Source organism: Hemitrygon akajei, chromosome 14 (genome assembly GCF_048418815.1).
Source record: "Hemitrygon akajei chromosome 14, sHemAka1.3, whole genome shotgun sequence".
In the NCBI taxonomy this organism is placed as follows: Eukaryota; Metazoa; Chordata; class Chondrichthyes; order Myliobatiformes; family Dasyatidae; genus Hemitrygon; species Hemitrygon akajei.
The window spans coordinates 50,222,191-50,366,369 of record NC_133137.1 but is presented as its reverse complement, the minus strand read 5'-3'; the positions used below and the strand labels follow the sequence as shown (position 1 = coordinate 50,366,369).

At 43.0% G+C, this 144,179-nt stretch overlaps 2 protein-coding genes across 3 annotated transcripts; one reads left to right on the top strand and one right to left on the bottom strand.

The window, feature by feature from the left end:
* Positions 1-38,769: 38,769 nt before the first annotated feature.
* Positions 38,770-99,510, top strand: LOC140738568 (diphosphoinositol polyphosphate phosphohydrolase 2-like). 2 transcript variants are annotated; one of them, XM_073066035.1, is made up of 6 exons: positions 38,770-39,112; positions 70,930-71,040; positions 80,097-80,141; positions 81,627-81,711; positions 94,651-94,766; positions 97,554-99,510. In XM_073066035.1, exons 1-6 carry the CDS (start codon positions 39,014-39,016, stop codon positions 97,641-97,643), a joined length of 546 nt encoding a protein of 181 aa, XP_072922136.1. In that variant the 5' UTR covers positions 38,770-39,013; the 3' UTR covers positions 97,644-99,510. The 2 variants fall into 2 exon arrangements, with proteins under 2 accessions (XP_072922136.1, XP_072922137.1); XM_073066036.1 differs by lacking the exon at positions 94,651-94,766.
* Positions 99,511-115,023: 15,513 nt separating this feature from the next.
* Positions 115,024-143,264, bottom strand: LOC140738567 (ubiquitin-conjugating enzyme E2 N). The gene is made up of 4 exons (XM_073066034.1): positions 143,108-143,264; positions 122,937-123,183; positions 122,695-122,835; positions 115,024-116,062 (listed from the first exon to the last, which is right to left on the bottom strand). Exons 1-4 carry the CDS (start codon positions 143,138-143,140, stop codon positions 116,013-116,015), a joined length of 471 nt encoding a protein of 156 aa, XP_072922135.1. The 5' UTR covers positions 143,141-143,264; the 3' UTR covers positions 115,024-116,012.
* Between the last annotated feature and the right edge of the window lie 915 nt (positions 143,265-144,179).

Below are 144,179 nucleotides of genomic sequence, written 5' to 3'. Positions count from 1 at the left end.
CTAAACCCTGATCTGGTCTCTAACTCCCCACATCACTGTCCCTAAACCCTAATCTGGTCTCTAACTCCCCACATCACTGTCCCTAAACCCTAATCTGGTCTCTAACTCACTGCCACATCACTGTCCCTAAACCCTGATCTGGTCTCTAACTCCCCACATCACTGTCCCTAAACCCTAATCTGGTCTCTAACTCACTGCCACATCACTGTCCCTAAACCCTGATCTGGTCTCTAACTCCCCACGTCACTGTCCCTGAACCCTAATCTGGTCTCTAACTCCCCACGTCACTGTCCCTAAACCCTAATCTGGTCTCTAACTTCCCACGTCACCATCCCTGAACCCTAATCTGGTCTCTAACTCCCCACGTCACTGTACCTAAACCCTAATCTGGTCTCTAACTCCCCACATCACTGTCCCTAAACTCTAATCTGGTCTCTAACTCACTGCCACATCACTGTCCCTGAACCCTGATCTGGTCTCTAACTCCCCACATCACTGTCCCTGAACCTTAATCTGGTCTCTAACTCCCCACGTCACTGTCCCTAAACCCTAATCTGCTCTCTAACTCCCCACGTCACTGTCCCTAAACCCTAATCTGGTCTCTAACTCCCCACATCACTGTCCCTGAACCGTAATCTGGTCTCTAACTCCCCACATCACTGTCCCTAAACCCTAATCTGCTCTCTAACTCCCCACGTCACTGTCCCTAAACTCTAATCTGGTCTCTAACTCCCCACATCACTGTCCCTGAACCGTAATCTGGTCTCTAACTCCCCACATCACTGTCCCTAAACCCTAATCTGGTCTCTAACTCCCCACGTCACTGTCCCTAAACCCTAATCTGGTCTCTAACTCCCCACGTCACTGTCCCTGAACCGTAATCTGGTCTCTAACTCCCCACATCACTGTCCCTAAAACCTAATCTGGTCTCTAACTCCCCACGTCACTGTCCCTAAACCCTAATCTGGTCTCTAACTCCCCACGTCACTGTCCCTAAACCCTAATCTGGTCTCTAACTTCCCAAGTCACCATCCCTGAACCCTAATCTGGTCTCTAACTCCCCACGTCACTGTCCCTAAACCCTAATCTGGTCTCTAACTCCCCACATCACTGTCCCTAAACCCTAATCTGGTCTCTAACTCACTGCCACATCACTGTCCCTAAACCCTGATCTGGTCTCTAACTCCCCACATCACTGTCCCTGAACCCTAATCTGGTCTCTAACTCCCCACGTCACTGTCCCTGAACCGTAATCTGGTCTCTAACTCCTCACATCACCGTCCCTAAACCCTAATCTGGTTTCTAACTCCCCACGTCACTGTCCCTGAACCCTAATCTGGTCTCTAACTCCCCACGTCACTGTCCCTGAACCGTAATCTGGTCTCTAACTCCTCACATCACCGTCCCTAAACCCTAATCTGGTTTCTAACTCCCCACGTCACTGTCCCTAAACCCTAATCTGGTCTCTAACTCCCCACGTCACTGTCCCTAAACCCTAATCTGGTCTCTAACTCCCCACATCACTGTCCCTAAACCCTAATCTGGTCTCTATCTCCTCACATCACCGTCCCTAAACCCTAATCTGGTCTCTAACTCCCCACGTCACTGTCCCTAAAGCCTAATCTGGTCTCTAACTCCCCACGTCACTTTCCCTAAACCCTAATCTGGTCTCTAAATCCCCACGTCACTGTCCCTGAACCTTAATCTGGTCTCTAACTCCCCACGTCACTGTCCCTAAACCCTAATCTGCTCTCTAACTCCCCACGTCACTGTCCCTAAACCCTAATCTGGTCTCTAACTCCCCACGTCACTGTCCCTAAACCCTAATCTGGTCTCTAACTCCCCACGTCACTGTCCCTGAACCGTAATCTGGTCTCTAACTCCCCACATCACTGTCCCTAAACCCTAATCTGGTCTCTAACTCCCCACGTCACTGTCCCTAAACCCTAATCTGGTCTCTAACTCCCCACGTCACTGTCCCTAAACCCTAATCTGGTCTCTAACTTCCCACGTCACCATCCCTGAACCCTAATCTGGCCTCTAACTCCCCACGTCACTGTCCCTAAACCCTAATCTGGTCTCTAACTCCCCACGTCACTGTCCCTGAACCCTAATCTGGTCTCTAACTTCCCACGTCACCATCCCTGAACCCTAATCTGGTCTCTAACTCCCCACGTCACTGTCCCTAAAGCCTAATCTGGTCTCTAACTCCCCACGTCACTGTCCCTAAACCCTAATCTGGTCTCTAAATCCCCACGTCACTGTCCCTGAACCTTAATCTAGTCTCTAACTCCCCACGTCACTGTCCCTAAACCCTAATCTGCTCTCTAACTCCCCACGTCACTGTCCCTAAACCCTAATCTGGTCTCTAACTCCCCACGTCACTGTCCCTAAACCCTAATCTGGTCTCTAAATCCACACGTCACTGTCCCTGAATCTTAATCTGGTCTCTAACTCCCCACGTCACTGTCCCTAAACCCTAATCTGCTCTCTAACTCCCCACGTCACTGTCCCTAAACCCTAATCTGGTCTCTAACTCCCCACGTCACTGTCCCTAAACCCTAATCTGGTCTCTAACTCCCCACGTCACTGTCCCTGAACCGTAATCTGGTCTCTAACTCCCCACATCACTGTCCCTAAACCCTAATCTGGTCTCTAACTCCCCACGTCACTGTCCCTAAACCCTAATCTGGTCTCTAACTCCCCACGTCACTGTCCCTAAACCCTAATCTGGTCTCTAACTTCCCACGTCACCATCCCTGAACCCTAATCTGGTCTCTAACTCCCCACGTCACTGTCCCTAAACCCTAATCTGGTCTCTAACTCCCCACATCACTGTCCCTAAACCCTAATCTGGTCTCTAACTCACTGCCACATCACTGTCCCTAAACCCTGATCTGGTCCCTAACTCCCCACATCACTGTGCCTGAACCCAAATCTGGTCTCTAACTCCCCACGTCACTGTCCCTGAACCCTAATCTGGTCTCTAACTCCCCACGTCACTGTCCCTGAACCGTAATCTGGTCTCTAACTCCTCACATCACCGTCCCTAAACCCTAATCTGGTTTCTAACTCCCCACGTCACTGTCCCTGAACCCTAATCTGGACTCTAACTCCCCACGTCACTGTCCCTGAACCGTAATCTGGTCTCTAACTCCTCACATCACCGTCCCTAAACCCTAATCTGGTTTCTAACTCCCCACGTCACTGTCCCTAAACCCTAATCTGGTCTCTAACTTCCCACGTCACTGTCCCTAAACCCTAATCTGGTCTCTAACTCCCCACATCACTGTCCCTAAACCCTAATCTGGTCTCTATCTCCTCACATCACCGTCCCTAAACCCTAATCTGGTCTGTAACTCCCCACGTCACTGTCCCTAAAGCCTAATCTGGTCTCTAACTCCCCACGTCACTGTCCCTAAACCCTAATCTGGTCTCTAAATCCCCACGTCACTGTCCCTGAACCTTAATCTGGTCTCTAACTCCCCACGTCACTGTCCCTAAACCCTAATCTGCTCTCTAACTCCCCACGTCACTGTCCCTGAACCGTAATCTGGTCTCTAACTCCCCACATCACTGTCCCTAAACCCTAATCTGGTCTCTAACTCCCCACGTCACTGTCCCTAAACCCTAATCTGGTCTCTAACTCCCCACGTCACTGTCCCTAAACCCTAATCTGGTCTCTAACTCCCCACGTCACTGTCCCTAAACCCTAATCTGGTCTCTAACTTCCCACGTCACCATCCCTGAACCCTAATCTGGTCTCTAACTCCCCACGTCACTGTCCCTAAACCCTAATCTGGTCTCTAACTCCCCACGTCACTGTCCCTGAACCCTAATCTGGTCTCTATCTCCTCACATCACCGTCCCTAAACCCTAATCTGGTCTCTAACTCCCCACATCACTGTCCCTAAACCCTAATCTGGTCTCTAACTACCCACGTCACCGTCCCTAAACCCTAATCTGGTCTCTAACTCCCCACATCACTGTCCCTAAACCCTAATCTGGTCTCTAACTCACTGCCACATCACTGTCCCTAAACCCTGATCTGGTCTCTAACTCCCCACATTACTGTCCCTGAACCCTAATCTGGTCTCTAACTCCCCACGTCACTGTCCCTGAACCCTAATCTGGTCTCTAACTCCCCACGTCACTGTCCCTGAACCGTAATCTGGTCTCTAACTCCTCACATCACCGTCCCTAAACCCTAATCTGGTTTCTAACTCCCCACGTCACTGTCCCTGAACCCTAATCTGGTCTCTAACTCCCCACGTCACTGTCCCTGAACCGTAATCTGGTCTCTAACTCCTCACATCACCGTCCCTAAACCCTAATCTGGTTTCTAACTCCCCACGTCACTGTCCCTAAACCCTAATCTGGTCTCTAACTCCCCACGTCACTGTCCCTAAACCCTAATCTGGTCTCTAACTCCCCACATCACTGTCCCTAAACCCTAATCTGGTCTCTATCTCCTCACATCACCGTCCCTAAACCCTAATCTGGTCTCTAACTCCCCACGTCACTGTCCCTAAAGCCTAATCTGGTCTCTAACTCCCCACGTCACTGTCCCTAAACCCTAATCTGGTCTCTAACTCCCCACGTCACTGTCCCTGAACCTTAATCTGGTCTCTAACTCCCCACGTCACTGTCCCTAAACCCTAATCTGCTCTCTAACTCCCCACGTCACCGTCCCTAAACCCTAATCTGGTTTCTAACTCCCCACGTCACTGTCCCTGAACCCTAATCTGGTCTCTATCTCCTCACATCACCGTCCCTAAACCCTAATCTGGTCTCTAACTCCCCACATCACTGTCCCTAAAGCCTAATCTGGTCTCTAACTCCCCACGTCACTGTCCCTAAACCCTAATCTGGTCTCTAACTTCCCACGTCACCGTCCCTAAACCCTAATATGGTCTCTAACTCCCCACGTCACCGTCCCTGAACCCTAATCTGGTCTCTAACTTCCCACGTCACTGTCCCTAAACCCTAATTTGGTCTCTAACTCCCCACGTCACTGTCCCTAAACCCTAATCTGCTCTCTAACTCACTGCCATATCACTGTCCCTAAACCCTAATCTGGTCTCTAACTCCCCACGTCAATGTCCCTAAATCCTAATCTGGTCTCTAACTTCCCACATCACCGTCCCTAAACCCTAATCTGGTCTCTAACTCCCCACGTCACTGTCCCTGAACCCTAATCTGGTCTCTAACTCCTCACATCACCGTCCCTAAACCCTAATCTGGTTTCTAACTCCCCACGTCACTGTCCATGAACCCTAATCTGGTCTCTAACTCCTCACATCACCGTCCCTAAACCCTATTCTGGTCTCTAACTCCCCACTTCACTGTCCCTAAACCCTAATCTGGTCTCTAACTCCCCACGTCACTGTCCCTAAACCCTAATCTGGTCTCTAACTTCCCACGTCACCATCCCTGAACCCTAATCTGGTCTCTAACTCCCCACGTCACTGTCCCTGAACCCTAATCTGGTCTCTAACTCCCCACGTCACTGTCCCTAAAGCCTAATCTGGTCTCTAACTCCCCACGTCACTGTCCCTAAACCCTAATCTGGTCTCTAAATCCCCACGTCACTGTCCCTGAACCTTAATCTGGTCTCTAACTCCCCATGTCACTGTCCCTAAACCCTAATCTGCTCTCTAACTCCCCACGTCACTGTCCCTAAACCCTAATCTGGTCTCTAACTCCCCACGTCACTGTCCCTAAACCCTAATCTGGTCTCTAAATCCCCACGTCACTGTCCCTGAATCTTAATCTGGTCTCTAACTCCCCATGTCACTGTCCCTAAACCCTAATCTGCTCTCTAACTCCCCACATCACTGTCCCTAAACCCTAATCTGGTCTCTAACTCCCCACGTCACTGTCCCTAAACCATAATCTGGTCTCTAACTCCCCACGTCACTGTCCCTGAACCGTAATCTGGTCTCTAACTCCCCACATCACTGTCCCTAAACCCTAATCTGGTCTCTAACTCCCCACGTCACTGTCTCTAAACCCTAATCTGGTCTCTAACTCCCCACGTCACTGTCCCTAAACCCTAATCTGGTCTCTAACTCCCCACGTCACTGTCCCTAAACCCTAATCTGCTCTCTAACTCCCCACGTCACTGTCCCTAAACCCTAATCTGGTCTCTAACTCCCCACATCACTGTCCCTAAACCCAAATCTGGTCTCTAACTCACTGCCACATCACTGTCCCTAAACCCTGATCTGGTCCCTAACTCCCCACATCACTGTCCCTGAACCCTAATCTGGTCTCTAACTCCCCACGTCACTGTCCCTGAACCCTAATCTGGTCTCTAACTCCCCACGTCACTGTCCCTGAACCGTAATCTGGTCTCTAACTCCTCACATCACCGTCCCTAAACCCTAATCTGGTTTCTAACTCCCCACGTCACTGTCCCTGAACCCTAATCTGGTCTCTAACTCCCCACGTCACTGTCCCTGAACCGTAATCTGGTCTCTAACTCCTCACATCACCGTCCCTAAACCCTAATCTGGTTTCTAACTCCCCACGTCACTGTCCCTAAACCCTAATCTGGTCTCTATCTCCTCACATCACCGTCCCTAAACCCTAATCTGGTCTCTAACTCCCCACATCACTGTCCCTAAACCCTAACCTGGTCTCTAACTACCCACGTCACCGTCCCTAAACCCTAATCTGGTCTCTAACTCCCCACGTCACTGTCCCTAAACCCTAATCTGCTCTCTAACTCCCCATGTCACTGTCCCTGAACCGTAATCTGGTCTCTAACTCCCCACATCACTGTCCCTAAACCCTAATCTGGTCTCTAACTCCCCACGTCACTGTCCCTAAACCCTAATCTGGTCTCTAACTCCACACGTCACTGTCCCTAAACCCTAATCTGGTCTCTAACTTCCCACGTCACCATCCCTGAACCCTAATCTGGTCTCTAACTCCCCACGTCACTGTCCCTGAACCCTAATCTGGTCTCTATCTCCTCACATCACCGTCCCTAAATCCTAATCTGGTCTCTAACTCCCCACATCACTGTCCCTAAACCCTAATCTGGTCTCTAACTACCCACGTCACCGTCCCTAAACCCTAATCTGGTCTCTAACTCCCCACATCACTGTCCCTAAACCCTAATCTGGTCTCTAACTCACTGCCACATCACTGTCCCTAAACCCTGATCTGGTCTCTAACTCCCCACATCACTGTCCCTGAACCCTAATCTGGTCTCTAACTCCCCACGTCACTGTCCCTGAACCCTAATCTGGTCTCTAACTCCCCACGTCACTGTCCCTGAACCGTAATCTGGTCTCTAACTCCTCACATCACCGTCCCTAAACCCTAATCTGGTTTCTAACTCCCCACGTCACTGTCCCTGAACCCTAATCTGGTCTCTAACTCCCCACGTCACTGTCCCTGAACCATAATCTGGTCTCTAACTCCTCACATCACCGTCCCTAAACCCTAATCTGGTTTCTAACTCCCCACGTCACTGTCCCTAAACCCTAATCTGGTCTCTAACTCCCCACGTCACTGTCCCTAAACCCTAATCTGGTCTCTAACTCCCCACATCACTGTCCCTAAACCCTAATCTGGTCTCTATCTCCTCACATCACCGTCCCTAAACCCTAATCTGGTCTCTAACTCCCCACGTCACTGTCCCTAAAGCCTAATCTGGTCTCTAACTCCCCACGTCACTGTCCCTAAACCCTAATCTGGTCTCTAACTCCCCACGTCACTGTCCCTGAACCTTAATCTGGTCTCTAACTCCCCACGTCACTGTCCCTAAACCCTAATCTGCTCTCTAACTCCCCACGTCACTGTCCCTGAACCGTAATCTGGTCTCTAACTCCCCACATCACTGTCCCTAAACCCTAATCTGGTCTCTAACTCCCCACGTCACTGTCCCTAAACCCTAATCTGGTCTCTAACTCCCCACGTCACTGTCCCTAAACCTTAATCTGGTCTCTAACTTCCCACATCACCGTCCCTAAACCCTAATCTGGTCTCTAACTCCCCACATCACTGTCCCTAAACCCTAATCTGGTCTCTAACTCACTGCCACATCACTGTCCCTAAAACCTGATCTGGTCTCTAACTCCCCACATCTCTGTCCCTGAACCCTAATCTGGTCTCTAACTCCCCACGTCACTGTCCCTGAACCCTAATCTGGTCTCTAACTCCCCACGTCACTGTCCCTGAACCGTAATCTGGTCTCTAACTCCTCACATCACCGTCCCTAAACCCTAATCTGGTCTCTAACTCCCCACGTCACTGTCCCTAAACCCTAATCTGGTCTCTAACTCCCCACATCACTGTCCCTAAACCCTAATCTGGTCTCTATCTCCTCACATCACCGTCCCTAAACCCTAATCTGGTCTCTAACTCCCCACGTCACTGTCCCTAAAGCCTAATCTGGTCTCTAACTCCCCACGTCACTGTTCCTAAACCCTAATCTGGTCTCTAACTCCCCACGTCACTGTCCCTGAACCTTAATCTGGTCTCTAACTCCCCACGTCACTGTCCCTAAACCCTAATCTGCTCTCTAACTCCCCACGTCACTGTCCCTGAACCGTAATCTGGTCTCTAACTCCCCACATCACTGTCCCTAAACCCTAATCTGGTCTCTAACTCCCCACGTCACTGTCCCTAAACCCTAATCTGGTCTCTAACTCCCCACGTCACTGTCCCTAAACCCTAATCTGGTCTCTAACTTCCCACGTCACCATCCCTGAACCCTAATCTGGTCTCTAACTCCCCACGTCACTGTCCCTAAACCCTAATCTGGTCTCTAACTCCCCACGTCACTGTCCCTGAACCCTAATCTGGTCTCTATCTCCTCACATCACCGTCCCCAAACCCTAATCTGGTCTCTAACTCCCCACATCACTGTCCCTAAACCCTAATCTGGTCTTTAACTACCCACGTCACTGTCCCTAAACCCTAATCTGGTCTCTAACTCCCCACATCACTGTCCCTAAACCCTAATCTGGTCTCTAACTCACTGCCACATCACTGTCCCTAAACCCTGATCTGGTCTCTAACTCCCCACATCACTGTCCCCGAACCCTAATCTGGTCTCTAACTCCCCACGTCACTGTCCCTGAACCCTAATCTGGTCTCTAACTCCCCACGTCACTGTCCCTGAACCGTAATCTGGTCTCTAACTCCTCACATCACCGTCCCTAAACCCTAATCTGGTTTCTAACTCCGCACGTCACTGTCCCTGAACCCTAATCTGGTCTCTAACTCCCCACGTCACTGTCCCTGAACCGTAATCTGGTCTCTAACTCCTCACATCACCGTCCCTAAACCCTAATCTGGTTTCTAACTCCCCACGTCACTGTCCCTGAACCCTAATCTGGTCTCTATCTCCTCACATCACCGTCCCTAAACCCTAATCTGGTCTCTAACTCCCCACGTCACTGTCCCTAAAGCCTAATCTGGTCTCTAACTCCCCACGTCACTGTCCCTAAACCCTAATCTGGTCTCTAACTTCCCAGGTCACCGTCCCTAAACCCTAATCTGGTCTCTAACTGCCCACGTCACCGTCCCTGAACCCTAATCTGGTCTCTAACTTCCCACGTCACCGTCCCTAAACCCTAATTTGGTCTCTAACTCCCAACGTCACTGTCCCTAAACCCTAATCTGCTCTCTAACTCACTGCCACATCACTGTCCCTAAACCCTAATCTGGTCTCAAACTCCCCACGTCAATGTCCCTAAACCCTAATCTGGTCTCTAACTTCCCACATCACCGTCCCTAAACCCTAATCTGGTCTCTAACTCCCCACGTCACTGTCCCTGAACCCTAATCTGGTCTCTGACTCCTCACATCACCGTCCCTAAACCCTAATCTGGTTTCTAACTCCCCACGTCACTGTCCCTGAACCCTAATCTGGTCTCTAACTCCCCACGTCACTGTCCCTGAACCGTAATCTGGTCTCTAACTCCTCACATCACTGTCCCTAAACCCTAATCTGGTCTCTAACTCCCCACGTCACTGTCCCTAAACCCTAATCTGGTCTCTAACTCCCCACGTCACTGTCCCTAAACCCTAATCTGGTCTCTAACTTCCCACGTCACCATCCCTGAACCCTAATCTGGTCTCTAACTCCCCACGTCACTGTCCCTAAACCCTAATCTGGTCTCTAACTCCCCACGTCACTGTCCCTGAACCCTAATCTGGTCTCTATCTCCTCACATCACCGTCCCTAAACCCTAATCTGGTCTCTAACTCCCCACATCACTGTCCCTAAACCCTAATCTGGTCTCTAACTACCCACATCACCGTCCCTAAACCCTAATCTGGTCTCTAACTCCCCACATCACTGTCCCTAAACCCTAATCTGGTCTCTAACTCACTGCCACATCACTGTCCCTAAACCCTGATCTGGTCTCTAACTCCCCACATCACTGTCCCTGAACCCTAATCTGGTCTCTAACTCCCCACGTCACTGTCCCTGAACCCTAATCTGGTCTCTAACTCCCCACGTCACTGTCCCTGAACCGTAATCTGGTCTCTAACTCCTCACATCACCGTCCCTAAACCCTAATCTGGTTTCTAACTCCCCACGTCACTGTCCCTGAACCCTAATCTGGTCTCTAACTCCCGACGTCACTGTCCCTGAACCGTAATCTGGTCTCACATCACCGTCCCTAAACCCTAATCTGGTTTCTAACTCCCCACGTCACTGTCCCTAAACCCTAATCTGGTCTCTAACTCCCCACGTCACTGTCCCTAAACCCTAATCTGGTCTCTAACTCCCCACATCACTGTCCCTAAACCCTAATCTGGTCTCTATCTCCTCACATCACCGTCCCTAAACCCTAATCTGGTCTCTAACTCCCCACGTCACTGTCCCTAAAGCCTAATCTGGTCTCTAACTCCCCACGTCACTGTCCCTAAACCCTAATCTGGTCTCTAACTCCCCACGTCACTGTCCCTGAACCTTAATCTGGTCTCTAACTCCCCACGTCACTGTCCCTAAACCCTAATCTGCTCTCTAACTCCCCACGTCACTGTCCCTGAACCCTAATCTGGTCTCTAACTCCCCACATCACTGTCCCTAAACCCTAATCTGGTCTCTAACTCCCCACGTCACTGTCCCTAAACCCTAATCTGGTCTCTAACTCCCCACGTCACTGTCCCTAAACCCTAATCTGGTCTCTAACTTCCCACGTCACCATCCCTGAACCCTAATCTGGTCTCTAACTCCCCACGTCACTGTCCCTAAACCCTAATCTGGTCTCTAACTCCCCACGTCACTGTCCCTGAACCCTAATCTGGTCTCTATCTCCTCACATCACCGTCCCTAAACCCTAATCTGGTCTCTAACTCCCCACATCACTGTCCCTAAACCCTAATCTGGTCTTTAACTACCCACGTCACTGTCCCTAAACCCTAATCTGGTCTCTAACTCCCCACATCACTGTCCCTAAACCCTAATCTGGTCTCTAACTCACTGCCACATCACTGTCCCTAAACCCTGATCTGGTCTCTAACTCCCCACATCACTGTCCCTGAACCCTAATCTGGTCTCTAACTCCCCACGTCACTGTCCCTGAACCCTAATCTGGTCTCTAACTCCCCACGTCACTGTCCCTGAACCGTAATCTGGTCTCTAACTCCTCACATCACCGTCCCTAAACCCTAATCTGGTTTCTAACTCCGCACGTCACTGTCCCTGAACCCTAATCTGGTCTCTAACTCCCCACGTCACTGTCCCTGAACCGTAATCTGGTCTCTAACTCCTCACATCACCGTCCCTAAACCCTAATCTGGTTTCTAACTCCCCACGTCACTGTCCCTGAACCCTAATCTGGTCTCTATCTCCTCACATCACCGTCCCTAAACCCTAATCTGGTCTCTAACTCCCCACGTCACTGTCCCTAAAGCCTAATCTGGTCTCTAACTCCCCACGTCACTGTCCCTGAACCCTAATCTGGTCTCTATCTCCTCACATCACCGTCCCTAAACCCTAATCTGGTCTCTAACTCCCCACATCACTGTCCCTAAACCCTAATCTGGTCTCTAACTACCCACGTCACCGTCCCTAAACCCTAATTTGGTCTCTAACTCCCAACGTCACTGTCCCTAAACCCTAATCTGCTCTCTAACTCACTGCCACATCACTGTCCCTAAACCCTAATCTGGTCTCAAACTCCCCACGTCAATGTCCCTAAACCCTAATCTGGTCTCTAACTTCCCACATCACCGTCCCTAAACCCTAATCTGGTCTCTAACTCCCCACGTCACTGTCCCTGAACCCTAATCTGGTCTCTGACTCCTCACATCACCGTCCCTAAACCCTAATCTGGTTTCTAACTCCCCACGTCACTGTCCATGAACCCTAATCTGGTCTCTATCTCCTCACATCACCGTCCCTAAACCCTAATCTGGTCTCTAACTCCCCACTTCACTGTCCCTAAACCCTAATCTGGTCTCTAACTCCCCACGTCACTGTCCCTAAACCCTAATCTGGTCTCTAACTTCCCACGTCACCGTCCCTAAACCCTAATCTGGTCTCTAACTCCCCACGTCACCGTCCCTGAACCCTAATCTGGTCTCTAACTTCCCACGTCACCGTCCCTAAACCCTAATTTGGTCTCTAACTCCCCACGTCACTGTCCCTAAACCCTAATCTGCTCTCTAACTCCCCACGTCACTGTCCCTGAACCGTAATCTGGTCTCTAACTCCTCACATCACCGTCCCTAAACCCTAATCTGGTTTCTAACTCCCCACGTCACTGTCCCTGAACCCTAATCTGGTCTCTAACTCCCCACGTCACTGTCCCTGAACCGTAATCTGGTTTCTAACTCCTAACATCACCGTCCCTAAACCCTAATCTGGTTTCTAACTCCCCACGTCACTGTCCCTAAACCCTAATCTGGTCTCTAACTCCCCACGTCACTGTCCCTAAACCCTAATCTGGTCTCTAACTCCCCACATCACTGTCCCTAAACCCTAATCTGGTCTCTATCTCCTCACATCACCGTCCCTAAACCCTAATCTGGTCTCTAACTCCCCACGTCACTGTCCCTAAAGCCTAATCTGGTCTCTAACTCCCCACGTCACTGTCCCTAAACCCTAATCTGGTCTCTAAATCCCCACGTCACTGTCCCTGAACCTTAATCTGGTCTCTAACTCCCCACGTCACTGTCCCTAAACCCTAATCTGCTCTCTAACTCCCCACGTCACTGTCCCTGAACCGTAATCTGGTCTCTAACTCCCCACATCACTGTCCCTAAACCCTAATCTGGTCTCTAACTCCCCACGTCACTGTCCCTAAACACTAATCTGGTCTCTAACTCCCCACGTCACTGTCCCTAAACCCTAATCTGGTCGCTAACTTCCCACGTCACCATCCCTGAACCCTAATCTGGTCTCTAACTCCCCACGTCACTGTCCCTAAACCCTAATCTGGTCTCTAACTCCCCACGTCACTGTCCCTGAACCCTAATCTGGTCTCTATCTCCTCACATCACCGTCCCTAAACCCTAATCTGGTCTCTAACTCCCCACATCACTGTCCCTAAACCCTAATCTGGTCTCTAACTACCCACGTCACCGTCCCTAAACCCTAATCTGGTCTCTAACTCCCCACATCACTGTCCCTAAACCCTAATCTGGTCTCTAACTCACTGCCACATCACTGTCCCTAAACCCTGATCTGGTCTCTAACGCCCCACATCACTGTCCCTGAACCCTAATCTGGTCTCTAACTCCCCACGTCACTGTCCCTGAACCCTAATCTGGTCTCTAACTCCCCACGTCACTGTCCCTGAACCGTAATCTGGTCTCTAACTCCTCACATCACCGTCCCTAAACCCTAATCTGGTTTCTAACTCCCCACGTCACTGTCCCTGAACCCTAATCTGGTCTCTAACTCCCCACGCCACTGTCCCTGAACCGTAATCTGGTCTCTAACTCCTCACATCACCGTCCCTAAACCCTAATTTGGTCTCTAACTCCCCACGTCACTGTCCCTAAACTCTAATCTGCTCTCTAACTCACTGCCACATCACTGTCCCTAAACCCTAATCTGGTCTCTAACTCCCCACATCACCGTCCCTAAACCCTAATCTGGTCTCTAACTCCCCACGTCACTGTCCCTGAACCCTAATCTGGTCTCTAACTTCCCACGTCACTGTCCCTGAACCGTAATCTGGTCTCTAACTCCGCACATCACTGTCCCTAAACCCTAATCTGGTCTCTAACTCCCCACGTCACTGTCCCTAAACCCTAATCTGGTCTCTAACTCCTCACATCACCGTCCCTAAACCCTAATCTGGTCTCTAGCTCCCCACGTCACTGTCCCTAAACCCTAATCTGGTCTCTAACTCCCCACGTCACTGTCCCTAAACCCTAATCTGGTCTCTAACTCCCCACGTCACTGTCCCTAAACCGTAATCTGGTCTCTAACTTCCCACGTCACTGTCCCTAAACCCTAATCTGGTCTCTAACTCCCCACGTCACTGTCCCTAAACCCTAATCTGGTCTCTAACTCCCCACGTCACTGTCCCTAAACCCTAATCTGGTCTCTAACTCCCCACATCACTGTCCCTAAACCCTAATCTGGTCTCTAACTCCCCACATCACTGTTCCTAAACCCTAATCTGGTCTCTAACTTCCCAAATCAGACCCTAAATCCTAATCAGATCTCTTAATTCCCCAAATCTCCAAATCTTCCCTACGAATTTAAGGAATAATCAGGAATGAGCCATGATCTCGATGGAGACCACAGCTCAGTGCAAGTTTCACCTTCAGTTAAAAGTTTTTACCTTTTTTGTGCTTTTCAAAGCTACCCCACAAAGCAATGCCAATGATATCTGTAAAAGATACAGTCTCCTTTCAATGCACAATGTAATGGCAGCTCGTACTGTTCCAGAAAACAGTGATGAAGAACTAGAAATAACTGCTTAAAGAAATAAGCTGTATGTGGGTTTGTCCTCCAGCATTTATTAATACTGTGAATTCAAACTGTGTCAAGTGGAATTGTAAACACCAGAAAGATGAGGTGATATAAGCTATATTTGCCAACGTGTTTTTCACAAGACACACAATGGGTAGTCTGTAAGTGAACATTGAAAGAGTGTCTTTCTGGAATGTAGAGTTGTTTAGCATGTGACCGTGTAAATAAACTCAAAGAATCAAAAAGTAGTGATTGCAAGTACGTGGTTATTTACTGACTTATTAAAACAGTTTATACAGGAAATTCAAGCAATGTTTTGAAGTTTATCCACAGTAAAAAGCTACCTAAAGGGCTCTGGAAAAGAAAATACAAAGTAGTCTTATTCAAAATGGTGGAAAAGTAAAGCACAAATAGGGTCAATAAATACCCTCTGTATGAATTATAATTCCCTTCCAATATCGTGCTAATTCCCCCCTGACATCTCCAAGTACTTCCTTTGACTTGGAAGCTAAGCTTGGTCATTGTTCTAGTGTAGGAAACGTGGGAGCCATTTTGCACACGACGGGGACTGACAGGCAGGGAAGGTAGGAATAAGCAAGAATGTGCTTTACTGATATTGGTTGAAGGGTAAATGTCAGTCAGGGCATGAGAAACATTCGAATGTCTTTTTTTCAATTGAGAGCCTTCTTATCTTTCAGACCCCTGAGAGAGCGGGAGGGAGATCAGAGTATACCCCATTGCAGAGTGGGCAGTGCAGTGGGTATCGTTAGTGCAGCTTCCATATTTTGGTTCTGGGAAAGATTTAGAAGCCATGAATCAGAGCTGACATTCCAACAACTGGACCATAAGTGATGAGAGCAGTTTTAGGTGATGAATCTTCTTTTTTCATCAATGTGAAATGGTTTTTTATCGTTCTGTTATCTCTTTTTCAGAGGCTAGTAAGGCTTATCATGCTTACAGAACAGCTTTCATTTGAATATTAAGGTGGAATAATCTGATTCATTTCAGAAGGTAAAAGGTGAAGTGGGTGTGAAGATTGAGAGGATACATGAAGGTTGAAAAGCAGGAGGCAGAAGTCAAGAGGTGGAAAGTTCTAGGGAGGTGATGGTGATTTAAGGCAGTGTGGTCAGGACAACTAAAGCAATGATTGTTAGTAGTTTGATTGAGGGAGAGCGGATGGAGATGTGGAAGCTGAAAGCAGGTCCACAGCTTTACAGGTCCAGTATGTCACCAAAGACCCTCCCTGTTGCTCTAAGCAACTTTTATGCACACTTTGAGGCATGCAACACTACGCTGGCCACGAAAGTGACCCCCACCCCCAGGTGAGCAGCCACTGTGTGTAACAGCAGAAGGACTCTGCAGAGAGTCAAGCCCTGTAGGCAGCTGGGACAGACTACATCCCAGGCTGAGTACTCAGGAAGTGGGCACACCAACTCACTGACATCTTCAGCTCTTCACTCATCCTGGCTGCTGTCCCCACATGCATCAAATCAGTCACCATCATCCCTGTTCCAAAGAACTCTGTACCTTCAGAACTGAATGACTCCAGCTCAGTGGCACTGATGCCAATCATTTTGAAATGCTTTGAATGGCTGGTAATGGCACAGATCAAAAACTCCATTCCTGCCACATTGGACACTCTCCAATATGCTTACTGACAGAGCCACTCTATAACAGATACCATACATTCTGTCATGCACCTGGCCCTGGCTCACCTGGAAAACAAGTTTACTTATGTCAGAATGTTGTTTCTGGATTTCAGTTCGGCATTCAACACTATTGTCGCACAGACTGTTGGTGAACAAACTTCTGCTCCTCGATTTAAATACACCACTGTGCAACTGGGTGTTGGAGTTCCGTACCAACAAACTTCAGATAGTCAGGATGCACAACCACTCCTCCTTTCCCATTATCCTCAACACAGGTGCCCTCCAGGGCTGTGTGCTGGGCCCACAGCTCGCATATTCCTGCACAGCCAAAAACCCGAACAATCACATCGTCAGTTTCACCGATGACACAACAGAGGTGGAGCTCATCACCAACGACGATGAGACAGCCGGCGGAGAGGAGGTGGAACAGGTCAAGGCCTGCCGCCAGGCAAATAGCCTCTTCCTTAATGTCGACAGGAGAAAGGAGATAGTTATTGACTTCAGGATAACTCACACCCCTCATACCCCTCTTTACATTGATGACACTGCAGTGGAAACTGCGAGCACTTTCAAACTCCTTGTGCACGTCTCACACAACCTCTCATGGGCCCAGAACACATCCTACACAATCAGGAAAGCTCACCGACACCTCTACTTTCTGTAGAGGATGACGAGAGCTGGACTTTACCCATCCTTACTCATCTCATTCTACAGATGTGCAGGAGAGAGCAGTTTCCATACCAAGCATCACTGCGTGGCTTAGGAACTGCACTGTGGTAGAGAGGAAGGCTCTACAACAGGTGGTCAATACTGCTCACTGCATCACTGGCACCAGTCTACCCACCATCAAAAACATACATACAGAAGGAGTTGGAGAACATTATGAAGGATCCCACTCACCCTGCTCGTGGACTCAGTGTCCCACTCGCATCAGAGAGGAGGCTACGTAGTGTCCACCAGACACAAAAACAGTTGCTTTCCCAAAGCAGTAAGGCTGATCAACACCTCCACCCACTAAACCCAGCCCTCCACTAATTTATTATTTCCCATCAGTCACCTTATGCACAGCCTAGTGTCAGTGTATGTATAGAAGCTATCTTATGTGTTTATATTTATAGTGTATTTTTGTTTTCTCTATCTTTTGTGCTTTTTTGTGCTGAATCAGATTTAGAGTAACAATTATCGTGTTCTCCTTACACCTGTGTGCAGAAAATGATGTTAAACAATCTGGAATCTTGGATCTTCCCACCGCTGTACAGTGGAGGGAACTGTGGTCACATCACGGCCTTCTGCAGAGGCTCCAATGTGTAGGATTGCAGGAGGCTGCTGAGCACATCCCTCCCCACCACCGAAGACATCTTTAAAAGACAGTACCTCAAGAAGGCACATCCATCATCAGAGATTCTCACATCCAAGGCGTGCCCTTTTCTCTTTGCCACCATCTGGGGGAGACGCAGGAGCCTGAAGTCACACACTCAGTATGTTCGGAACAGCTTCTTCCCCTCTGCCATCACATTTCTCAACAGCCTATAAACAGCACCTCACTGATCCCCTGTTGCAATATTCACTTATTCTTTTACAACTTATAGTAATTTTTATGATTTTCTGCTGCTACAAAACAACAAACTTCATGACCTACAGCATGTCAGTAATAATAAATCTGATTCCGATTATGGATCTTAAAACTCAAGAGCAGAGGTTTGAAGTTTGAGATACAAGGACACTGGGAACTGTGAGTAAGCATACAATTGTTGAAAAAAATGAGAGACTTAAATGTATTGGCTCCTGTTTCACCACACCTACTTTCTCTTCATACTGACTGTCTCCCCTCTCTATTCTTAGTCCTGACGCAGTGTGTCAACCAAAGTGTCAACAGGTCATCTCCCCTCACGCATGCTGCTCACCCCATTGAGATCCCCCAGCAGATTACTCGATGCCCCTGTGTCTCTCTTGAATTTTTCCATTGATCTCAATGCTGCAAAGTTCAAAGTAAATTTATTATCAAGTGATGTATATGTCACCATAAAGGACATCTTTTCTTGCAGGCATTCACAGCAGACCAAAGTAATAAAATAGGATTCATGAAAAACTGCACAGAAACAAGACTGAGAAGCAAAGTACAAAAAAGACAAACTGTGCAAGTATGATAAGAACAAACGATAATAATAATAATAAATAAATAATACTGAGTACATGCTTGTCGTATCTTTGAAAGTGAGTCCCTCACCATTAAGGTGAGTGAAGTTATCCACGTTAGTTCAAGAGTCTGCTGGTTGAAGGGTAATAACTGTTCCTGGAGTTGGTGGTATGGGACCTAAGATTCCCGTAGCTCCTTCTTGCTGGAAAACGTAAGAAGACAGCGTGGCCTGGGTGGTGAGGGTCCTTCATGAAAATGCTGCTTTCCAGTGGCAGGGCACTTTGTAGATTTGCTCAGTGGTGGGGAGGGGTGCGAGGTTTTACCTGTGATGGACTGGGCTGTACCAACTACTCTTTGTAGGCTTTTCCATTCAAGAGCACTGGCCATACCAATTAAAGCAGGCCATGATGCTACCGGTCAGGATACTCTCCACTGTGTTTCTATCAGAGTTTTAGATGACATACCGAATCTGCACAACCTTCTAAGAGAGAGAGACACTGCCATGCATTCTTTGTAATGGCACTTACATGCTGGACCCAGGACAGATCCTCTGATATGATAACGCCAAGGAATTTAAAGTTACTGACCCTCTCCAATCCCCTGATGAGCACTGGCTCAAAGAGCCTTGGTTTCTTCTTCCTGTAGTCAATAATCAGCACTTCTAATGTTGAATGAGAGGTTGTTGTGGCACCATTTGACCAGGTTTCCAGTCTCCCTCCTATATGCCAATTCATCACCACCTTTGATTCAGCCAACAACAGTGGTGTCACCAACAAACCGGAATCTGGCATTGGAGCTGTGCTTAGCCTCACAGTCGTAAGTATAAAGCTAATACACACACATATTCACACTCACACCCACACACACACACTCACACACCCACCCACCCATACACCCATGCACACACACTCACTCACACACACACACACACTCTCACACACACACACACACACACACACACACACACACTCACACCCACACACACACACTCACACACCCACCCACCCATACACCCATGCACACACACTCACTCACACACACACACACACACACACACTCACACCCACACACACACACTCACACACCCACCCACCCATACATACACACACACACACACACACACACACACACTCACACCCACACACACACACTCACACACCCACCCACCCATACATACACACACACACACACACACACACACACACACACACACACACACACACACACACACACACACACATACTCACACGCTCACACTCATGCACACACACACACGCACACACACCTCCCTTCCATCTCTGTTTGGCAGTCATCTGTCCATTATCCTTTCCCATAGCTTTGTGTCATTTTGCCTGGAATGAATACAGGCTGTTGTTGTCAGATGAAGCCAACTAAAAACTTTATATAACTTGCATCATATTTTCTAAAGCTTTGGTATAAGCTGAAATAATTTATGTTAATACATGGCACAAGTTCATTGCGGGAGTTAGCCTTTAAAATTACACTACATTTAAAACCATATACCGCAATATATGAAAGACGGTCTGTCACTTTCCTGACGCAAGAATCAGTATCGATATCAGAATCAGTATCAGGTTTATTATTCCGGAGAAATGTTGTGAAATTTGATGTTTTGCAGCAGCAGTACAGTGTGATACATAAGTATACTACTAATTACAATAAGATACATGCATATATAAAATTAGCTAAGTAATGCAACAGAAAGTGAAAATAGTGAGGTAGTGTTCATGGACTGTTGGGAAGTCCAAAGGTGGAGAGGAAGAATCTGTTTTAAAACATGGCGTGTGTGTCTTTGGGCTCCTGTGCCTTCTCCCTGATGGAAGCCATGAGAAGGGGATATGTCCTTGGCGGTGGGGGCCCTTAATGTGGGATGTCGCCTTCTTGAAGCATCGTGATAGTACATTCTAATTGCTGCTGCATGTTCTGAGCTTTGAATGCATTCTTATAAAAGCCTGTTTCTCTAAAGATCTTGTTAATTAGATTAGACTGCCACCAAGATTCTTCAGAGAGAATGTGTAACGCTATACTTAAAGCATTTTTATGATACTTGCACTTCAAACCAACCTTCGTAATTAGAAAAAGCACCTTGCTTTTGGAAGGTGAGTCAGGTTAAACTGCTTCAAAGGGACTCGAGAGATTCTCAACAATATCTTATTTACCAAGCATGTGTAATCACTGAAGAGCAAAGTTCAGCTGAAGAGAAGCTGAAATGCCTGATTATCATGTGACAGTGGTAAAAGAATGCCCGAGGACAGACAATCCCTCCAAGTGCATGCTGTATTATGCTCAATTTTCAAGATGTAAGCCTCTCTGGCAAGGCCAGCATTTATTGCCTAGACTTGGCTGTTCGCAAATAGATATGAATCGGCCATCTTCTTGAACCATTTTAGTCGTTCGGGTTAAGGTATGTTTCAATATTGCTGGGTGTAAACTTCCAGAACTTGGGCCCAGGGACCAACAAAATGCAGTGATGGATTTCAAAGCAACAATGGTGGGCTTCTTGGAAGGGAGCCCACAGGTGGTGATGTTCCCTTGTGACAACACTCCTGGGTCAGTGAGGTCTCGTCTAGATTTTGCAAATGGTGCACACTGTAGCCTCTGTGCTGCTGGCAGATGTAATGAATATTCAGGGTGATGGAAGGTGTGTCAAATAGCTAGGGGACTTTGTCCTGGGTGATGTTCTGCCTCTTGACTCCTGGAGCTGACGTCACAGTGACAAGCAGAGAGTCAATGCTCAGGCCATTTTACCACAACAGATGCTGCCCGGCCCGTGGACTTCCTCCAGCAGTTTGTTTCTCACTCCAGTTTCCAGCATCTCTAGCTTGCCAATTCACGTTCAGAGTTCAGGATGTCAGGAGCAGACTCCTGGGATTCTAGCCCCAGATTTGCTCTTGTTGGTTGAGTTTCTGGTCAGCAGTGGGTCTCTGTTTGTGATGGTAAAGCATTTATAGAACACAGAACATTACAGCACAGTGCAGGCCCTTTGGCCCAAGATGTTGTGCCAACCTTTTAACCTATTCTAAAATCAATCTAACCCTTCCCTGCTACATAGCCCTCCATTTTTATCTCATCCATTTGCCTTTCTAAGAGTTGCTTAAACACCCTTAAAGTATCTGCCTCTACCATCAACCCTTCAGAGCATCGCACACACCCACCACTTTCTGTGTAAAAAACTTACCTCTGATATCCCCTCTCCTATACTTTCCTCCAGTCACCTTTCCTCAAATCACCTTAAAATTATGATTTTTGCATTTGCCATTAGCCTCAGAAAAAGTCCTTGGCTATCCAATCGATCTATGTCTCTTATCATCTTGTCACCTCTATCAAGTCAGCTCTCTATCCCTTTGCTCCAAAGAGGATAGCCCTAGCTCTTCTCAACCTAGCCTCATATCCTGGTAAATGTGCTCTGCAGCTTCGCTAAAGTTCCGTATTCTTCCGACACTGAGGCGACCAGAACGGAGTACGATATTCCCCATGGCACCGGAAACTCCACTGAATGTCAAGGGCTTGTGGTTAGTTTCCCTTTTAGGAGGTGGTCACCACTCGGCACATTTGTCGTTACTTGACACTCAACAGCTGGTGCTTGAATGTTGTCAAAGTCTTGCAGTACGTAGGCAAGGACCGCTTTGTTCAGTGAGGAGCGGTGAATGGAATTTAGCATTACGTGATCATCATGTGTGACTAGGAAGGAGTGGTTATTATCCTTCCCTAATGAGCATCAGTGAAACAGACGGCACAAGAGATTCTGTAGATGCTGGAAATCTGGGGCAACACACACAAGATGCTGGAGGAACTCAGCAGGTCAGGCAGCATCTATCAGGAGGGAAATGAACAGTCAATGTTTCAGGCCAAGACCTGGAAAGAAAGGGTACAGACACCAAAATAAGAGGCTGGGGAGGTGATGGGTGAAAACGGTAAAGGGCTGAAGAAGAAGGAATCTGATAGGAGAGGAGAGTGAACCATGGAAGAAAGGAAAGGAGATGGAGAACAAGAGGGAAGTAATGGGCAGGTCATGAGGGTGGAGGAAAAGCAAAGGAGGGATGAGAGAATGAAAAGGTAATCAGAATAGGGGAGGAAAGAGAAAGAGGTTGGGGGAGAAGAGAAGGAGAGGAGAGTGATTACTGGAAGTTAGAGAAATAAATATTCATGCCATCAAGTTGAAGGGTAACCAGACAGAATATAGGTTGCTCCTCCAACCTGAATTCAGCTTCATTATGGCAGTAGAGGAGTCCACAGACAGGTATGTTGGTATAGGAACGTGAAGTCAAATTGAAATGGGTGGCCACCAGGAGATTCTGCCTTTTAAGACAATAAGGCATAGGAGCAGAATTAGGCCATTTGGCCCATCAAGTCTGTTCTGCCTTTCCATCATGGCCGATTTATTACCCTTTTGCGGCAGACAGAGCAACAGTGAACATACAGTGAACCCTATCAGCTCTTACAACAAGAACACAGTAATGTTGTGGTTATAAATACTAATACTGGATGTTTTTCTTTTAAATTCCATGTTACTAACTTTAATAGAATCTAAAATTCACGCCAATTGTGGTGGGATCTGAACTTGGGTCTCTGCATTGTTTGTTCAAGATCCTGGTTTTACAGTTTGGTAACTTTTTAAGCACTGCTATCCCCCTATCTCCTTATTGGGGTAAATTCCTTTTTTTCTGAATACCCACCGCTGTGTTCGACATGCATTACCTATCAGGTTCTTCTCATCTTCTGGCCTTCACTCCAAGTGTGACAATTGTGAGGAAATTAGAAAATAAATTATCGAGGCAAGATTTGGATTAATTCATTTATCACACGCACATCGAAATGCACAGTGAAAAGCATTGTGTGCTGTTATGTTTGTGGTACTGGGAAGCCGGATGGCAGTGAATAACACACACCAGAGATGGGGAGGTGAGGAACAAATGTGCTACTGTTTATTTAAATTGTAATTCATCCACCCAGAATTCCCTCTCACATTACGTTCGGTGCGTAACACATAGGGAGCTTGACAGCAAACTGTGAGGGTCAAAATATACATGAATACATCACATATCCCTCTCCCTGATTTTAAAGGTCTCACCCCCATCCCATGCACAGATCTGCTGCTGAACTATTAACATTCAATGGTGTCATCATCAAATTCAACCAACAACAAAAAACATTTTTTTAAAACAAGGAAAGTGGGTAGCCTGCCTCTTTTCCCAGACATGACCCTGGGGATTATTCTGCCCCATGTGCTGAGGGTTAGTCACTAAAATAGAGACTCTATCTGTCTGGAGGCCACCCTTCCTGTGAGGGTACCAACGACCAGGGGATGATGCCAAAGTCATTTTATCTCTTGTGTAGATAAAATCTCTTGTGTATGTGTAGATCTTATCTTGGGTGCTGCAGGGGGCACCTCAAAAAGTGCAGTTGATGGGGGAGCACTAGCTGTGTCATTTCATCTTAATGGAGGTTCTACAGTCGTTGTCTCAGAATTCTGTCCCATTTCTACAATTAAATCTGGATTGGTCAGTTGGTGTTGGTTTTCAATAGCCTCAGGAACGGGCAACAGCTGATCAACACACCTTCTCTAGATGTTGTGGTCACCAGTTTCCACTGTATACGGCACACGACCATTCTGTGCCACCACCATCGCAGGTATCCACTTTGTTCCAGGCAAGTACTGTCTCTCCTTCTGTGAAACATCTGTGCTACACTTTGGTGCCTCTCTCTGCTTGGTTTTCATTTAGCACAAAGTCGTTTTGTGTTTTGGGGGGAGAGGGTGTCTAAGCAGGTCAAGCCGGGTGCAGAGCTGTCTTTTCATCAGTGCAGTGGCTAGAGCCATGTTGGTGATGGTGTGAGGTATGTTAGTAAGAAAGTGCTAAGACGCTGGTTGAGGGATCCACTTCCCACTGAAGTCTTAAGGGCTTGTTTCATTGCTTGTATGAATCATTAATGCCTGGACGGTAAGGTGCTGACTTGACATGTTGAATACCGTTTGCTTCCATAAATGCTTCAGACAGGAGTTGTGGGCCCTACAAACTGTTGCGGGAGCACAAAACAGCAAAGGTGGAAGGCAGCTCCTCAATGCATTTCTCAAATGTGATGTTCTTCATGATGGCAGCCTCAGGCCAGTTGCTGTGTGTGTGTTCTCTATGACCAAGAACATGTGGCCTTCTACAGGTCCTGCATGATCTATGTGAATCCTCTGCCACGGTCCTTCAGGCCATTCCCATGGAACACTTCTCACTCGCTGACAACGGGGGCCTGCTTTGGCTCTCTCTTCCATGGTTACATCCAGCCCTGGCCACCAGAAGTACTGATTTCTTTCATGCATACTACTCCTCTGTGTCCTGCATGGAGTTCGTCAAGCACTTGCTTTCTTAACGACAATACACTAGCCCCGTAGTGCACGTCCCGCTTGGACGGCAAGCTCTTCCTATCGATCCTGGTAAGGTTTCATTCTGTGGTTGGCTTTACCTTCCATTTCTCAGTAACCACACCCACCACTTTAGACAGAACAGGGTCAGTACGTGTGTACTTCTGGACTTACGCTGCAGTTATCAGAGCTGTAGGTGCTTCCTTGAAGTAACAGAGCTCTTTTGGAGATGGATCTCGAGTTGTAACAACTGAAGGAAGTCTGGATAGTCCATCAGCATTCAAATGGTGCTTGGTCCTCCTGTATTTTCTACACATCAGTATGATATATAGTAACAGAGCCCAACATTGCTTTGACCAGCAGCCAGGGAAGGAATGCCCGCACGTGGATCAAAAATTGCTGACAAGTGGTGATGATCTGTCAGCAGTGTAAATCGTTGACTACAGAGGCATTGATGGAATTTCAAAGACAATTGTGAATGCTTCCAGCTCAATCTGGGCATAGTAGCTTTCTGCCTTGTTTAACGACCCTGATGTGAAAGCAATTGAACAGTCTACACCCGGTGACATGCCTTGTGGGATAACTGCCCCCACACCATATGGTGATGTGCCGCAGGTCAAAGATGGGTTGAAGTGTGTGAGTGCTTCAGATTGTGACAAAGCTGGTTTTACCTTTTTGACAGGTGACCTGTTGATCAGGTGGTCCAGATATTCAATCAAAGGTCGAAAGACCCCACACTTGTCCATATTCCTTGAGTGGCTGAGGTGTAGCATCCAAGTTTTGGAGCTGCACATGCTCATTTTCCCAGTAATGAGTAAACCATCCAAATAACATTGCTCCCCCGTCAACCCTCTCAGGATAAGCTCCATTTCACCCCGTTAACCCCCTCAGGATCTGGTCCATTTCACCCCATCAACCCCCTCAGGATTTGGTCCATTTCACCCTGTCAGTCCCCTCAGGATCTGCTCCATTGCTCACTGAAAAGTTCAGGAGCCAAGATAATGGCAAAGAGAAGCCATTGGTACCTGAACATACCTTTGTGAGTCACTATTGTCCACAGTTCCTGTGAATCTGTTCCATATCCATTTGCTGCTGTGCTTGGCACAAGTCAATCTTGCTAAATGTCCGTCCTCTGGACAATCCTGCAAAAAGGTCATCCCTGAGGGGAAGAGGGTATTGTTCAGATGTAGGAGTTGGGTAAATGGCTACCTTGAAGTCTCCACAAAGCCTTAAAGACCTTTTTAGGATGGGAACCACTGAAGTTGACCATTCACTTACACACACTGTTACTCTGGACCAGTCTTTTCAATTCATCCTCTGCCTTGTGTTTGAGGATGTACAGAGCAGGTCTTGCCTGTGGGCATTTGGGTGCTGTGTCTGACACAACAGGCAGCTTAAGGGTGATTGCCTTCTTACTGCCCAGATCTCCATTTACCCCGCATCTTTCTTCAATACCTCTTGTAGACTAGTGCTCCCACTAGCCAAGTGCACTTTGTACTGATTGAGTTTGAGCTGCTTCAACCACGAGCGACCCAGAAGCACTGGATAACTATCATTAACAATGTACATTGGAACATTCTTTCTCTGTTCGTTAATCTCCACCGTAACGTGTACTACTCCTCTCACTGGAACAACCTCACCAGTGAAAGTCTTTAAAGTCAACCTTGCTCCTTCTGGGGTGAGATGCTGCAATTGTTCTTTGTAAACTGTGTCTGACACCAGTGATCCTGCAGTACCCGTGTCCTCCTGCATCCTCCCACTACAGCCCCATCCAACCACAGGCTCACCCAATAGATAAAGCATCTGTCCCGAAACAGATAAAGCATGCAAAGCTTCTTCAACCAGAGTGCTCCTTAGTCACTCAGTCTGTCCTCAGTATGCTCCATCTTGATCACATGTTTCTTTTTGGTTTTCCAAGTCATTTTCGTTTATTGCAGTGTTGTTGGTTGACAGTGTCTTTTTGCTTTTACAGTGTGTCAGTATGTCTCTTTTTGCCACAGCTTCAGCAATCTAGCTCCTCACACCAGCATCCTTTTCACAAACCAGAGAAAATCTGCAGATGCTGGAAATTTGAGCAACTCACACAAAATGCTGGAGGAACTCAGCAGGCCAGGCAGCATCTATGGAAAAGATTCCTAATGGATTTTTCTCCAGTGCTGACGAAGGGTCCCGGCCCGAAATGTCGACTATACTCTTTTCCATTGAAGCTGCCTGGCTGCTGAGTTCCTCCAGCACTTTCTGTGTGTTGCCAACGTTCTTTTGCTGAATGCCCAGTTTTGCCACAATGGTAACACTGATTGCCAATAGGTGTCTTATTCTTAAAGTCAGTAGAAACTTTATAAACTCGGGAAGATACACTTAAAATCTGTGTGTCTTTAGCTACCATTCCATAGGCGTAGTAATCTCAATCATCTTCTGTAATGTTAGTCCATCCTGTGACATGTTATACAGCAACTGACCAAAATCACAATGTTCAGACAATTGCTTCAGCCTCACCACAAATTGTGAAATAGACTCACCTTCTTCTTGATTCCTCTTACGAAATTTAAACCTCTAAGCAATAATCAAAGGCTTAGGTGAAAAGTGGTTCTTTAAGACTTTCACTATGTCCCCATAAGGCTTATCACCAGGTTTAGCTTGCAGTAGACTGTGTAATAAATTAAATGATTTTGCTCCCGTCATGTTCAGAAAAGCTGGAAACAATTATCATCCGAATTTCAATTTGCCGGAGCAAAATGTTCAAACCTTTCAGTATATGAACTTCATTGTTCTGTTGTTTTGTCATATGACCCCATTCTTCCAAACGTTGTTGCCATTTTCAAACACAATCACATTCCAGAGAAGTTCTAGAAAAGTCTTATCCGTTTCTCGCTCTCTTACTTAACCATCCCATTCTCGCTCTCTCCCCTCAGATTCTTCATTCACCGCGCTTCCTGCGGCCGCTTTACACAGCGGGTACACCGCCAGCGTTGCGCACGGACTTTCCTTGCCAAAGTGAACAAAATAATAAATAACACGTGAGGGCTTGTCACCTCGTCAGCAGCTGTTCTGTTTGTGGTTCTGGCAGGCCGGGTGGCCGGGGAGGTGAGAATCAAATGTGCTGCAGTTTACTTGTAAATCATCCACCCAGAATGCCCACTCACATTGCGTTCAGTGCGTAACACACGGGGAAGTTCGATAGCAACCCGTAAAGGTCAAAACATGCATGAATACGTCACACTTATGTTAACAACCTAAGGCTGTGCTGAGGGCAGCCCACAAATATCGCCATATGTTCTGGTGCCAACATAGCATGCCCACAGTATTCAGCAGAAGAACACAAGCAACAGTAAAACAAGTCTAACCCTCCCCCCCAAGCACCCACTGTCCAGGCAGGCCTTCAAACCCAGGACAGGCCGCCTCCAGTCGGCCTCGGATTCTCAGCCTCGCAGACATTGGGCCTCTGATCTCCAGTCCCTGGCCCAGTATTCGCAGACTTGCAGACCCAGGGGCTTCGACCTCCAGTACTGACCCAGGGACTCAATGATCACAAGATTTTGAACTCCAGGTCTTGACTTCTTGAATCGCACAGACCTCTAACCGTGAGGATTTGTTGACCTGGGTGACATTGGCCTTGGTACTTCCTGCCCAGACTCTGACTTTGGAAATTACTGACCTTGTCCTCAAGACCCTGCAGCCACTGTCCATGACTATGGTGATCATTGGCGTTTACCCACAGCCGACCCAACCCCAGGGGATCGCAGAGTGCTCCAACCATCAGCTTTTGCCCCTCACCTCTAACACCCCTCATCCCTGTCCCTAAACCCTAGCCTGACCTAACTCCTTGTGCTGTCCCAAAAGCAGCCCCACAAACATGTAAAAAAAACAAAGAATAGCTTTATTTGTCACATGTATATCAAAACATACAGTGAAATGTGTCATTTTGCATCAAATGAAATCAGCAAAGATTGTGCTCGCCACACTTCCGACACCCAACAATTAGCCCGTGGCCTAGCAGTTCCCATCTGGTTTCTAGCGCAATTTTCATTCTACTCTATGAACTTGAGCACAAAATGCAAGCTGGCACTCCAGCACAATACTGAGGTCATGCTGCTCTTTTGGAGCTGACACCTTAACGATGAGAACACCGTCTCCTCTCCTGATGCTGTAAAAGTTCCCAAGTTCCCATTTTGAAAAAGGCTGGGAATGTTATTTTCAGTATTGTATTGAATGCTTGGCACTCAAATAATACCACTCGTCATTTCCAAGATTCAAGATTCAATATCCAGATTTATTTATCATGTGTGCACCGAAGCATTCAGTGAAATGCGTCATTTTCATTAACAACCAACATAAGGGTGTACTGGAGGCATCCACCAAATGTTGCCGCTCATTTCGTTACCAACATGGTGAGCCCACCATGGCTGGCAAAACAACACAGAACACAACAAGCATCAAAAGAACAACATAGCAACCAAGCACCTGCCCTCGTACGTAGACAATCCTGGAGAGACCATCTCCAGCCTCCAGAAGATTTGGACTCGCAGATGCTGGACCTTCAGCTTCCCCAGGTCTCGACTTCCAGACTTCCAGATGACCCTTGGGCCTCAATCCTCAGCATTGACCCCAGGATCCGTTGATCACTGAATACTAGGCCTCAAAGTCCGGGCTCAGGGTGTTAGGTACAAGAGATTCTGTAGATGCTGTTTATTCATTTCCATAGATGCTGCCTGTCCTGCTGAGTTCCTCCAGCATTTTGTGTGCATTGCTTGGAATATTGTTAAATGTCCTTGCCTTCTCTGGGCATAGCCCACCTCCAACATTTGTTTCATTGAAAGCAAAGTATGTGTAAAGTGTACATTAGGCCACTACTTAATTGCACATTTAGTAGAATTGAAGAAAATTTTCAAGCTCATTATTGGCACATTATTTGGTCCTTTGGGAGTTTGCTGTGTGCAAATTGCCTGTCATGTTGCCATATGAAAGCACTCTTCTACAGTGTTTAATTGGCTGCAAATGACTATCTGAACTAACTGAGGCGGAATACATGTGCAAATTGTTTCTATCCTGTGCAATTTGCTTGGAGACAGACTCAAATGTGTTAGGTCCCACAGCCTCCTGTGGAACTTAGCACATTGTGTACTTTGTGTTAAAGGGCTTGGCTTCTCCACGCAAACACAGTGGCCTGATATATCGTTTCAAATCTTAAGGCATTATTGGGCAATTTTGTGGCTTATTTGAAACTATTCAATCAGTATTTGACTAGATATCATCTGTTTGCCATGATAATGGTTCAAGGTCTTATGCTGCATTCCTTTCATTGATATTCAAATGAGTATAAAATCCCAGCAAAAATATTCCCATACCTTGTCCACAGAATTTCATTCCAAATGAAGCGTTAGCTAGTAAGCCAATTAAAATACAGTGGCTTGTGGTGCTGTGTATATTCTGCAACATTACTTTTTTATTCTTTCTATAACCATAAGACATTGTAGAGCGAGGCCATCTGGCCTATTGAATCTGTAAGGAGTGTCTCATTTCGGCCTCATTCTATCTGTACAATAGCTATAGTTCATCTTGACTAGGTGCTGTCTCAAACCCCTGAAAATGGATGTACTCTACAGTGGATTTCGGTTAATTGGGTCAATGCTTAATCGTGGCAGCCACTTATTTGGGACAACTCTTAAATTACAAAAACTAACCAAGAAAATGGCTGGGATTCCCTTTGTTTATTTGGGAAACTATGCTGCTTAATTGGGGCAGGAAACAATTGCTAAACAGTTTCTATCCAGCAACAGTCGCTTGCACTTGTGTGGCCGTTTGACACAACACCACGCTTAAAGCAGTTTTTAAATAGCATCTGACGAAGGGTCTCGACCCGAAACGTTGACTGCTTCTTTCAACGGATGCTGCCCAATCTGCTGAGTTCATCCAGCTTGTTTGTACGTCTTGATTTAAGTAGCATCAGTTGCATGTGCTTGTGCTCAAAAAGCAGAGATTTTTATCACTAATAGTTGGAAAGATATACGCAGTAAGATCATTCAGAACTGTTTTACTCACTGCAGTTTCAAGCATTCAGGCTTGGAGACGGGAACGAAAATGAAACAATTTCACTACTTCGTCAAGTTAGGAACTACAAAGAATGTTACAATGAAAGTGAAGATTTTGAGGATGTAATTGTTGAAAGCATCATTTGCACTGATTTTGTTCATACAAGTCAGTCGAAATAACGTGCCATATACACTGGGTGAACTCCTCCATCAATAACTATTACAAACTAATATACAGTTTTGTAGTACTGTAGTAGTGTGGTAGTGTTCTAATTTGTTCTGTATTTTATTTAAATACATAATTTTTTACTCAGTTAAATAGCAGTTTGTCTCTTTTATACTTTTTATAACTATTTCCATGAAACTTTGGCTGACTGGGGCAGCCATTTAATTTGACCAAAATGTATTGTCCCGATGTGTCCCAATTAACTGGAATCTACTACATCAATCTCCATATCAAGACCTACACCACTGTCTGTGTGTAGTCTTTATGTTCTCCTCGTGATCATGTGGGTTTCCTCCAAGTGCCCTGGTTTCCTCCCACAGACCAAAGACGTATGATTAGGAATAGTAAGTGTGGGCATGTTACATTGGCCCAGGAAACGTGTCAACACTTGCTCAGTACAATCCTCTCTGATTTTGACTGGATGCAAACACTGTATGCTTCGATGTTTAATACATATATGACAAATAAAGCCAATCTTTAAGATAATGATTGTCAAGATCACAAGTGAATAGGTGCCAACTTTAATATGCACACAGAGATTAGAACATGTGTGTTATGCATTTCAACCTTTGAAAGCGGGAGGAAATCAAAGAGCTTTATGGAATCGTGGAATGGCATTTACCTCAATATTTATTTATCTTGTTAACCTTTCGGAAGTCTAAATATCTATTTCCTCTCCTCCAAGCCTTTCCTATTCCAGCAAAATGGACCCCAGTTTCTCTCACCTCTCCTCCATGCAGAAGACTTGACTCTGTAAAATTAATTTTAGTGAATCCATCTCCATTCTTATCAATGGCATTGGCATTCTTGTTATGGAAGAGCAACCAAAACTGAACATAATGGTCATAGACTTCAAAGTGCAGAATAAGTTTATTATCAAAGTATACAAATGTCACCATATACAACCTGAGATTAATTTTCATTCACAGTAAGTAAAAGAAACAATGAAAGACCACACCCCACAGGACAGACAACAATCAGTGTGCAAAAAAATAAAAGCTGCACAAATACAAGATGAATGAGAAAATAATTAATTAATTAACAAATACACAATAAATATCAAGAACATGAGAAGAAGAGTCCTCGAAAGTGAGTCCGGGTTAGTAGGAACAGTTCAGTGATAAAGTTCAGTGAAGTTATCCCTGATGGTTGAGGGGTCCTGAGGCTCCTGTACCTTCTTGATGGCAGCAATGAGAAGAAAGCACGACCTAGATGGATGTTGTCTGCCTGTGACAGTGTTCCACGTGGATGCACTCAGTGGTGGGGAGGGCTTTATCTGCGATAGATTGTGCTGGATCCACTACTTTTTGCTGGGGTCTCTTGATCTGTTATCACCTCAATCAAAGATCAGCTAGGACGATGTTTATCTGACTGAATAGCAGCTTAATACAACAGTAATCTGAACAGTATATTATCACTGTGCATTGTGTAGTAATTACAGAAAGCATAGCAACAATTCATTACGTTTCTCTGGCATCACTTCCCTAACTCATGATCCCCACATCTGATAAACAGAGTCAATTGCATACTTAATAAAAATCAAAAGTAAAATCTGCTGATGATAGAAATCAGAAATCAAACCCAAAAATGCTGAAAAAATCAGCTGGATCTTCTATTCCAAATATTAACTATTTTCTGTTTCCACATCTGGCTGGTGCCTGTTTCCAGTAGTTTTTGGTTTTATTTCTACAGCATAGTAATATTGTTGGTGATAAATAAATTCCCACAGCTACCTTGACTATACTTCCCCCTACTCTGCCTCCGTAAGGACTCCAGAACACTCTCCCATTTCCTCTTTCTTCATGATATTTGGTCCCATAATGAGATTTTCAACACAGGTGCCTGCAAATTGTCGTCCTTCTTCCTAAATTGTGGTTTCTTCTCTACCACAATGGACACAGCCTTTAACCACATCTCATCCATTTCGCAAAACTCTGCTCTCACCTACCCTCCTTCTGCGCAGAGGAAGTACACAGTTTCTTTAGCCACTAATTTCCATCCCACCAGACTCCATGTTCAGAGGATCATCCTCTGTCAGTTCTGACTGGTCCAACAGGCTTCCAATGAGATACATATTTCCTGTACCTTCTCCTTCAACATTTCAGAGAAACTATTCCTCTCTTCCCTCCTTCCTTGCCACTCCCCAGCTCATGGAGCTAACATCATGAAGACCCATACTCAACATTTTAGCAACAGCTTCTTCCCTTCCAGCATCAGATTTCTGAACCTATGAACTCTACCTCACTATTTTTGCTCTCTTCTTGGACAATGTAATTCATAATACATAGTATGTATTGCACTCTACTGCAGTGACAAAGCAAAACATTTCACAACATGTCAGTGATAATAAACCTGATCCCGATTCTCTCATAAAATCCCAGAAGATACAACACTTGCTCATCTCCTCCTTTCCCACCCTGCAGGGACCCAAACAATTTTTACAAGGGAAGCAGTGATCCATTTGCAGTTCTTCCACTATTCACAGTGCAGTCACCTCTGGAAAGACCTTTGTCTCTTGTTGGGTTGACCTTTGTCTGGAGCCCCTGTAGCCATCTGCAGAAGTGGTGCCTCTTGCCCTTTGCCCCAATCCTTCCCCTGTTCTCCTGCACAGTTAAAATGAAGCCCAACTCAAGCGTGAGGAATGGTGCCTCATCTTCCACTTGTGCACGTTGCTGCCTCCTCCAAGTTCTGGAACTGCACTCTCTCTATGTCAGAACTGGCTACGACTGCTGCAAGTCATCCATGTGTGACATAGCTCAGTGTTTCTCTGTTAGTACAGACTAATCTGCTGGGGATGTCCTACAGGCCAGCTATTAGTAACTTGGTACACTTCTTAGTCTTTATTACCAGACTCTAACAACCCCCATTAACTCATGTCTGCAGTTTATCCCTGTACAATCCTGGCCTCGGCCTGTTACAGCTCTTGCCTTTGTCCTATCCATCCTTTCTATTCTGCATTTGGAGGAAGTGGGTGGCCAAAGGAACTCTGTGTTTTCTCTGTATAGGAGGAGAGAGGATAAGAACACAGATGTTTTTCTGATGAAATGAGAACTCTTTCTCTCTTTACACAGATGCTGTCTGACCTGCTGAGCTAAAGAGTACCAGGCCACTGTCTCCTATACCATCACCAACCTTATCAGCTCTGGGGATCTCCCATCCACTGCCACCAACCTCATAGTTCCCACACCCCGCACTTCCCGTTTCTACCTCCTACCCAAGATCCACAAACCTGCCTGTTCAGGTAGACCCATTGTCTCAGCTTGCTCCTGCCCCACCGAACTCATTTCTGCATACCTTGACACTGTTTTATCCCCCCTTGTTCAATCCCTTCCCACCTATGTTCATGACACTTCTCATGCTTTGAATTTTTTCAATGATTTTAAGTTCCCTGGCCCCCACCGTCTTATTTTCACCATGGACGTCCAGTCCCTATATACCTCCACCCCCCACCGAGATGGTCTCGAAGCTCTTCGCTTTTTTTTGGATTCCAGACCTAACCAATTCCCCTCTACCACCACTCTCCTCCGTCTAGCGGAATTAGTTCTTACTCTCAATAATTTCTTCTTTGGCTCCTCCCACTTCCTCCAAACCAAAGGTGTAGCCATGGGCACCCGTATGGGTCCCAGTTATGCCTGCCTTTTTGTTGGCTTTGTGGAACAGTCTATGTTCCAAGTCTATACCGGTATCCATCCCCCTCTTTTCCTTCGCTACATCGACGACTGCATTGGCGCTGCCTCTTGCACGCGTGCTGAGCTCATTGACTTCATTAACTTTGCCTCCAACTTTCACCCTGCCCTCAAATTTACCTGGTCCATTTCCGACACCTCCCTCCCCTTTCTTGATCTTTCTGTCTCCATCTCTGGAGATGGCCTATCTACTGATATCTACTATAAGCCTACAGACTCTCACAGCTACCTGGACTATTCCTCTTCCCACCCTGTCTCTTGCAAAAGGGCTATCCCCTTCTCACAATGCCTCCGTCTCCGCCGCATCTGCTCTCAGGATGAGGCTTTTCATTCCAGGACGAAGGAGATGTCTTCCTTTTTTAAACAAAGGGGCTTCCCTTCTTCCACCATCAACTCTGCTCTCAAACGCATCTCTCCCATTTCCTGCACATCTGCCCTCACCCCATCCGCCGCCACCCCACTCGGGATAGGGTTCCCCTTGTCCTTACCTACCACCCCACCAGCCTCCAGGTCCAACGTATAATTCTCCGTAACTTCCGCCACCTCCAACGGGATCCCACTACCAAACACATTTTTCCCTCCCCCTCTTTCTGCTTTTCACAGGGATCCCTCCTTACGCAACTCCCTTGTCCATTCGTCCCCCCCATCCCTTCCCACCGATCTCCCTCCTGGCACTTATCCTTATAAACGGAACAAGTGCTACACCTGCCCTTACACTTCCTCCCTCACCACTATTCAGGGCCCCAGACAGTCCTTCCAGGTGAGGCGACACTTCACCTGTGAGTCGGCTGGTGTGGTATACTGTGTCCAGTGCTCCCGGTGTGGCCTTTTATATATTGGTGAGACCCGACGCAGACTGGGAGACAGTTTCACTGAACACCTACGCTCGGTCCACCAGAAAAAGCAGGATCTCCCAGTGGCCACACATTTTAATTCCACGTCCTATTCCCATTCTGATATGTCTATCCATGGCCTCCTCTATTGTCAAAATGAATCCAAACTCAGGTTGGAGGAACACCACCTTATATACCGGCTGGGTAGCCTCCAACCTGATGGCATGAACATTGACTTCTCTAACTTCCGTTAATGCCCCTCCTCCCCTTCTTACCCCATCCCTGACATATTTAGTTGTTTGCCTTTTCTTCATCTCCCTCTGGTGCTCCCCCCTCCTTTCTTTCTCCTGAGGCCTCCCGTCCCATGATCCTTTCCCTTCTACAGCTCTGTATCACTTTCGCCAATCACCTTTCCAGCTCTTAGCTTCATCCCACCCCCTCCGGTCTTCTCCTATCATTTCGCATTTCCCCCTCCCCCCACTACTTTCAAATCTCTTACTATCTTTCCTTTCGGTTAGTCCTGACGAAGGGTCTCAGCCCGAAACATCGACAGCGCTTCTCCCTATAGATGCTGCCTGGCCTGCTGTGTTCCACCAGCATTTTGTGTGTTGTTGTTTGAATTTCCAGCATCTGCAGATTTCCTCATGTCTGCTGAGCATTTTCTGTTTTTATTTCAAAGTTTCCCCCAAAAGTTGGTAGTAATTTTGAATTTCATTTAGGTACACTGTTGTGTCCACAGTCCCTTCTAGTTCACATACTTTCTCAGTATATTTTTAATGTTGTGATGTAAAAATCCCAGAGCAACCAATCTAACAGAGGATGTGGAAAGGATGTTTCCTATAATGGTGAAGTCTAGGACTAGGTGGCAGAGCCTCAGAATAGAACAGAGATGAGGAGGAATTTCTTTGGCCAGGAATTGGTAAATCTGTGGAATTTATTACCACCAGCAACTGTGGAGGTTACATCTTCGGGTTTATTTAAGGTGGCAGTTGATAGGTTCTTGATTAATCAGGGGAGAAGGCAGGAGAATGGGTTTGAGAAGGAAAATAGGTCAGCCATGATGACATGGCAGAGCAGACTTGATGGGCCAAATGGCCTACTTCTGTTCCTCTCTCTTATGGTCTTATGGGCAAGGAGTATAAGATTCTTTTGTGTGTTAACAGTGGATGTAACTTTGCCACACAGACTATAAAGGTTTAAAGGACGGTAGCTCAGGACTAACGTTGCCACAGCAACAAAGGATGGGCAGTAAATATCATCCTTGCCAAAACCATTTAGATTCCAAGAATAAATCAACCAATATATACTAAGACAATGAATACGTGCATGCTTCAGATACATAGGCTTCAGATACTGTAACAATGCATACAATGGTACTAGTTGAAGAATAAGTTGAATAGTTGAATGGAATTAGGCAATAATTTCTGCTCAATTAAGACTCCTACTTCTATGATGAAGTGACAGGCATTTATTGCATGAGATATTGGATGCTGCCACGCCATGAACAATAAGATGCTTATGTGTGTAGTCATGGCAATTTTCAAATTATTGAATAGTGATCAGGATGCGTGACAGAATGATAATAATGATTTTCTTTTTGATAGAAAAACCAACACCCTAAGAGTTTAAAGAGCAATGTGTTACTCACCAGTTTAATACATTATTAACCAGCAGGAATTCAAGGTACAACATGGAAACAGGCTCTTTAATCAACAAAGTCCATGCCCCCATCAACCACTTGTTCACAGTAATCCCACATTATACCCACAGTTTAAAATTCTCCCTCTATTCTCATATCGCTCCAGATTCACACCAACTTGCAGCAGTCCGTTAACCTACCAGCCCGGCCCACATGTGTTTGGGATGTGGGAGGAAACCCATGCAGTCACGGAGAAATCATACAAACTGCACACAGACAGGCCCGAATGCAGGCAGCAGCTCTGCTAGCGGGAACATCATGTTGCAGTGGACTGACAGGAGGCATCATGTAGGAATGTATCCAGGGAGATTTGGCCTTTTTGGAAAGTGCTTCAAGAAGCCCATGGCACAAGGATGAAATGGAATTTCTTGAAAGAAACTTCCATCTGAGTTCCAAGGACCTTCGGAGGAAATCAGTTAGCTAAGGTATAAAGCATATGGGATAAAATCCTCTCAAAGATTTGCCCAGGCAAACATTGCAAAGACATATTACAATAGAATCATAGGAAAAGAAGACTGTTCTCTTTCGAATTGTTCCCCATTTTAATGGATCCATCATGTTCGATCATGGTCTTCCTGACTTGCCATCTGGGTGAGAAGTGGAGCACATGGTCTCAACATGGTGAATGTTTGAACTTTCAATGGAACCAATTTAAATCACCAGCAACTTTCAAATGTGAAGTGGAGTGCTCTTTCAATTCAAACAATGATTTTGTTTAGCTTTCTTTTTGTTTTGGTAAAAGTACATTTTAGTTCTTTTACCAGTTGCACAGGCAGTAAAGTTTGCGGACCTGTAAAAACTTGATACAAACTTGATCATCCACGTAAATGCAAACCCGAGGAAATCTGCAGATGCTGGAAATTCAAGCAACACACCACAAAATGCTGGTGGAACGCAGCAGGCCAGGCAGCATCTATATGAAGAAGTACAATCGACGTTTCAGGCCCAGACCCTTTGTCAGGACACATAAATGTTTTGTTTTTTTCCTAAGCTCCATCTCAATCAAACATGTATTAATCATTTTTGAACAATAGTACTTTAGGGAGTTTTACTAGATGTACTATCAAACTAATTAACAACATCAATCTGTGTGATTAGACCAAGAGAAGACTGGGAGCATGAACGAAGTCTGATCCATCGTTTGAAGCCAGACCATCACTGCCACGATCAAGGGGGCAGTGGACGCAGGGACTACATTTCCCATGTCCCAATGCGCCGCGCTTGCGCCTTTGCCACAGGTTGGACGTACCGCGTACAAGATGGCGGAAGCGTGCGGGCTGAGTGCGGCTCCTTTTAAATAAGAGAAGCCGGTAGAGCGGAGGGTGAGACGGCGGGCGGCGGCAGTAGAGTGGCTGTGCGCATGGGGAGCGCTCATCGTTTCTGAGTCAGATTCGCACGGTCGTCTTTCTTCGCTAGAGGCGTGCTCGATTTCCCCTTTGCCGCGAACGTGGGTGGCGGCTGCCCGCCCGGAGCCCGATGATGAAGATTAAGGACAACCAGACCCGCACTTACGACGGCGAGGGCTACAAGAAGCGGGCGGCGTGCCTCTGCTTCAAGAGCGACTGCGAGGAGGAGGTGAGGGGCGGCGGCGGCACTCTCAGTCCCGGGCGGCCGGCTACCCAGTGCCCCTGGCGACGGCTGATTCCAGCTTCAGTCGCGGTCCCCTCTGGCGCCCTGACCGACCCCGTGTCGTTGAGAAGGCGAGCTAGTGCGTGGCCGATTTGTTTCATTCCCCCCCCCCCTCCCCTCCCCGGTTCTCTTTTGTTTGGGTCGACGCCCGCTGCCCTCCGAGTGAATGGGATCCGGCCTGTCTCTGGCTGCCGGCTGTCTGCGCCTTCAGCCGGCCGCGATGGCCGAGCTTTTCCCATTTCTATCACTCTCGCCCCTCATGGGCACTTTCCTCTCCAGCTATACGAGGACTGGCTTCAAATGGTGCTCCTTTACTGCGATAACGTGGTTAATCGCGTCCCTGCTGATGTGTATAATTGATGTTGTAACCTATTTTCAGGTCAGAGTTTGAGATATTCCCTGCTGCTAAGTTATTTCCAGTTGGCAGGAAACGAATCGAGAGCTTTGGGCTTGATTACTGTCTCTAATCCTCTCTCATTCAGACTTTGAGTCGTGTTATCCGGTGTGTCTGTTTCTATAGCAGCGGTTACAACATTACTTTTGGGGGGGAAATGATCGAAAGTCAGGCTTCATTGTTTGGGTGTTAATCGAGATAGGTACAGAACTTGCTGGAAATAAAGTGCACCCCTGCGCCAGTTGGGGAGCTGTCGCGATCAAATTATATTGCATTATGTAACAGACCGGCTGAATAGGCAAAAGTAATAACACGTTTTCGCCACGGCGAAAGGGATTGAGGATGTTGCAAACGGCATCTGTTAGTTTGCTCCGCTTGTCATTGAGATTCCACAGGAATGCAATTAGACCTACTTTTGGATACTGACTAAATGAGGATTTAGAATTGCCGTTGGGGCCAGTCTTTTAAGTTGATTATAGAACATTTAGTTGGAATTCAGAAATAGAAAGAATTGTCATTTTCTTTTTCCTCTCCCATCATTGTCAGCAGATGAAATTGGAACAATGATTGCATTCAGAAAACTTGACAGTTTTAGTGTACCAGATAGATATCCTGGATAATAGATTCACAATTATTCATCACGTACATTGAAACATACGTATTGTTCTGGCTAACAACCACCACAACCTAAGGATGTGCTGGGGGTGGCCCACGAGTGTTGTTGCACATTCCAACATGCCCACAATATTCAACGCTCCACGAGCAACAAAACAACAGGCCCCTTTCTTGTGCTCACACACACCATCCCTCCTTCCAACATGTAGCATTCATGCCTCTGACTTCCAGATGTATCAAAATGGGGGCTTTGAGCTACTGTGTTGTTTGGTAAATTTCAGGTATTGTGAATGCCATTCCTGTATAGAATGCATCCTGTCAGCAGGTAATTTGGACCATTAAGTGCACCATCTCAACACTCTTCTCACACTGTTCCCATTTTCTTTAATTTTTGACGTTGGTTTCCAGTTGGCATCAGATTGCATTTTAACCAGTAACTGTAGAATGGAAATTGTGGTTAAGAAAGACCTGTTAGTGTCTTTGACACCACACCCAATATCCTGCTGTTGGTCTACTTTGGAGATTCTGGTTGCAGGTGTGCTATGTCATTGCAGAGCAGTGGCTGAAGCAGGATATAGGCACTTTATTCCAAGGTGCTTTTTAGTTACTGTAAATGCCCATCAGGAGCAGTAGCACAGAATCACTTTAGTTGTTAATCAAGCTGTATCTTCAGTTGAGTCCTGGGGCTTTACAACCCAGAAATGGGCCCTTTGGCCCATCTGGTCTGTGCTCAACTATTATTCTACCCGGTCCTGTAGACCCACACCTGCACCTTACCCCACCTATCACTTTAATATGGTTACACACACAAAATGCTGGTGGAATGCAGCAGGTCAGGCAGCATCTATAGGGAGAAGCACTGTCGATGACGAAGGGTCTCGGCCCGAAACGTCAACAGTGCTTCTTCCTATAGATGCTGCCTGGCCTGCTGCATTCCACCAGCATTTTGTGTGTTGCTTGAATTTCCAGCATCTGCAGATTTCCTCGTGTTTGCACTTTAATATAGTTGTTCTATTGCATGTATCCAGGAACCTGGCCTCCAAAGACATGCTTTAAACCATAAGTGTCTGAAGTCTTCAGGACCAAAGTGTACTTGTGGTGTTAATTGTGTAGTAGACTTGGACCATAGAGCTCAACTGAAGAACTGCTGGACATGATCCATGCCATTATTTCAGGAGTACAAAGTGTAGAACTATCTAAACGGTCTTCCCGTCAGTTGACTTTCTTAACCACCCAGGTTAATTTGATCACAAAAGATTATAGTCATTCAAGTTTTTTTAAAACGGTATAGTACTGTTAGATAAGATTTCAAAACTTGTTCCTTGAACTTTGATAAAGGTTTATTGACTTCATTTTGTTTACTGGCTTGTCTAGGGAAGGAAGAAATTGCCTTTTGATTTGTACCCCATGACTTTGAAATGTTAAACAAGGAGCTATTGAAGAATGGTGCTACTGTGACAATTTCATCAAGTAAAACATGTAGCACAGTAATTGTAACTTTGAATAATCAAGCTGTGTTACAAAAGCCGATGGACGGGTGTTGCTAAAATGGTTTAATTAAAAATGACTATTTTAATCCTTTTTGACTAGCTTTTCTTTCTCCCACCATTGGTATGGTTTAAGCTGGAAACAACTTTCCAAGGGTTCTTAATTAGGGTACCCCCATCTTTCCTGTTGGTTTTCGTGCAAGAAAAATGAATCTTAAACTAGTATATGGTGACATATACTTTGATAATAAATCTAGTTTGACTTTTACAGCAGAAAGTAATGCCTGTCACATAAAGCAAGCAGGTAGTACAGTCATTCTTATGATAGGCTTTACATTACGAAGTTGACTAACTTTTTTTTGTACTCAAGTGAGTGGAGTGGCACAGTTTTTTGGAATTTCCTGTTTATCTCAATCTTAAACCCATTCCATGATCTCCTTTGCACCAACAAACAAAAGAAAATCTGCAGGTGCTGGAAATCCAAGCAACACGTGCAAAATGCTGGAGGAACTCAGGCCAGGCAGCACTGATGGAAAAGATACAAAAGGGTCTCGGCCCAAAACATCAACTACTCTTTTCCATCAATGCTGCCTGGCCTCCTGAGTCTCTCCTGTGTGTGGGTGTTCCTTTTTTCCATCAACTTCAGATTATGTTTTTGTAGTGATATTGTCTTTGGACTGTCAGTTTGTGGTAAATTAAGCTGTATGCATGAGCTGCCATCACGTGAGAACCAGGCATGCAATTGAATTTCTCAAACCTCTCAAGTGCAGCCAAGGATTTGACTTTGGTTTGTGTGCTGTTGTAAGGCCCGGTGTCACAATCATAAAACTAGGAGTATTCAGGTCCATTTGGCAGCCAATGATGAAGCTTTCTTCTCTTTGCCTAGATGTATACAATCTCCACCCTGGCATCTGGGGAAGGAAAGAAGCTAGGATAAAGAATTTGATTTAGCGATACAGTGTGGATAGTCCTTCCCTTTCAATGAGCCGCACTGTCCACCACAATGTACAGTAGGGCTGGTGTTATGGGGCTGATGCGCAGTATTAGATTTATGCCACATGTTGAGCCCAGAGTTCTACTGTAGTCTCATCCAATCACAAGACAGCCTTCCACATCTTTAGTATCTTCTATGTGACACTTTGCAAAGTCTTTATGAGCAAGGATATATATATTTTTTAAAAAGTGTAACATGTGGCATAAATCTAATACTGCGTGCATCCCTATTGTAAAGTTTGGTGGAGGTAGCAATATGCTACAGGGATGCTTTTCAGCAACAGGGACTGGAAATCCAGTTGGGACTCATGGGACGATGAATGCTGCTAAATACAGAGAGATCCTGGATAAAAACCTGCTAGCTTCTGCCAGAAAGCTTAACCTGGGGAGGAAGTCTGTACTTAAGCAGGACAATGACCCAAAAGCACACTGCCAAACCAACCACGGAGTGGCTTCAGATTTAGAAAGCTGATGTCCTTGAGTGGCCCTGTCAGAGTTCTGATCTTAACCCGATCAAACATCTCTGTCCAAGATTGCTGTTCACCACCGTTCCTCAACTGACCTGACACAGCTTGAGGGATTTTGCAAGGAGGAATGGGGAAAATCTTGCCCCATGTTGTGCAAAGCTAATAGAGACTTATCCAAAAACACTACTGGCTGTAATTCTGTCATTCATTGATTCATTTTATTTGCTAACATTTGTTAAAGATCCAGTACTGCCAGTGTGTTTGTTTTCTGTCCATCTCTAATTGCCCTTGGACTGGGTGGCTTGCTCAGACATCTTGGAGACCATTTCAGAGTCAGCCAAGTTACTGATTCTGTAGTCAAACACAGAACGAGCTGGTAAAGACCACAGATTACTTCCCCTTGGAGTTTTACAGCAGTTCAGTTGTTTTGTGGTTAGCATTACTCATTAGTAGTTTTAAATGCCCAATTATTAACTAAATATAAATTCCACATGTGTTATGTTGGGGTCTTTGATTGTATTTTAGAATACTACCAGTAAGTTAATGACTGGACTACTACATAATGTAATTTCCTATTTTGATGGAAGCTTAAGGAGTAACAGCTGATTTATTCTTGTGCGTCGCATCTACACCATAGGTACCACATACCCTATGCCGTAGGGTGACGTGCACCTCCCCCAAAAAGTAACTCTCACCTTGCAGTGATGCAGATCACGATAACTGTTGTCCACTTGGTAGCTTTGCATTTCCTCCTACACATTTCTGGTTGCTTCTTCTCCACCATGTCTGTACACCGATGCAAAATAGATTTCACAGGTCAAATCTACCTGCCGACATGTGAAAATGTTTGAAATGCAATTTCTCGTCCACGTGTCTCACGAAGAAGCTCAACACAGTGGTATAGAAACCCCACCACCAACTAGTGTTTTGGTGCACACCGACGCATGCTTGCTACGGAAAACAACGCAGAAGTTAAAGTCAGGGCTACGGTGTAGGCTGCGGCGTAGCCCGTAGGCTGATTTATACTTGTGCATAAGTGTGCTGATAATGCAGATCTCTACTCACTCATTCAATTCCTTTAACACCATGTAGAAACTGTAATAGTTTGATCATCAGTAAGCAATACTGAATCAAGCATGTGATAATAATTAAATTATAGTTTAGGGTTGGGTAAGAGTTCTGTGGTTTTGCCCCTCAGGTCAAGGAGACAGCGAGGAATATCGGACTAAGGTTGTGAATTTCTTCTGTGGTTGGTAGGATGCAGATATTTGAAGTCAATAAAGTATTGCTGAAAACGAGGGTTGAGATCTCAGTGCTGTAGTACTGGGGTAATTATTCTCCTTGAATCTGAAAGGTCCTGGGGTGTAATGCAGTCAGGTTGACCAATGAAAGTTTGAGCAGTTGGTTTGGGACAATTTAGCTGAAGAGCAATAACAATGCATATGAGCTCAAACATTGATGTCCCTCTGCTCAGCCTATTTCTGGATTTGCAAGACCTTTTCTACAAGGATGGATTCTCCCTGAATGGTCACATGTGGGCTACCCCCATCACAATCCTTACAAATTTGATTTGACACAAATGACTGTTTCTTGATGTCTTTTGACAGATAAAACTTGCAGGATAAAATAGTAAGTACGGTAATACAAGTGTGCCACCTTTATTCTTGATTCCCTGATTAGAGAAAATAACTTCTCTATAGCTATCACAAATAAGAGAAAATCTGGAAATTCAAGCAACACATGCAATGCTGGAGGGTCTTGGTCTGAAATATCGACTGTTTATTCTTTTCGTAGATACTGCCTGGCCTGCTGAGTTCCTCCAGCATTTTCTGTGTGTGCTTTCTCTATAGCTATAGTCCTTTTGTTGCTTTGAAGACTTCTATTTGAATGCCCTTGAGTTGTTCATTCAAAAAAAACGAGGGTCTTGTGGAATCTTCACTATCTTAACTTCTACATGGCTGAAGACAATACTCCTTATCTGCGAGGGATTGGTTCCGGGAACCCTTGCGGATACCAAAAAACGCGGATGCTCAAGTCCCTTATTCAACCTGTCTCAGTGCGGTGGACCTTAGGACCCGGCGGCAGAGCTCTGAATCTGCTGTGTTTCTGTTCACAAAAATAATCATGATCACGATTGGAAATAAAGTGGAAATATTAAAGCAGTCGGAAAGAGGTGAAACGCCATTGGTCATTGTAAAAGCGTTAGGCTATGTTGGTCAATGATCGGAACAATTTTAAAGGATAAAGTGAGAAAGGCCCTGCCCCGATGAAAGCTACGATTATTACTAAGCAATGCAGTGGTTTAATTATTGGGTTTTGGGGTTTTGAGTTTTTGATCCTCCATATCAACCCAGCACGGATGGAGAGTGCACTCGGGAGCGGTCTGTCACTGGATCGAACTCGGGAACTTCCGTTCCTGAGCCCAGCGCTGAAACATACGTTCTTAAGTGTTTCATATGCATAGAAAGGTAAAATATATACTAAGACAAACGTTGGACTAACTGACGCTAAATAATTCCGGATGTACCTGTTCCAACTTGGTAAAACTTCAGATTTTTTTTCAATCCCGATCCACGATAGTCCAAGCACATCCTCCTGTATACTTTAAATCATCTCTAGATTACTTATAATACCTAATACAATGTAAATGCTACGTAAAATAGTTGTTATACTGCATTGTTTAGGGAATAATGACAAGGAAAAAAAGTCTCCACATGCTCGAACAACAAGTGCTGGAAGAGCACTTCCGGGTTTTCTCAATTCGCGGTTGGTTGAATTTGCGCATGCGGATCTCGCGGATAAGGAGGGCTGACTGTAGTTGGATTTGTAGTATAATGAGAGAATCCTGTGGCCTTGATGTAATACTGTGATTTTAATACAAATAGTGCTGATTTTTTAAAAAGTAAATTACCACATTCCAAAATGGTGAGTGTTTGGTTTATCCAGTTACAGAATGGTGGAGTTAAAGTGGTTGGTAGAGATGTATTGCATTTTTCTGGAGTAGAGTTGTCAGGTAATGAAGTACTGTATGTGCTGTAAATGTAGCCAAAGTGTTGAAAGTGGTGACCATATTGTGCTGCAATCTTCTTTGCTGAACTTTATACCAGAACCAAGATTCCAATGTAATCTTGTTTGTGCTGCCTCCATCTTGGTCATGCTAGTACTTCCTCTGCATTCGCAGCTTGCAAGAGGCATGCTTTCATTTGTTCATTCCAAAACTTTCCATTGGCTTGTAACCGACTGGTTCCTGGTCACAAAGAGCACGGAATGCTGCCAATAGCAACTGGGTTTATGGATAATAAATTATTGCATTTGGTTTGATCTATCTTGCTTCATGTTGGTATAATTCCCTACATTGAGGGTTAGTAATATGATTTGTATTGCAATTGAATATTGTGCAGTTTTGAAATCACAAGCCAAGTATTTTTCCTAATGTTTCTCACTATTGCACTAAGTAAATATATAGACAATAGTACACAATAGTCTAGAGCTGCATCTTTTATAAACAAATATTATCAAAGTGGGTAGATTAGGGTTAACAATGAAAAACACTAGATATTGAATAACACATTTTTTGCATTGTTTATGTAACAGTTGTAAGGAAGTGACTGGTAAACTCAATGGGATAGAAGCTTCAAATATCTTGGCTTTTGGAAAACACCCTGGAACTCCTCTGCTCCAGAGAAGAGCATAAAATTTAATTCTCTGCCCCAAAGTTTTATGGAAATGGTTAAAGATATTTTTAAAAAAGACAAACTACTCCTTGTTTCTCAGTTAAATTAGAGCACTTCCTATACTACTACAGTACTGTAGTTACTAATAGTTAGTTGACAGAGGAATTCATTCAGTGTGTGCTACTGTATTTTTTCAATTAACTAAGTGAACAAATTCAGCGTAGACACCCAGTGCAGATAATGAACTTTCTTCAATGTTTTCAATAATTACATCCTCCAAATTTTCATTGTAACATTCAGGATGATTGTCAATACCTTCAAATTCTAATTTATTGAAGTGAAATTGTTTCATTTTCATTCCTGGCCATTTCTGACATCTCCAAACCTGAATGCTTGAAACCGCTGGGAGCAAAACAACTTAAATTGTCTTGCTGCTTATTTCTCACCAACTATCAGTGACAAAAATAACTACTTTTTGAACACTGACACACACAAGTGGTGCTATTTAAAAACTGTTCACTATAAGCAGTATCTAACAGTCATAAATTGCACATAAATTACACTAGTTTTGCAATAGCCTCCTGTCTCATTAAGCAGCATAGTGTCCCAAATAAACAAAGGGATTCTCAATTTTTTTTGTGTGTTTTTGCGTTGTCCCAATAGTGACTGCCCTGATTTAACAGATGGCCCACTTAACTGGAATCCACCATATATAAAGTACAAGGATATTCAGAGGATCCTGTTGGAGCTAGATAGCACTGGGGAGAGGCTACTTGCATTAGATACTATACTGAATTTTGGTGCAAAGGTGCTGTTGGCTCTGCCTCATTTCTTTCCCATTCCAAGGAGTTAATCATCTTAATCGATTACAATTCTCTTGGATGGATGCAGAACAACTGCATTGCTTCAATCATGAATCGAGGCATGACTCAATCCCAGCTGTAAATGAACAGTATTAGGAAGATTATTTTTAAAAATGTATTTCATTCTAGTCCTGTAAAATTAATTGCATTTTGTTTTTGTCTATTGAAAGTCAGGCTGCACACAAATTATTGGTTCAGAAGTAATATAATCTGTTTAGAGGCTTGTCTAAAAAGGAAACTTGATTAGGAGTTAGGGATGAGTCACTTCCCACAAGTAAGTTGGTGCCTTGATACAGGGTGGCCCACATCTCATCATGCTATATATTAGGCAACCTTTACCACACTGAGCTTCGTTGGATCCAAGTTCCTGTAACCACCACCACCCATATACAGTTGATTATAGTATCTTCCAAATGCTTATCTCCTATTTTAAGTTCAGAAGCTTCAATCAATTTTTCATTTACAATTTGAGCTATTTGATTTGCAACTTTAAGCAAACCTTAGTAGCCACATTTTCTGTACAAATCTATATTGCCAATAAAGATCCCTCTGTGTTCAAGATCCAAATTTATGATGTAGAATCCTCTAAATTTCTGTCAATTACAAACATTACAATTTGGTTTAAATTATTTATTCAGTGCATTGTAGTTCAGAGAACAAGCTTACTTTTCTAGTTTGCCAATTGCACAGACAGAAATGCATTCCTTGCTCTTCACTTTTTTTAAAAAAAAGAACACGAAAATAAGAACACAACAACAGATGCTGGAATCTTGGAGGAAAAGTGCAGTCCAGGTGAAGAGTCTTGACCTAAAATGTCAACTGTCTGTTTCACTGTACAAATGCTGCTTGATCTGACCAGGGTCCTATATAGCTGCAACATTAAGGAGGCATGGGATCCAAGGGGACATTGCTTTGTGGATCCAGAACTGGCTTGCCCACAGAAGGCAAAGAGTGGTTGCAGATGAGTCATATTCTGCATGGAGGTCGGTGACCAGTGGAGTGCCTCAGGAATCTGTTTTGGGACCCTTACTGTTTGTGATTTTTATAAATGACCTGGATGAGGAAGTGGAGGGATGGGTTAGTAAGTTTGCTGATGACACAAAAGTTGGAGGTGTTGTCGAGGACTGTCAGAAGTTACGGTGGGACATTGATAGGATGAAAAACTGGGCTGAGAAGTGGCAGATGGAGTTCAACCCAGGTAAATGTGAGGTGGTTCATATTAGTAGGTCAAATATGATGGCAGAATATAGTATTAATGATAAGACTCTTGACAGCATGGAGGATTAGAGGGATCTTGGGGTCCAAGTCCATAGGCCACTCAAAGCAGCTGCGTAGGTTGACTTTTGTTAAGAAGCCGTATGGTGTATTGGCCTTCATCAATTATGGAATTGAATTTAGAAGCAGAGAGGTAATGGTGCAGCTATATAGGACCCTAGTCAGACTCCACTTGGAGTACTGTGCTCAGTTCTGGTCGCCTCACTGCAGGAAGGATGAGGAAACCATAGAAAGGGTGCAGAGGAGATTTACAAGGATGTTGCCTAGATTGGGGAGCATGTCTTATGAGAATAGGTTGAGTGAACTTGGCCTTTTCTCCTTGGAGTGATGGAGGATGAGAGGTGACTTGATAGAGGTGTATAAGATGATGAGTGGGATTGATTGTGTGGATAGTCAGAGGCTTTTTCCCAGGGCTGAAATGGTTGCCACAAGAGGACACAGGTTTAAGGTGCTGGGGAGTAGGTACAGAGGAGATGTCAGGGGTAAGTTGTTTTTTTTTACTCAGAGTGGTAAGTGTGTGGCCCGGCAATGGTGGTGGAGGTGGATACGATAGGGTCTTTTAAGAGACTTGGATAGGTATGTGGAGCTTAGTAAAATAGAGGGCTATAGGTAAGCCTAGTAATTCCTAAGGTAGGGACATGCTCAGCACAACTTTGTGGGCCAAAGGGCCTGTATTGTGCTGTAGGTTTTCTATGTGTCTGTCTCTTTGAATGTATGAAAATCAAAATCAAATTTTTTGTATGTAGTCTTTTGAAATGACTTAAAAGTTGTAGATTCTTTTTATCTAATTGCTGTTTGGGCAAAAAAACTGCTAAAATTGTTTAGGATGTTATTAAATGAGAAAGCCCTGTGGTTCTTCTCCACAAACTCCACAGTTCATTTTATCAAGAGGACAGTATGTGCTTCATAATTGGTGGCTATGAGTTCAGTGGTTAATGCATGTTTCCATCTTAGTTTTGATTTCTGCCAGGTTGATTATTGTGTGAAGTCTCTTGGCTGTGAAAGCCATTTGAATTCATTATAGAGAATGGACACAGTAAATAACAACTTCACATTCCTATTAAGACAGTCTTTAGGGGAAAATGTAGTGCCTTAGTGGGGGAAAGCATGCTACGATTGACTGCAGGCTGCCTGATATTTTGTGCATTAACAGTAGTAGAATCACTTTATTTTTCTTAATGTTGGTGTTTAAAATGTTTGAACGATCATGGGCAAAACAATTGAAACAATAATCCAAATTTCATGTCATGCCTTTATGAATTTTTCTGCTTTATTGGAAGAACTTAACTACTGAATTTAAAAAAAACCAATAAGTCCTTCAATTACTTTGCATTAGGGAAATGTCAGGATTGGAATGGTGAGAGCAGATTGAAATTTATTTTCTAGTTTGAAATACTTAAGACGGCAAGCAGTCTGAAACTTTTTTTAAAAAAAAATCTTTTGAATCTGCAAAATACAAATCCTATGCATGCAGTACCCATTTTAATAAATTCTGTTTGTAATACATTTTTAAAGCAGTAGTGATGTTTTCGTAATGTGTTACTTTAATTGTTCTGCATCAGCTAATGAGCATTGAGGTACAATGCATTCAGATGAACATACAGACATGTCAAGTGATTAATCCAAAACTGAGTCATGTGGTCTGACTGCATGATGAGTTGCTTCAACCAAGTTAAATTTGCTTTTTTTTCCTTTTCAGGCTAAACATATTACTTAGCTTTTAAGCAATTGTGTTAAGGATTTTGAATAAAGATTCACTCAGTTTTGATTATATCAGATATAACTAATTGAAACACGAAGTCAGTCCAGTTTATCGCCATATGCACAGTACATTTATGAATAGATGCAAATTAAACTTTATTTAAAGCAGTATTACAGGCACACTGCACCAGATAAGCAATATTCAAAAAATAAATTGTGTAAGTGAGAACACAGAACCATAAAGCCCATTGTTGTTCAAAGTAGTTGTAGTGTTGTTAAACCAAGGTAACTATGTTGGTTGGTTCAAGAACTCAATGGCTGAAAGGAAGTAGCTGTCCTGGAACCTGGTACTATGGGTGCAGATGATGGGGATCTTGGATTAGATGTTGCCTTTTTGATGCAGCACCCAATGTACCATTGGTGAGAAAGTTTACCTGTAATGTACTGGGCCAAATCCAAGACTGCAGGTTCTTTCATTCCTGCATATGAATTACTATACCAGACCCTGTTGTAACTGCTCAGGATACTTTCAACAGTACATCTGGAGAAGTTAATGTGAGTATTTGGTTGCAAGCCTAACTTCCTAAGAAGTAAGGATCCTGGTGTGCCTGCCTTGTGATTGCACCAATGCGTTGGACCCAGGACAAGTTAATAGATGTTTTCTTGTGTACAGTCACTCTACTATTTTCATGTCACTGCAAACTCTCAAGTTCATATTGGTATTTTCAATGTACAACTACCACTACAAATTGGTCAGTTGACTTCAAGTTTGCAATCATTTATCTGTTTGCATGCCCTGTTCACTTCCCACAGGGGATGTGTGAGCTGTAACCTTAAAGGGATAGAGGTACTTCATATTCTGTTTTGACTTACCAAATGCAGAGGCCTTCACTATCTTGCCTCTGGGTGAACTGTACATCCAGATGTCCACTATTGTACATTACATTACCTATACATGGAAATAATCTTAACAGTGGATTGATTCCAGTTGAAGGTAGAATGCTGGTCAAAAGGGAAAGTGTGCTTCATTTGCTGTAATTCTCATAGAGTTTCTTCAGTGCTGTGTACTATTGTTAAAGCACTGCCCTTATTCATCGAATTGTACCATCATTGGATGGAACAGGCTGCTGACAGTACATTACAATTGCAGTTTTGGCAAAACAGGCTGGTATTTTCTACAAAAAATTTTAAACCAAAATTTCATTCCTGACATTTATTGCTTGGGTTTATTTTGTAGCATGTTCACTCTCTAGTAATGCTGTCAGGAACTGGTTGGTTCCCAGCTGTTTAGGGGGACCCAACATAATGCAGGCCAAATGTAAAGCTTGACTGCCATGTCTTCACTTTAAAATGAAAACTTGCAGTAAAAGCATTTAAAAACAGTGTCAATGCATGTCTTTTGCCTGGGTGTTTATATAATGAATTTGGCCGTGGAAACTATTTTTTAAACTAAGCCTACTTGGTTAGTGTTATGTTATCATGTCAATTAATGAAAATTCCAAAGTACTTCCAAAAAAAAAATTAGGAACTGGTTGCTGATACATCTTCCACTTGCCATGGTGCCTAGATATATTAATGGTCTGAATCTTCTGGTGAGTTTGAGAGGAGCAGATCTCTCCGCATAATTTCCTGCTAGGGATTACCGTAGATTTCGCACTACAGAGCGCACCTGATTAAAAGCCGCTGGCTCTAATTTTAGAAAGAAAATCAATTTTGTACTTGTACAAGCCGCACCGGATTTTAGGCCGCAGGTGTCCCACGTTGTAATATGAGATATTTACACAGAAAGATATTACACGTGAGGATTTTTTAACTTTTAATTAAATCCATATGGTAACAAACAAATACATATTGCAAATGCTTTTTTTTTTGAACCGTGCCTGTAATACGGCTACTTTTAAATATACATACGTATCGGTAACACACAAATTACGTTGCGTATACTTTTTTACTGAACAGTGCACGAACAACATTCCAATATCTCCTAGCGACTGGTAAAAATATATATACTGCAGCCTACCAGAAAAAGTTATTGATCGCCTTTAACTTAAAAGCAGCGTTCTCGCTCGCGTAATGCGCTCCCCCCACCTTCCCGTTTATCGCAAACCGGTATTTCCCACAAGACGCGGCGAAACCGGATGTGACGTCTAGCATTACAGAAAACATACTAACAAATGAATTACTAAGCGAAAATATTATAAACTAAATAACTGCCATAAAGGCAGCACAATGCTTTTCTTCGAGTGTTTTCCATGTTGATGAGGGTGAGTACAAATGACTGATTTACAATAATTTAATTGTGAAAGTGCGCTTGATTTATCGTACAATTTCATTGGACCTCTGAACTACTCATCAATTTTATTGGTCTACTGTTACGAGGCAAAATGTTTTTGGCGGCATGAAAAAAAATCATGCATTAGCCGCACCGTAGTAAAGGCCGCAGTGTTCAAAGCTGTTCAAAATGTGGGAAAAAAGTAGCGGCTTAAAATCCGGAATCTACGGTAGATTATGGTAGGGAGCACCTGAGCTGAGAGTTTCTTAATATACAACTAATTTTCCCCCACTTTGGGTGTCGGCCAGTTCAACTTTCATTTGGCAAGCAAATCTATGTAATTTTCTTAAAGAAAGTTCTGTGACTTTGGCAGATAGTTGTGAGAAGATAATGCTCGGAAGAGCCAGTCTATTATCACTTGGAAGTTTGTTTTCCCCATGAGTTTTATATTTAAAACCTCAAACTTGTTCTAACTAGATTTTGTAATGGCAGCTGGAGGTAGTGATTTTTTGCAATACATTAGTACATATGTTCAAGTTGTGTGTAGTCAAGCTGCAGGAAATATTCAACAGTTCATGTAGCATCTGTGCACAGAAGAAAACTTGACTAGATTAACCTGTATCAAAACTGAGCAATTATGACAAACCAATTGTGATAAATAGTTTAATTCATTATAGAGCTGCAGTCTGCCTGGATGTTAGATGAGATGCTGTTCCCTGAGCTGTGGAACAGCGTAGAAGGTCAAGGACACAAGGGTCAGAATGAAGTGGAGAACTGAAGTGATGGGCAACTCGATGCTCATGATCTCCCTTGTGATCTGAGTAGGGAAATTTTGCAAAGTGATCACCAATCTGCATTTGACTTCAAAGTAGATGAGACCAAAACATAAGCAAAGAACATAGGAGGACTGAATTGCTACTTCAACTAAATGTGCACAGTTGGTTTGGGGTGGGAAGAGAAGTAAAAGAACATAATTTTGTATCTTAGCTCATTGTTAATTTTTGGATTTGTCTACTAAGTCTGCAGAACTGGCAACTGCCAGGGTTGATTGAAGAAAAATGTATTGAGTGAGATTAAGTAGTTTTATGTCATGTCGACCCGTCTTCCACCTATACTAGCAACTTGTAGCATAAAGGGAGGCAGTTGGTTTCTGTGCTGACTAGTAACAGCAATCCAAAGCCAACTCTTGTATTTTGAGCAACACAGAAAATGCTGGAGGAACTCAACAGTCAAGCATCATCTATGGAAATCAATTAAGTCAACATCAGCACTGTTAAGGAAGGGGACAGAAGCCAGAATAAGGGGGTAGGGGTGAGAAAGACTACAAGCTAGTGGGTATAGGTGAAGCCGGGTGGGTTGGGGAGGGGGCCAGGTGCCTTCCTTCACTCTCTTTATCTAGAAACCTAGCGCAGAACAGGCCCTTCCATTCCAATGAACTTCACCGCCTAGCAACCCACCTAAGATAAGGGACAGAATTAGGCCATCTAGCCCATCGATTCTGCTCAGCCCCAATCTCCTGCCTTCTCCCTGTATCCATTCATACCCTGACCAAACCAAGAATCTATTGACCTTTGCCTTAAATATACACAAAAACTTGACCTCCACAGTTGCTTGTGGCAACAAATTCCATCAATTCACCACTCAACCACTGAGGTCAGACAAATTGGTCTATAATTTCTTTTCAAGAAAGGAGAGAGGCAGAAGATTAGAGTGACAATTTTCTAGTCTTCCAGAACCGTTCCAGAATCCAGTGATTCTCTATAGTCTCATCTAGGTGACTTGTCTACCTTCAGTCTTTTCAGTTTCCCAAGAACCTCTCTAGTAACCATGGTAATTTCTCACACTTCATGATCCTTGCCATCTGGAACTTCTACCATATTGCTAGTGTCTTTCACAATGCAGACTGATGCAAATATTTATTCAGTTCATCCACCATTTTATTTCCCCCCCCCCCCCCATTATTATCTCTCCAGCATCGTTTTCCAGCGGTCTGATATCCATTTACTTCTCTGAGGAAACTTTTGGTATTCTCTTTAATATTATTGGCTAGCTTGCTTTCGTATCCCATCTTTACCTTTAATGACATTTTTAGTTGCCTTTTGTTGGTATTTGAAAGCTCCTCAATTCTTTAACTTCCCACTAATTTTTACTCCATTATATGCCCTCTCTTTGGCTTTTATGTTGGCTTTGATTTCTCTTGTTAGCCATGGTTACGTCATCTTGCCTTTAGAATACTACTGCTTCTTTGGGATGTATATATCTTGTGCCTTCCAAATTGTTTCCAGAAATTCCAGCCATTGCTGCTATGTTGTCATCCCTGTCGGTGTTCTTTTCCAATCAATTCTGACCAACTCCTTTCTCGTGTCTCTATAATTTTAGCCTAATCACAAGACAACTTACAATGACCAATTAACCTACTAACCAATACGTCTTTTCAAATAATTAATTTAACTTCGTTGTTCAGATTTATTTCAAGTAATGCATCTTTTTATTAAGACCCAAAAGGAAATCCCTTGTGATTTTTTTTGTGTCCTTCCTATCAATTTCCTAGTATAATGGAAACTACTAATACTAATACCCCTGGTGTATTTTGCAATTGTGGCATATTGTGATGTTTAAAAAATGCATCAGATTTGCATAGAGACAATGCATAGTTGAGGCAATTTTTTTAAACAAACGGATTCAATGGCAACTGGAATTTAATTTGGATAATTGCAAGGTTCTTGTTTCTGTCTGGGCAACATACCCCTCCACCACAACTCTCCTCCGTCTGGCAGAACTGGTCCCCGTTCTCACTAATTTCTCTTTCGGCTCATTTCACTTCAAACCAAAGGTATAGCCATGGGCACTTGCATGGGTCCCAGCTATGCCTGCCATTTTGTCAGCACGTAGACAGTCTATGTTCTAAGTCTGCACTGGCATCAGTCCCAAACTCTTTCTTTGCTACATCAATGACTACAGCTTCTTAAGCCATACTGAGCTTGCCGACTTCAACAACTTTACCCACAACTTCTACACTGCCTCGTATTTACTTGGTGTGTCTCTGTGTCTCAAACCCACAGACTCTCTCAGCTTTCTGAACTATACCTCTTCCCACCCTGTAACTTGTGAAAATGCCCTCCCTCCCCCCCTCCCTCCCCCTCCACTCCAGAACCACTGAGATGTCCTCGCCCATCTCTTCCACTTTGCACACATCTGCACTCACCCCATCCTCCTTGCACCACAACAGGGATAGAGTTCCTCATGTCCTCACCTACCACCGCTCCAGCCTCTGTATCCAGCACATAAATTCTCTGAAATTTCTGCCATCTCCAATAGAATCCCACCAACATGGCTGGTAAAAAGACTCTTACTAAGAACTGGTTATCACAGGAGAGCCCAACTTTAAAAGCATGGATGGAAATTCCAATGGACATTTACAAAATGGAGAAGATAACAGCATCTGTTAATCATAAGCTGGAACAATTTGATTCGTATGGGGAAAAATGGTTTAACTACATAATGCCTCATAGGCCTGATTTTATTCTCACAAATCAATGAATATGTTGTAAAAAAGATCACTCCCTACTTGTACATAGTTTTTTTCCTTTTGCTTGTTTTTTCCTTCCACTCTTTTCTGTAAGTGTATACCTCATAAATACTATGTGGAGATTTGTGACATGTATGATTATATGATATATGTACAATGTCTGAAATATTTCTTATGGAAATGTTTGATGAACTTCAATAAAAATAAATTACAAAAAAAAATCCCACCAGCAAGCACATCGTCTTCACCCCCCCCCCCCCCCCCCCACCACATACATTTTCCTGCAGGCATCACTCCATATGCGACTGTCTTGTCCACTTGACCTTCCCCACTGATTTCCCTCCTGGTACTTATCCTCGCAGGTGCAATAAGTGCTGCACTGACTACTACACCACCATCCTCATAACCATTCTGAGCCCCAAAAAGTCCTTCCAGGTGAGACAACACTTCACCTGTGAGTCTGTTGGGGTCATCTGCTGTATCTGGTGCACCCAGTGTGGTCTCCAGTATACCGTGAAACCCAATGTAGATTGAGTCTGCTTCGCGGAGCACCTTCGCTCTATCCACCAGGAAAAACAAGACTCCTAGTGGCCAATCATTTCAATTCTGCTTCCCTTTCCCATTCCGGCATGTCAGTCTGTGGCTTCCTGTACTGGTGTGATAAGGCCACACTCAAATTGGAGGAACGATGCCTTGTATTCCATCTGGTTTTAACTTGATGTTGTGAACATCGATTTCTTGAACTTCTAGTAATTACCCCCACTTCCCCTTCACATTCTCCATTTCCCTCTCCCACTTTATCTCCTTCCCTGTCCCATCACCTCTGTGGTGCTCCTCCTTCCCTTTGGTCTTTCCTCTCCTATCAAATTCCTCATGTTTGTGAATAATGTGTTTCCTGCTGTGGATTAAGTCATATTACTATTAAATGTGATGTTCTCCAATGTACACAGTGATGTCAACACATTGGATTTCAAGTTCTCTGTTTGATTCAGGATGTTGAGTTCATGTTTATTGCTCCTACACCTTACTATTGCATTATTCCTCAAATAAGATTAACAGAGTTGCAGATTTGTGGCAATTTGCAATTTTGTAATCATATAAAATATTTAGTGATGTTCATGTCTAGGTGATATTTCACCAACAGTTACTGTACAGGAAACAGCACACTTGTGCATAGCAAGGTCACAAACTATGAAAAGTGATGGGTAATAACCGTTACACTAGTGGAAATCTCCAAAAGAGCACACGCCTTGCTTTCTGTGTCAGAGGTACTGTGTCTGCTAAAGATAGTATTGATCAGCTTTACCCCTCAGTCAAGATTGTGTCCTGGTGTTCTGATGTTCAGCCTTTGGAACAAGGAGCAAATTAGAGTCATAAAGTTACTCAATAAGGAAACAGGCCTTTCTACCCAAACCTACCTGCTAGTCCCATTTGCCCCATAACCCTGTAAGCCAATTCTATCCATGTACCTATTCAAATGTCTTTTTAAATTCTACCCATTTCTACCACTACCATCTGGCAGCTTGTCCCATATAGCCACCATTCTGTATGTGGGGGTGGGGGGGTTCTTACACACCCCTCCCACCTTGTGCCCTCTAGTGTGTGACAGCCCTACATTGAGGAAAAAGCCACTTCACAGAATATAAATGTCTGACTCACTCTTCAGCCACCTTTGCTCCATGGGAAAAAAACCCTGCTTATCTAGTTTCCTGGTAACCCATGCCCTCTGTTATCAGTGCTATCCTAATGAAACTTTTTGGCACCCTTTCTTGCATAATGACATCTATCATTATGGCTGGGTGACCAGAAATACACACAGTACTTTGTGTCCTGCCAGTATTTTGTACAATTTTCCAAACACATGAGCTGTACTAGCTAGAAGGACATGGCCAGGAAGAGCATGGCAATACCATCATCTGGAAGTTACCCTCAGAGCCAGACACTATTATAACCTAAATAATGCTGGTATTCCTTAAATCCTGGAACTCCTTCCTTAAAAGCATTGTGTGCAGTGGGTCTGCAGTAGTTCAAGAAAGCACCTTCTCAAGGGAAATTACGGTAAATGCTGACCCAGCTTGCAAAACTTCAATGAAGTTGTATACAAGTCCCAATTCTGTACCTGCTGCTCTAACCAATTAAAGCACATATGCCAAATGCCACCTTCACCTATGTTGTAATTTTCAGGGAACTATGTATCCCTAGGTCTCTGTTCTACAATGCTCTTCAAGCCTTGTCTTTTGCAGTGTCCTGATTTAACTTCCGGAATGCAATTCTTTTCACTTGTCCAAGTTAAATTCCACCTGCTGGTATTTGGCCTACTTTTCCAGTTGTAACCAATTTGCTGCTTCTAAGCCAAGTAGACATATAAACATAATATGTGATTTGTAGTGCAGAATCTCTGTCTGCAACATCTGAACATTTGGATTGCAGCTAAGTTAAGCTGAAATGACAAAATGCTGGCAAAACTTCAGGCAACCTTGAGAGAGAAACTGATTGTTTTAAATTGTTAAATTCTTGTTTGGGCTGTTCTGGAAATACAAAATTGCAGATAGCATAATTATGGGTTAACTAAAATGAGAACCAGTCTCCAGGAAATAAAACCTGTACACATTTAACTTCCAACTAATACTTTGCGGCTAGTGAAGCCAATCATTATAATTCTGTTCTATTGAAACTACATCAAGTCAAGTCGAGTCACTTTTTATTGTCATTTCGACCATAACTGCTGGTACAGTACACAATAAAAATGAGACACTGTTTTTCAGGACCATGGTGCTACATGAAACAGTACAAAAACTACACAACTACGTAAAAACTACACTAGACTACAGACCTACCCAGGACTGCATAAAGTGCACAAAACAGTGCAAGCATTACAATAATGCATTACAATTAAACAAGACAATAGGCACATTAGGAAGAAAGAATAGATTAATGTTTTAGCTATTAGCACATTGTTGAAGATGTATGCCTGCCACCTATTGCATAGACCAGTACTGATCTGAATCCCTTAGGCTACATCCACACTAGACCGGATAACTTTGAAAACGCCAGTTTTGCGTAAAAACGATAGGCGTCCACACTTTGCGTTTTTGAAAATATCTCTATCCACGCTGAAATGGAAATTTCGGCGAATCTCCTGCTCCTGCGCATGTGCAGGACACATCTACCGAAAACAAGTGACATGTTTGGTGTCAAATCTTGCCGTAAAAGTGTGCGTTTGTGTAGTTACAGACTAGAAAAACTGTAGACAGACAGCTGTTGGCTCTCATGCTGGAGAACTTAAAACTAAAAAAAAACAAATACTGGAGCGTACGGCAGCAACCGATGGAGTTCACGGGCAGATTGACCAGGCTGACGACGAACATTGGAAAAACTGACTAACTTTTGCATTAATAAAGCACCTTGTTAAATGTATAAAACGTGTCTACATCAGTGTTATCTTGTATTTCCATACAATATTACATTAGGCGGTTACACATCTATTGTCAGAGAAGTACTTGCATAAATAGGTAAACCACCTTCATATGAGCAAGGACAGAAAAAGGACAGGGCAAAGTGAGTACAGTATACTTATTTATTCAGTAAGTTATGGGTCGAAGTATTTGGTGAGTACATTTCTAACTCTTCTGGCTTCAGTCTCGTTGCCGTCTGTTCTGAAATCGTTAGGTTGCGTTCAAGAAAACAATGAAATAGTGCGCTGCTGTCTGATAGCGTTTTCAGAGGTCTCCGGTTACGCCATCCACACTGATCTGCCCGAGCGGCATTTTCAAAAATATCCACCTTGGAAAGCGTTTTTGAAAAGCTCCGGTTTCAGGAGACAAAAACGCCGTTTTAGTGTGGACGGAGGGTAAAAACTAAGAGAAAAAGCTTTGGTTACAGATTTATCCGGTGTAGTGTGGATGCAGCCTTAATCTTCTGGTTAAGTGTATGTTCAGGGAGCCGTCCTTTAACACTAACAAAAGAGGTACATTTTGGGTAGCTTGTGGAACAGACACCAGTATTGAATATTCAAAGAGGTTCTGCTAGTTCTGATGTGTGTTACAGGTTCCCATGGCTCAGTTTTAGTAAGTTGCACTCTGACTTCTGCTGGTTAAATTTGTGTATTTACTTCAACCATGCCACCAAGTTTTGATAGCCACTGAAGTTCACATCTTTTTTTTAAGCATAGTGAGGTGATTAATGATCAGACAAATTAGAGGATTAAAATTACATTAAATTAAAAGCAAAACTATATAATGAGGTATTATTAGTGCATTCTTGTGCTTTGTTTAACTGCATGAGAAATTAAACCTTAGTAACAACAGTGTGAGCCATGTTTTCTAAACATGCCAGGAAACAGAAGACAATGTAGTCAGGGCACAAAGATGGATTGCACATTGAGATAAGTAATTTTTCTAGTTTGGATTTTATTATTAGGATTTGGTGCTGTGTGATATAAACATGGATGTGATATGGCCATCATCCAGATATCGATTTCGAAATGGTTTTTAACCCTGTACAGACGGGCTGGTTCTTTTGTTATTGTCACAAGCATGCACACTCAGTGTAGGCTCAAAATAAATGGTGCACAGTTTTGAGGTGGCTGACCAGGCGTAATGGTAGCAAGTCCTGACCCAGTTAAGCAACCCCCTACCCCCACCCCTTCTGCCGACATGGAAGCTTGCTTAGCAATGCAGATCAGAGTACAGAATGGTGGTGTAGGCGAATGACTGGGACTGGACTACCGAGACTTGCTGATGTACGGAGGGGCTCAGACCTTGTTTATGCCACCAGTCACCAATGCCAACAAATCTGCTCAGTCGCCAGGTTTGTGAGCCAGCGGTGTGGTGGTGGAGAAAGGGACATGTGTTTACCCTGCCATACAGGAATATTAAATAGCATATGATTTGAGAAGTTGATTAGTGTCTTTGGCATGCATTAAAGAGCCATGAGATCTGAAGACTTTTGGAAGATTAGATCTTGTCACGTGTACATCATATCCAACGAAATGTGTCATTTTGTGTTGTATCAAATCAGGAACGATAGTGCTGGGAAGCTCAAGTATCACCACACCTCTTGTGCCAATATAGCATACCAACAGCTTACTTAACCCTAATCATGCGTTTCTGGAAACCAAAGCTCCTGGAGGTTTAGGAGAGAACATACAACATCCTTACAAGCAATGGCAAAAATCACACCCCAATCTTACAGGCTGGCACTGTAATATGATTGTACTAACCACTATGCTGATGTGCCACCCTTCATTCTCAGGAGTAGATTATGCAACACTCAAACTCACTCTGCCCTTATGACTGATGGTCCCCATACTCACTTTATATAGTATCATGGAACATTGATCTCTGCTTTAAATGTACTCAAAAACTGAATTCTTACAATGCTTTAAGAAGAACCTTTTCCTTTGTTTACCCGTCAGCCCAGTTAGGTAGAGAATTCGAGGAAGGCATTGGATTCTTTAGAGATTTGCTTGATAATTGTTCCAATGAGATGCCCTGCAAAGATATAATAAATAACTAGCAAAAGAGTGTCAGTTACAGTCATGCTGTCTTTAGTGTCTCACCAATGTCGAGGAGTTTAACTATAGTCTAGGTGAGCGCCAATGTTTTCTCTGCAGGAACTACCTTGAGTTTCCATTTGCAAGTCACATCAACTTCCACATTCCATTGACTTGTCTATCCACTGCCAATTTCACTACTACAAACGTAGACCAGAAAAAAGCATTTCCTTTTCTTAATGTATAATGCCCGATAGTATGAACATCAAATTTTGAAATTTAAGGTTCCTTTCTCTCAAAGTAAACTTATCAAAATGTATATACACAACTCAGAAATTTATTTTCTTGGAGGCATTCCAGGAAATGCAAAGAAACAAAATAAACATAATAAATATCAAGAACATGAGATGAAGGAGCCCTTGAAAGTGAGTTCATAGGTTGTGGAAAAAGTTCAATGTTTGGCTGAGTGAAGTTATCCCCTCTGGTCCAAGAGCTTGATGGTTGAGGGGTAATAACTTTTGTTGTCTTGGATGACTTGAATCTTTGCAGACTTCTAAGAAACTAGGTGTGCTGCCATGCTTTTTGTAATGGCACTTGCATTCTGGATCCAGGACAGATCTGCTGAAATGAAACAGAAATTTAAAGTTGCTGGCCCTCTCCATCTCTGATTTCCCCCCTCCCCCTTCTGAGGATTGGCTTGTGGACACCCAGATTGCTTCATTTTGTAGTCAATAATCAGCTCTCCTGTTCAGCTTTTCCACCTGTCTTTTGCACAACCTCTCTCTTACCTTGACTTCACCCTCCCCACTTGCTCCCATTATCTCTCTTAACTGGGACCACCAATCCCTTTTAGTCTCTGTCAGAAATTCCACCTCCTAATCCTCTACTTTACGCTGCCTGCCAATTATCATTAGCCCCATCCCCCTCGTCTGGTTCCACCTATCACCTAATGGTCTGTCTCACTCCTTGTCTTTCTATAGCCTTGCTGTCTTCCCCCTGCACTCTATCCTTATTCAGGTTTCTTGACCCAAAATCCCTTTTTCGCCTCCATAGATGCTACTTGATCTACTGTTCTTCCAGACGTTTGTTTTAGTTTCTGACTTCAGCAACTGAAATATGTATTACCTTCCTTTATAAGACCATAAGATATAGGAGCAGAGCCAGGCCATTTGGCCCATTGAGTCTGCTCAACCATTTTATCATAGCTGATCCAATACTCCAAGTGAGGCCTCATCAGTGCTTTATAAAGTCTCAACATTTCATCCTTGCTTTTATATTCTAGTCCTCTAGAAATGAATGCTGACATTGCATTTGCCTTCCTCACCACAGACTTGACCTTTAGTGTAGCATGGTGGTACTTGCTTTGAAATGTAGGCAGATCAGGACACTAGTCGCACTATGCTCATAACTTTGAGGTCTTGCCAACATCTGCCTTCACAACCTCTCCACTATCTGATTTGGCACTCTGGTTCCCATTCCCCTGCAACTCTAGTTTAAACCCCACTGTGGAGCATTAACAAGTAAGTCTTCGTGCTAGGATATTAGTCTTCCTCCAGTTCAGTGCAAACTGTCCCTTCTGTACAGGTCCCACTTTGCCTGGAAGAGAGCCCAATGATCCAAAAATCTTGGCCCACCCTCCCCTCACACCAACTCCTTAACCACATATTAAATTCCAAGTTGTAGCCTCACTAGCATGTAGCATGGGGAGCAATCCTAAGATCAGGACCCTGGAGGTCCTGCTCTTTCAACTGCTTATGTTGGAAAGTTATAGCACGGTTGAGTATCAGTGGGGATCTAATGTACAATAAATTAATGACTTTCTGCTCTCCAACAATGTGGTGCTGGTGCAGTAATTGCAAGCCCGGGCTTCCTCGATGAGATTTAAAAACTATCTTGGATTCTGTTTGTTTATCTTTCCGTGCTATCTCAGAAAATTGTGCTTCTGACTTTGGGCCAAGATGGAAACCGATTTGGCTGTTTTGCTAAATAATCTGATGATAGCTTCAAATTTTGTCATGTGGATACTTGGATGAGGTTGAAAGATGAGTAGTGATTCCTAAATCAACATGAGTCACAGTTCAGAATAAGAAAGGGAAGTTTGTGGGGCAGATGCACAAATGCATAGGTTTTATTGAACCATTAATTCTTTGGGGTTGGTTACATGGTTATCTGGATATTTTGATAATGCTTTATGGCCAGTTGTGTTCTGGTGATTCATAGGATGTGCCCTCTTCACCTGCGTAGTAATAAATACTGCTGTAGTTTTTGAAGACTAATAAAACTTTATGGGTGTGGACATGTTTAGCAGAGGTTTTATGGTATGTGTATCACAATGTAATATGAGTAATAGAGAAAATCTGTTGTCTTACCAATTTCAGATGACCTTTTTATATGGGAGGCAAACTGTGCCTCCTATTATATGAAACAACTCTATCCATTCTTGAAAAGACTGAAGATAAAACAGAGTTTTAAGTACAGGTCCTTCAATCCATTTTGTAGCAACTGTTTAACCTAATCTAACCTTCCCTCTGACATAACCCTCCATTTTTCTATCATCCATGTGCCTGTCTAAGGCCCCCAGTGTATCTGCCTCTACTACCACCCTGACAGAACATTCCACATACTCACTACCTTTTTAAAAAAAACAGACCTGACATCCCCATATTTTCCTCCAAGCACCTTTAAAATTATGCCCTCTCGTGGAAATTAAGCCACTTTCATCATGGGGAGAAAAGTCTCTGGCTATCCACTCACTCTGTCTCTTATCTTATACACTTCTATCATGTCACCTCTCATCCTCTTTCAAAAGAGATGTGTACATGGATTTTTCGTCTTTGTAATTTTTGTAGGGGGCTATGGTGCATCAAGAATACATTAAGTCATTTTTGTTTTAATGCCAAGTTTCAACACCTGTTTGGAAGTCTAGCTTACTCTGGTTACAAAGAAAAGATTTTTTTAAAAAGCAAAGCAAAATACTAATGCTAGAGATCTGAAATAACAATTGAGATGGTTGGTAGCACTCAACAGGTTAGACAACTTGTGTGTAAACAATAACTGGCATCTGATGAATAATCATCAAACTAAAATGCCAACATTTCTCTCAAATACTCCTAGCATTCTGCTTTATCCAAGATGGCGGCGCGACGCAGCTTGCAGTGGCCACTCTGGAGCTGATTATCTGTTATTTGTGAAGTGGGGTGCTGTGCGCAATCATAATCGGTGGAAAACAGACATGGGAGCACGGAGGAACATCTGGAAATCTCCAGGAAGACCTTCTTCGTTGCTGCTGCTGTCAGGTCTGGGTCTCTGCTGAGAAGAACAGGCCCCCAGTCCTTGGGGTCGCGTTGCCGATGGCCGTTAGTGGGGGTGTCTTAATACGCTCGGCAGAGGATGGTGCTCGGAGAAGCTGTACCGGAGGGGATGGTCAGAGGCTCGGAGGTTTGACGGACTCAGAGTCCGCTGCGGTCAGGTCGCTTTCACTGTGTGCTGCGTCTGCGAGGCTGGGTTCAACGGAGCTTTCATTGTGTGCTGAGTCGGGCGGTGCCGTGGAAGTCCATAGCGGGGGTATTCCCTTTTGCCGCCAGCGTGAGATGACGAGTCAGATCAGGACCCTGAAGACTTGTGGAATCTGTGTGGTGGTTTCTTTCGAACTTACAGTCTTTTAACATTACTTCAGACTATTTTTACTGTGCCCATGGTCTGTTTTTTTAAATCAATTATGCTATTGTTTGTACTGTTGTAACTATGTGGTTTTGTGCAGGTCTTGTAGCTTCAGTTTTTGGTCTTGTTTTGTCTGGTGGATTTGGAGCTCCGTTCCAGGGAACACGCTAAGATGGTAGTGCGATATTAATACACAGCAGCCTCTCCGGACTCTGGATTGGGGATTGCCAAACGTTATGTGGATTTTCTGGTGTAGACTGTTTTGTCATATGCTTTTGTGATATCATTCTGGAGGAACATTGTCTCATTTTTTAACTGCATTGCATTTGTGGTTTCTAAATGACAATAAACTGGATCTGATCTGATTTTTAGTGTAACTCTCACTTTGGCTAGCAGCTAAATATAGGGGGTGATAGTCCCTGGCCTGGCCAAACTTAAGAAATCTTGTTTGGGTGGATGTTCCGCGATGTGTCCCCGTTACAAATCAGTACCGCGAAATAAACAGTACACAATGTGCGATTAAATGATTAAGCTTTATAATTCTTACTTTGACTATACAAATAGTAAAGAAAATGGAAAAGAAGAAAAGGGGCCTAATCTTATGAAACAGTCTATTGCGGAATGTTGGAGCTCACTGATAAGCCACTTGTCCACCATCGACCTCCTCGGATCATCGCTGCCCTTCGGACCCTCGCTCCAAGTCCACCCCGTCTGGCGGTCTACCAACTCCCTCCATTTGTATCTTATCTCCTTATCTCTCCCTGGCAAAAGACCGCGAAAATCTCTCTTCCAGACTCACGAAAAAGAACAGCATTCCAAACCCCATTATCTCTAGTCATAACCCAAACATTGCTGCTACAGAGAAGCCATTACATTATCAGTGAAACCTTACAGCATGTTACATCAGTATTTATAAGATGAACCATCTTAAGTGTTATTCTAATGTTTGGAAATGTAAATTTTTAATATTCAAGTCTTTTTTGAATAATTAAAATCTTGCTTACTGCTTTCAAGAAAACACTTTTTCGTAATCTGCCAGTCTCCTACCTTAGCCCTTCTCTGTCCGCCTGCTGACTGACTATCCAATTATCCTTTACCCCTCTTCAGTCCACCTATCCCCTACTGGCCACCTCCACTCTTTCCTGATGCAGGGTCTTGATTTAAAATGTCGGCTACTCTTCCCTCCATGGATGCTGGCCGACCTGCTCATTCCTCCAGTTATTTTTCTGCCCCAAATTCCAGCAACTGCAGCCTTTTGACTCCCTGGTTGCCAAAGCTTTTGAGGAATTTCAGCAAGATAAAGCTCCATTTTTGTACATATTTTTGTACGTCAGCCAGCGGTGTTTAACTTTGATTATTAATATTGTTTCTTAACACTTGCCAATGAGTCGAGCTGTGCATGTGTAACTGGTGTTTCTGTACAACTTTTACATGCCTCACACACGTGTGGATTAAAGAGCTGCCCATATCCTATAAACAGCAATACTATTTTAGTGCACCTTCTGACGCATGCACTGCCGCAGTTGGTGCAATTAATACTGCCCTGCTATAGGTTGCTTTCTATTTCAGTTGCTCAAGCTAAGCTTTGGTTCTCAATGCCTATTGACGATGGATGTTTGGTGAATAAGCAACTTCCATTTATGTCGTAAAAATGTGCTGAGACATTTTCCAGGTCATTTGCAAGTTGGCAAGCTGTAGGTAGTCAGGTGCTGCAGGGATCATTTCTGCGATTTTTGGCTATTTACAATCTATTTTAATCAAGGGCTGAGTGTAAGCGTATCTAATGATTGTAGGTAAATGTGTTGTGAGCGAGGCGCATTTACAAGGGAAATGAGCAGCAGCAAGGAATAATTTGGGTGATGTGAGGTAATCCACTTCAGTCAGAAAACCAGTTACGTGCACTTTTAAATTGTCAGACTTGGATATTAGTGTTAGGAGATCAGGCTGTTCTTGTACAAGAAACACAGCAAGCAAGTAGCAATTATTATTGCAAGAGGGATGGAGTACAAGAATAAATGTAAGGAGCTTTGAGATTACATGGTGTATGTTCCTTGTTTTGTTCAGTGCAGAGAATGTTTCCTGGGGTAGAAGATTTCTTCACAGTGCAGGACCTTTTGAGCAAAGTTGGAGTTTACAAAGCTGAGAAGTGATATTATTGAAAAATTCTGAGGGGGCTTGATAGCAGTCAGCATGTTTTCCTTGTGAACCAGAGGTAAGTCTCAGAATAAGAGCTTAACAATTTGAGTAAGATGACAGAGTGTTTCTTATAGTGGAGACCATTTAGAATTTTCATACTTCAGATCTCTAGACGCTGAGTACTGACAGGTGAATCGAGAGTTGAGGAATTGAGGCTGAAGGTCAGTGATCAGGATGTTGAGAGGTGGCAGAGGCTACCATTTCATGTGATGGTGGTTCTCATAGCATCTTGCCTTGATGGTAATGAAAGGGTAGATACATGGCAGAAGCAAATTTAAAATGACGAAATGTGACTTCCATATGGCTAGGAAGGGGGTGGGGATATGCAAAAGGTAATGCAGGAATGGGGAGAAAACTGCTCATCTTTTCAAAGGAGGCAGAGCAAGTTGAGATGTCTGTTCTTAAAGGGCAGGAATGTTGTGCTGACTTCATTAATTTCTTCATGGGGTAACGTGGTAGTTTTACAGTGCTAGCTGTAAGATTGGGGTTCGATTCCTACCGCTGTCTGTAAGGAGTTTGTTCTCCCCATGACATCATGGGTTGACTCCAGGTGCTTCAGTTTCCTCCTACTGTATATTCCAAAGATGTATTATAGTTGTGGGCATGTTATGATGGCGTAGGAAGTGTGGTGACACTTGAGGGCTGCTCAGCACAACCCTTGCTGATTTGATTTGACACAAACAAGGCATGTGGCTGTTTCAATGTACATGTGACAAATATGGTAAATCTTTAATGGACTAAGAATCTAAATTCTATTGGCATGGGGGTAGATTCTGGACACTGCTCTTTTGGGACATGTTAAGGCCATCGGTTGGGTGTAAAAGAGATTTGCTCTTCTAGAGTTTTAGTTGAGGGACTATTGTAAAAGAGTAAAACTACAGAAACTGGGATTATACATCTTTCAGGAAGGTTGAGGTTTGATTATTTATGATTTGAGTAGTTCAGTATTGTAAACACAGGTTAATATTTTCATTTGCAGTAGTGTCAATAGCCAGGTGTATAAGCTTTATGGCAGTTGGCAAAAGAATGAGATGTGGCATGAAACACCTTTTGTGTTCAAGGTGTGTTATAATGCAAAATAATTAGCCTTTAAAGGTTTCTAGAAAATGATGTTGTGTTACTAATGCTTGAAACAGAACTGGGTGAAAGGAAAATATTCCACAGGACTGAGCAGAGTACAAGAAAGGGAACTTGCTCATCTTTCAGTGATATTCAATTTATTGCAGCCTTCGCAATAAGATCCTGTAGTTTTCTATAATTGCATAAGTTCACGATGCCTGCCTCTCTACTGATCATTTATCAGTATTTGTTTTGACTTGATCCTCAATTGTCTATTAAAGATTTTTGTGGATGTAATGCAGCTGGTTAAATTGCTGCCTCTCAGATCCCAGATTCATTGTGCGAACTCCAGACATCAGCATTCTCCCTGTGATTGCATGAGTTTCATCTATGTTTCTTTCACATCTCATAAGGCAATTCTCAGTGGCCAATTAAGCCAGGTATGTGGATGAGTCTGGAGAAGCGGATGGAAATAATGGAAAATGCTATTGGATTAGTAAGACCAAAGACTTGCAAATGTCTACGGATGTACAGTGGAGAGCATTCTAGCTGGTTGTGTCACCATCGGGGATGGAGGGGGCAGTGGTCTTCCCACCACCAAAGAAATATTCCAAAGACAACACCTCAGAAAGGTAGCATCTATCCCCCACCACCCCTCTTATTACTACCTTCAGAGAGGAGGTACAGGAGTCTGAAGAGACAGCAACATATTTGGAACTGCTTCTTCCCTTCTACCATCAGATTATTAAACAATCAATGAACACCAACCCACTAATTTGCTTTGTTTTTGCACTGTACTGCTGCAAAACAACAAATTTCACAGCATATGTCAGTAATAATAAGCCTGATTTTGACTCGATCTGTTGGATACTCAATGATCAGTATAATTTCTGTGGGCCAAAGGGCCTGTTTCCATGCAAAATGACTCGTAACTCTAACTCCAAGGTACTCCTGTTTATTTGGAATTCTCTAGAATTCTCATGTAACTCAAATACGAAGAGCGTTAAGCAATTGCTTAATTTATTTCTCAAATGGAAAAGGACGTACTTGTGTATAAACACTAATCAGCTAACAGTGTAATTGTAGGCTAATTAGTAGCAACATCCTTTGAAGATTTGGCACCTCATGAAAGAACAGTCACAGGACATGTCAATGAGAGTTCATTTTTTGTACTGTTCATTAATATTAACATTAAAATGTAGAATTGTCAAAGCAGTATTTAAAAAGAATAATTGGCCTTTAAAATTGTACTGTAATGTTTTTCGTTGAGCAGTTCTCATGTATTGGGCATGTTTCATTTGCCGTAGATGCCAGATGGCTGAAAGTATACTGGATATTCATAAGAAACTTGCTCTGTGTCTTTAATCATATTGGAGTGACGTTAAATGCAGAACACACTCTACCTTCCTGCGTGGGATCTTCAGAGCTTTTAAACATTGCAGCGCAGTACTCTCGGGTATTCAGCTCAGTCAGTTATTCCTGTAAACAAAAAATTTTGTAAAACTGAGCTTTCCCGTCCCCAAACCTTGCATACTGATATTGGTGCCAGATTCTATCATGTCATTGCACTGCAGAACCTCATTCCGAATTGTACACATTTTACATGCTCGTCTTCTCCGGACCACGCACTCTGAATGTATTTTCACCTTTCATCTCTTACACCCCCATCTCACAAGTGGTGTACCATGAACAAATTTGCTTCTTTAGATTCTTTGTGACCCTTCCAGTTTTGTGCCAATTGGAAATTGTTTTATTTCAGTATTATTTTGGAGCCAAAGGAGTTTGGATTCTAACCCTTAAATTGCTGAATAACATATGTACACTAGCACTTTGTATACCATGGCTTCCAAACTAAATATAATTTGGAAAATCTAATTTTGGAGATTCTTGTAAATTTAGGGTTGGTTATGAACCTTCAGTCTCAGCACACCATGTTGCTTGGAAAGTCTTGATTTTTCTCAGACTGACTACCAAGTGTGCATTTGTTCAAAGCATTGCTGTCTTAATGTGCTTTTAAATGTAAGAGGAATATTGCAGTTTGTTGTTGAGCATAATAGTCATTATCATTCTTACTTGTTCTATAGGTGCTTTTAGTCAGTAGTAGTCGTCATCCAGACCAATGGATCGTGCCAGGGGGAGGCATGGAACCTGATGAGGAACCAGGCAATGCAGCTGTGAGAGAAGTATATGAAGAGGTTGGTACCCTTTTCAATTTTCCTTTTCCAAACTGATGCTGTTTTCTGATCTTTGTGTGTCTGGTTGACCTTGAAGGCTGTTAAATTAGATTTAATTTGGAAGCATTGGTAAAAGATATGTTTAAGTGTATTTGAAAATTTATATGAATAGCTCACTTTAAAAAGCGTATGTCTTGTGTTTTAACAAGAAGCCACATTGGAAGTAGTGATAATAGATAGAATCCCTTGTTTCATTTTCTTGCTGTGGATTTATGCAATGTTGGGTTTACTGGCTTGCAAGCCCTGCACAGGCAACTCTTTTTTTACATCAGTTTTGTTGAGTGCTATTATTGACCATTCTTTGCTTAACTGTCAGCAAAGCTGCATTAAATGTAAAAGCTTTCCTTCAGTTTCTTGAATGATGAAATTAAGAATTAGCTTCTGGTATGCTTGAATCTGGGTCTCATTCTGTTTAGTGAATCTATTAATTATTTATCTTGCCTCATTAAAATCCTATCTGTCAAGTGTCATTGAGGTTTACAGAACTGTTTATAGCAATTAAATTGTAATCTCATTTGTTAATTTCTCAAGCATACTGTTCCAACGTGTGTTAGTCGACATGCCTTTTTGTGCTATGTCCAGAATAGCTCCCAAAATTTGAATTTTTAACAAAGATGATAATCATATTTAAAATGAGCCAAATTGTTTCTGATGGTTTAAAATGGAATTTTGCACCAGATGCTATAAACTGCCATGCTACAGTAGGGTTTGGTTTGGACCAGAAGAAACTAACAATTTAAGTACAAGAATTCCTTTTGGAATGTGTGTTTTTAAAAAATAAATAAATAAATTTCTGGAAAAACATCGTTTCCAGATGTAGATTTTATTGAAATGCTCATTCAGAAAATAGATTTCTTTCATTTAATATCACAAATTCATAAATTATATTGAGAATGTGTACTTAATAATATTTAGGAATTTAATAACCCGTTTTAAGGAGCCAGGCTTGAAACTAATTTGCTAGATGAAAATACAAAGTTCTCATCATAATTATGAGGAACCAAATCAAACACCTATTTTTCCAATTTTTATTTGCAAGTCTACAATTATTCAGAAGGGAAAACTGAGAGCAAGGAATCTACATCTTAAGAGAAAATGAAGTGGGATAAAGAATGGTATGATATTTTTGACAGTGGGAGGAATAATGAATGGATATTTTGAAGAAATAGTAGCTGAGAACTGTGGGAAAGATGAGGTGCCACTGAAAGCACATGGTGTTCCTGCTCTACGTCATAGAGGCTGGTCCTTCAGCCCCGTTGCTCTAATAATCCTCAAACCTCTCTCCACACTTTGTTTTGTGACTAACTCATCCTCTCAACTCTCCTTTCCTCATGATTATCAAGCATTGCCTTAACTGATAACTCCATTTGCTAACAAATTCAACTTTCTGGGTCTATTTAAATAGATATTTTTTGTATTCCAATCTACAAAACTAGTCATAGTAGTAACCAATTCTTGGTTTGAAAGCAAAATTGTAGAGGAGAGGAACCTTGCTAATCATAGGCTGGTCCAGAGTTTTCAAGAGGCTGAATGATTTGAGTCTAGATTTAAGAAACGTTTGATGTGAAGAATTTAGTATAGTTGGGGCTACTCCATGAGATGAATTCTGCTTTTAAAAATCAGGAATGAGATGTGATTGAGATTGAAGAGACTGCACAGGATGTCATGAACTTTTAATTAGAAATTAAATGGGATATCCCATCATGATCGAACATGGTGGGTGGGAAGAAAGGTATAGTCATAGGTTGCTACTGCAGGAACTTGAGGTGAAGTGTTTTTTAAATATCTAGAAGATATCTGGGATCATCTCTTAAAGGTGGAAGGAAGTATTGAAAACATGATCTTATTAAATGGTGGAGGATGCTTGAGGAGCCTGTAGAGCCACTCCAAATCTAGTTACGTTCCATTGAGATGTATAATTTTGTGATTTATAGATCTATTCATCTTACCTATGTATGTCACTCTTTTCTTTACATTTTTACACCTGCAAGGTGGTACAGATTGTGTTTAGTGTTGACAGTGCTACTATTAGATATAAACAGCTTTAAGCTATGGGTGACAACTTGCCTGCTGAATTTTTTCACTGTTTTGAATGCATTTAATGATTAAAAATAATCTGTTTTCAAATTCTTCCATTTCATAAAATGAAGGGATGTTTTTGGTGCATTTGTATAGTACCATCAATATTGAGGGAGGGAGAAGAAAAGATCCCTAAGTGTGTGATGAAGGGAGGGATTTAAGATTGCTACAATTATGTTTTATTCAAAATCCGTCAGTCAGGTCCTTTGAGCAGATCCAAGTGTACCTTTTCAGATGTTCAGTTTGTAAAGTAGAATGAAGGTTTGAATTTTCACATGCATTGGTAGAAATGTAGCACTTTTTTTTGGTCACTATTCAAATTTCAATTTTTAGTTGGGATGTTCTATTCTTATAAACCTCAATGGGAAGATTTTGGCATTGGGGTTCTACTTCCCCAGTTGTTTTAAGTAGATATGCAAGATTTAAGAACAAGATCAGCAAGCTTGCATTTATATAATGCTTTCCCTGAACAAGTGTTATCAAAACATTTAATGCCGGAATACAGCAACAGCCAAACTGTAATACCGGGGTTTGAAAACTGCTTATTGTTTTAGATTGGAATTGTAAGTAAGAAAGCTATACTTCTATCACTAGGCTGGATATCAACCTGGTGATAGTTGGTCAACGAAGACTGATGTCAGAGATGCCCATGAATTGCCAGCTGTCTGGCATGTTGGCTGAGATTCCGTGCCTGCAATCATATCAGACTGTTTGCTGGTCAGACTTCTAGCTTCCAATTTAGAATCTGGTATTCACATGTTCGTGAGCTTAATTCTGCAAGGTTGACCTGTCTTGAGTGAATCTGTTTGATACCAAGGTCAATACCACAGGTAGTCCTGTGGTAATTTTGTAGGAGTGGTGAAATCTAAGATACCTAGAGTCACTTCTTGACTCGAAGGGTTAAGGGTAGCAATTTCACCACGAATCCGTGGGGTTTTATGACACAAGGTCGGCATGATCATTTAAAAATCTGTTAATGTGCATTAAAAATGTAAAATCCCTGGTCACTATGTTGTGATTTTTAAACCCATGCCTCTAGAATGTCCATCTTTCTTAATTATTAGTTCATAACCTAACTATTGTGCACTGAGTTCGATGTGATTCTGGTTCTTCATTCCAGTAATCTTTTGCAGGTCGTGCAATGCACATGCTCTAACTGAGGGATACACACTGTGCTAAACTTTGTAAAGTCAAACCTCAGATGTTGAAGGGCAGCTGATCATTTCTGTACTTGCTGAGTGTTCATAACCATTCTCCCTTACATTTCCAATATTCATACCATTCTGTCTATTAACATTGCCCTATAATTTGTTTCTGTCAATGCTGTCATGTATGATCAGCAAATTTTGATAAATGGCTTTCATTGTTCATTAATCTGGTGAATATATTTTGACTCCTGACACTGATACTCAAGGAACTCTAGTTACATAGAAATTAGGTGCAAGAGTAGGTTTTTCAGGCTGCTTCACCATTGTGTGATTTTACATGTGTGGTGTAAAAGTACACCATTATGTACTTTTTCACTTCAGAAACCTGATCCTTTATACCCTAGAGCTGTACACTGCAGAATGGGCCCTTCAGCCTACCATGACCATGATACTTGTATGAATCCCATTATCCCCTCATTTGGTCTGTGTACCTTGGCCTTTCAAATGCTCGTAATTAAAATGTTAAACCATCATCCTTGGCAGCATGTTCCAGATTCCAACCACTCAAGAGTGTGGAGAAAATTCCTTTCAGATCTCCTTTGTACCCATCTTTTAAGTCAAGCTCTTTTGGTCAGACAATCCCACCATGTTAGAAGGATTCTTACTATATATTCTATCTACCTCCCCTTCTTAATTTTGTACATCTGTGTCTGGTCTCTCAGCTTCTACTCTAGTAAGCAATGCAGCCTCTGCACCCTCCATGCAGTTGATCAGAACCGTGCACAATATTCTAGCTGTGGCCTTATCAACATTTAACAAAGTTGTAAAATGGTGTCTCTGATTTCACATTTTTGCCACAGCTGATGAATGTAAACATCCTATATGGCTTTTCAGCTTGCCATTTTTAGGGATCTATGGTTTTGTACCCCAATCACCTGTTCATCAACATTTAGTGTATTAATAGTATTAACACTGCTTAATGTATTAATAGTCCAACTGTTTTTGACCTTCCAGCGTGCAACACTTTGCACTTGTCAGGATGTTTTCTGCCTTAATCACCAGGGTCACTCGATTGAATAGCAAGCTGGTTTTGTATTGTACAATGGAAATGTAATCCTGAATTCTGAGAGGATTGCATTAGAATGAAGAGGAGAATGGTAGTGGAAAAGGAAAGAATACTGACTAAATCCTCTGCTATCCTGTTTTGTATTAAAATATAGTACAACAAAAATACAAATCTCTGTATATATTGCAAACATGTTTACTCAGGAGTGCATTGTGAAGAGAATGTTGTGTATTTTGATTTTCAGCTTTTCAGTTTACATAATATTTGAGCCACGTAAGCACCATGCCTTTTTATGCTCACAGTGAGCCCAAAGGATATAATTTTTAAGTTGCAACAAGGTACTGAGCCTAACTGAACTTTCCAATGTGCTGGCAAGAATTTGGTAGTCCCAAAAGGTTTTTCCTGTGCCACAATTATCAACTTGTTTGAAAGTGCCACATATTAGTAGCAATGAAATGATTGTAGTAAATCAGTAGTAGATCTTATAGGTTTACTTAGAACAATTGTGACCGTACTACTGCCTTCAAGCTTGTGACATCATTTTATTCTAATCTTTGAAGTTTTGTTTTCTATACATTCTTGGGATGTAGGTATCACCATTTATTGCTCCCCTAACGTAGTATTCCAAAATTCTGTAAGAAATGAGCCAAGTTAGGTCATTCAAACCATTGAGCCTGCTCTTCCATTTAATCGTGGCTGTCTTGGTCTTCACATTGTCCAGTAGCAGCAAAATCCACAGATTCACCACCCAGTGGCTAAAGAAACCCAGTTATTGGATATATTTAAAGCAGAGGTTGATAGGTTTGTGCATAGTATGCACGTCAAAGGTTATGGGGAGAAAGCAAGAGAATGGGGTTGAGAAGGATGTCAAATCAGCAATGATTTAAAAAGAAACCTTGAATGGCCTCATTCAGTTCCTATGTCTTCTGGTCTTATTTCACAGACAGCTGTGGAGGTCAAGGAATTTTTCCTCACCTCAGTTTTAAAAAGGACATTTCTGTATTCTGAAGCTGTGCCCTCGGATCCTAGAATATCCTATTCATGGAAGCACTGTCTGCACATCCACTCTGCCAAACCCAGTGATGAAGGAAGGGCAATGCATTTGCAAGTGAGGATGCTGTATGACTAGGGCAACAGGCCCATGGGAATGTTCAAGTCTTTCTAGATTAGTGTTTCAGGTTTGGGACTGCTGTCAAAAAGTTGTTAAGTTGCAGATGGTACACTTGCAGCTACTGTATACTGGTGGAGGAGAGATGGAACCCTATTCATCAGGCATGTTGCTTTGTCCTAATGGTGTTGAGTTTCTTGAGCGTAATGGAAACTGCATGGGTGAGAGTATCTTGTCTCAGACTGTATTTATACTTTTTCTCGATGATAGAAAGCCTTTGGGAAGCTGAGGTGAGTCATTTGTCACAGAATATCAACCTCTCAGCTTGATTTTATAGCTGAAAGCACTTTGATGGCTTTCCAGTTAAGTGTATTCTGGCAGAATGTTAATGGTAGGGGTTTTTGTCAATGTTACTTGATACTTGAAGGTGGACATACCTAGTTTGAACCAATAGAATACTGTAAATGCTGTAAGGTCTTGCTGCCTGTTGGCAGGACTGCGTCATTAGAATGAGCTGACAGTGCTAGAGTCTAATAAGTACAGGTGATGAGGATGGGAACTACTAAGACAGTTTGAACAAAATGGGATCTGGACATGACCTGTGTGTAAACTAGTTGGATAGAACTGCTGGGGGGCGGGGGGGGGGGGGAGAAGAGGTAAAGGAGCAGAAAAGGAAGAAGAAATGAGGACTACAGGAGGCTCAGAAGGGGGTAAAAGTAGGGGGTTACCCAAAATTGAAAAACTAAATATTCATGCTAATGCGTTGCAGGCTACCCAGGTGGAATATTAAGTATTGCTCCTCCCATTTTGCATTGGGCTTGATCTTGGTAGTAGAGAAGGTCAAGGGTGGACAGGTCAGTGTGGCAATAGAAATGGTCTGGAACCTGGAGCTCAGGATGACCATTACAGACTGTGATGTGTAATGTACTTGGTATCACTGATGTAGAGGAAGCCACAATTGGAGCACCATGTACAGTAGACAAGGTTGGAGATGCATGGGAACCTTTGCCTCACTGCAAGGATTGGTTAAGTCTCTAGATGGGGGTGAAGGAGGAGGTGTAAGGACAAGTTTTACACCTACGTGAGTAAGGGAAGGTGCCTGGGGTAAGGGAGGGGGTGGGTTTGGAGGGGTGAGTAGACCAGAATGTAATGGAGGGGGTGATCCTTGCATAAAGTAGAAAGGGATGCCTGGTGATGGGATCTCACTGCAGAAATAACAGGATGATCTGCTGGATGTGGCAGTTCTAGGAGTGCAAAGTAAGGACAAGGGAATCTGTCCGGGGTGGAAGGCAGGGTGAGAGCAGAAGTACAAGAAGCATGAGATCTGAAAGCAGGGTCCATGAACCACAGCAGAAAGGAAGCCATAGTATGTGGAAATACAGTATGGGAGATGTTTTGGGTATACTGGAACAGTCTCATCTTGAGTGCAGGAGTGCTGGGACTGCAAACTGGGAGAAAGAGGGTGAGAAGAGGTGTTCTCTTAAGTAGCGGTAGGAGTTGGGCGTATAGATAAGGACAAAGGGAACTCTAGCTCTATCATTTAGTTTGAACTGAATGGCCTAATTCTGCTCCTATAAATTATGGTCTTGTAGCAAATGCCAATGAATAGTTTGTTGTCTGAGTTAAACAGTTCTTCTTTGTTTTTAAAAAGTGAGAAGTGTCAGAAATAGTATTTGTGAATTTAAGAGTAGGTTGGAACTTGGTGGTATATTATTACACCAATTTCCAGAGAGCACAGCAATACTGATCAAGTCTATAGTGTGGAACTCTCCTCTCTTTTTGTGCCAAAAAGTTCTAGTTGATTGACAATAAGTACTCAAAAAGCTGAAAGACTTGAGTTTATGTAAGTCACCTGCACCAGGTGAACTTGCACGTTAGGGTTCTGAAAGAGCTGGTGGTAGAGATTGTGGCGGTATTAGAAATGATCTTTCAAGAAGGTTCTGGAGGACTAGAAAACTGCAAATATCACTTTACTCTTTAAGAAAGGAGGCAGGCAGAGGAAAAGGAATTGTAGACCAGTTAGGCTGACTTCTGGTTGGGAAGCTGTTGGAGTCAATTGTTAAGGATGAGGTATGGAGTACTTGGTGACACAGAACAAGATGGTGCAAAGTCAGAATGGTTTCTTTAAGGGAAAATCTTGCCTGATGAGTCAGTTGGAGTTCTTTGGGGATATATTTGGATTTTCAGAAGGTCTTTGACAAGATGCTACACAAGGCTGCTTACCAAGTTAAAAGCCCAAGGTAATACAAAAAAGTTACTAACATGGGTTAGACCATTGGCTGATTGGTAGAAAGCAGCAAGTGGGAATAAAAAGATACTTTTCTGGTTGGCTGCCAGTGACTATGGTGTTCTGCATTGTCGATGCTGTATGCCAATGATTTAGATGATGGAATAGTTGACTTAATGGCCAGGTTTGCAGATGATACAAAGATTGGTGGAGGGGCAGGTAGTGTTGAGGAAACAGGTAGGATGCAGGACTTGGGCAGATTAGGAGAATGGGCAAGAAAGTGGCAAATGAAATATAATGTTGAAAAATGTACGGTCATGCACTTTGGTAGTAGAAATAAATGTGCAGACTAATTTCTAAACAGGGAGAAAATCCAAAAATCGGAGATGCGGAGGGACTTGGGAGTCCTTGTGCAGAACACCCTAAAAGTTAATTTGCAGGTCAAGTCTGTGGTGAGGAAGGCAAGTGCAATGTTGACATTCATTTCAAGAGGTCTAGAATAGAGCAGGGATGTGATGCTGAGGCTTTATAAGGCAGTGGCGAGACTCCGCCTTGAGTATTGTGAACAGTTTTGGACTCCTTATCGAAGATGAGGTGTGCTGGCATTGAAGAGGGTTCAGAGGAAGTTCACAAGAATTATTCCAGAAATGAAAAGGTTATTTTATGAGGAACATTTGTTAGCTCCGGGCCTGTACTCACTGGAATTTAGAAGGATGAAGGTGGATCTTATTGACGTCTTTCGAATGTTGAAAGGCCTAGATAGTTTAGATGTGGAAAAGATGTTTCCCATGGTGAGGGAGTCTAGGACAAGAGGACACAGCTTTGGGATAGAGAAGCGTCCATTTAGTAAAAGATGTGGAGTAATTTCTTTAGCTAGAGGGTGGTGTAGCTGTGAAGGCCAGATGGTTGGGTATATTTAACACAGAGATTGGTAGGTTGTTGATTGGCATCATAGGTCACAGGGGAAGGCCAGGTGGTGGTTGGGGGTGGGGGGAATCAACCATGATTGAATGGCAGAACAGACTTGATGGGCCAAAGGACCTAATTCTGCTCCTATGTCTTGTGGTCCTATGAACATCCAGAAGCAAGACTCTGACCTTTGTTTAAAAAGTGCACACATGCAGCAGAGACTTCTGGAATTCCAAATAGTTTGATCTCCATCCCATTTCCTCATAGTAATTCGAACACTAAGGTTGGTTTAATGTGCATCCCCACTCAGTCGCCTAAACAAATGCACATAGCAAAATGGTTGAATGGGTAATGCAAAATGTATATTTTTTTTATAGACATGTACTCTGTCATGCTATACAGAGTTTATTTTATATATTTTTTTATGGGGAGCTTGTGGTATTATGCATAATTCATCTCTTTTTTTGTTTAAATGTGTAGGCTGGAGTGAAAGGAAAGTTAGGAAGATTACTGGGGATATTTGAGGTGAGTTTGTCACTTCAGTGGCTGAATTTATCATTTGCTGAAACCTTTAAACCACACATTCATCATTGCTGTGGTAAAGCATTCCCAAATTCTGACTATTTTCATAAGTTATACATATGTCTTGTGACCTTACTTTTAGTAATCTTTCCTGACAAAGTTTAATATTAAATTTTACACCGTATTATCAAATCTCTCCTGCACTTAGTTGGAGAGGCTTTCAGTCATTCCCATCATCGTCATTCTGAATGCACATCATGAGCAACCAGAAACCGCAGTGTATTTGCATTGTGTGCTGAATACAAAGCCATTGCTTTTGTTCAGTCATCTGTATTTTATTTTCCTTGATCACCGTATTTGTAGCCTTACTGGCATTTGACATTCTGTCTTTCAGTACATTGATTTTTGTTACTCAACCTAATGTGAAATAATTAATTCCTTTGCTTTGACATTTTGAGTTAAATGTACTTCCCTGTCCTGCAAAGCATCTTTTTCAATTTTCTGCTATAACTCTGGCACCTTTTCAGCTCCTAGAATCAGTACAAAAGTTTGCTGATGCCTTGTATTTTAGATGTCAGGGTGTCCGTTATTCTGCCATGTCCGGTAACCCTTGCTGTCACTCTCCGTTTCTTCCTGTTGTTACTTCATTGCTACCCCCCCCCCCCCCCCCCACCTCTTTGTTTAAGATTTAAAGCTTTAGGAGATGTACATGTTCATAATAGAATTTTATAACAACCTTGTGGAAACCAGCATTTAGTAGTATCCATTTTGTACAAAAAAACAGCCTGCATAATACAACAGCACAGTAATAGGCCCTCGATAATATACCAACTTGTTAACCTTCTGTAAGATCAATTTAACCCTTCCCTCCATAGCCCTCTTTCTGTCATCCATGTGCCTATCTAAGACTTTCTTAAATCTTCCAAATGTATCTACTCTACTACTAGCCCTAGCAGGACATTCCACATACTCACCATGCTGTTCATAAAACAGAAATACTTCTGACATTCCACCTCCCTCTTTAACCCTTTTCTTCTTCTCTCCCCCTCCCCCAACCCCCCATACTCTCCTCCAGTATTCTTAAAATGTTTCCTCTCATATTCTTCTCATAGTATTCATTTCTGCACTTTACCTCATAGGTTTGGGCGACTGTACAAATTATTTGGCTGTTGATTTGCCACGATTGTGATGTGAATCGTGGGGCAGATCTCGCAGTGAGGCATGTCAAGGTTAAAATGGCATATGTGGGAAATTGCATGGATGATTATTGCTCCAACTGCCTCCTTTCCTACCTCCTTCCTCATCCTTACTCCTATTGAGATCAGCTCTTCTGTCCATTGTTTGAAAATGGTGTGATATGATCATAGAGTGCATATTCAGTGATTGGAGATCAAATGCACAGAACATTTGCCAGGGCTTGGCTATTTAATGATTTATATATTCTGCACTGTTGCTTTCTTAATACTATTTTTTTCCCCCCCCCGATAGAATAGAGACAGAAAGCACAGAACCTACGTATATATCCTCATAGTGACAGAAATTTTAGAGGATTGGGAGGATTCAGTTAATATTGGTAAGTTTAAAATGTATTCATTATTGCACTTAATGATCTAAGCTCCCACTGGTTATTGTACCTCCCAAGCCTTATGCAAACCACTCCTAAGTAACTTGTTGGATTTTTTGAATTGCATTGTGTCTTTATTCCTGTACTGTCACCTGAGCTTTCAGCAAAAGTGCATGTGCGATTTGGACCAGAAAACCTTTGAATTCAACTTCAGTAACGACTATGATCGTCTCTGTTGGAGGGTCAGTGGGTATTGGGGAATTGGTCAGAGAAGGCCATTGAATCTTAGAATGTGCCATAGTGGCATAGTGATAAGTGTGGCACTACTACAGCTCAGGGCACTCTAGAGTTCGGAATTCACTTCTGGTGCTATTCTGTAAGGAAGCTCTGTACTTCCTTTGGGATGTGTGTTCTGGTTTTCTCCCACAGTCTAAAGACCTACCGGGTAGTTTAATTGGTCATTGCAAATTGTCCTGCGATTAGATTAGAGTTATTCAGGATTGTGGGGCTCAAAGGGTTGGCAGGACTTACTCCATGCCGTATCGCTAATAGTAAAATCTGAATTATTATCACTGACATAAGATGTGAACTTGTGTTGCAGCAACAGTACAGTGCAAAGATGTAATCTCTTAAGTTCCAAATAGTGTAGTGTTCATGGGTTTTTCAGAAATCTGATGGCAGTGGGCAAGAAGCTGTTCCTAAATTGGTGAGTATGGGTCATCAGACTCTCTACCTCCTTCCTGATGGTATTAACAGGAAAAGTGCATGTCTGCAATGGTGAGGGTTCTTAAAAATAGGTGCCACCTTCCCATTGCATAGTCTCTTAAAGATGCCTTGATTGGGAGGGATGTCCCCATGAGGGAGCTGGCAGAGCTTATCATCTGCAGCCTCTAGCCATTGTGTACATTGGAGTTAGAAGGAATGAAGGTGTAGACTATTTTCTAAATGGGGAAATCATCTTGGGAGACCATGTGCAGGATTCTTTACAGGTTAACTTGCAGGATGTGTCTGTAGTAATTGTGGATCCTTTTATCTAGGAAGGGCTGCGCTGGCATTGGAAAGGGTTAGGAGCAGGTTCACAAGGATGATTCCAGGAACGAAGAGGTATATATGAGGAGCATTTGATTGCTCTGGGTCTGTACTTGCTGGAGTTTAGAAGAGAGGGTGGGGTTTCATTGAAACCTAATGGAATATTGAAGAGCCTAGACAGTGAATGTGGAGAGACTGCTTCCTATAGTGGGGGAAGACTAGGATCAGAGGGCACATTCTCAGAAGGATGTCCCTTTAGAACAGAGATTAGGAGGATTTTATATATATATAATATCAAGAGGGTGGTGAATCTAGAATTCGTTGCCACGGATGGTTGTGGAGGCCAAGTAACTGGGTATATTTAAAGTGAAGGTTGATAGGCTCTTCATTAGTAAATGTCAGAGGTTATGGGAAGAAAGTGGATGAGGTTGAAAGGAATAGTAAATCAGCCATGATGGAAAGTCAGAGCAAACTCAATGGGCTGAATGGCTTTGTTTTGCTCCCATGTCTTATGGCTGTAAGGAGACCCCATAGCAGGCTGTGATACAACCAGTTAGAATGCTCTCCACCATGTATTTGTAGAAATTTGCAAGTGTCTTTGACATACCAGATCTCAAACTAGCAATGAATGCTGGATGAACCCTAGAATTCTCTTGCGATGAAATGGTTAAGTTGTGCCTAGTGTTCTGGACTTAGAATGAGCGGTGATCCCACTGAAGGATAATGTGGAAATGTAGATGCTGAAAGGATGTTTATCTTGTGAGGGAAAAGAGTTACAGCATGGCCCATTTAAGATGAATGAGAGGAATTTCCTTGAATTGTAGATCTTCAGATTTCCCTTTCCCAGAGAACTGTGGAAGATGAGTCACTAAGTATGTTTAAGGTCACAAGGGTATTTGAGGGTTCTGGGGAATGAACAGGAAAATAAATCTGATGCCAAGATCAAACCGGCCTTGATCTTGAGTGACAGAACAAGCCTAAGGAGCATATGGTCTACTCCCAAGGAGCACATGGTCTACTTTTGATCTTGTCTAAAAACTACTTTGTTAAAACAAGGCATTAATTGTTTTGGGGGGGGGGGGGGGGGTGGAGGAGACATGGCTAGGTTTATATGACCCAATCAGTTTGTGATTTATTATCTGGACTTAAAAAAAACAGTGCCTGTATTGCACTGACACTGTTTTGAAGGCACTGCCTCTGATTTAGTAGAATCCTGTGTAATAACTAGATCGAGTTATCAGGTAGCAAATGTATTGATGTAATCATCAGCTTTTACCTTTCTACCATCTCCCTCCTACCATTGAAAGGAATTCCTTTTTTGGGATGGAAAGAATATATTTTGTGGTTTCCTGCTTGTGAATTATTGCTGCTGACCACCTCATTAATATGTTTCTACCCATACTAGCCATGCTTATTTGGAAGTTAAAGGAGGAAGAGTTTAAAAATAATATAACTACTGTTTGGAAAAATGTACTCAGGAAGAAATTCTCTTTGCTTGCACAGACTTGTAAAGTAAATTCCCAGAGAGGCTGTTGTTGGAGTGCATTCTACAACCCCAAGTGGATCTTGAAATTGAGGAGATTCAACAGCACTCAGAAATTCTTTTATAGGATTTTAATTAAAACAGGATTTGACATAATATGAATTTAGCAGTGATAATGAGCATAATGTCCAAAGACACTAATGGGAGATTATTGATTTCATGGGTTTAGTTTGATTCGCTCCATTCTATGACTTTAATTTGCCATCTGCATGTAGCATCTAAAGAGCCCCACTGGAAGAGTGACTTAACCCAGTAGTCTCCAGCTGCATCATCAATGACCTTTTCCCTCCACTGCAGTGGTTGAATTGGAGTGGCTTGATTAACTGCATGGTTCCATTCCAGATACTTTAATAGTAGGTTGTACCAATGTACAATGAGAAACAGAATTCAGACTTGTAGTTTGGTACCTCAGCAGACCACCTATGCAACACAAATCTTCTAAGTCATAAGAATGAAACCTTTGGTGCTTAAAGGCAATTAATATTGCTGAATCCCTGCTTGCAACAGTTAAATAGAATGTAACTGTCAGTGGGAGCAAGTTAATTGAACTTTGCTGCTCCCAGCTTCAAGCTTTTATACTTCGGTGTCTTTTCTATCCTTTGAAATTGATCCTTGAATCATACTCCCAGTGAAATGAGAACAAAGATCTTGGAAGAATTCAGTCAATCAAAGAGACCACTCAGACCAAAATTTCAACCCTGCACTGACAGCTTCTCCCTCCTACCCAAGATCCACAAACAAGACTGTCTCAGGCTCAGCAATCTTATTTCCTAACTTCACTCAATCCCATCTTCCATGTTCTAGTCCCTTCCCTCTTGCATCTATGGTGCCCTGTACCAGTCTGACAATTTCAAATTCCCTAATCTAGTTTTCATCATAATGTTCAGTCCCATTACACCTCCATCCTCCTCCACAACGCAGCAAATTGTCCTTGCACTGAGCAACTTGAATCCACTTGCTTTCTTCTAATTAATATAGCTATGGAGCAGAGAAAGAGTAATTCTTCTGCAAAGAATCATCGCAAAACTAAATTTCCTCCTCTTGGATCATCTGCTCCCTGGAGTCACGCTTCACGTGTGGGATAAAAATCAAACAGAAATCTGACGTATTTCAGGGGGACTGGAACCAGGGTATTGGTTTACAAGCAGAGGTAGTGCATAGTGAGCCAGTCAAGAAGGACAGTCAGTGGGATGGGTTGCAGTGTAAAAGGGATATAACATTGAAAAGGGTCACAGATACAGGACTGAATGTGTTGTATATGAAATAAGGTAGATGATCTTGTGCAGATAGAGATTGGTAGGTATAACATTGTGGGTTTCATGGAGTCGTGGCTCAAAGATGATTGTAGTTGGGAGCTTACCATCCAAGAATACACATTTTATCAAAAGGACAAGAAGGTAGGCAGAGGAGGAAGAGTGGCTCTGCTAGTAAAAATGAAATCAAATCCTTTGGGAAGTGGTGAAATGGGATCAAAAGATTCTTGTGGGCAGAGGGCAAGTAGACCCTGATTGGAAACACAAAGTACACTGCAGATGCTGCGGTCAAATCAACACATACAAACAAGCTGGAGGAACTCAGCAGGTCGGGCAGCATCTGTTGAAAGGAGCAGTCAATGGTTTGGGCCGAGACTCTTTGTCAGGACTGAAGGAGGAGGGGACATGGACCCTATAAAGAAGGTGGGGGGAGGGTAGAAGGTGATGCGGCCTCCTCTACATTGGCGAGACCCGACGCAGATTGGGGGACTGCTTCGTCAAGCACCTCCACTCCGTCCGCCACAACAGACAGGATCTCCCAGTTGCCACCCATTTCAACTCTGCTTCACATTCCCATTCGAATATGTCCATACATGGCCTCCTGTACTGTCATGATGAGGCCAAACTCAGGTTGGAAGAGCAACACCTCATATACTGTCTGGGTAGTCTACAGCCCCTTGGTATGAACATCAAATTCTCCAACTTCCGGTAATTCCCTCCCTCTCCCTTCCCCCATCCCACTTTCACTGTGCCTCCTCTTCTAGCTGCCTATCACCTCTCTCATGATTCTGCCTTCTTCTACTACCCATAGTGCTTTCCCCTTACATTCCTCCTTCACCTCTCCTGCCTATCTCCTCCCTGCTTCCCCTTCCCCCACCCCTTGATCTTTCCTCCGATTGGTTTTTCACCTGGCACCTTCCACCCTCCCCCCCACCTTCTTTATAGGGCCCATGTCCCCTCCTCCTTCAGTCCTGACAAAGAGTCTCGGCCCAAACCGTTGACTGCTCATTTCCACGGATGCTGCCTGACCTGCTGATACCCTGATGGGAGTTATTTACAGGGCTCCAAACAGTAGGCAGGATATGGTCTACAAATTTACAGCAGAAAATGGTCAAGAAGGTAATGTTATATTAGTCATGGGGTTTTCCCCATTAGACTGGGGAAAATCAAGTGGATCCCAATCCCCTAAGATGGCTTTTTGGAGCAGCTTGTAGTGAGCCCACTAGGGGATCATCAATTCTGAACTGGGTGTTGTGTAATGAACTGGATATGTTTAGGGAGCTTAAGATTAATGGGACTATTGGGAAACAGTGATCATAATATGATGGAATCCACCTTACAATATGAGAGAGAGAAGCTCAAGTCAAGATGTATCAGTATTACAGTAGATTAAAAGGAATCGGAGGCATGAGAGGAGCTGGCCAAAGTTGATTGGAAGGGGACACCATAGCAGGGATGATGACAGAGCAGCAATGGCTGGAGTTTTTAGGAGCAATTCGGAAGGCACAGGATAGATATATCTCAAAGAAGAGCAAGTATTCTAAAGGCAGAATGATGCAACTGTGGTTGACAAAGGAAGTCAAAGCCAACTTGAAAGCAAAAGAGGGCATATAATAGAGCAAAAATTAGTAGGAAGTTGGAACATTGGGAAGCTTTAAAAAACCAAAAGAGGGCAACTTAAAAAAAAAACCATGGCGTGTGGGGGGGGGGGGGGATGAAATGTGAAGGAGAGCTAGCTAATAATAATGATACCAAAATTATTTCAGATATATAATGAGCAAGAGGTGAGAGTAGATATTGGATAGCTGCAAATTGACGCTGGAGAGATAGTAATGGCGTGCAAGGTAATGATGGTTGAACTGAATGAATATTTTTCATCAATCTTCCATGGTGAAGATACTAGTAGTGTGCCAGATGTTCAAGAGTGTCAAGGGGCAGAAGTGAATACAGTTGCTGTTATCGAGGAGATTGTGCTTGGACAACTGAAAACTTTGAGGGTAGCTTAGTCACTTGGCCCTGATGGACTACACCCCAGGGTTCTAAAAGAGGTAGCTGAAGTGATCATGGAGGCATTAGTAATGATCTTTCAAAGATCAATGGATTCTGGCATGTTTCCAGAGGACTGGAAAATTGCAAAGGTCACACTACTCTTCAGGAAGAGATGGAGGCAAAAGTAAGGAAGTTGTAGGCCAGTTAGCCTGACCTCAGTGGTTGGGAAGATGTTGGGGTCCATTATTATGGATGAGGTTTCAGTGTACTTGGAGGTACATGATAAAGTATGCAGCATGGTTTGCTCAGGGAAAATCTTGCCTGACAAATCTGCTGGAAATTTGTGAAGAATTAGCATGCAGGAGAATTGATGGCCCATGCTGTGTACTTGGATTTTCAAAAGGCTTTTGACAAGGTGCTGCATGTGAAGCTGCAGGAAAGATTTCTAGCATGGATAAAGCAGTTCCTGATGGGTAGGAGGCAAAGAGTGGGAATAAAGGGGTGACTGGGTCTGTGTTGTGACCACTTTTTTTTATGCTGATGGCTTTGTAGTAAAGTTTGCAGATAATATTAAGGGTGGTGGGGCAAGTAGTGTTGAAGCAGAGAGGCTGCAGAAGGTTAGGATATGGTGAGAAGACAGGAGAATGGATCAGACATGATGAAATGATGGAGCAGACTCGATAGGCTCCTATGTCTTGTGGTTTTATGGTATTGGAGCTGCCAGGGTCTCTTGGCATAGTGGAGATGGGCAGTAGGTGTAAGAGCAGGTGTAGCACTTGTCACAGGTGCAGGGGTAAGTGCCAGAAAGGAGGTCAGTGGGGAAGAACAAGTGGACAAGGGAGTTACAGACCCTGCAGAAAGTGTGGACGGGAGAGCAAGATGAGTCCATTGGTGGGATCCCACCGGGAGATGATGGAAGTCGCAGAGAGTGTGTTGGATGCGGAAGCCAATGGGATGGATGGTAGGGACTCCTATCCCGTTGTGTCAAGAGGACGGAATTGGGTGAAAGCAGAGTTTGGGAAATGTTGCAAGACTGCATTGATAGTGGTGGGGGGTTGGGGGGAGGGAAACGGACTATCCCATTTGCTGGAAAAAGGATATCTTGGATGCCCTGGAATGGACAGCCATTCACAGTATATTTACTATATGTATACAGCATACAGCTTGAGATTCGTCGTATTGCAAGCAGCTACAAAACAGAAACACAATAGCACCCATTTAAAGAAAACCCCACAGAAGAGCATTAGACCAGCAAGGAGAAAAGAACAATTCACTAAAACAGCAAAAAGCAAACAAATAAAATATTAAACATCAAACCATGGAGTCCACATATGTGTCCATAATCACAAGCAACTGAGGCGAGTAAAGCCAGTACAGGAGCCCATAGCCATGGCCACAGCCACCAGCACCAGGTCAGTCAGTTCAGCACTGTGTCTATGGGTGCATATCACAGCCGTAGATCCAGTTGCATGCTGCAACACCACGACTGAATTCTGCAAATAGTACAACACGTTCAGCGCTGAAGATGTTGAACAGTCGAAAGTGACTCCACAGCCTTGAGCCACCGAGGCAGTTGCAACATGGGACACAAGACTCCTGCACCTTCCCCAGTAGCAGTGAGAGGGAGACTGGGCAAATGCAGGCAGAGGGCATTGGACACTTGCTTATTTTCCACTCCAGTCACTGATTTTAAAAACAAATCTTGCTTGTTGCTTTAATTGGTGCAGAGTAATGGAGCCAACCACAGGTTCGTATTCCGCTACTAGGTATCGGCGCAGCCTTGTAGAAGTTGCCAGTCAGTGTTGAATTCAGCATAGGATGACCATATGGGGACTTCAGCTCCGAAGTTTTCCTTGAGGTTACTCCCGAAGCCTTCCCCATGAGTGGGTAGAGCCACAAGGCGGCGGAGATTTGAAGTCAGTTTTCCCTCTAGATGAGCCACCAACCATGACTGATGAGCTCCGTCTGCCCATAGCAACTGGTTTTAAGGCACCATTAACCCACCTTTGCCCCTACTGTTAATAGAAACAGTTCTGCTGGGCTTAGTAACTAAGCCATACATGAAGGCCAGGAGCTGGACTATCTCCCCACATTCCCATCAATGCTTCTCATTGTGTGTCAAACCCATCACTGGTCTCTGTTTTGGGCTTTGGTGCTCTGGAAAGACAGATTGCCCTTGCTGGAGAGCCATGCTGATTGACTTGAGTTGCTGGAGGTCAAATTTAGAAGCATTTGATAGCGTTATTGATGACAGCCTCCTTCGTTGAGTGCACACTGCTTGTGTAGTAATTAGCCAGATTAAATTTCTGCTGCTTTCTGTGAATGGGACATACCTGGGCAATCTTCCACACTGGGTATGTGCCAATGTTATAACTGAAGCAGCTTGGCTGGAGGTGTGGGCGGGTCTTCAATACTGCAGCCTGGGTGTTGTCTGGTCCCAGGAACTTCGTATGCAGTGCTGTGAGGCAAATCTTCATATCACACTGAGCTTGGTTTCTGTGGCATTGGGAATGTTGAAGAGGCTGAGATGGACCATCCTGCACTTCTGGCTGGACATGGTTGTGAGTTCTTTGACCTTCTAAGTACCTCAGATTGGACCTTGGTATCATGCTGCATGGTGACATTTCTGGATCATCCTGTTCTCTAGCTGAGGAGATCTGATGGAGATGCTTAATGTTTGTGTTTGCCGGTGTAGGTAGAGGAACTAATGGAAAGACTGAGGGTGTGGCCTAGGCTATTTGGTCAGACAGGAACTCTTGTATCTCAAGGATGTGGCATCCCCATTTCCTGTGGCTGCAAGACAGCTGAGCTGAGGCATTCAACTCTGTTCCTGTGTGGGTTTTGAAAGGTGTGCAGTCCATTTACTCTCGTACTCCCTTCCTGTGTCAGATGCCATCGAATGGCCAATCTGTCACTCCATTGCTGTACTGGGTCATTCTGTAATGTTTGAGGTGGCCTCATACAGATGTGAACTTAAATTGAGACTCGGCCAACTCTTGCAAATGGACCTAAAGGATTCCTAGGCATTTGGAGGAGAGATAAGGCAACACTGGCATTGTTGCATTTGGCTTTCAAATCATCTCATTATCAGCTGACTGAGAAAATTTGCCACTGTATCCTCACACTTCATAAGTACTGTATCCTGGGTGATCCTGGAGTGTGGAAGGACTTAAACATGAGCTGGAGTGAAGTTCAACCTACCCAGGATTTGTTCAATGTTCTCAGTGTGGGTCGTTGAAGAATCAATTACAAGCTTCTGTTTGTTTTTTCTCTAACCTTACCAGAAGCCTATATCAATAATCTAAGCTCCTGTAACGGAGTGCATAATCTGCACTGATGAAGTAAACTTGCAGTGTAGGAAGAAGATGCACAGTACAGGTCCTTCAGCCCACAGTGATGTGCTGATCTTGTAACCTATCTAAGATCAATCTAACCCTTCCTTTGTCCATAGCCCTCCAGTTTTCTATTATCCATGTGCTAAATGTCCTTAATGTATCTGCCTGTACCACCACCTGGGCAGGTCATTCCATACAATCACCACACTCTCCATGAGGGTGGGATCTTACCACTGACATGACCATAGTATTACGATCCAGGTTGTTGAAATGCACTGCCACCAGTCTCAGTTCCTCACCACCTTTGACCATTTGGATTCCTTGCATGGCATGTAGACCTAGAGAACACAGCCATTCAGTTGATCAGATCAACAGCATGCAGTTCTACAGTGGAGGATAAAACAATAGAATGTAATCCCCATGTACTGATAATCACACAGACTCGGGTAACACAATTTAGATTCATATTCTGATTTATTTTTCCACACATACATGGAAACGGACAGTGAAATGTGTTTGTGTTAACAACCAATACTCCCAAGGATGTGCGGGGGGTAGTCCGCAAGTGTTGTCACGCATTCTTGTATCAACATGGCATACTCACATTGCGCAGAGAGCAACTCAGAAAACAAGCAACAAAACATCAGCAAAAACAAGCCACACATATAAAGTCTTCCCAACTCCAGGGCAAATCCCAGGCCATGGGGCTTCAACTTTTTGGGCTAACGTTCAACTTTCGTTTTTGATCCCCAGGACTAGCCAGTGACGGGACCTAGAATTCTGGGCTTACCGACTGGCCCTTGGGCCTCCTACTCACACGGACATCTGATCCCAGGACCCGCCAACCTAGGACAGCCCAACATCCACTGCTGTCAGAGTCATGGAGCACCACAGCACAGAAATGGCCCGTTTAGTCTGTGCCGAGCTAATCCTTTGTCACTCGTCCATGTTACTGGCCTTTTGAGTGCAAAACCTCTGTCTCTCATGTCCCTGTCCCTAAACCCTAATCTGACCCCTAACTCTCCGTCTCCCCAAAACCAACCCTATGAACCTTAAAAAAAAAGAGCAACTAAGTCTGAGGAGTTACAGTGGCATGCAAAAGTGGCACTTCTGGTCAATTTCTGTTACTGTGAATAGTTAAGCAAGTAAAAGATGACCTGATTTCCAAAAGGCATAAAGTTAAAGATGACATCTTTCTTTACTATTTTAAGCAAGATTACTTTTTTATTTCCATCTTTTACAGTTTCAAAATAACAAACAAGGAAAAGGGCCCGAAGCAAAAGTTTGGGCAACTTGCATAGTCAGTACTTAGTAACACCCCCTTTGGCAAGTATCACAGATTGTAAATGCTTTCTGTAGCCAGCTAAGAGTCTTTCAATTCTTGTTTGGGGGATTTTCGCTAATTCTTCCTTGCAAAAGACTTCTAGTTCTGTAAGATTCTTGGGCCGTTTTGCAAGCACTGCTCTTTTGAGGTCTATCCACAGATTTTCGATGATGTTTAGGTCGGGGGACTGTGAGGGCGTGGCAAAACCTTCAGCTTGCACCTCTTGAGGTAGTCCATTGTGGATTTTGAGGTGTGTTTAGGATCATTGTCCTGTTGTAGAAGCCATCCTCTTTACATCTTCAGCTTTTTTTACAGGCAGTGTGATGTTTGCTTCCAGAATTTGCTGGTATTTAATTGAATTCATTCTTCCCTCTACCAGTGAAATGTTCCCTATGCCATTGGCTGCAACACAAGCCCAAAGCATGATCGACCCACCCCCGTGCTTAATAGTTGGAGAGGTGTTCTTTTCATGAAATAATGTACCCTTTTTTCTCCAAGCATACCGTTGCTCATTGTGGCCAAAACGTTCTATTTTAACTTCATTAGTCCACAGGACTTGTTTCCAAAATGCATCAGGCTTGTTTAGATGTTCCTTTGCAGACTTCTGACGCTGAACTTTGTGGTGAGGACGCAGGAAAGGTTTTCTTCTGATTACACTTCCATGAAGGTCAAATCTGTGCAGGTGTCGCACAGTAGAACAGTGCACCACTACTCCAGAGTCTGCTAAATCTTCCTGAAGGTCTTTTGCAGTCAAACGGGGGTTTTGATTTGCCTTTTTGGCAATCAAAGTTCTCTCGGAAAGTTTTCTTGGTTTTCCTGACCTCAACCGTTCCTGTTAACTGCCATTTCTTAATTACACTATGAACTGAGGAAACGGCTACCTGAAATGCTATGCTATCTTATAGCCTTCTCCTGCTTCGTGGGCATCATTTATTTTAATTTTCAGAGTGCTAGGCAGCTGTTTAGAGGAGCCCATGGCTGCTGATTGTTGGGACAAGGTTTGAGGAGTCAGGGTATTTATAAAGCTTTGAAATTTGCATCACCTGGCCTTTCCTAATGATGATTGTGAACAAGCCATAGCCCTACCAAGCTATTTAAGATCTGAGACCTTGGTAAAAGTTATGAGAGCTCAAATCTTTTGGGGTGCCCAAACTTATGCATGGTGCTCCTTTCCTTTTTTTTCACTCTAAAATTGTACAAAACAAAAATAAAACACTAATCTTGCTTAAAATGTTGAAAAGAATGTTTCATCTTTAACTTTATGACTTTTGGAGATCAGTTCATCTTCTACTCAACTATTCACAGTAACAGAAATTGCAAAGTAACAGAACTTTTGCATGCCACTGTATGTCTGAAATTAGTTCTGGACAGCTTGAAGTTTGAGTTACATGATTCTTTAAAATAGTGGTCGCCAACCCGTTGATCGTGATCGACTGGTTGATCTTTGAGACTTTCCCAGTAGATACCGAAAAAAATGAAAAGTAAATACACAAATACTGTTGAGGGATTGTTTCCGGGTTGCGGGGTTTTAGTTCCGTTCTTTCTGCATGTGTGTAGCTCCCCCTCCGCACACTACACAGTGTACTTCAGTGATCCCCAACCACGTGAGGAAACAATGATTTGGCGATATGAAACAATACGAGTCAGCTGCACCTTTCCTCATTCCCTGTCACACCCACTGTTGAACTTGAATGCATGCAAGGTCATCAGTTGCCTAAGCGCGGTGATACCCTCGCACCAGGGATCACTGGTTGGCCTTGGGTAACCAGCCGCCTCGCGTGGCCAGTGGGAAATGCTGTTGCTACTGGGCTGGAGTGTGGACAGATGGGCGCCGCCTCTAAACCTGTTTAGCACACCGAATGTTCGTAGGGAACCCGGTGCTAAAATATTCGCAGACGACCTAATTTGGGCTCAGGGTTTCGTAAGTAACAGAGCAACTACTGAAAGTCATCCCTCGAGCCAAACTTTTGTCGACTGATAGATCCTACAAGGGGGGTGGGTGTGAGCCCTGTCACACTCCTCACTTGGTCGGTCGCTCTCTCCGCACTGCGACCGCCGCGTCTCCGGTATGGGGACCTCCGGCCCTTACCTTGTCCTCTCATCCCACCCACGACCAGCCGCACCTGGCCAAGGTGTCTGGCAACAGGCGGGCGGGAGACTGTCTAATGAGGCAATGAAGCCCTCAAAACTGCTTTGGTACCCTGAGTCCAAGCACCCTGCACTTAAAGGCAAACCCACTGAGTTTTTTCAGCAGTAAAAATGTGAGCAAGAGGGACAGAAGCTAAGTGCTGAGAGCCACATAAACTAAATTACGGAATAGACTGGACATAAGGAACCTGCTTCGAATATCGCTGTATTTCGGTCTTGTTTAACCCCCCGTCAGCCGGTCCGCAAGAATATTGTCAATATTAAACCGGTCCGCGGTGCAAAAAAGGGTGGTGACCCCTGGTGTATATACATTATTTCTACTTCCAGGTTGCGGGGTTTTACTTCCGGTCTTTTCTGCCCAGTGTGTGCGTGTGACTAATCGATTTAGTAGGTCGATCTTGCCTTTCACTAAGGCTGAGGTTGGGGATCTTGGGCTTAAAAAGGTTGGTGACTACTACTTTAAAACCTGTTTTCATAACTATACTGAGACTTACCTAGTTTAATGCTCTGAAATATGGCAAAGACAAATATGGATGAAAGGCCTTCTGCTCTTGAGTGGAAGAAATATTTGAGTTACAAAGGTATTTTGTAAACTGGAAGTTGGACTTTGCACATTCATTTGTGGAGATCAAACCATTCCATTTCATCCAGAAGACTTATTTGCAGAAGGAAACTAAGAAGGTCATTAGGAAGGAAAAGATGAATTATGAAAGGAAGCTGGCAACGAATATTGAAGAAGGTACTAAAAGCTTTTTTCAGTATATAAAGAGTAAAAGAGAAGTCGAGTGTAGATATAAGAACAATAGAAAATGACGCTGGAGATATCGTAATGAGACGCAAAGATGGCAGAGAAACTGCGTATTTTACATCAGTCTTCACAGTGAAAGGCGTCTGCAGTATACTGGGCATTCAGGAGTATCAGGGCAGTGAAGTTTGTACAGTGAAAATTAGGACTGAGAAAGGTGCACAGGAAGCTTAATGGTCTGAGGGTGGATAAATCTTCTGGACCTGAATAAACCTCCTGGAATGCACCTTCATGTTCTGAAGGAAGTAACTGGAGAGATTGCAGAGGCATTAACGATGATCTTTCAAGAACTGATGGGTTCTGGCATTGTATTGGATGACTAGAAAATTGCAAATGTTACTTTGCTATTTAAGATGGGTGGGAGGCAGCAGCCTGACATCAGTGGTTGGGAAGTTGTTGGAATCGATTGTTAGGGATGTGATTACGGAGTACCTGGAGGCACATGATAAGATGGGCCAAAGCCAGTATGGTTTCCTGAAAGGAAAATCCTGCCTGACAAACCTACTGCAGTTCTTTGAGGAAATTACAAGCAGGGTAGACAAAGGAGATGCAGTAGACATGGATTTTCAGAAGGCCTTTGACAAGGTGCTGCACATGAGGCTGTTTAGCAAGGTAAGAGTCCATGGAATTACAGGGAAGTAATTCCATGGGTGGAGCATTGGCTGATCGGCTGAAAACAGTTGGAATAAAGGGATCCTATTCTGGCTGGCTACTGGTTACCAGTGGAGTTCCACGGGGGTCGGTGTTGGGACCGCTGCCTTTTACGATGTATGTCAATGATTTGGACTATGGTATTAATGTATTTGTGGCTAAATTTTCTGATAAAAAGATAGGTGGAGGAACAGGTAGTGTTGAGGAAACAGACTTACATAGTTTAGGGGAATGGGCAACGAAGTGGCAAATGAAATACAATGTTGGAAAGTGTATGGTCATGCACTTTGTTGGAAGAAATAAATATTTCAAGGGGGAAAGAATTCAAAATGCAGAGGTGCAAAGGGGCTTGGGAGTCCTTATGCAAGATACCCTAAAGGTTAATCTCCAGGTTGAGTCGGTTGTGAAGAAGGCGAATGCAGTAGAACCACAGAACACTACGGCACAGCACAGGCCCTTCAGCCCTCCATGTTGTGCTGACCCATATAATCCTTTTTTAAAAAAAGTACTAAACCCACACTAACCCCTAAAACCCTCCATTTTTCTTTCATCCATGTGCCTGTCCAAGAGGCTCTTAAATACCCCTAATGTTTTAGCCTCCACCACCATCCCTGGCAAGTCATTCCAGGCACTCGCAACCCTCTGTTTTTTTAAAAAAAAACTTACCCGATGTCTCCCCTAAACTTCCCTCCCTTATCCCAATCTTGGCATTCATTTTTAGAGGTGTAGAATATAAGAGTGGGACTGTAATGTTGAGTCTCTATAAGGTCACCCTTGGAGTATCATCTGCAATTTTAGGCTCCTTATTTTAGAAAGGTTGTACTGACATTGGAGAGGGTTCAGAGAAGATTCACAAGCATGATTCCAGGAATGAAAGGGTTACCATATGAGGAATGTCTGGCAGCTCTTGGCTGTATTCCCTGGAGTTCAGGAGAATGAGGGTGGATCTCAGAAACATTTCTGAATGTTAAAAGGTCTGACCAGATTAGATATGGCAAAGTTATTTCCCATGGTAGGGGAGTCCAGGACAAGAGGACACAATCTCAGGATTGAAGGACATCTTTTAGAACTGAGATCTGGAGAAATTTTAGTCAGAGGGTGGTAAAACTGGAATTGCTGCCACGAGCAGCTGTGGAGGCCAAGTCATTGAGAGTATTTAAGGCAGAGATAGGTTCTTGATTAGCCAGGGTATCAAAGGGTATGGGGTGAAGGCAGGAGAGTGAGGATGACTGGAAGAATTGGTTCAGCCTATGATTGAATGGTGGAGCAGACTCAATGGGCTGAATAGCCTACTTCTGCTCCTATATCTTATGGTCTTATAAATTCCCTTGTGGCTAAGCATGAGGTAGTGTATAATTAAAAACAATGGTGTAAAGACTAATCCCTCCTAATGAGGAAAATCTCTTGCCCCTACACACCTAGGTTATAGTGCCTGCACAGTTACAAGTTACACAGCATAGCAACAGGCCCTTTGGCCCGGCTGCTTGATGCTGACCAAGCTGGCCTCATTTTCCCATGTTTGGCGGACATCCTTCTAGATCTTAAGACTTGTGCCAGAAGTTCCAGAAGCGGTTGTGTGGTCCCTTGTTAAAACAATTTGGAAGTGTTTGTGTTGTCACCAGTAACATGAGCAACAATAACAGAATAATACACAAAATGCTGGAGGAGCTCAGCAGGTCAGACATCCTTGTTAGAGGGGAATAGAGTCAAATGTTTTGCACCGAGACCCAACAATAACAATTACTTTGCTTTCTCTCTCTCTCTCCTGCCACAGGAAGGAAAAGGGAATGGTTTAAGGTTGAAGATGCCATCAAGGTTTTGCAGTGTCACAAACCAGTACATGCCGAATACTTGGAGAAGCTGAAGCTGGCTTGCTCGAGCACGAATGGAAACTCTGTCGTCTCCACGCTTTCAGGTGACACAGCCACCTTGTATATGACTTCTTCAGGAGTGCCGTCTGACCTCAGATGAAATGGACATTGACGTGGCCTTGCTGCTAATGCAGTCAGTTAATAAAACGCATTCTGCTTTTGAAAGCGGCATGCTCTAGTTTAGATTGTATATGTATAAATACTTTTGCATGAATACTTGCAGTGTTGATACTTTTATATGTAAAATAGTGTTGAAAACCAAAGCCATACATTGATTTATGTTAGCGTCATTTTGTTAGATGTGCCTTTCAGGCTACTAAATGTTTTAAGATTGCATTGCACAGGAGAGTATCTTTAATCCTGTTTCAATTTTAATATGCACACAAGCCACAGATGTGAAAATTACTTTCTCCATTGGTGCTTTACAATGGTAATGTGGTAGCTGAGAAACATTCAGAACAACCACCTGAAATATCCACTAAGTGATCGCTCGACACTCAGCTTCAAACTTTAAGCCTGGAGTAATGAATTGCTTGTTTTGAATTATTTGGCTAACCGAAAATCCCCCAATCAGCAAAATTGTCTTTAATTGATGCTCTATATCCTTGAATTCAACTGGATCTGATGCAACAATACTTTCTGAACTGTAGTTGGAAATGTGAATATCCTCAGTGATTGCTATGTGAATCTCTCAAATTCTATTACTAATTAAGCTAGCAGCCGGTTTGGCTTTTGTACCAAATTTATAACTTTTCCACTTTTCACACCATATTCTCTCTTGCAATGCGTTTTGTTTTATTGATTTCTTTTTTTTCCTGCTTATTCCTAATTTTTCTTTTTTGTCACATTCTCCTCAAACCAGATGTCCCATAACTAAAATTGCCAAGCTCGGCCAGAGTTGCTGCTTAACTCTTGAAGCACAGCTTGTCTTTATTAATATACTGAACTCCATGAATGAAAGAGTTGCTGATTATGCAATGGATACTTCAAAAGATGTATAGAATATAATTAATGGCTGTGTAAAAAAAAAAAAAAAAAAAATAATTGGAAGTTTCTCCAAAATATTGCAATTTTGAATTACTTTTCATGTGTCTGTTTAATTTTATATACTTGCAAGCTTTGATTTGGTATGTTTGTACCTTGCTAATTGAAAAGGGTGGTGGTCTGTTTTATATAAAGTTGCACTCCAGAGGACTCCATATTTGTCAATTGAACTGGGATTGGCTGAGGTGGCTTGGCAGGATTTGCAAGTAATTTATTTCCTTTGCCAGTGTTGCTAGGAGGATGTTTTTTGTATGGAGGAGCAATATGCTGTAGAATTGCAATTGTCTTTCATGGATTATCATAATCCGAACCCAACCAGCCTGCTGTTCTAGTTACAGCAGTTCCATATGAAATTGGATTCCCGCAGCTTCCAATGAAGTAGAGTCGTAGTACAAAAAATTGTCCTCTAGTCAGTGTACAGCTTGCCATACTGTATTTGAATGTTGATTGTAGAGGTTGATGAAATGTAGCACCGTCCTGATTTGTATGAATGGAAATGTTCCATTCTCCCTCCTCCTGTCCCCTTGTGGTTAACAGGCATTTTAATTAGATATTGTGACTGAAACCAGTAACACATGTGGGAATCAATCTGCCTTATCCACGTACAGCCTACAGTTTGAGTTTTCAATATTGCTTCAGTTCATTGCAGTGCCTCATTACTGGTTAATTTCTACCTCTGCTATAGAAACCCATCACCTTACAATCTTTCTGTACGGTCCCAAAGACACCATTTGAGAGAGTCTACTGTATTTGATTTTAAAAAAATCATTTTCTTAATGAGACTAATAGTCTTAAATAAAACTGAATTTTGAAAAATGTGGTTCTATCATTTGTTTGTTCATGGTTTGATTTCCTGAAAATAAAACCTAAATGTGCAAGTATGAGAAGTTGACAAGCTGAAGATTTGACGGGTAGTGTATGCTTGAATGTACAGTTACGTTTCCACTAGTGATTTCACTTTTGACATGATAGTTATTGCAGCAATGGCCCTTTTGTAAACAGTTCTATTTGCAACTGCCCAAGATGGCCATGTGTCTACTACGCATCTTGGTCAAGACCCATAGGCTACCCCATTTATGAACTTATAAACATCAGCTTTCATTTCTATAGTGTACTAACATCAGGCCATGTCCCAAGCTGCCAGGCTGCTTGCAGCTTTACCAAATGGGCACCTCATTTGCAATGTGCTGTGAGCTGCTGATTACTGCCTCAACATACACTGAGTCAAGGTTGATCCCCTGGAATAACAGAGGATTATGTCAGACCAAGAATTTACAAATGGTGGTGGAGAATGGTGCTGCTTGTGTGCACAACATCTTGCGGATGACTAGTTTTCTGCTGCCAAGTTTGTTCTGCATCTTGTGTACTTAACAAGATGGAAATTCTGCAATGTATATGGGTGTACTTAGTGTGTGGACTAACCTTCCTACACAGCAACCTGTCCCTGTCACTCACTCACTCACTCACACTTGAAGAAATGCACCCGAACCAGATTAACTCTGGACATTTAACTAACTTTGTGTTGAGCAGCAGGAATCTTTGAAGACCCTCGGCTTTTAAATGGAAATTCTTGCTTTGTATCTACTTGTGTTCCAACTCCAGAACCTTTTTTTTGCAGGATGCATTTAATTACTGCAAAGCAGATGTGTTAAGGGTCGTGCGTGGCCTCTGCCAAAAGCATAGCCATAGAGCACTCCAGCAAACACAGGCCCTTTGGCCCATCTAGTTCATGCTGAGTATCTGGACCATAACCCTACACATCCTCCAAGCCATGTACGGTACTTATCTAAATTTCTCTTAAATGTTCAATCAAACCCACATCGACCAATTCTTTGCTAGCAACTTGTTCAACGCTGTCACCACCCTATGAGTGAAGTTCACTTTCAGGCTCTCCTTGGAGGTGGATATGATAGGGTCTTTTAAGAGACTCCTGGATAGGTACATGGAGCTTAGAAAGGTAGAAGGCTATGCGTAACCCTAGGTAATTTCTAAGGTAAGATGTTCAGCACAGCTTTGTGGGCTGAAGGGGCTGTATTGTGCTGTAGGTGTTCTGTTTTCTATGTTAAACATTTCACCTTAACCCATGACCTCTCACCCTCATCTCATCCAACCCCAGTAGAAGCAGCTTGCTTGCATGTACCCTATTTATACCCCTCATAATTTTGTATGCCTCTTTCAAATCTCTCATTCTCAAGGTCAAGTTAAAGCTTGTCATCTCAACTGTATGCATTTATACAGTCGAAACAATATTCCTCTGAACCAAGGTGCACAACACAGTACATGTAACACAACACAAAGTAATACTGTCACAAATAAATCAGCAAATAATAAGGTGCATTTATGCTACAAATTTAAAAAGTGAACAGTATAATGCTACTGGCACCTTATACACAGTGAGACTTGGGTGGTGGATGCAGGGAGTTCGGTAGTCTCACAGTTTGGGTGAAAAGCTACTTCCCTTCCCAACAGTTCTTGTCCTGATGCTACAGTGCCTCCTGCCTGATGGTATGACATCAAAGAGATTGCGGGAATGATCATTGGCAATGCTAAGGGCCCCTATGCTCCAGAGAATAAACTCCTAACCTACTCAACCTTTCCCTATAAGTGAGTTGGAAAATAGATGATTGGGAAGCTTTTAAGACCCATCAAAAGGCAACTAAAAAGTTTTAAGAAGGGAAAAGATTAAATATGAGGGCCAACATTATAAAACAGGAAATTAATTTTTTTTCCAATTACGTAAAGAGTAAAAGAGGTGATATTGGACCACTGGAAAATCATGCTGGTGATGTAGTAATGGAGGACAAAGAAATGGCGGATGAACTTCATGGGTACTTTCCATGTCTTCACTGTGGGGAAAACACCAGCAGCGTGCCAGAGGCCTATGAGTGTCAGGGAGCCGGAGTGAGTGCTATTGCTATTACAAAGGAAAAAGTGCTATGTAAGCTCAAAGGTCTTAAGGTGGATAAGTCACCTGGACCAAATGGACAATATCCCAAAGTCCCAAGACAGGTTGCTGAAGATAAAACAGATGAATTAGTCATGATCTTTCAAGAATCACTTGGTTCTGGTCCTGGTCCCAGAGGACTGGAAGACTATAAATCCCACTCTTTAAGAAGGAAGGCAAAAGAAAGAAAATTATAGGCCAGTTAGCCTAACCTCAGTGGTTGTGAAACAACTACTAAGTGTTGGAATCTATTACTAAGGATGAGGTTTCAGGGTAAGTCAGTCAGCATGGTTTCTGTAAAGGAACATCTTGCCTGACAAGATTTTCGAGGAAGTAACAAGCAGGGTGGACAAAGGAGAGGCAGTGGATGTCATTACTTGGATTTTCAGAAGGCATTTGATAAGGTGCCACACATAAGGCTGCTTAATAAGAAAATCCTATGGTATTAAGGGAAAGATACTGACATGGATAACGGAATGGCTGACAGCAGGAGGAAACGAGTGGGAATAAAGGGGGCCTTTTCTGGTTGGCTGCCAGTGACTAGTGGTGTTCCTCAGCGGTAATATTGGAACCGCTACTTTTCACATTGTCAATGATTTGGATAATGGAATTGATGGCTTTGTGGCAAAGTTTATGGGTGATACGAAGATGGGTGAAGGGGTAGGTAGTGCTGAGCAAGCAATGTGATTGCAACAGGACTTAAACAAATTGTAAGAATGGGCAAAAAAGTGGCAGATGGAATGCAGTGTTGGGAAATGTAGGTACTTTGGTAAAAGGAACAATAGTGCAGACTATTACCTAAATGGGGAAAAGGCTCAAACATCAGAAGTGCAGAGGGAGTTAGGAGTCCTCATGCAAGTCTCCCAGAAAGTTAATTTATAGGTTGAATCTGTGATAAAGAAGTCAGATTCAATGTTGTGTTGCCATTGGTTCCAAGGGGAATAGAATGTAAAAGCAAGGAGCTAATGCTGAGCCTTTATAAGACACTAGTCAGCCCGCACTTGAATTCTTGTCAACAGTTTTGGGCCCCACATCTCAGAAAGGATATGTCGTCATTGGAGTCTAGAAGAGGTTCATGAGGATGATTCCAGGAATGAAGGGGTTAAGATATGAGGAGTTTGGCAGTTTTGGGCCTGTACTCATTGGAGTTTAGAAGGATGCCTGGGAGTAAACTGGGGGAAACTGACCAAATGTTGAAAAGATTAGATAGGCTGGAAGTGAACAGGATGCTTCCTCTGGGGAGGTATCCAGAACTAGCCTCAAAATTGAGGGGCAACCTTTTAGGACAGAGGTAAGGAGGAATTTTTTTAGCCAGAATCTGTGGAATGCTCTGCCACAGACTCTGGTGGAGGCCAAGTCCGTGGGTATATTTAAGGCAGAAATTGATAATTTCCTGACTGGTCAGGGTATCAAAGGATATGATGGGAAGGCAGGTGTATGGGGTTGAGTGGGATCCAGGGTCAGCCATGATGGAATGGTGGAGCAGACTCGATGGATTGAATAGCCTAATTTTGTTCCTATGTCATAACGCAGGTCTTCTAGTCCTGGCAACATCCTTGTAAATTTTCTCTGCACTCTTTCAATCTTATTGATATCTTTCCTGTAGGTAGATGACTTGAACTGCACACAATACTCCAAATTAAGACTCACCAACATCTTAAACATAACATCCCATCCAAGCTGTGACAACAAACTTAATTTTTTAATGAGAACAGAAAGTTGTGGATATTGCTGGCTGGTCACAGTTTCAGGGAGGGAACTTGTTAGAACTGGGATGAATGATAGAAGTTAAGGAGAGAACGTACAGAGGGAGTGGAAGAACTCTTCGAGTACATAAGAGTGATTAAATGATAAGGTGATGGAACAAGTCTGGAGGAGAAGTTTGCAAGTGTCCTTTAGGGAGGGAAAACTGTCCTCACCTGTACAGTGGCCTATTTGTGACTCCAGGCCCCATCAATGTAGTTGAATCTTAACTGCCCCTGACTGAGGAAGCATTTTAGGATGGATGTTGATGATAATATCCACAACCCTTGAGTGAACAAGTAAAAGCGAGGAACTGAACCTCATACTCCAGCTACCATTGCTTTTGTTGACATTTGTAGCAGGAAGCTGATTGTCCTGAGCTTATACCTCACCCCAATTAAGTTGCTGCAGCACTTCCACCGGCACAAGGGTGAAATTGCCATGTGATACAGTTCCTTCTTGAGTCCCAATGAAGGGTCTCGGCCCAAAATGTCGACAATGCTCTTTTCCTTAGATGCTGAGTTCCTTCAGCATTTTGTGTGTGTCGCTCGGATTTCCAGCATCTGCAGATTTTCTCTTGTTTGTGATTGGTCTTTTACATTTCCCTCAGCGGCTTCATTATAAAAGGTATAGATTTTTCTTTCATTTTTCCTCATAATTCCACCAGACGTAACTTCTTCCTATTATTGATTAGCTACACAGCATCCCTGTTCCCACTCAGTTTAGGCATCCACTAAGGTCATCTTTGGGGCAGCACAGAGATGCAGTTGGTAGAGCTATTGCCTCAGTTCCAGCAGTCCTGTGCTGTCTGTATCAAGTTTGGGCCTTCTCCTGTTTCATTCCAAATCCCAAGGATGTGCTGGCTGGTAGGTTAATTGTCTGCTGTAAGTTAGCCCTCTAGTAGATAGGTGAGTGGTGGAACCATAGGGGTGGAGGGAGAGCTGATGGGAACGTGTGGAGCTGGAATTAGAATAAGTGGGTTAGAACATAAAACACTACAGTATAACACAGGTGCTTTGGCCCACAATGTGCTGACCTTTTGACTTACTGTATGATCAATTTAACCCTTCCCTCCCACTTAGGCTCATGGATGATGGATAAAATGGAGGGCTACCTGAGAGTTTCTTAAACACCCCTCATATACCTTCCTCTACCAGCGTTCCATGCACCCACCACCCTGTGTATATAAAAAAAGCCCACCTCAGACACCCCACCCCTCCATACCTTCCTCCAATTACATACTGTTAACCATTTCTGCCCTGGGGAAAGTCTCTGGCTATCTACTTGATCTATGCTTTTAATCATCTGTTGTACCTCCATCAAGTGACCTCTCATTCTCCGCTCCAAAGAGGGATGTCCTAGCTTGCTCAGCCTCTGCTCCTTGGGTTCTGATGACTGGTGCAGACTCACGGGCCAAAGTTCTGTGACTGTCCTGTTCACCACCCTGCTCTTCTGGTTATGTTTACCTCTTGAGGCGGAGGAAAGTCGTCGTCGTTATGTGCCATGTTGTATGACGTGGGCAATCATCGTCTTTCCATGACCATGATTGTTCTTGGCAAATGTTTCTACAGAAGTGGTTTGCCAATGCCTCTGGGCAGTGTCTTTACAAGATGGGTGGCCCCAGCTATTACCAATATTCTTCAGAGATTGCCACATAACCAGGATCTGTGATCTGCACCGGCTGCTCATACGACCTGCTCCTATGGCTTCACATGACCCTGGTCAGGGGGCTAAGCAGGTGCTGCACCTTGCCCAAGGGTGAGCGGAGGGAAGGAGTGCCTTACATCTCCTTTCACAGACATATCTCCACCCCACCACCCAAACTATCTGACCTCAGAATTTTCCATACGTCAGTCATATCACGTCGGCGAAAGAAGACCTAGACTCCTCACCGAAATGTTCAGCAGTTTCCCATGTACCTTCCTAATTATGATCTCTACTTCCACAAGGATTTCTGGGCTTCTTCCTCCGTTCAGTTCATTGTATCCTAGTGTTGTCAGGATGCCACAGTGGCAGAGTGGATAGTGAGACACTATTACAGCTCGGGCTGTTAGAGTTCAGAGTTTGATCCTGGCATCTTCGAAAATCGTGGAATGTATGGGTTTCCTCCAGGTGCTCCCCAACCTCCACAGTCCAAAGACGTATCGGTTAGTAGATTAAATAGTCATTGTATGTTGTCCTGTGATTAGGTTAGAGTTAAATGGGGAGGGGGAAGCTTGTTGGTGGTAAGGCTCAAAGGGCCAGGAGGGCATATTTTGTGCTTTATCTCTAAATAAATTAACCATTGAACCCAATTGAATTCCATCTGCCATCTGTCACCCCGCTTCACCAATTCACTGATATCAATCTGTAGCTAAAGAGTACTCTCCACATCATCTGCGAACTTGCCACTTACTGAGCATTGCCTCTTACATCCATATCCAAATCATTCACGCATATTGTGAACAGCAAATATCCCAACTCCAATCCCCGAGTAACACTACAGGTAACAATAACACTATATCCAATCACTCAAGCAGCCCCCGACTCCTTATACCATGTAAAGTACAAAGGAACATTCTTCGGGGAACACCACTATTCACCTCATTCTAGTCCAAAATTCAACCATTCACTGCAAGCCCCTGTTACTTAGCTAACTGAATGTTCTTCAGCACTGGCTAACAAACCACTTATGCAGGCACGAGGGCCAGTGACCCCCTAGGGGTGCGAGCTGGCAAGACTGGAGTACGAGTCCTAGTGTTCAGGATCCTCGTCACCGGTGAGTGTGAAGTTTTAAGCCAGGGGTTCAGGTCCTCATTGGTCATTATCAGCAAGTCCTGGGGTTGATAACCAAAGAATGAAGATCAGGTCAGCCTCTGGGAAGTCGGAGGCCTGATGTCAGTGCTGGAGACAGCCTGTCTAGGGGTTGGAGGGATGTGTATGGAAGGGAGGAATGGGGCTTGTATGTTGCTGTTGCTCTGCTGCTTTGTGCTGTTCTGTGAACATTGTGGGCATGTTTTACTGGTATTGAAGTGTGTGCCGACACTTGCCCCCAGCACACCCTTAGGTCGCTCTGACTGTTAACACAAATGACTCATTTCACTGTATGTTTCAATGTGTGTCTGCTAAATGAATCTGAATGTGGCACCTTAACCTTTGGTTTGGGTATGTCCAATATGTTCTTGAAGGCACACACTCATCCACGCAGGTCTTGATGGAGCCAGTGACAACCATAGCGTATCCATCTAGACTTGAAGATGAATCCCTGAATATTGTCCAGTCCACTGACTCAAAGCACTTCTGTAAGCACTCCTCCACCTCCCTTGACCAAACCTTCTTGGTCTTCATCATTGGTGCTGTGGTCTTTAGTCTCTGCCTGTACACTGGGAGTAGAAGTCCAGCCAGGTGAATGGACTTTCCATAGTGCGGGCATGGAATGACATGGTAAGTGTTCCCGATGGTGGTCAAGTGTGTTGTCTCCTCTGGTCCCACAGGTGGTATGCTGGTGGTAGTTGTTTAGAGACATGTTCAAGCTGGCCTGGTTGAAACTTCCCACGATGATGGGAAAGAGATCAGGGTGTGCAGCTTCATGCCTGCTGATTACAGTGCTCAGCCCCTGCCTGACGTTGGCCTGAGGTGGATTGTACACCTCTACCAAGATGATGGCGGCAAACTCCCTCAGCAGATAAAAGAACCATATTTGACCCCCAGATGTTCCAGACAAGACTGAGACAGAACCGCTACATTTGTGTACCACACTGTGCTAATCATGAAACATGGTACCCAAGGACTTAACAAAGGGCTGCTTCACTTATAGAACTTAAATTATCAAGCAGAATTAGCTCAAATCAGTCCATCAAATCTGCTCTGCCATTCAATCATGGCTAAATTTTTTCAACACTATTCTCCAAACTTCTCCCCATAACACTTAACCCCTTTACCAGTGAAGAAGCTATCAATCTCTGCCTTAAATACATCCAATGACTTGGCCTCTGCAGCCCTCTGTGGCTGAAGAAATTCCTCATATCTATTCCAAAAAGATGCCCTTTTATTCTGAGGCTGTACCCTCATGCTAGACTCACTATACCCACTGTATCCAGGCCTTTCAGTGTCTGGTAGTTTTCAATTACAATCCCCCCACCCCCACCCCTGAACTGTATTGAACTGTATTGAGTTAGAGAGACACAAAGCATCAAAATCTCCTTATGGGAGGCAGAAGATCTGCAAGGCACCTAATGATCATACAAGCAAGATGTCAGAAGCCACTGACCATGTACTTCCTCAACTTGGGTTGGTAAAGAAGTGATGATTGAAAGTCTGTTCATCGGTGAAGATTACATGTCTTATCTCCACAAGTCTGTAAAGGCACCATACTTTGTACAATCAGAGAGAATTATGAACTGCACTATTGAGGTGATGGACTCTCTTCCTCCCTCCTCCAAATGAAAGATCAATAAAATAGACATTCCTATTTAATTTGAGAACAGATAGTGTGATTCATTTGCCCTCCACTTCTGCAAATTCCTAAACCTCTCTGCATCCTCCTTGGAACTGACACTGATCAACTGCGGTTCCACTAATGCAATCCACTTGGCTCCCTCATCCTGATCACTGAGAGAGACTGTGAACGGCTGATCTGTGGCACCCACTGCTCACAGCCTCCCTATCCGAAAGGAGCCCATACCGTTATCATCCAATCCTCAATGCACATCAGTGTATTACCTCAAAGTCACAGTAAATTTATTATCAAGGTACGTATCTGTCAACATACACCACTTTGAGGTTCATTTTCTTGCAAGCATTTACAGGAAAATAAATATACAATAGAATTTAAGAAAACTGTACAGAAACAAAGGCTGACAAACTACCAAGGTGCCAAAAAAAACACAAATGGGGCAAATAATAAATAAATAAATAAATAAATAAATAAATAATGCTCAGAACATGAGTTGTGGAATCCTTGAAAGTGAGTCTGTAGAGTTGAGGTGAGCTCCCAACCTGAAATGTCAACTCTGTTGATTGACCTGCTGAGGTTCTGTAGCATTTTCTGTGTTCTGGTGTATATTCCCCAACCTTATATTATGTCATCTTAATCTTTACTGTAACGTACTACTAAAAACCTTCAGAAATTCCAAGAACATCACATTCACTTGCTTCCCCTTATTTATCTATGTTGATGTTCTTCAAATGAGCCATTAGAGTGGTAAACCCAATCACTCTAATGTGGGATAAGCCTTTTGCAATAAGTGCTTTATGTTTATATGTGCTAAAAGTTTTCCAAACTAATTAATCATCTGAGATATTTAAAAATGCATTTGACAGTAGGGCAGTTGTCAGAGCACTCTTGGCATGGCTCCTCAAGGTATTTGGCCTAAGCACAATTTACTGATTGCTGTTAGGTTCAAGGATTAAGTTCATTGATCCCTCTCCTCCCCCTCCCTGCCCACAACACCATACACACACCTGCAGAAGGTCAAAGCATGCAGAGACTGTGAATGTCTGATAGGCCCAGGGATCTCTGCCCTGAGGATACTTGCCAGCAAGAACAAGGCACAGGTCATGAATGTTGGTGACTGGTGGTGTGCCTCAGGGATCTGTTCTGGGACCCCAACTCTTCGTGATTTTTATAAATGACCTGGATGAGGAAGTGGAGGCATGGTTTAGTAAATTTGCTGATGAAAATTTAGTAAATTTGTTTAGTAAATTTGCCCATAGGTTGGGGGTGTTGTGTTTAGTATGGAGGGCTGTCAGAGGTTACAGCAGGACATTGATAGGATGCAAGAGTGGGCTGAGAAGTGGCAGATGAAGTTCAACCCAGATAAGTGTGAAGTGGTTCATTTTGGTAGGTCAAATATGATGGCAGAATATAGTATTAATGGTAAGACTCTTGGCAGTGTGGAGGATCAGAAGGATCTTGGGGTCCGAGTCCATAGGACGCTCAAAGCAGCTGTACAGGTTAACTCTGTGGTTAAGAAGACATACGGTGTATTGGCCTTCATTAATCGTGGGATTGAGTTTAGGAGCTGAGAGGTAATGTTGCAGCTATATAGGACCCTGGTCAGACCCCACTTGGAGTACTGTGCTCAGTTCTGGTTGCCTCACTACAGGAAGGACGTGGAAACCATAGAAAGGGTACAGAGAAGATTTACAAGGGTGCTGCCTGGATTGGGGAGCATGCCTTATGAGAATAGGTTGAGTGAACTCGGCGTTTTCTCCTTGGAGTGATGGAGGGTAAGAGATGACCTGATGGGAGTGTATAAGATGAGAGGCATTGATCATGTGGATAGTCAGAGGCTGGCACAAGGGGACATATCCCTGAAGTACCCGCCTCTACCACCACCAGAAACCACCACCCTGCATCCACAAACCTATCACACCAAGGAAAAAACGTTACCTCTGATATTCCCCCTATATTTTCCTTCAAACATCTTAAAATGATGCCCCCTTGTATTAGCCCTTTCTGCACCGGGAATAATACTAGCAATCCCCTTGTACACCTCATCCTCCTCCGATCCCAAGATAATGTTATCCTGTTTCCTTTTCCTGGACAAAGGAATAACATTTGCCACCCTCGAGGCATCTGGTACTGCTCCTGTGGCCAGTGAGGATGAATAGGCACAGCAATCTCTTCCTTTACTTCCTGTAGTAACATGGCGTGTATCTCATAATTAGTTGGGTTTATTTTGAAGGGTCAGAATTCCCAGGATACCTTGCATTCCATCGCCATCATTGAGCTGCAAGATTTCCACCAAACTGCCAGGTTCACTCTTTTCTCCTTGCATGCATTTGACCAAGGAATAGTTACAAAACATAGGCTTTCTGAGGGCCTTACGGGTATTTATGTATGAAGCAATGGTCCATATTAGGAGAAACAAGAGACTGCACTAGAGAAAACTCAGTGGGTAAGGTAGCGTCAATGGAGGGAAAGAAGCAAAACACAGAACATAGAACAGTACAGTAACAGGCCCTTCAGCCCACAATGTTGTGCCAAACCAATTCAATTAGCAATCAAATAGCCAACTAATCCACTCTGCCTACACAATGTTCATGTCCTTCTATTTCTCTCAGATTTATGTGCTTATCTAAACATCTCCTTAAATTCCCTAATGTATCTGCCTCTACCCAGGCAACACATTCCAGGTACCTACCTTTCTCTGTGTTTAAGAAACGACTCGCCCCTCACATCTCCTTTGAACTGTCACCTTAAATACATGCCCTTTGGGATTAGATATTTCAATCCTGGGAAAAATTTGTCTGTTTTTTCTATCTATGCCTCTCATAATCTTATAAACCTCCATCAGATCTCCTCTCAGTCTCCACTGCTCCAGAGAAAACAACCCAACTATTTCAAACCTCTCTTTATGGCACGTGCCCTCTAAACCTCTTCTGTACCCTCTCCAAATTTTGACATCCTTCCTATAATGGGCTGGCCAGAATTGTATGTAACACTCCAGATGTTGTCCAACTAGGGTTTTATAAAGCTGAAACATAACTTCCCATCTTTCTAATTCAATGCTTTGATGAATAAAGTCAGTCACACCACATGCCTCCCGTACCATCCTTTCAACTTGTGTAGCCACTTTCAGGGACCCCAAGATCCCTCTTCTCTTCTCATTAAGGGGTCTCACCCTTAACAGTGTACTGTCTCTTTATATTTGACCCACCAAGGTGCAGCATGTCCCATTCGGCGGGTTAAACTCAATCTGCCATTTCTCCCCCCAGTATTTGTAACTGATCTATACCCTGCTGTATCGTTTGCCAGTCTTCTACCCTATCCACAACACCACCAATCTTGTATCATCTGTACACTTACTAACCCACCCATCTGCTTTTTTTAATCCAGGTCACACACAGCAGATATCCCTATAGAACACACTAATCACAGACCTCCAGCCATAATAGCTCCCATCAACCATGACCTTCTGTCTTCTCCAGGCAAGCCGGTTCTGAATCCAAATGGCCAATCCACCATGGATCCCATGCATCTTAGTCTTCTGGATAAGCCTCCCATGAGGGAGCTTGTCAAACGCCTTACCAAAATCCATGTATACAACATCCACAGCACTACCTTCATCAATCACCCTTGTCACCTCGTCAAGTTAGTAAGATATGACTTGCCCTGCACAAAGCCACGCTGACTGTCCCTAATCAGGCCATGGTTTTCCAAATGCTTATAAATCCTATCCCTAACAATTCTCTCCAGTAACTTTTCTGCCACTGATGAGACTCACTGGTCTACAGTTTCCAGGATCATCTCTGGTTCTCTTCCTGAGCAAAGGAGCATTAGCTAACCAGTCCTCTGGGACCCTGCATGTGGCTGGAGAGGACACGATATTGGTAAAGACCCTAGCAACCCAATTTCTTGATAACCTGAGGTATATCCTATCAGGTCCTGGGGACTTATTCACCTTGGTAAATAATGATGTGAAGTACTCAGTAAGAACCTCATCCATATCATTTGCTTCCAAGTAGACGTTCTCCCTTTATCCTTGAGTGGTCCCACCCTCTTGCTCTTGATGTATGTAGACAGTCAATGTCGATAGTCTGTTTCTCTCCATAGATGTTGCCTGACACATTGAGTTCTTCCAGCACTTTGTGTAATGATCCAAATAATGTCTTTGGTTTAGAAAAGCAGCTATCCTATCACTCTTATCCACAGCCAGTGTCTCTGTCATTCCTTGGCCTTTAATGTTGTCATGTTATCAGATCTCCTTAGCACAATAATTTGTCAGATTTAGTCTCCACAATGTACTTAGGTGGTTTCATCCATATGTAACACTTTAATACGAAGATCTGAGGATATTTTAAAAGCTAGTCAGAATATTAAAAAATACAGGAATTAAATAAGACAATATGCTCCAAGAATATTTTTACATTTATAAATCGTGGTGCAGTTAGTGCAACACCATTACACCTCGTGTGTCAGAGCTCAGAGTTCAATTCCGGCACTACCTGTAAGGTGTCTCTACATCCTTCCCATGGAATGAGTGGGTTTTCCCTGAGTGTTCTGGTTTCCTCCCACAGTCCAAAGACCTACTGGGTGGTTGTAAATTGTCCTGTGATGAGGTTAGGGCTAATCATGGTTGACAGGGGTTGCTGGGTGGGTCGCTGTGGCTCGAAAGGCCTACTCACTAAAATAAATAATTAAGTTAAAACAATATATTTTTAAAAAGATGAGCTATCAATTATAGCAGAATGCTGTCACAATCAGGAACTAAGATTAACACAGCTCTTTTAAAAAAAGCACACTTCATGGAAATGAGGTCCAGCACGAACTGTATCAGCAAGGAATATTTCCAGCACTTCCAGTTACTGAGTACTAGACTGAAGAAAATCTTCATACCTTCACCAGCTCTTCTGCCAATATTATGTATAGGCTGTCTGGTTACTGATCAACTTACTGCAGGATATCAAAACCTCTCACAGGTGGGACTCCACTCTGCTCTGGAGGTGAATCCAACCTCTGCACACAACCGAGCTATGTCACACCTGGCAAATGGATGCCCATAAGCTCCTGGCACACTTCCTTTAAGTGTTATTGTGGCAAGGCTGGTCAAAGGAGTAGGCGAGTTTCATATGGTTTCTAGTACCAAAGGAATCAGAGGAGAGATAGGTGAGTGTAGAAAGGCAGGAGGGGATTCTATACTACATCAGGGCTTATTTAATGTCAGTACAACATAGTGGGCTGAAGGACCTGTAGTGCAAGGACATCCTAGTGCTTCAGTCACTGTGACAGAATGGATTGTTTCAGGAGGGCGATGGAGAGAAGAATGTTATCCAGTGGTGTTGCTATAGATAACACACACAAAATGCAGCAGATCAGGCAGCATCTATGGAAATTAGTAGTCAATGTTTCAGGCCGAGACCCTTCTTCAGGACTAGAAAAATAGATGATAAGTCAGAATAAGGTGAAGGGAGGGGAGGATGAAGTGCAAGGTGGTAGGTGATAGGTGAAACCAGGAGCGGGGGAAAGCGTGAAGAAAAGACCTGAGAAGTTGATTGGTGAAAGAGATAAGGGCTGGAGGGTAGAGGATCATGGAAGAACGGGAGGAGCACTAGAGGGAGGTGATGGGCAGGTAAGGTAAGAGAATGGGGGGGAACAGGAATGGGGAATGGTGGGGGGGGGGGGGAGGAAGGGTAATCACTGGAATTTCAAGAAATCAACATTAATGACATCAGGTTGGAGTCTACCCAGACGGAATATAAGGGGCTACTCCTCAAACCTGAGTGTGGCCTCATTGTGGCAGTAGACGAGACCATGGGCTGACATGTCAGAATGAGAATGGGAACTGGAATTGAAATGGATGGTTACGAGGAGATCCCACTTTTTCTGGCAGACAGAATGTAGGTGCTCAGCCACGGAGTCTTCCAATCTACATTGGGTCTCACAGGAGGCCACAACAGGAGCATCAAATACAGTAAATGACCCCACGATGCACAGAATTGTCACCTCACTGGAAGGACTGCTTAGGGCTGAGTGGTAGTGAGGCAGGAGGTATAGGGGCAGCGACATGTATGCACTTCTTCCGCTTGCAAGGGTAATGACCAGGAGAGAGATCAATGGGGAGGGTCAAGTGGACAAGGGAGTTGCGTAGGGAGGAATCCCTGCGGAAATATGTGCTTGGTGGTGGGATCCCATTGAAGATGGCAGAAGTAGCTAAAGAATATGGTAAATAGGCAAAAGACAAAATAGATCTACAAGGGTTTCTGGATCAGGCAGGCTCGTCAACCCATCATCAGTCACCAGCACTTTGTCCACAGCCTTGTATATCTTGGCCGTTCAAGTGTATTTAGATGTGAGTTCCTGTCTCCAGCACCTCACTTAATATTTCCTTTAGTTACTGTGAGGAGGTTGGAACATGATACTCACCCGAGAGTCAACAAAGATAACAGTTCATATAAAAAAAGCCACAATGCAATGACCTGGATAAGGCAGTTTGGAAGGTAGAGTCAGCCTGGAACTCCATCTCAAAAGGCCGTCCAGTTTCTGTTAAGTTCTTATTATTAATATAATACAAGTTCATGGAAACTAATGCAATGCCTCATTCATAAGCAAATAGTTCTTCAGAAAACAACTGTAGAGAAGAGTCGATAGCTGAATCCACATGAAATCTGGATGGGCACATTTAGCAATCCTCTCCTCAAGGGACATTAGTGTAGGATGGGGCAAATAGATGTTGATCATAGCCAGGCGCCCTCCAAATGATCTCTGTTAATGTATAATTTTATGCAAGAGGGCTAATCTGCAATGGCTCAACAACCCAAGAACCAAAAATATTAGTTATCACAAGGGTATCCGAGGATCACCTGCTCATTTCTTTCAAAGCAAGAGGTGCAGACCCCAATAGCAACATGGATAGAAATTTTAAGATTTGAAACCATTAATTATAAATTTAGTAACCACATTAACAGGTCATTCCAAGGTCACATCCTTTTTCACCTAACCCATCTCAGTTGCAATCAATGCAACAATATATTAAACCTGAATAAATCCATTGTTGTTCAAGGTATGCCTAGCATTGAGACCCTTACATAGCCACAGGTCATTCCATTGTATTTTTAAATATTATTGTCCAATTTATCGATGTAGATTTAAAGGATGTCTGACCATTTCTAAGGAAACATTACAACCTGCTTTCAAATAACAATATACCACAGTGAACTTGCTGAAACCCAATTTTTATTTTTTACATTGTGTTTTTTTAAATATGCATGAAGACAAAATAGACATTTACACGCTCTGACTGATTACAGGTCCAAATAAGCAAATGGTCAAATTCATAGGAAGAAATCAATGGATCTCCCATTAATAAAGGCCAATCAGCTTGAAGCACATTACTGCAAAGTTATAAAATAGCTGTCTTGGAGCACGTCATAAGTGGTCTATTCACTGTGTTTGCATGCATGACCTGAATGTGATACTCTGTGGTTTGTAATGAAAACACAACATTTAGATTTCAAGGAAGTTATTTCCACTAATGAAGAGGAATGCTAAAATTTTAATTTCTTAAAATTGTATTGTTCTCAGCAGAAAGATTAACACAGAACAGCAGTCAAATGGAACAAAAAAATGTTTACTGAAACAAAGTTTTACAGAAATCCTTTCTTCCCCACACCCACACCACCCACCTCCCTCCCCTATTCCCTACCCAGACAAGCTATACAAAGTCACAAGCCTTTTCAGGATCTACATTTGGGTCACAATAATGATGCATTTTTCTTTCTATTGACTGGATGAACTAAATCAGCTACAATGCTTAATCTACTGCACCTAAAAAAAAGTATTGGCAAAGGGCATGATCTACTGTGTAGAAGTTAGCTGCTTTTTAAAATGCTTTCAGCATCACAAAAGATAAAAACTTATAACAGAGCAGCTAAGCCTATTTTCATTCACAGTGCGAAGAAAAAAAAACTTGTTGTCAAGGTGCACCACTGCTTTCAAATTAACTGGGGAGGAATAGAAAAAGCAAAGTGCTATAGACTCTGCTCATGCTATAATGGTGAATCTGAACATGACAAATAGTCTCTAATACGCATTTAAACACCGAGGCGTTTATTTGTCTGGGTTTAGTTCTGCAGTTGTCTAAGACTGTTCTTTGAATGCAATGAAAGATCTTGGCAGAGTTAGAAGAACTGTGAGTGGCATTCAGTTTCATCTTGAATTGCTGTTCCCACTGGCATATAGCCTAGTCCATGTTCTGGCTACAAGATAATAAAGAAAAATGTTATTTCTAAGCAAAAATTCTCATGGTTGAAATTTATTTGTTTTAAACACACACATTTCAATATCTCTGCATAGTTACACATAACAAAGTTAGATCTCAGCCTGGGGGGGGGGGGGGGCGGGTGGTGAGTGGAATCCTTCAAAGCCACACTCTTCCTCACTTCTGAGTTCAGCAGTTGGTATGCCTTTGAAATATCCACCCCAGGGCTCACTGCTACTGACCCCATCGGCACCAAAATCTTGGGGGAAAAAAGCGTCAGCAGCATCTTGTATTGAAAGTTAGAGGGAATGGGGTATTCAAATCTACAAAGAACAAATGATTGCACACTTCAACTGAATTGTAACTCGTTTTCTGAAGCACGAGCATTGCTCCTTCGAACAATTTCAGTAAATATTACTAAATCTAACCAAAACAAAAGATGCTTCACTGGAGCATCTAGACAGCAAAGACACCTATTCTTGCCTTCCTGACCAACACACTGCAATCAGTAAGGATAGACAGCAGCACCTCTGCCAATTATTCTAAACACTGCATCCTCAGTCCTCTTCCCTATTCCCTTGTACACCCAGACTGAGAGACCAGACTCAGCTCCAAGTTTGCAGATGACTGCAGTGTAGTAAGCTTTACTCAAACAACGTGGAGTCAGAGTACAGGAAGGAGACAGTGACATGGTGTCATGACAACCAATGCCCTCAGTGTCAGCAAAAGAGCTGGTCATTGACTTCAGGGAGCAGTATACACACAGTCCTATCTACACCAATGGTGCTAACATCACCAATAACCTGTCCTGGTCAAACCATGCAGATGCCATTGCCAAGCAAGTGCAATAACACCTCTACTTCCTCGGGAATCAAAAAAAAATATTGGCAAGTCGCTCTGACCCTCATCAATTTTAAATCAATGCACCTTAGAAAGCATCCTATCTGGATGCACCACAGCCTGGTACGGCAACAGTTCAGCACATTACAGAAACTAGTCTCACAGACTGACTACGTATACTTCTCTCAGCCGCAGTAAAGCAAAGATCCCACCCATTCTGGACACCCTCTTCTCGCCCCTCCCATTGGGCAAAAGATACAAAAGTCTGAAAGCACATTCTAGCAGGCTCAAGGACGGGTTCTATCCCACTGACATATGACTACTGAATGTCTCCCTAGCTCATTAAGATGGATTCAACCTCACAATCTACCTTGTGACCTTTCACCTTACTGTCTACCTGCAGTGCCATCTCTGTACTGAAACACTATTCTTCAATTGTTTTCCCTTGTGCCACCTCAAAGCACCATTCTAATTACTTGGTCTGTATGGACAGTATGCAGAAGTTTTTCATTGAACTTTGATGGCAATAGTAAACCAATTTACCCTAATTCTCTGTAGCCCAGGTCTGGAACAACCTGAAGAATAGTGCAAGAACCAGATTTCGCTGCAACTACTTCTCCTCAAACTCCCAAACTTCCTCCCGACAAAAAAAAAAAATCAATTTCAGTATTAAGGGTGTGAGGGTTTTAAACCCCTCATACTAAGAGATTTACCAATAATTTAGCTGTGTGTCGACTTGTAATGGCCTTTTCTGAAACTAATTCCGTCTCTGTGGTTAGTTGTCCAATGAGCATTTCAGCAGAAGCAAACTAATTCTTCAGGTGTTATCTGATGCAACACAATCATCTTTCACAAAATCAAGAAAATGGGAGACGAGTAGGCCACCAGATCCCTCTCACCTGCCCTACCATTCAGTGTGATCATGGCTGATCCATGGTGGTCTCAACTCTTGTGCTCACTTCCCCATAAGCACAATTCATCAAATTTTAATCTGTCTCCATACATGTCCATCTAGTGATCTCCACCACCCTCAGGAGGCAGAGAATTTCAGAGATTGACTACCCTCAGAGAGAAAACATTTCTCTGCAGCCCTGTTTTAAATGAGCAGCTACCTGCGATTACCCTACCTTTGAAAACATCTCAGCACCTACCTTGTAAAATTACCTTAGGATCTTAAACATTTGAATTCTACATTTACCCAAACCACCTAGCCTTTCTCTACAGGACAACCATCTCATCTCAGGAATTAGCTTGGTATACCTCTTTGGACTGCTTTTAATGTTACAACATTCTTTTCAGGTAAGGAGATTGAAACTATGCATAGGCCTCAACAACAACCTGTACTACTGAAAACCAGTTCTTAAATTCCAACACGTTCACAACAAAGGCCAAAAGGCCACTTTGCTGACAAGCCTGTTAATCTTTTGATTGATCATTAGAAAAAACCTAGATCTCTCTGAATTTCTCTCACTTGCAGACTATCTCCATTTAGACCAGGGGTTCCCAACCTTTTGTGCCATGGACCCCTCCCCTACCATTAATTGAATGATCTATGGACCCCAGGTTGGGAACCCCAATTTAGATAATAATCTGCCTTTTGATTCCTTTTAGCCAGGTGTATGACCTCACATTAAACTCCACTGCCAGGCTTATGCCCAGTCACTCTAACCACATCCCAGTGCAGAATCACAATGTCCTCACCACAAACATGGCATTCCACATACTTTTAAAAAAAACAAATTACATCCTTCCAGCCTGAAGGAGGATATTTATTCCAGTTCTATGGTACAACAATCCCATCTAACATACCTCCTTGAATACCTTGGTCTCAATTTATGCACTGGCCTGCTGTAGCACCCTGCCAAATAGCATTTAGAAATCTAAATGCATTGAAGACATTACAGATGCCTGCCCTACCACCTGCCCTACCACATGATTTGCCCTACTTTCAAACTTAGCAAAATCCTTGACCTGCTTTGTTATCCAGACACTGCCTCCTTCTACAGAATCCCGCTTTCAGTTGGAATAAATTCCAGCTGAGCATTGTTCAAGCAGTTGGTCCATAAATATTGTATACAAAATTACAGGGTGCACAGAAAGGACAAGTGCGAACAGGGGCTTTCCACTGAGGCTGGGTGAGACTACAACTAGGGTGCAGGGGAAATGTTTAAGGGCAACACGAGGGGGAACTTCTTCACTCAGGATGGAGAGTGTGTGGAATGAGTTGCCAGCACAAGTGGTGGTGCGGGGTCAATTTCAACATTTACGAGAAATCTGGGTAGGTGTATAGATGAGAGGGGTATGGAGGGCTAAGACTAGGGAGATTAATGGCTTGGCACAGACTCGATGGGCTGAAGGGTTTGTTTCTGTACGGCAGTGTCTATGACACTGATTCTATATCTGCTACTGCTCATCCACTGACCTCGCTCTTTGCAGTTTTCCCAATCTACCTTACGACAATTCCTCCCTCGTACCATTAAAACCATCCCTTTTCAAGCTGAACAGAGAGGTTTTGGCCCCAAGGTTGCTCTTTCAAACCCCAGCTAGAACTCTATTACACAGTGATCAATACTTGCTCAGGGACCTCTCATTACAGGATTTCTAATCTTTCCTCATTCCTCATGACCAAATCTGAAATAGTATACTCCCATTTAGTTTCACCAATCCCTGATGCACTACACAAATTATTCTCCTACAGTACTCTTTGCCAGTTTGGTTGATCCAACAACTCGATTAAAACTTCCCATGATGGTTGGAAGTCAAACATTCCCTAGACATTTCTTTTTTAAATGACCCTATATTCAAATTTTGTTTTTAGCTTAATTTTTATCATGAATAAGATACCTATTGGTTTCTATAGATTTTCTTTTGTGTATATACTGTTTTCTAATACCTATTCTACTATTACAAACACAATTACTGCCTCCAACTTCACAGCATAAATATTGATTTTTCTAGCTTCCAGTAATCTCTTCCCCCCCCCCCATTCTGGCTCGACTCTTACCCCCTTCTCCTCAACTGCCTATGAGCCCCTCCTCCTTCCCAAAACACCGACTGTTTATCCTTCCCATGGATGCTGCCTGACATCAGCTCCATCAGAATTTTATGTTACTCTGGATTTCTAGTATCTGCAGCATCTCCTGTGTCTACTATTACAGAAGTCTTTTTATACAACGCAAGTGCTCTTTAAAGCTTAACATGGTGTCTCTGCAATGGTGATAGCCCTGAGAAACCACTGGTTGCTTGGCAGGCTTTTTGACCACACAATCCACTCTCTGATTGTTGTGTATTCTTTGGGGACTGACATATTGATCAAGGTTCAACTTTTCAAGGGACACATTGAGCTATCTTCCACAGAGGGCAATGAAAAATTCCATGAAAAATTCAACAGGGACGTTTGACTAATGGTTCTCATTCATCATCATTAAGATAACTTGAATAATATTTTGTAACAATTGACCACAAGTAAATTGTCTGGTGCTTTTCTCCATATTACAAGAAAAAATTACCTTGTTATCTGTGGATATCTTACATATATATGCCCTACAGCTACAAGAGCCTACAGGTAAATACAAAACTGCTCTGATACAGAACACACTCACTCACTGATACCTTCACTGATTAACGATGCTTGCTTGCCTTCTTTTCCTTCTGGCCTGTTCTTCGGTAATATTGTATAACCTGGAACTTGGGCAACACGGTAGTGTGGCTGTTAGTGCAACACTATCACAGCTCCAGTGACCCAGGTTCAACTGCACCACTGAACAAGGAGTCTCGATGTTCCCCCGTTGCTACACAAGTTTCCTGTGGGTGCTCCAGTTTCTTCCGACATTCTAAAGACATACAGGCTAGTAGGTCAATTACTCACACAGGTGTAACTGAGTGGCTTGGGCTAGTTGGGCCAGAAGGGCCTGTTACCATGATGCGCCTCTAAATAATAAAATCATTTACTATTTCAATTTTCCCTTATTTATGGAGTCTAATAATTGGAATTTGACTTACAATTCTTAAAACCTCTCAATTTGAAATTAACTTATTGTGTTGCTGTAATGACAAACGACACACTATAACTGATTATCTGCTTTGTATCCTCTCCCAGCTTTGCTATTATTTACCATAGAAAAATGCTAAAAGCTGGAGTAAGTACCGTAGATTCCGGATTTTAAGCCGCTACTTTTTTCCCACATTTTGAACTGCTTTGAACTTTGCGGCCTTTAAAACGGAGCGGCTAATACATGATTTTTTTTCATGCCGCCTCGTAAACATTTTGCCTCGTAACAGTAGACCAATAAAATTGATGAGTAGTTCACAGAGGTCCAATGAAATTGTACGATAAATCAAGCGCACTTTCACAATTAAATTATTGTAAATCAGTCATTTGTACTCACCCTCATCAACATGGAAAACACTCGAAGAAAAGCATTGTGCTGCCTTAATGGCAGTTATTTAGTTTATAATATTTTCGCTTAGTAATTCATTTTCTAGTTAAAGTTAGAAGAGTTTTAACTATATTTGTTTTCTGTACTACATCGCGGGATGCTATGACGTCACACCCAGTTTCGCCGCGTCTTGTGGGATACCAGTTTGCGATAAACGGAAAGGAGGGGGCGAGCGGCGGAGCGAAACGCTGCTTTTAAGTTAAAGGCGATCAATAACTTTTCCTGGTAGGCTGCAGTATATATATTTTTTACCAGTCGTTAGGAGATATTGGAATGTTGTTCAGTAAAGAAGTATACGCAACGTATATTTAAAAGTAGCCGCATTACGGGCATGGTTCGAAAAAAAGCATTTGCAATATGTATTTGTTTTTGTTACCATATGGATTTAATTAAAAGTTAAAAAATCCTCACGTGTAATATCTTTCTGTGTAAATATCTCATATTACAACGTGGGACACCTGCGGCCGAAAATCCGGTGCGGCCTTTACAAGTAAAAAATTGATTTTATTTCTAAAATTAGAGCCAGCGGCTTTTAATCAGGTGCGCTCTGTAGTCCGGAATCTACGGTACTCCAATAAATAGCTTATGCACAAGTCACCAAGTTAGCTTTCTTTGTTACTGTATACCTTGGGGGCTGAAGAGGCCATCAGGGAAGAGGTTGAGCATGAAGCACAGGAGAATGGGGGGTGATGTATAAAACTGAGAGACACAGATAGTTCTTGATACCCCAACTCGGGGGGGGGGGGGGGGGCAGGGGGAGAGGAGACAGCTTAAGGGAAACGATTTAATGAGAAGCTGAGGAGGAACTTTTTCATCCATGGGGTAATCAGCTTCTGGAGGAATTAAGTTAACAACATTAAAAAATATACTTGGTCAGGTATATGGCCAGCAAAGAGCTAAGGGATAATTGGCTAAACACAGGCAAACGACACTAGCTTGAATGGGAATCTTGGTGCTGGATTACCTGGGCCAAAGGGCTTGTTTCCACAGTGCTCGAGTCTGCGATTCTATACACAGGTTATAGTTTTGGTGCCTATAGACTACTTTCAGCCATCTCATCTTCCTCACTATACATGATTTTAACTGAATCTACATTACCATCCATTGCCCCTAAATCAGGCTCAACTTTGTCCTGATACATTCCTTTTCCTTTTGGCTTGCTCTCTGGAATACTGAGCACACAATGATCCAGATTATACTCCTGTGTTGCTGTCTGTGCTATCAATTCATTTATAGGATGGCAAATGCTACATGCATTCAAGACTGACGGAACACAGATCAAGTTGTCTAACTAGCTTTACAATTTCTGCTATTTTTTCCCTACCAGTAAAATATCAAATAACAGAATTACCTGTCTCTATGGCTTGGGCTTCATTGCTTTTCCACTGTTCAGCTACATCATTTGCTAATGGATCATCTGGATTTGGTGCACTTAACAATGCCTGGATCGAAAGCAGTACTGTACGAATCTGCAAAGCTGGAGACCATTTATCTATGGAATCAAAACATTACAAGCTTTTGTTAAAAACTGCACAAAAGTTGTTCTTCTGATGGGACATGAAATGAAACCAAAAATTTGAAGGCATCTGTTACCTTTCAGAATATCTAAACAAATTCTGCCCAGTTTGTCTACATTTGGGTGATATATTTTAGTCATGAAACGAACTTTTGGCGCTGCCATTGGATATTCTTCTGGAAGAAATAGTTCAAGTTTAAAAGTACCACCCTCAAATGGGGAGTCCTGTGGACCAGCTATAACAACATGGAAGTAACGTGCATTGAATTCATCTGCTTCTGCCTTTATACCAGGCACTGGCTCTGCATGTAAACGCTGAGTTTCCTGAAAATGATGAAAAAGACAACTATTAGTAAACACCAAATAGCACAATTCCCCAAGTATACTATATGCCCAATCCACTTTGAGAAATTCCAAAATCAAGGCCCAATCTGAACAACACAATCTGTTTATTACATGCAACAACAAATTTATTCATGGAATTAGTTACTAATATGAAGCCCTACATGTAAACCTTTTCCAACTCAACCAATATAAAGAGCATTACCAGGACTACTTTCAGAATGTCACCCAGACATTCAAGTGGGACATTACTTGTGAGATATGAATACCAGTTCAATAGCCTCAGAAGAATCCAATGCCATTATTTGGAGAATACAGTCGGCCTTCCTTATCTGTGGGGGATAGGCTCCGGGACCCCCTGCAGATATCAAAGAATGTGGATGCTCAAGTCCCTTATATAAAATGGGATAGTATTTGCATATAACCTACGAACATCCTCCTGTATATTTTAAGTCATCTCTAGATTACTTATAATACCTAATACAATGTAAGTGCTATGTAAATAGTTGCTATACTGTATCGTTTAGGGAATAATGAAGTCTGTACGTGTTCAGTACAGACACAACCATCATAGCTCTTCTGGGAACACTGATGCTGTCTCGACATCAGCCGACCCCGATTCTCCCATGATCTTTAAGTTCTTGAGGTTGTAGTGCTTTACACAGCTAGCCAGCCATCCCTTACTAGCTTTAAACTCCTTCCTCTCACTCACAAGTAGCGAACAAACAAGAGAGGCAAACAATGCTCAAACAACAATCATCTCTAGATTACAGTACCTATAATACCTAATACAATGGAAATGCTATGTAAATAGTTGTTACACTGTCTTGTTTAGGGAATAAGGACGCTTTGAAGGAGGCTCAATGATACTAAAGTCAGGATCTGTGGAGGTTGAGGGCTGAGGACCACTTTGACATGCATGAGGAAATCTGCAGATGCTGGAAATTCAAGCAACACACACAAAATGCTGGTGAAACACAGCAGGCCAGGCAGCATCTATAGGGAGAAGCATTGTTGATGTTTCGGGCCGAGACCCTTCGTCAGGACTAACTGAAAGGGAAGATAGTAAGAGATTTGAAAGTAGGAGGGGGAGGGGAAAATGTGAAATGATAGGAGTATACTGTGTCCGGTGCTCCCGGTGTGGCCTTTTTTATATTGGTGAGACCCAATGCAGACTGGGAGACCGTTTCGCTGAACACCTACGCTCTGTCCACCAGAGAAAGCAGGATCTCCCAGTGGCCACACATTTTAATTCCACATCCCATTCCCATTCTGATATGTCTATCCATGGCCTCCTCTACTGTCAAGATGAAGCCATACTCAAGTTGGAGGAACAACACCTTATATACCAGCTGGGTAGCCTCCAACCTGATGGCATGAACATTGACCTCTAACTTTCGTTAATGCCCCTCCTCCCCTTCTAACCCCATCCCTGATATATTTAGGTTTTTCCCCCCCTCTTTTGTTTCTTTCTCTCTCTGCCCATCACTCTGCCTGTTCTCCATCTCCCTCTGGTGATCCCCTCCCCCTTTCTTTCTCTCTAGGCCTCCCATCCCATGATCCTTTCCCTTCTCCAGCTCTGTATCCCTTTTGCCAATCACCTTTCTTACTTTTACATCATTCTTTATTTTTCCTTATTCATGTTGCTAGCCAGTTTATATGATCTTTCAGTTCAGCTCCCAGTGAATGTGCAATGCACCCACTCCAGACAGAGTGCAGTGCCATGTCATGGACTAACTAGTGTCCCAAATGATAGCTAACCAGACTTTTATATTAGCTTTGCTTCCTATTTGTACTTGAAAATGGTTTTCTTTTTCTTAAAATTTAAGAGCTTTAACTAAATAAAACTCCACCTGCATTGGTGAAAATAAGATTCCAAAGCACTGTCCAAAAGGGCTTCATTATTTATACAGCTCGCTGTGAACCTGAAGCTAAAACAAGTATACTTATGTTAATACCCATCTTCATAAGATGCTGGGTTTCAATAAGAGATCATAATTTATTGAATTTCACAAAATACTTCTTAAACAGTGTTTTACAAAGTCTGAAAGGCAGAAACATCAATACAGAGGGTATAGAAGCTGGTACCTTAGGCTTGGGTATCCCCTCTCATTTACAGAATATTTAAACACCACCACTGGATTTCTTTTTCCAAATAGTCACACTAACATCTGGTGACAACAGATTTAATTTATTTTCTATTAAAATTCCATGGAAATCAATCCACTTCTCCACCCCCCCAAAAAATGCTAATCATTGGTGACAAGTAATGCGTCAAGCGAAGTTTGGCTCGAAAAGGAATTCCAAGCCGAACGTTATTGTCGTTGGACAGCAAGATAACCAGCCAAAACTTTGTGTCAATTAAAACAGTGGAAACAGGAAGAAAAACGAATTTATGAACAATATCATACTTATGGAACTGTTTTGAGTTTCAATTCCATATACACAAATTTATATGTGTCTCAAACCAGCATAGCATACTTGTTAAAGCAGGACATTTTACATTATCATCTCCCAACAGTCACAACATTCATATCTGAACTTCAGCCAATACATCAGTAGAGATAATGTCTTCAAGAGAGCAAATGGAATTTTCACCCAACAGATACAGTATGAAATATGGGCACTTTTAGCATATGAAATGTCCTGTTTTGTGAAGAAAGCTTGTGTTGTGCCTGGTTTAAATGACAGAATCTGAATCAGGTTTAATACCACTGACGCATGTCATAAAATGTGTTATTTTGTGGCAGCAGTATAGTGCAATACACAAAAGAACTGAATTACATTAAGGAATATATACGTATACAAAAAATTAAATTAGTGCAAAACGAGTGGGGGGAAGTAGTGAGGAAGAGTACACAGGCTCATTGTTCATTCAGAAATCTGATAGCAGAGGGGAAGAAGCTACAATGCAGAGTGTTCGTTATCATGTTCCTGTACCTCCTCCTTGATGACAGCAATAACGGACATGTCCTCTGTGACTGGGGTCCTTCATGATGGCTGCCAGGCTTTTTCCAATCCTGTGCAGGGGCCCCTCTATACCAAACAGTGAGGCAACCAAACAGAATGCTCTCCTGGCTACATCTGTAGAAATTTGGTGACATACTAAAGTTGCTACATTTGTGGCTAGATTTGCTGATGATACTAAGGTAAGTGGAGGAGCAAGTATTGTTGAGGAAACAGCCCACAGAGTGACTTAGATAGTTTAGGGGAATGGGCAAAGAAGTGGCAAATGAAGTACAATGTTGGAAAGTGTATGGTCATGCACTTTGGTAGAAGAAATAAACAGGCAGACTATTTCGATGGGGAGAGAATTCAAAATGCAGAGGTGCAAAGGGATTTGGGAGTCCTTGTGCAAGATACCCTAAAGGTTATCCTCCAGGTTGAGTCGGTTGTGAAGGCGGCAAATGCAATGTTGGCATTCATTTCTAGAGGTATAGAATATAAGAGCAGGGATGTGATGTTGAGGCTCTATAAGGCACTCGTGAGACCACACTTGGAGTATTCTGTGCAGTTTGGGCTCCTTATTTTAGAAAGGATATACTGACATTGGAGAGGGTTCAGAGAAGATTCATGAGAATGGTTCCAGGAATGAAAGGGTTACCATATGAGGAACATCTGGCAGCTCTTGGGCTGTATTCCCTGGAGTTCAGGAGAATGGTGGGGGGGATCTCATAGAGACATTCCCAATGTTAAAAGGCCTGAACAGATTAGATATGGCAAAGTTATTTCCCATTGTAGGGGATTCTCGGTCAAGAGGGCATGACTTCAGGATTGAAGGATGTCCTTTTAGAACTGAGATGGGGAGAAATTACTTTAGTCAGAGGGTGGTAAATCTGTGGAATTTGTGGCCAAGAGTAGCTGTGGAGGCCAAGTCACTGGGTGTATTTAAGGCAGTGATAAATAGGTTCTTGATTAGCTAGGGCATCAAAGGGTATGGGGAGAAGGCAGGGTAGTGGGGATGACTGGAAGAATTGGATCAGCCCATGATTGAATGGTAGAGCAGACTCATAGAAACATAGAAAACCTACAGCACAATACAGGCCCTTCAGCCCACAAAGTTGTGCCGAACATGTCCTTGCCTTAGAAATTACTAGGCTTACCTATAGCACTCTATTTTACTAAGCTCCATGTACCTATCTAAAAGTCTCTTAAAAGACCTTATCGTATCCGCCTCCACCACCGTTGCTGGCAGCCCATTCCACGCACTCACCACTCTCTGAGTAAAAAACCTACCCCTGACATCTCTGTACCTACTCCCCAGTCTACTTCTGCTCCTATGTCTTATATGGTCCTCAAACACCGAATGAAATGCAGCTGCTGGCATGCCTTCTTTGTAATTGCATCAATATGTCGAGCCCAGGATAGATTTTCAGAGTGGTCCACATCCAGGAACTTGAAACCTCTCATCCTTTTCACTGCTCGATTCCTTGATGAGGTGTGTCCCTTGACTTTCTCTTCCTGATGACCATAATCAATTTCTTGGCCTTACTGATGTAGAGTGCAAGGTTGTTGTTGCAACACCACTCAACCAGCTAATCTATCTCACTCCTTGTACTACATCTTGATACCATCTGAAACTCTGCCAGTAAATTGTATCATTGGCAAATTTATAGATGGAGCTTAAGCAGTGTCTTGCCAGTCATCGGTGCAGAGGGTAAAACAAGGGGCCTAGGCATGCATCCTTCAGGTGCACTGGTGTTGTCAGCGAGGAGATGCTATTTTCTACCTGCACTGACTGTAATCTCCCAATCAGGAAGCCATTTTAGGTTAATCTCATCTCTTCAAAGCAAAATTTAATTTGTATGAGCCAAAACAAAACAGACAGTATTTCCCAAATATATGCATTCCAATTCAATTAAATTTAATGAAAAATGGTGAACTTTTGCTAAAGTACTAAATAAAATAGGTTTTTAAGCTCAGAAAATCAAATACAGAATACCAAAACCAAATCTTCAACCAGTCTCCAGCACTTAAGATTTATACCTACACAAACAATCTGCACCAGGTTACACTGGCATTAAAACAGCATTCTACTCATTTAAATATCTGGAGAAATATTTAAAATATAAATGAAGTAATTAATAAGCTTGAACATTTAGATTTGGGAAGTTCATCTGATTTAAAATAGACAGTTGGGCAGAGTCAGGGCATGGCTTGGCTAGCTGTCAAGCATTTTCTTAAACTTTTTAAAAAAATGCCCAGGACTTGTCATGGTCTCTCTAAGCAATTAGGTCAACAAGGATTGACGATTTAAGTATGCAATTGGTACTACAGGATTAATAGAAATGAAGACCAAGGTCAACACCAAGTGTAGGCAAATTGCTCATTATTTTTTCCAAAAAACAGGCAACTACAGTTTTTTTTAAAAAAAAAATAAATTTAGTAACAATTTAGTGGGTGTTGTTTGAAGAGACAGAATAAAATTGAACCACCACAGAAAAATCAGGCAGTTTGGAAATAGAGATAGAAGTGGATTTTAATTCAGTCTCAAATACACTGAGCATATAGAAATATAGCTAGAACTTGGCATTCTCAAACAGTACACATATACAAGACAGCCATGACAGTGTAACCATTCCTGTTTAGGCCAAAACTTGAGCACAAGAGTTAAAGACCCAAGATACACATATAGAGAATAGGAATATACTGAAATGATCGCCTGAAAGTAATAAAGGCAAAGAACCAGGGTCAAATTGACATTTGTATGGTTTATAATTAGGGAAAGTGACATTATCCACACTCCACTGCACCTCAATGGCTCCGCTGTGGAAAGAGTGAAGAGTACAAAGTTTCTTGGTGTGCACATAATGGGCGATCTACCGCACCACCTCACTAGTGAAGGCACAGATGGAAGCAGCAAGGCATCAGACTGCAAGAACCTCAGGAGATAGTAAAATCTGCCGAGAGGATCCCTGGGATCTCCCTTCCCCATTTGTGGCATGTACCGGGAGCGTTGCAGACACTGTTGGAGATTCTACCATCCATCTCGCAATCCCTTTGACCCACTACCATGTGGAAGGACATACAGGATTGTCAGGCTGGGTAACATCTTCTTCCCTCATGCTAGGAGACTAATGAATACCCTACCACCACCAAAGTCTTGTCACTAGGACAGTGAGCTATTTATCTGTGCTGCATACGACATGCATTTTGAATTGTATTTTATGAATTTATTCATGGTAATATTTTGTTTGATATGCCATGTGGGAGCAACATGGTCCGGGGAATGTTGTTTCATACAATTAAGATAGCAACAAACCTGAACTTGAACTGTAGTGATATGAGATATGGGATGGGAGACTCAGGACAAAATAGGATAAAGTTACCAAGTGTGCAGCTCAGCTGAACCAGAAACTCACTGCTGGATCTGATACTTGTCATTTGATATTTTACAAAATCAATTATGCCCAATAAAGTCTCTAACAGGGACACCAAGTGCAGAACTTCCCCTATTGGCCAAGGCACAGAAACATCAGGAGGGAACTAACACAAAACTCTACTCACAATATCTAAAATTCCACGTGGTTCTGGTTACCACATGATGGGAAATTTGACCACTGTATACAGAGTCCTTTCAATCTCTCTTCGCTTAACAGAAGTCAAAGAATCAATGCCATAGTTACATAAGTAAGCAAAAGAGATTGAGATTTTTCCAAGCAGAGGGTAAGTAGTAAGGAATTCTGAACTTTTAAATCCCAAAAAAGGGACATATTACAAAGGATAACAGTGCTTCAAAGTATTGGGGCCCAAAAGAGTTAACGGAGCACCATTTAGTGCAAATTTAAAGTGACAGGTTGCACGAAATAACTATATTGATTAAACATACTGCAAGTAGAGAATAAAAGAGTTTAAAATGTAAAATTGAGTGATTCTGTCAAGCAATTTACATGCAATCAATAAAATGTAAAAAAAGTTACATCTCATCCTAGAAATTCAGTCATGGGAACTAAGCAAATCATAATTTAATGCATTCTACTTTTACAGTAATGAAGACCAACCATCACTGAACAACAAGCATATTTTATAAAGACCCCATGACACCCAGCAGTATTACCAAAGCATCATTGCTATGACTAGAGAATGCCAAACATCATAACCCATCTGTTGTGCTGCCTGGCACTTCCATCAGATTAGTTTAGTTAGCCACAAAGAGTCCCCTCCAGCTCAAATATAGAACAGTTGAACTGCAGACCCTCACTCCCGTTCCAAACCCACACAAGCAAGGCTTCTCAGAGTGTTTAGAGCAAATGACAAGAAATCTACTAAAAAAAATAGGCTTGGAAATAGATGCAAATTTATTGTTCACCCTGTAATGAGATCAAAAGAAACTAAACTATTACCAGGGATAAAATTATGTACAGTAGAAAACTGGGGTATTAGCATGAAAATGAAGCTATTTTCATTAGCAATTAGCATGAGCTGCTTATACTGTGTGCTTCCACCCTTTTCAACGACCTTACTGCATCATTAGGTAAACAAGCAAACAGGAATATATATCTTGTTGGGCAGCATGGTACCATAAAGGCGAGTGTAATGCTATTACAGCAAGAGTGACCTGGGTTCAATTCCCCTGCTGTCTGTACATTCCTGACTTTGTGCGTTTCCTCCAGGTGCTCCAGTTTCCTTCCACTTCCAAAGTTGTACAGGTTAGTAGATTAATTGGTTACACGGTTGTATACTGGACTTAACAGATTGGAAAGGCCTGTCACATCTCTAGATAAAATAAGTAAGCATCTTACTCATCTGATTTCTGTGTACGATTTGCTGTTCCCTTGGGCCTACAGATTTGTTTAATTTCTTTTTATTTATGGTAAAAATCGATGTACCCAACCCTATCAAGTCTCCTTTTTCTACAGGAGTCCTGTCAAAGCCAAAGATGGCTACTTCAAATGGAGGTACAAATAGCAGCAGATACTGGAAAACTGGGACAGATTAATAACCTGCTGGAAGAACTCAGCAGGTCAAGAGAGTCCAGTAGAGAGAAGGCATCCAGTAGAGAGAAGTGAGAGGGAAGTATAGACAGAAGCTAGTAAGCGAAAGGTGGAACCAAATTTGCAAGAGAGGTGGTAGGCAGATGGAGTCAGAGGGATGATGGTAAATGGAGAATTAAGAGAGGGCGGATAAGTAAGGTTTCAAAACAACTAAGGTAATAAGGGATACGAGTTCAGGACTCTCAATACATGTATTCTTGCTGCAGCTAACTTAATTTTAAAACATTAACAAGCATGTATAACATTAATTACCACAGGAGCCTCAACCACATTCGGAAACTGTGGATCTTCCAATACAGGGAATCATCCGACCTGCTCCTAAAGCATCAGGCTTCCCTCTTAAGAGATTTGCCATTTGCTGACCCAATCCTGGACTTGCTCATTTTTGGAGCACACCCTGTAATCTAACCAACTTTACAGGACTGCAGCAATAATGTGCCGTGTCCATGGGAATAATTTGCAGCACTAGAACCTGCCAATCTGGCAAGTAATGTTTAACTATCTGATAAAAGGCCACATTCTTTCTGAGGTGTTTGTTATTATCACCATGTCACCATTTAGAAATTCTAGCAATTCTATCCTTCTCTGTACCCTTTATTTGTACATTTTCTTCTTTTGCCCTCACTTCTCCTGGCTCAGTTTCATGAGTAAGCATCCAGGACCAATCCCTGCAGGGAACTACAACCTAGTCGAAGCAACTATCCTTTGCTCTTTCATTTTTTGTTAAAAGGTGATCTGACAACCATTCAGCAATCTGTTTAGCAATTCAAAATACCCCAACCATCAAGCTTACTTTGCTATAGACTTTAAAAATCTCAAATAAATGGCATCTGTTGATTTATACCTGCCACCAATTTTAGTTATTCAAGGCTCAAAGCTATTTAGGAGCCTTGCAGGAGCCATCCTCACTTTTAAATATTTTCCAACTGGATTCTAATTCTTCACTTTTTAAAAAAAGTTTTAGTATTTCCCCCCCATTATCACTAATACTAATCAAGTTTTTACAATTCCTACTCTTTAGTTAATTTAACAGAATAATTGTAGCTGTTTAGCAGCAATTCACTGTACTACAGGAAGGATGTGGAGGCTCTGAAGAGGGTTTACCAGGATGTTGACTAGATTTAAGTGCATTCATTAGCTATAAGGAGAGAATGGACAAATTTGGAATTGGAGGCTGAGGGGAAATCTGACGGAAGTGTACAAAATTGTGATAATCTGAGCCCTACCCAGGACAGAAATATCAAATATAAGTGGGCAGAGTTTTAAGGTGAGAGGAGGAAGGTTTCAGAGGCAAGCTTTTAAAAAAAAATTAGTTCACATTGTCATCATGACTGGCCAAAAGGTCTGATTTTGTGTGAGTTCTATGTAACAATCTAAAAACTAGTGTTCCCATAATCTCCAATGGCTGCTTATGTATCAGCACACTACCAGGACCAAGTTTAAAAAATTACACTCACAAATAATTCTATTTCTCACTGAATTTTTCTAGCTCGTCTTGTTATCTGCAGGTCAAAACATTTACTTTCTATATTCAGTGATTTAATTTTGTAATTTATCTTTGACAATATTCAATTTGTCCTTTGTCAAACACTAGTTGAATGTCCTTTTATTTACCCACAATCAGCTTGTTCATCTTTGACTTTTAGTAGAACTATTTTTCCATCATTGCTTTTGATCACCTTCAATTTTTTTTATTAACTTTAAGATTTTCCCTCCACTTACTTTCAGATTCACACAATTTTCTCACAGTATGTCACTCAATCATAAATTTTGAAGTGTATCACTCAGAGCATTTACAACAGAAACCTGGGAGAGCAAGCCAAAAGAGCTATTTAGGCTAATGCTACTTCAGTTTGCAATGGGTTGAAGCATTTCAAGAGAATGAATTTGGGTAGTTCAGATGAATTTAAGTAGAATTTTCCTTAAGTTCTTTTATTACTGTTATTGATCCATGCCTTTTCTACCATCCTCTGTTCACCTTCCTAATCACACTGGTTGGCTGCTACAACCATTTCTTCTCAGAAGTTTCAAACAGTCACATCCCAATTTAAACGCTAAACAAAAATAAAATCCTCCAGCTCAGCTAACACCACACAATCTGGAATTGTCTTACTTTTCACACGTGCCCACTTTTACTTTGGGCACATACAAGCTGATTCTCTGTTCTGGTCTATTCTCCTCCCAATAAAAATGTCTCCTAGACCACCCCCACCCACTTCAGGTTCAATTTCATTTGCCAGGCTTTATTATATATTGGTATTAAATGCTCTCAATGGTGTGTGTCTCCAATTGCTTCTAACAACCAATTCCAGTCCTTGGCCTTCACGTGTGATTTAGCTACTAAGCCCCAGCAGAAGCATTTTTACTGACAGAAGGGGCAAAGGCACCTTAAAACCGGTCACTCCAGGCATATGGGGTTTATTAGCCGTGGTTGGCAGATCATCTAGAAGGAAAACTCTAATTTAAACCTCCAATGACTTGCAGCTATGCCCATCCATGGGGAAGACCTCGGGAGTAAACCGAGGAAAAATACCTTAAGGCAGTACTACATTGAGTTCAATGCTGACTGGCAATTGCTGCAATACTGCTCGTCTCTATGCCGCACTGGCCTCCTCCAGCGCTAAACTACACCGGTCTCCCCCGGCGCCACACTACACTGGTCTCTGCTGTTCCTTGGAATTCTTCAGCTGCTGGAGGGTGGAGGGAAAGAGAAGAGGTTGGGGGACCCTGTTGCATGTGCAACAGCTTGCTCTAAGTACTGTATTGCTCTGGCTCGTGTACGGACTGAACACATGACAGCTAGGACAAAATATCCATGGTCAACCTGACCATCGAAGGGCCTCTCATTGTATAATTACATACTGGACTAATCCATTGAATGTCATACAACAAACTGCAGCTTTCTACCATATTTTCAATTACGGTATCTGCAAAAGCCTTTGTCACAACTCGTATGTTTAATCAAGTCATGGACGTCAAAGCACAAAATTTTCTCTTCAGATATCTACAGCATACAGTTCTCCAGAACTGACGTGCCCTTTCTGACAGAAAATTTTAGCCCAATTCACATCCCTGGTTTTCTGTTATGGAGATGTTGCACTGGCATAAAAAAAATCAAATCTAATCAGATAGCTGCTAAGCAAACCAGTGTGAGTGACTCTGATTTACACTGGCATCTTTCTTTAAATGGTTGTGGGAATCACTGATAAGTATTAAATAATGGCTTCTCCGGCAGCTGTACTTAAACCAAACCATATTAGTACTTGGGCCTCTCCAGGAAAATAACTGTAAATTAATAGTAATGACCCCCCTCCGATCTTCTTAACCATTTGCCCACAATAACTTGGATGGCAAAACATTTGTGAAGCACATGGTCTGCTAATGAAAAGAGCATTTGAAAATCAAGACCTCAGACCTGGCAAAAAACTCTATTACAGCTTTTGTGTAAGCAGGAAAACTGCTGATTTTCTGTGTTCTGCCTCCTCGGCTAGATTATTCTATTCCCAATACATGCACCTTTTTGTCCCTTTTGCCACTTTACCAACTTTAAAACCCAGCAGGTGAATGGGAAAGGGTTCCAGAAAAACTCAATGCCACTTTTGTATTCCAACTTGTTTGGGCTCACAGTGATGTAGTAAGCTTATTGATTCATTTACTCATTTTTTCAATGGCCTTATCACCATTTTGTGATGTATATTATACACTGAGCTGGGCGACGAATCCCTTGTCTTCTCTATCTGAGCAGTGGATTCTGTATCTAAACTGCCAGCAGCCACTTTTACTTCAGGCTGGCTCATCCAGCATGTAATTACTGCTGTAACCTCTTGTACTTTCAGATAAAGATGAGATTCCTCTGATTCATCTTCTGTTCCATTATTCATTTAAATATATTTGACTTCCAAGTTGAAAGCTCACTCAATTATTAAAAATTAAACTTGAAGTTCCATATTAGTATGTTTACTGCCCTCTACTCATTTTAATTGTTACTTTATCCCCTGGAAATTGTTTGATTTGAAAGATGTCAGTTCTTGTTAAAGGAACTTGCTTTTAAAAAAAATACATTTCATAATCTCAGAATGTCCCCCAGACCGCTCTGCCAGAATGATAAGTCAGCTTAGATCTTGCAAGTTGCTGTACTGTGGAAACCCAATGCTCGCAAAGATAAACACACCTGTGTTGTACATAGCAACAATTGAAAGAAAACAAATCTCACCACACTTCTGGAAAAACCCCAAATGGAATGGTTGTAGTTACTAATGGTTATAAAATTGCATGATACAGTTCACCTGGAAATTAACATTCAGTAACATTTCTCCTATTCCAAGGTTAATAATCAGAAACTTTCAAGAACTAGTATTACAATCCAGTCAAAACAGTTCATTTTCATAAAATTATCAAATCTTGGTGGGAAGCGGTTATTTCTTTCGATACACCATCTTTCAGAGAGATAATCACTGCCTATGAGCTTCTGGAAGGCCATTCACCCTCTGAGTTCATGAACAAAGGTGGTGAACTACATGTTTTTACTGATTTCCCAAACTGCCATAATAAAATTTGAAATACTCTTTTCTGGATTATGACCGGTCAGAGATGGCTGGCCTAGCAACATAAACTATAAATTTAAAAAGGTAGTACCCAAAGCTGCAAGAACAATGATCTTCATGAATTTAAAATATATCAATCTTACATTTAAAGCACTTTTCATTATCTCAAACTTCAGCTGATAAATCCCTTTTAATGTGTAGACAATTTTGTCAGCATATATGATTCACTGTACAGTCAGCAGAGCACATGGGGTTGGAAGGTCACTGGCATTAGTCATGATACCAGCATGCAATGCCACATGCCTCTCCAAAGTTGTCCTTACTCAGATGATCTACATCTCATTCTCCCCAATCTCTCTATCAGGGCAACTCTAGCACCAAAACCCTATCAAAGCAGAAATGCTCAAGTGAGACACTAAGACAAAAAAAGTTTTACACAATACCTTCTTTACGCAAGACATGCTTATGACTCAGTATAAGTGACACAACTTGAAGGACCAGAAAAGCATACTACGTGCTGCAAGGCAATAAAAACGAAACATCTACTCTGTATGGTCTATTCTAATGCCTTCAAAGCAAAGCAGAAAAGGTTCACCACCTTGGTCCCAGAGATAAAGGGGCTGTTTTCTGTGGAACAATGTGAACTGTACATATTTCTGATAGTTTAAAAGATGATTAAGAAAGGAAGATCGAACTATATAAAACATTGGTTGGACCATTTTGGTTCCTGTGCTGTACTTTTAAAAAAATGGTCCATAATGTTATCAAAATTATGTTATCAAGATATTATGTTATCATAATGTTATTAAGATCCATAGACGACATCAGAGTATCAGACTAAAGCAATGCATACCCAAGGCTGAGACAAAAAAGAATTTCTTCTGAGGGTGACGAACCTTTTTACACAAAACATGCTTATGACTCAGTATTTAAGACTGATGCCTTTTTTCTTAGTACAGGGATCAGGCACAATGGCAGAGTTAAGTCTAACCAAAAAAAAGAACAAGGCATGCTTAAGCCTGAATTCAAGCTCATTTTTGTGTACTGAATAGCTGAATTACTTGAGATCCATGTTCCTTAAACAGGTTCATTTGCCCTGATATTAAATTGAAATAATTAAAACTATTAATTATTAGCACTTAATTAAATTGCTCCGTTTTATTTTGCACTGATTTAATTCTTATCTGACATTTTAATTAACTACAGCTAACATAAGCAATTAACAGAGTATAAATTCATTCTTTAACAAAGATTGATCTCAGCTTCTCAAAAGGCAGTCTCAAACCCTAAATGAATGGGAGAAAAGTTGTATGGGAGCCTTCGAACCTTCAGCATTCACAGTGACATACAGTCCACCCCTGCTTATGCAAAATAATGGAAGCTGGCTCACTACATGTGCACTTTAATCAGGTCTCATGATGCAAGTGGTATACCTGACATGCCACTACCCAAGTCCAATTAGCCTCACTGTCAAACAGACGAGACAATACATCAGCAGTGATTAATCCATATCAATTAAGTCAGTCCACAGAAAAAGAACACAACAGCACCACCACTAGTGCCTATCTCACACTAACCACATGTCAACTACTTGTTCCTACCCTGCCAGCTGTGAACAGCTGAGTTCAAGGGGAAAAGAAAAACTATCTGCAAATCTGAATTATGATTCACAAGAACAAACAAAGTTAAAGCCTGTTTGAACCCTTGTGGCTAGGCTCTGTGTATCTTCCCATGTTGTAATCACGTTGGCACTACATACTAACAGTGCAATCAAAATTGCAGCAGAATCTTTAATCATTTGGTACTTAATCCCTAAAGCTGAATTCAACATTAACTACTAAGACATTCAAACACTTGGGATATCCAAATACAAGGAACAAACTCCCACTACAATCCTGTTCGGCAAGTTTCAGATCTTCTCATCACTGTGCATCTCACAGCTCATTAAGCTGTGTGCAATAGCACTAGCAGCAAGCTAATGTATTGAATCTGTACAGCTAAAATGAAACTTTGACAATCACTAGCAAAGAGGTTATTGAAAAACCTGGCCTCAGAAATGGATGACATTTAACATTTAAATGTTGATAAGATTCTCAGTGAAATGTTGTAGCTAATTCACAAAAAAGGGATTATCCCAGTGTTGCATCAAAAAGAACCAGATTAAAAACATTCTATGGAGTAGGGAAAGGATGAAGTATTAAAAATGCTACACTCTTAGAAGTGAAGAATTTATTAGATACAGACCAAAAAAAAATTGCAATGATATAAATCTAGAATAAAAAGCAGAAAATGCTACAAATACTCAGATCCAACAGTAAGCAATGGAATAAACTGGTTAATGACTTCATCCTAAATGTTAGAAACTGAACACATTTTTAATGTGATGGAAAAGAATGAGTCCAAGAGTGACAGACACAAAAAACTGGTGAGATCACTGAGACAGGGTACAGAAATCACAATCATACACCGCTCACTTCCATCTCTCACAAGATCCACAGGGCGGGGCGCCTTGATACAGAGTTCTTTCAGTCTACTTTTGCCAAAACTTCTAATGCTCATCTTGATTAGGTTCTCTCTTTTCTTGTTTAATCTGTTTCTACTTGTATTTGTGACACTGTCCACCACTTTGATATTTTCTAGTTTTCTGATTCCAACCAGCTTGAGTTACATCAGAGATATCCAATTCCTCTACACCCCATATCAGTATTCCTGGAAGGCTCTGCGCTGAACAGATATACAACCACTCCTTCCCCTCACCCGGTTAGACTTCAATAACTTTGTTAACCTACTTAGCCTTCTCCAAATGAAAGATATAGCCATGAGAACTACGTGGTTTGGGCTAGGCTTTGGTCCTTCTGGAATACATGTCTCTTTCACTGTTCCCTCTCTCTCTGATTCAGATCCACTAGTCAGATTACCACACTTCCTCCCAGTTTGTTTCCTGTAAGTTTTCAGTTCTACCAGCTTCTCCAAGCTGCCCTGTACTTGCTTTGATGACAACATGTTCTGGACCAATGCCTCTCAGTCACTTTGACCAACTTTGGGGCTCATGCGCTGTTCCAGTGAACCCAATGTAAGCAAGGGACAGCACCTCACATTATGCCATCAGCTGACAGTGAATTTCAACAAGTTCACCAAACCAGCCTTTCTGGTCTGCCGCAGATCCAGTCACCTCTAATAGAAAACTGTGTCTATCTGTAATGTTAATTCAGTCTCTCTGGCCCCACCCTATCTGACACTCCTTTGGTCCTGTCTATCCCTCCTGCTTCTCTGCAATTCAAAACATTCAGCTTTTCCCAATTCTGACACAAGGTCATCAACCTGTAATGTTAACTGCTTCTGTCCAAACAAGCGCTGCCTAAATGGGCACCCCCACCAGAATGCTGCAGGGAACAGACTCATTACAACACCCTTGAGCTCCTGTCCAAACATATTAACACCTGGACTTCAAAAAAACCTCACGTTGTGTCAGGAGACTGATGCAAATCCCAAGGAATTGCCTCATGGGTTGATGTGGAAAGGCCAGGTGTTGCTACTGAATGGACAGGGTGAATGGTGCTGCCACTCAGCACTGAAACGAGAGCTCAGGGATGCAACCCAGCAAGTGCATACTTTGCTGGGGTGTGGCAGCGATCCTGCAACACTTCACCCATTCCTGTTGGATGCCATGCAAGCTGCTATGGTCATCTGTCTACATGCACAGCTCTCCCTGGCTCAAAGATTTATTCTGGACAATAAGCTCAGCTGTAGTCTCTGAAGTTTTTAAACCACTGAAATTTCTAGGCTGGGGAAAGAAGCAGAAACACAAATCAGTGAAATATCCAGGATGGAGCAAGCTATGTTCCCAATAAAGAGCAGGGGAGACAACAGATTGCAACACCTCTAGCAGAACTAAGAGCCCACAGGATGCAGGCGTATCATCTTTCACTGGCAGCAACTGTCACCTGTCTCCAGTGATGGACAACACTCACCATGTCACCGTACCTTACACCAATAACTCCCATGGAAAGACTGCCCACAACAAGCCACGAAGGAATTCCATTTCAGAATTCTGGTTGGGTGTCAGAGGTTAATATTTCTATATAAACCAAAACCTACCCCACCCAGCAGTAATTATTCCAAAATTTACTTTTCCCATGGAAATAATTCAAAAAAATGTGCAACTCAGGCGGCGAATGATTGGGTTGAGCTGTTCTCCAATGTTGGCAATTTACAAAAGTTATTTTCTCCATGTATGCTCCCCTCCTCCAAGTTTTAATAAAACTCAACAAGCAACCAATCAGCCTGTTCCATCACGGGTACAGCTCTTCCTACCACAAGGACATCTACAGGAAGCAATATCACAGGAAGACAGCATTCAGAATAGGAATCAGGTTTATTATCATTGAAATCTGTTGTAAAATTTGTTGATCTGTGGCAGCAGTATAGTGCAAGAAATCTGGCGACAGAGGGGAAGAAGCTGTTCTAAAAGTGTGGAGTGCAACCCAGACTCCTGTACCCCCTCCCTGAAGACAGTAATGAGAAGGTATATCCTGGAAGGTGATCCAGTATTCCAGGTGTGATTTTGCTAAGGTTCTTTACAATACTGTATACAAATCCTCTGATAATAAAGGGTAATATGTATTCGCCTTCCAAATTGCTTGTACATCTTTACATGGTCTTTCATTGACTTGTATGCAAGCACATATGGATCCCTTTGAATGTAAACTTTGTAAGTTTCTCTCTGAAAGTTTGTGCACTGTAGTGGGTAACTTTGCACCTTATATTCCATTTTCGTGTTCTTACATATTTAATTTGCCCATGCACCTTTGAAGCCCTAACATCCTCTAATAAATCTCCTCTCAATCTAACCATTTGAGATTGTGCATAGCTGGGGCCTTATTAGTCACAGTTGTCAACCAAGAAGGTGATGATATTCCTCAGTAACACCGCCCCCACCCCCCCCCCCCCACCATCCAGACCACGCAATCTTCACAATGCAGCTATTAGGTAGGAGATACAAGATAGCCAAACCCCAGACTTGTCATGTACAGTGAATTCCAGATTCACTTCCCCACCCAGATAAAAATATCTTTTCTCTCATCTGTCTTCAATGACCAACCCTTTAAATTACCATCATAGCCACAGGAAAGCCATTTCCACACCTAGCCTCTCAGCTACTGAGGCACAGCCTCAAAATAGAGCAACATCGCTTAAAAACAAAGATGAGGAGTAATTTCTTTAGCCAGAGGGTCGTGTCTCTATTGAATTCTTTGCCATGGACCACTATGGAGGCCAAGTCATTGAGTATATTTACAGCAGAGGTTGACAGGTTAGTAAAGGTGTCAAAGGTTACAGGGAGAAGGCAGTTGAGAGGGAAAATAAATCAGTCATAATGGAATGGTGGAGCACAATTTATGGGCCAAATGGCTTAATTCTGCTTCTATGTGTAAACAAAGCATAAAATGTACATTCCCATCCCTCCAAGCTGTGCGTACACGTCCTGGTAGGCATACATTCAATTCTGGGGAAAAAAGTGAATCAATCGTGCATGGCACTTTTATGCTGACTGCAGGTGGGCCTTTCCAACCAATACAAGGGAAGGTACTTTCAAAGATCTCTACACTGAACTGTCATGTTAATTTAGCCTGTCAGCTTGGATTTCCCCCAAAATATCTGAATTGTCAATTCTACAAGTCACACTAGATTAATTTCACTTGCGGTGCATTTGAAGGTTTAGAAACTCAAATTATGAAATACAAAAATCAACTGCTTGGATGCAGTTATTTGAACTTCAACAGAATATTCCCTCCTTATATGCCAAGATCATCCACTCATCCATCTTCGTCAACTGCTTTCAGCAAAACGGTCATGTGAAACGGGATTAAAAAATCAGTGACATTAACCCACTAACACCACCCCATCTGACAAAGAGCAAATGAAGCAGGAAGCCAATAAACTGCCGACTCCAGAGGGCGGACAGAACATTCCCAGAAGCTCCAATTGCAGCCACAGCTGGGTGCCATTCAAGCCCAGCCCCGCACAGGCAGGTGGACGCCGCAGCTACTCCCAGCTCCAGGCTGCGGCCCCTCCCTCCCCGGCCCGTGACGTCAGCGGCCCGCGCGTCTCTATGGCAACGCCCCCCCCCCACCCCGTCTATTGCCGGGACACAGCGCTCAACTTTTCACCAGGACGCCTCGGCCTCGCCGTGTCCCCTGCCCCCTAAATGCACCCCACACCGCTGGCCTGCGCCCGGCCCACGACCTGCTCCCCCCCCCCCCCGGCCCATCTCACTCTCCCCTCGACCTGCCCCCCCCGGTCCACCCTCACTCTCCCCTCGACCTGCCCCCCCCCCGGTCCACCCTCACTCTCCCCTCGACCTGCCCCCCCCCCGGTCCACCCTCACTCTCCCCTCGACCTGCCCCCCCCCCCGGTCCACCCTCACTCTCCCCTCGACCTGCCCCCCCCCCCGGTCCACCCTCACTCTCCCCTCGACCTGCCCCCCCCCCCGGTCCACCCTCACTCTCCCCTCGACCTGCCCCCCCCCCCCCGGTCCACCCTCACTCTCCCCTCGACCTGCCCCCCCCCCCCCGGTCCACCCTCACTCTCCCCTCGACCTGCCCCCCCCCCGGTCCATCTCACTCTCCCCTCGACCTGCCCCCCCCCCCGGTCCATCTCACTCTCCCCTCGACCTGCCCCCCCCCGGTCCACCCTCACTCTCCCCTCGACCTGCCCCCCCCCCGGTCCATCTCACTCTCCCCTCGACCTGCCCCCCCCCCCGGTCCATCTCACTCTCCCCTCGACCTGCCCCCCCCCCGGCCCATCTCACTCTCCCCCTCGACCTAGCCGTCCGGCCCACCGTCACACTTCCCCCCGATCTGCTCTCCCCGGCCCACCGTCACACTCCTGTAACCCCTCCCGATCTACCTACCCTCACTCCCGCCTCGATCTGCTCCCCCCCCCCCCCGAATCCACTCTCATTCTCCTCCCCGGTTCGCTCACTCCCCCCCCCCCCCCCGACCTGGCCTCACCGGCCCTCCGTCACACACACTTCTACAACCCCTCCCGATCTACCTACCCTCACACTCCCCTCCCCCATCGCATCGTCACACCCATCGATCTGTCCCTGGAAACCCCCCCCCTCCCCACAAGCCGACCTGCTGCGTTCAACACTACGCCCCGCTTCCCCCCTCAGTCATCTCGGTGTGCCCACTAAGCCACCCCTGCGAAATTGAAGGCCGCCCGGCGCCATGTCGACGCCATGAGGCTTTCTTATCGCTGCACTCGCTGGAAGCGGAAGTGGTTTCGCCAGGGCCCGAGAGAAAAATCCCGGACCGTCTACAGCAGGTATTTACTTTAATGGGAAGAACGGTTTCCCGGCTGCCATACCTTGGTGATTCGCCTGGGAAGCGAGCCCGCCATTCTCGTCGATGTCTGCCCACTCTCCGGCCTTCCTTTCTCTCCCCACGGAACTGCGAGGGAAGCAGAGTCGGTCGCCTTTCTCCGCACCCTTCCCCCACTTCCGCATGCGCCGTGAGCGCGGGGGCTCCCGGGATCTGGAGTCCTTCCGGCGCTGGGAACTACAATACCCCAGATGCAAACCGCTTCCCTCAACTCAATCTGCACACACAATTAGCACACGCAAAACGTTTGAGAAATTCAGCAGGCCAGTAACATCTATAGATAAAAGTACAGTCAATGTTTCGGGCCGAAACCCTTCGGCAGGACAGATCACACAGATCCTTCAATCACATGGGACCGGAGTCTGGGCATTTGATCTCGGAATATGCGTTTCCGTGTACGCTGCTGGGAAATGAAACTCAGTGCACATTCTGCAAAATGGAAAGCAAAAGTGGTACTGAGGGTCGAGGTTTTGCTATGAAAATAACAAAATATTGAGGGATACACGAAAGAGTGAAACAGAATTAATGTTCCAGAGTTACAGAGACATTGGAAGTTGGGCAGATGTTAGAAATCTGAAATAGAAAATTATTGTCAGATTGGTCAGATAAAGTGGACAAACAAACTTAATGCTTTAGATATTGACAATCAAAAATACTGCAGATACTGAAGATTGAAATAAAAATAGAAAATACTGGAAACACTCGACAGTTCAACCAGCATATATCTCTTTCATAAGCCTGTGATATGGAGCAGAATTAGGCACTGCCATTTCATCATGGCTGATCGAATTTTCCTCTCAGCCTCAATCTCCTGCCTTCTACCTAATTCCCTTGATGCCCTGACCAATCAAAAATCTATCAACCTCTGCCTTAAATATGCATAAAGACTTGGCCTACACAGATGCCTGTGGCAAAGAATTCCAGAGGTTCACCACTCTCTGGCTAAAGAAATTCCTCCTCATCTTCATTCTGGAAGAACTCACCTCTATTCTGCGGCTATGTCTCTGGTCTTGGTCTCTCCCACCATAGGAAACATTCTCTCCACATCCACTCTTATC

Coding starts and splice junctions, on each gene's coding strand:
- LOC140738568 (XM_073066035.1), top strand. CDS start 39,014: ATGATGAAGATTAAGGACAACCAGACCCGCACTTACGACGGCGAGGGC. Junction 80,142..81,626: donor GATTACTGGGGATATTTGAG/GTGAGTTTGTCA, acceptor CCCCCCCGATAG/AATAGAGACAGAAAGCACAG. Junction 94,767..97,553: donor GGGATCTTGGGCTTAAAAAG/GTTGGTGACTAC, acceptor CTCCTGCCACAG/GAAGGAAAAGGGAATGGTTT.
- LOC140738567 (XM_073066034.1), bottom strand. CDS start 143,140: ATGGCGGGCTCGCTTCCCAGGCGAATCACCAAG. Junction 122,836..122,936: donor TTGTTTAGATATTCTGAAAG/GTAACAGATGCC, acceptor TTGATTCCATAG/ATAAATGGTCTCCAGCTTTG. Junction 116,063..122,694: donor AGCCCAAGCCATAGAGACAG/GTAATTCTGTTA, acceptor ATTATCTTGTAG/CCAGAACATGGACTAGGCTA.